This window comes from Molossus molossus, unplaced genomic scaffold, assembly GCF_014108415.1.
Source record: "Molossus molossus isolate mMolMol1 unplaced genomic scaffold, mMolMol1.p scaffold_m16_p_5, whole genome shotgun sequence".
Classification (NCBI taxonomy): Eukaryota; Metazoa; Chordata; class Mammalia; order Chiroptera; family Molossidae; genus Molossus; species Molossus molossus.
In genome coordinates this window covers 116705247-116815895 of record NW_023425388.1, presented here as the reverse complement: position 1 = coordinate 116815895, position 110649 = coordinate 116705247, and the positions used below count along the sequence as shown (strand labels likewise).

The window sequence follows — 110649 nt, the reverse complement described above, 5'->3', positions numbered from 1 at the left end:
CAGCGGTGAGGTCTGTTTTCTCAGTGGGCAGAGGGTTCAGGGGAACCAAACCCGGACACAGTTGTTTTTGCCAAATCTGGACATAAATAATTGGGACCAATCCCACCGTGGTTCGTTGGGGCCTTTGGAATTACAGGTTGGACCATCACAGACTCTGGTCAATTGTCCTGCCCCCCAAAAGACTTGAGAACGGCTCCTCCCGAGAGGTCCCACGTGTCTTAGGGTGGCGCTCACAGAAGCTGCGGTTTCCGTCCTCGGTCTAAGAAGGGTAAGTACTGAGCAACAATGTTTCAGCACCGTTTGACCACAACAAAAGCAAAGGAAAACCCCACATAAATAAGAACACAGTTTATAAAGTGCTTATGAAATTACAAACGTTTCAAATCAGAGTGAAGCACATACATGTCCCTGTCCCTACCCAAGGGAAATGCAGGACAGATGGGTCGTTTTCTGCCGAGAACTGACATGCCTTTCAAATCAGTAGTTTGGTCCGGCACAGTTCGGAAAACAACAACAACAACAACAACAAAAAAACTTCATGAATGAATATATAAATATTTTATATCCACCATAATTCATTCTTTCTACAAGATTCAAAAAAAAGCACCAGTTTCGAAAAGTCTGCGACCAAACTCCCCGGAGGAGGCCGGCATGCTCCGCATTTTTCACCCGTTTAAAGCTGAACGCTACACAACCCAGCCCCGCCACCTCTTCTGCCTTTTGTTGCCACACCTCAGTGGGGTGTAAGGTAAGAAAACTTCAACGAAACGAAAGAACAAAGGGACATTTCTAACGATGACTAATGCATTCGACTCGAGCGTCTGATTCCAGTGCAAAGGTGAAGTCCGGCCCGTCCTCCCCGATTCAGAAGTGTGAAGGGTGCCCGTAGGGAGGCACGGCTTGCTGAGGCTGGTTACCTGCGGGAAAGAGAGACTGAGATGAAATTGTGGATGCAGAGTCATGCCAGGCAGATGCTACCATGTCCCTGTCGTCAGCAGCCTCCTGGCGGGCTGGCGGGAGCAGCAGGCTGGCCTGGACACTCCGGGGTCACTCCACCGAGCCCCACCTCAGAACCCCCTGCCGCACAGGCTCGGAGGACGACTGGTCTCCTCTTTGAACTCAACACAGACGTACAAAGGACTATGTCACCGAACATGCAAAGTTCTCCACCTGTTCGTAAAAACACACCAGTACTGCCTTAACACCAACATCCTAAGTAGCTTGAAACTGGGTAGTTTTCTTCTCCTGGGCGTGCAGAAGGGTGTGAGCAGCTGCTGTGTGCCCACGCGCACATGCACGAGTGAGCACACACGGGAACAGGCAGCAGGCACACGAGGACACCGGTAGTGTCTGCGCAGCTCTGGCGGCCCTCGCACCGGAGGCCCATCTCGCGTGTGCGGAAGAGGCGGCCTCTGGCGAGCAGGGCTTAGCTGTCATTCCCACCAAGGGCCGGCTAGCTCGGTAGCGGGCGGCAGAATGTAGACCGGGACCTCGGAGGACCCGGAGACACTCTTTTTGCAAAGGAGAGCTGTCCCTTCCATTGTAACCGTGCAGGGCGCAGCGAGGCCCACAAGGGACACCGTATGCCCCAGCGGGGTGCGGGCGGGCCCAGAGGGGACACTGCGTGCCCCAGCGGGGTGCGGGCCTAGAGGGGACACTGCGTGCCCCAGCGGGGTGCGGGCCTAGAGGGGACACTGCGTGCCCCAGCGGGGTGCGGGCAGGCCCGGAGGGGACACTGCGTGCCCCAGCGGGGTGCGGGCGGGCCGGGAGGGGACACGTGTGCCCCAGCGGGGGGCGGGCTCTGCAACAGGCTGCCCACATTCAGGCCCAGCCTGTCCCTCCTGTCGGCGGAAGAACCTGGGGCGGAGTCTACGTCCCTGCTCCTCGGCTGTTTCCGCGCCCACGGCCCCCGAACAGGGACACGATCTAACCTCGTGGGGAGGCTCAGCACTGGTGAACTGGCCCACGTGGGTGTGGGACGTGCTGCACAGAGCTGACTGGGGCGGGGCTGGGGTGGAACAGGCCTACAGGGCTGGGTGATGACGGAAAATGAAACAGTTTGTTTAAAAGCTGCGCTTCATGAGCCCGGGAAGCCGGGACCAGAGGAGACGGCTCTCAGGAGGTGCTTCTATCTAAACACACTGCCCCGTATTTCCAAACGACAGAAAAACCGAAAACACACACACTGTCTTGCCCTTAAATGATGTTCTCCCTTCAGCCGGGTCAAGTCCGCCTCCAGACTTAAGGAGACGATGGCATGTTACCCCCAAGTCCGCTCCGCAGACGCACCTACTGAATAGCAGGGGAGGAGACTGATTTACGTGACTTACTGGAACGACCTGAGGCTACAGGGGAAACATATTTTTAAAGAAAAAAAGAGAGAGATCTTGGTTATGTCCAGGTAGAGACATATGGGGGTGTTTCCTCCGCCGGGAAATCCGCGGCAGCAACAGCAGCAAAGTCCGGAGCCCAGCTGGGGGCCCGGTCCTGACCCCGCCCTGGGGACTGGCTGCCCTTCACTCCGCACCCCAGAAGCACAGGGCCCGAGTCCAGGGACAACTGCTGCTCTCCTCACTTCAAGCACGAAAAAGGACGCGACCCAGATCATGGGGCCAGCGCCGGCCCCGGGACGTAGGTCTCCGACTGCCGGGCCCCGTTTCTGAAGGAGCCCTGCGCGGTGCCCAGCGCGGGGGGCCTGGAGCCGCACCCACCCTACAGGCGGTCAAGGGGGGTGGCTACACTCTAGAGGCGGCACCGGGCAAAACCACCCCACAGAGCCGGCCAGCCCCGGGAAGAGCCCCCAATGGTGCAGGTTTGCACGTCTCTGGGTGGCTGTCCGGAGGGGAGGGTGGCCAGCTGGTGAGAACAGCCAGCCCCAGGGACCAGGAGACGGTCTAATGCTGGCCTCCTTGTGGGTCCAGGGCCTTTGGGAGGCCACCTACCTCCGCCATCCATCCACTAGTGGGCCCTCTGAGTCCTTCTCTGAACCTCCCAGCTCTAGAAAGTGGGCACCTGCGGGACCGCAGGGCTCCCCCAAATGAAAAGAAACATTTCCCGGCTCAGATGCAAGCCACAGGGAAACGTCTTCACTGAACCCAAACAAATAAGAAGATGAAAGATGGGAGCTTTGCTAGAAAAAGGCGGCTTCAAACCAACACCCAACCGACACCCACGCAAACTGAACACGCGAGCAGGGCGCGGAGGAAGCGGAGGGGAGGTGCGCGGCGGCAGGTGCGCGGCGGCAGGTGCGCGGCGGCAGGTGCGCGGCGGCAGGTGCGCGGCGGCAGGTGCGCGGCGGCAGGTGCGCGGCGGCAGGTGCGCGGCGGCAGGTGCGCGGCGGCAGGTGCGCGGCGGCAGGTGCGCGGCGGCAGGTGCGCGGCGGCAGGTGCGCGCGCAGCCGGGACTTACTGGAGAGCTGCTCCTGGAGCTGCCGCACGAGGGCGGCCGTCTGCTGCTGCTGCTGCGTCTGCTGCAGGCCTTGCCGGGGAAACTGCAAGCGACAGGACAGAAGGAGTCAGCGCAGGCGCCCCCGGGCGAGGACGGACCCGGGTCACTGGTCGGCGGCGCACGCCAGGACAGAGGTGCCGGCCAGCGCGCGCGCGCATCCCCTTCCACCGCCCGGCGTCCATCGGGCGAACACCCGAGGTGCCCGATTCACTTAAAAGTCCTCTCCAGACGGCGACTTGGCCCTTATTTGGGGAGTCCTCACGCCACTGGTGGCCCAGGGGGTCAAACTGCCTTTCTCGTCTCTCCCTTCCCCAGCTGGCTCACCGGCATCACCGAATATAAACCGTTTCCATGGGGAAATGCAAGCGTCCCTCAGGGGACCTGTCCCAGCCCACAGGCCCTGCGCCCCTGCAGGAACGGAGAAAGGGGTGCTGGGCCGAGCCCAGCCCCAGGGTCCGCACTCCTTGGGGACTAGGCCCTCCTATGCCACGCAGGAAGGCGGGACACCACTGTCAGCTCGGGGGCCAGGGGGAGGCCCGAGGGCCACACGCCCAGGTGCTCGCCTCCAGGTTGGTGCCAGAAATACGGTGGGTTTTCTACAGAGGAAAACATCCTGTGTGGTAGAAGCTAAGTCACCGTTGACTTAAATCACTGGCGCTGGTTTACTTCCCCCTAAACCTTCAGGTTTCAGACTGGGGTGCTTTTCTTCCTTTTCCTGCCCCCCCTTCTCTGCTTCTCCCTTCTCTGCTTCTCCCTTCTCCCCCTCTCCCTCCCCTCCCCCTCCCCCTCCCCCCTGCTGTGGCTCCCACACCAGGCCGCTCCATCACCTTGCGTGGGGCAGCGCTGGCGTTTCTCACTTTGCCACAGACCGCTCCCGACACCCACCTGCTCTCCAGGCCTCCTGGATGGAGGTCCAGGCCGGCCTCTGCCTTCGGGACGGGAAGGGGCACCCCTGGGACCGCAGGATGGCAGCGGTGCGGTCGGGGGGAGCAGTCAGGTTTTGTGTTTTGCAGTTGCCTCCCTAATGGGTCTGTGCTGGTGGCACCCCCTCGCTCCTGCCAGCGGCCCCCGGGGTAGGAAGGGCCTCTCGCGAGGCCTCTCACCATGCTAGTTCCCCTAACCTGCCGTAGGGGAAGAACCAACTACCCAGTGTGAGTGAAACTGCATTTCCTCCTCAGAGCCCTGAGTGTGGCTGAAAATAGCCCGGGATTTTAGGTGAGGGCGCCTGGCTTCGCAAATGAAAATGTAGAACCCAGTTCCATGTCAATTTCCGATAAACAGCATTTTTCTTGTAGCTCTAAGTATGCACCAAAGATTGCACGGGGCAACCCCGCACTCAGCGTAAGCACATTATTTGGAGCATAGTTCCGGAGCCTTCATCGTTCACCTAAAACCCAAATTAATTTATCTGGCAACCTACAGGGCATGACTGGGTTGATTCTGTAAAAGCTGAATATTTGGCCCTGGCCTGTTTGGCTCAGTGGTTAGAGAGTCGGCCTGTGGAGCAAAGTGGCCAGGGTTGGATTCCGGCCCAAGGGCATGTGCCTGGGTTGCAGGTTTGATCCCCAGCCCCTTGTGGGGGGCAGCCGATCTGTGTGTCTCTCTCATGTCCGTGTTTCTCTCCCTCCCTTCCTCCCTCCCACTCTACCTAAAAATGGAAAACTATCCTCAGGTGAGTATTAACGACAACGAAAGACCCTGACTATTTGGCGCAACCCCCGGCCCAGCTGTTTCTCCCCCACCAGACGGCGTGTGGCGTGAGGACTGGGGCTTGTCTCCTAGCGTCCTCGAGCGTCATTCTTCCCACCCATCCTTTACCTTGAAATGCACACCTGCCTTCCATAAGCATGTCATCCCTGTTCCATGCCAGGAGGTTATTTTAGAATTACCACGTATTTTACACGTTTGTTTTAACTTCTAGTGGAGTAAACGAAGACGGGCACACCAAGCCCAGTGGGGCGCAGCCTTTGCATGTGGGGGGTTCTAGGCTGAGCGCAGCACCCGAGGAACCCAGGGGGCGCTGTGTCGTCTGGGTGCTCAGAGCTGCGTCTCACCCCCTTCTCTCCAGGGCACCCCAAACCGCCTCTAACCCGCTTTGCTTTGTGTTTGTACATGAGCACGCAAGAGACTGACGGGCAACTTTCTTGGGAAAAGAAGAGGCGACCCATGCCCTGGCCGGTGTGGCTCTGTGGTTAGAGCGCCAGCTCGCGGACCAGAGAGGCCCGGGTTCGGTTCCCGCTAAGGGCATGTACCTCGGTTGCAGTTTATCCCTGGCCCAGGTGGGGTGGTGTGGCTGGCAACCAGTCGATGTGTCTCTCACATCGATGTCCCTCTCTTTCTCTTCCTCCCTCTCTTCTCTTCACTCCATCTGAAGATAAGTACAAAAATGTCCTCGGGTGAGGATACAGAAAAAAAAAAAAAGAAAGAAAAGAAAAGGTGCCCCGACTCCCCACAGAAACCCCACTGCTCAGCATTTCAAATCGAGTCACTGAAGGTCTCCTGCAAAAATACAAAACCAAACCACCCCTGTGTGTGGCTGAGGAGGAATAAAACCAGCAGGGGGCGTTTAAAGGGTCCCCCTCCCAGCCTGCTCCGGACTCCCTGAGTTAGAATTTCGGGGGTGACCGTGCCCTCGGGTGCGGGTGCGCTGGATGCTTGGCTACATTCGAGTCCTCCTTGTAGTAAGAACTAGAACTTTTCATTCACCAGAGGAGGTCCGTGGACAGGTCAGTGGAGGTGAGTCTAAACCTGGACGCCGTGTGTGCCAGCCCTCCCTGCTGACATGTGACAGTGAAGAGGAGCGGCTCCTCTGGCTCCATCACAGGAGCTGATCTCGGACCCCCCCCCAGCCTCTGCAGGTGTCCCCCTTCCCCCCTCCAAGACTCTGCAGGTGTCCCCCCTCCCCCCCTCCCAGCCTCTGCAGGTGTCCACCCTCCGCGCCCCCCCCTCCGAGCCTCTGCAGGTGTCCACCCTACCCCCCTCCGAGCCTCTGCAGGTGCCCCCCCCCCCCCAGGCTGCCCTGCACCCTGCTGGCAAACAAAGGACCGGCCTTCAACAAGCTGCCACGCCTCCCCCGTGTCTGAAGGGTGGATCCCTGCTCCCTGCTCTGGGCGCCTTGGGGGCACCTTCTGACCTCGAGGCAACAGGACAGGTGCCCCCACCAGCGCGCACTGAGGAAGGGCAGGGGCTGTGCCCCGGCCACAGCCCCGGGAGGGAGCACGGAGCCGGCACAGCGGGCCCGGGGGGATGCGGGGGGGAGGGGGACGTTCCCCGCAAACACGCTCTGCGCGAACCACGGGAACACACTAAGCCGCATGTGGGCCCTGGGCCGTGGTCAGCGGGCTGGAGCGTCTGGTCCCCCAGAAGGCTACGGGTGGGCCCGCAGTCAGGGCGCACGGATGAGCCAATGAACGCACACGTAAGAGGAACAGCAAATCGCGTTTCTCGCTCTCCGAAATCGACAAATGAACCAATTTTTAAAACACCCCCAGAATGTTTTCTTGCATACAGAAACAGCCGATAAGGGCTACTTCAAGCTTTTTTCCTGCTTCATATACTGATATACCAAGCGGAAAGGCAATTAAATTGCCGAATTTAATCTAATTGAAGCCATCTACAACTCCAGAATACTGGGTGAAGTTGGAGGAAGTATTTGAAGTATTCTCAGGCCCGGGCAGTTTGGCTCAGCAGTTAGAGCGCAGGCCCGCGGACCAGAGTCTCGGGTTCGATTCTGGTCAAGGGCACGTACCTCGGTTGCGGTTTGTCCTCGGCCCTGGTCCGGGTCGAATAGGAGGCAGCCAGTCGATGTGTCTCTGTCACATCGATGTTTCCCTCTCTCTCCCTCCCTCCCTGCCATTCTATCTGATGATAAATAGAAAAATATCCTGGGGCGAGGAATAAAAATAAATAAATATTCTCAGTAGTTGCCCATTTTAAACAAATATTAGGCTTTATATTTATTTTCTTTATTATTATTTTTAATCTTCACCCGAGGATATTTTCTCAAAAACAGTACAAGGCTTAGGCTTCATATTTAAAACGCAACTTAGGGATGGACAGGCAGACAAACTTGAAGACGGAAAGCTCTTTCCTAAAATAGAATCTCAACTGTTCAATGCAGAAAAAACAGCAGGGCCCGCAGACCATCATTCCCCTGCCATGTGCAAAGGGACTCAGGCAAGAATAATTAATTTATGCTAACACTAGTGGGTAAAGTCGAATGAGCAAAGGAACAATTAGATTGTATCCAGCATCCGGTGAGTTATTTAATTACAAAAGAAAAATAACTGTCCAGTTAAGAAATCTATTGGATCACCTAAACAAAGAGATTAATGTAATACCACCAAAAATGTTGACCCTAACGTGATACACTGAGAAAGACACAATGTCACCTCTGTGATATTCCTGCCAAAAATGTGTAACCTGAATCCAATCACAAGGAAACGTCAGACAAATCAAACTGAGTCACATTCTACAAAATCCTAGACACCTCAAAGAAAACCTTCCATGTAACATGCGAAGACCAAGTAATAACAGGAATTATTATTCTAATAAACCGCACAGTTGCGAGATGAACAGCGAGTAACAGTAACAAAGATAAAAGATAAAGTGTGATCCTGGACCAGGAAAAACCCTGCCAATGTTTACATATTGCTGTACTTGAAAAGGATTTGGAAGGTAGATTATGTCACTGACACAATGAAAAAAAAAATCAGAGCTAAAAAGAAAAACTAGATTCATGATGAAGAAGAATTTTCTTACCGAGGGAGAACAGACTGAGCGAGGCAGAAGCTTGTCAAATGCCCGTGGCACGTCTATCCCAGAGGACCACGCTGCCCGGCCGTCCCCCGTGGGCATCACCAGACCTTCACCCCTAATCGACTCTGACTCCTCCTCATGGACACAGTCCTGGCCACACTGTGCCTTCCTTACTACAAGTTGTGAAACCGTCCACATTCGAATTCTGTCCTGAAGAGACACCGGGCTCCCGGAGCGCAAGGCGAGTCGGCCAGCTGCCCGAGGCGGAGCGTACACGGGCAGCTCATGCCGCCCAACTGCCTGCCGGGTGCGCACTTTTACAGGGGCTCCGGTGTGTGGCTCGCCCTGCGACCGCCGATGGCAGTGATGAAATGATCCTTTTCAGTTCCTTATTACTATTATTATTTTTAATCCTCACCTCAGGGTCATTTTTTTCATTTATCTTCAGATAGAGTGGGAGGGGGAGAGAGAGGGAGAGGGAAACATCGACTGGTTGCCTCCCGCATGACCCGACCAGGGCCCGGGACCGAACCTCAACCGAGGTCTGGAATTGAGCCCATGACTCCTTGGTCCGCAGGCCGAAGTTCCAACTGCTGAGCCAAACTGGCCAGGGCTAAAATGATGCTTGTAAAAATAAATGTAAATAACTAGAAAAAGAGGCAACATAAAGAATTTCGTAAGTCCACAGGAAAGCAAAGTCTGTTGTCAGTTACTGGGGTTTGCAAAGGGTTCTCCGGCGCCACACAGACACACTTCATCATTCGGTTCACGGAGCCAGAGGAGGGCACTGTAATCTCTGAATTACCTGGAAATTCTCGCAGCCAACACTAACTGGCTGACCTCAGTATTTCTTTGACATCAGCAAAGATAACATTTCAGAAAGCACTCCCATGCTTTTTACGATTATAGTGAAAATTCGAATTACGATAATCTTCTGAACATATATATAGCAAATTATCATTTTAAGATGATTTAGAAAAAAGAAACCTTTGTGTCTGAATATTTTAGTCCATGGAGATGTCTGGAAAAACTTGAAAACATGGTATAACCTACTTCACTCCAAATATTTCTCTATAGCTCTCTACCGTCTGTGGAAACGAAGGCACTGGCTACATCAATACAACCCCCCTCTGATCGAGTTCTGGGAAAACCGCGAGGGTGTGTTTAGGCTACTTTAATTTTTAACAGTATCACGAGACGAGGAAACGGCAAACAGACGCGAAGGAGAGTGTCCGCGGTGGACGCGAGGCGCCGCCTTACCAGAGGCTGCTGGGGCTGCACCGCCTGCAGACCGAGGGGCTGACTCGGGGGCTGGGAGGGCGGCGGGGGCTGCTGCATCTGAAAGGGAAGAACAAGCGTCTGTACTTAAACAGAGGGGCTGGTCTCCGTCTCCTCTTCCCACAGCCTTTCTCTCACTACACTGTTACAACTAAAGTGATACACATTGGCCGCCTTGCCAAACATCGCCGTCTTGCGAGGTCCAGACCCAAGTCCACGAAGCCGCCCTGGTCCACTCCTACCCCGCGGGCCTCGGCCCTCCGGTCGCAGCGCCCACTGGCTGCCCTGTCCGAGCGGCCCGGGCAGCTCTGCACTCACGCTCCTCCCCTGTCGCCTGCTGTCCACGTTTTACCCTATCGTACCCACCAGGCGGGACGGGACCACTCGGCAGCCCCCTTTCCACTCCCTGTGACATCTGGATGAGCGCCGGGACGTTAGCTTGTTTTCTTAAGCAAGATGGAGATGAGAAGGAAGACAGATGAGGGGGAGGAGAAGGAAGGGGGGAGGGGGAGAAGGAAGGGGGGAGGGGGAGAAGGAAGGGGGAGGGGGAGAGGGAAAAGGGGGAGGAGGAGAAGGGAGGGGGAGGGGAGAAGGAAGGGGGGAGGGGGGAGAAGGAAGGGGAGGGGGAGAAGGAAGGGGGAGGGGAAAAGGAAGGGGGAGGGGAGAAGGGAGTAGGAGGAGAAGGAAGGGGGAGGGGAAAAGGAAGGGGGAGGGGAAAAGGGAGTAGGAGGAGAAGGAAGGGGGAGGGGAGAGGGAAAAGGGGGAGGAGGGAGAAGGGAGGGGGGAGGAGGGGAAGGAAGGGGGAGGGGAAGGAGAGGGGGAGGAGGAGGATTTGTTCTTGAAGAACTCTTGAAGATTAGATTTGCTTTAAAAGGAAGTTGTAGATATGGGAAGTTCTGGCGTACATTATGAGAACAAAATCATACGTCGTGACTGTGACAAAGTGGAGTCCCTAACGCCTGGAATCACTTCCATGTCCCAGAGGGACACAGACACCGCAGAGGAAAGTATCAGCAGGTGGGCTGTCTCGGTGACCTCTGAAGTCTGCTCCGCCCCAACGCTTCACCTTGAGGACTAAGCACCAGACTTCTTTTCATCCTTCGGACGTCCAGCTGGGTGTGTATGGCTCCTCCAATGTTCCTGTCTTCTTTGGGGCCAGGTAACAAATCGCTGCTGCCAGGTGGCATTTCTCACTAATGAGGTGCTCATGGATGTGGCATCTGAGAGACCTGGGTGCGCCTCCCAACGTGAACAAGGTTAGCTGGGCTCCGAGCCCAGTGATTACAACGGGGGGCAGTTCCCATGTGGCTCTGCGAGAGCTTCCCAGAGAAATCATCCCGGAGAAATCGTCCCGGAGAAATCTTCCCGGAGAAATCATCCCGGAGAAATCGTCCCAGAGAAATCATCCCGGAGAAATCATCCCGGAGAAATCATCCCGGAGAAATCGTCCCGGAGAAATCCTCCCGGAGAAATCCTCCCGGAGAAATCTTCCCGGAGAAATCCTCCCGGAGAAATCTTCCCGGAGAAATCCTACCGAGAAGAAATCTTCCCGGAGAAAGAAATCTTCCGGAGAAATCAGACCGGAGAAACCTCCCGGAGGAAATCTTCCCGGAGAAATCCTCTCGGAGAAATCCTCCCGGAGAAATCTTCCCCGGAGAAATCCTCCCGGAGAAATCTTCCCCGGAGAAATCCTCCCGGAGAAATCTTCCCGGAGAAATCATCCCGGAGAAATCTTCCCGGAGAAATCATCCCGGAGAAATCCTCCCGGAGAAATCTTCCCCGGAGAAATCCTCTCGGAGAAATCCTCCCGGAGAAATCTTCCCCGGAGAAATCCTCCCGGAGAAATCTTCCCCGGAGAAATCATCCCAGAGAAATCCTCCCGGAGAAATCTTCCCGGAGAAATCCCGAAGAAATCTTCCCAGAGAAATCTTCCCAGAGAAATCTTCCCGGAGAAATCATCCCAGAGAAATCCTCCCGGAGAAATCTTCCCGGAGAAATCCTCCCGGAGAAATCCTCCCGGAGAAATCAGCGAGCGCAATCCTGCTGCAGAAGCATCGCTTCCCTTTATTTCTGGGGAAAGTTTGTCAACAAAAAAAAATCACCAGCAGGACATAGTCTGCTAATTGGGGTAAAAAAAATGCATAGCAATGAAAAAGGTTTTCGAAACTGGAAGTCTTAAAAAACACCAGCGTAAGACAGTAGTAAATACAGAAATGACACAGTGACTTTCCTCCGCGGGTTGAAAACGTGAACTTTTGAAGTGGAGGGGAAATACAAGTGTCCATCCGTGGCTGACACAGCACATCCCTGTCCTGTCCCTTCTGCACAGCAGATCCGTTCCTCACTGACCGCACCCCGGAGAACAGCCTGGGTCCCCAGCTCCACCAGGGTCCCTGTCTTTGGTGCTCCCCCTTTCTGAGTAAAGCATAAAACGACAGCGCAGCTCGGGCTGGGCCGCTGCTAAGACGAGAGTAGGCCGAGCACGTCCCCAGGCAACCTCTGATCAACCAGAGGACAGACAGGAACAGGCCAACACGCTAGCCTATTTCTTTCTTTCTTCCTTTTTTTTAAAATCCTCACCTGAGGATATTTTTTTGCATTTATCTTCAGATAGAGCGGGAGGGAGAGAGGGGGGAAGAGAGAGAGAGACACATCGAGTGGTTGCCAATCACATGACCCCAACCGGGGCCGGGGACAAACTGCGACCGAGGTACGTGCCCTTAGCGGGAACAGAACCCGGGACTCTGGTCCACGGGCTGACGCTCTAACCGCTGAGCCAACTGGCCAGGGCTAGCTTATGTTTCTTAAATGAGGACGTTAGCAGCAAGAACGTGTCAAGGGGGAGGAAGCCTTTATCAGGAGACTCAACATTTATTTCCAATTAATTAAAGAACAGCTCTCTGGATTCTCACAGAGTCCAGATGAAACATCCCTCTGAAAGAGTCTCCTTATTTAGTGCCAACTTCACAGCCTAATCCGACCGGAGGTACTACCGAAACATTTGTGGATTACAGACCCCTCTAGAAATCTGATAAAAAGCTCTAGACAGCTCTTTAAAAGAAGAAAACAACAAACAAACAAACAAAACACACATAGAAGACATTCTGCATTCAAACTGCTGGGCCTCCGGTGAAATCCACTTGGAAAGCTGAGATTCACACGAGCAGAGCAGAGGCGCCCGCTACCTGAACCTCAGCGAAAGGGGAGGGACTCCCCTGCCGTGACCTGGTAGGTGCACACACAAAGGAAGACCCGGCCACGTGGAAACGCAATCACACGCTCCTGGGACCCTGGCGATCCCAGCCCGCGAGCCCGTGAGTCCGCACGACCCGCCTTCAGCCCCGTACCTGCAGCAGCCCCTGCGGCTGGCGCACCTGTGGCTGTCTAGGCCCCGCCGGCAGGTCTGGGTGTGTGGCAGTGAGCACCGCGTCGATTCCGGCCCCCAGCAGCGGGCTCTGCTGAAGGGGCTGGTGACTCAGTCTGGGGAAGAAGAATGCAGCTGGCTTCAGGCCCCAGGACGCTGCCCGTTGTGACCGGCGCCCCAGCCCCACACCGCACGGCCACAGGGGAACGGCCGCCCCGAGAGTTACTCGTGCAGGCCCAAGGCGGCCCAGGCCAGCGCGCTGGTCGTCTGGAGTCGGGGGGAGACGGGACCCCTGGAAAAGCACAGGTATGCCTGCCGCTGGGGTAAAACTGCAACGTGTATGAATCGCTTTCTATAAAAGCGTAATAGTTCCCAACAGTCAGCGACGTTTACGGAGCAGTTACCCCGGAGAAGGCCCGTGTACGTCTGAGCGGTATCGGTCACTGACTCCACCGCGGCCCTTCGGGGCCGGTTGCTTTGTGAGCCCCACTTTACAACCGAGAAAACAGAGAGCTGGGGAAATAACTTCCCGTGGTAATTCAGACAGCAAACGGCACAGGGGGATTTAAATCCAGAACTCTGGGCTTCCCGGTCAGAGTCCCAGCCTTGAATGCTGCCACTTATTAAAATTGTTTTCGCCCTGGCCGGTTTGGCTCAGCGGTTAGAGCGTCGGCCTGCGGTCCGGAGAGACCCGGGTTCGGTTCCCGCTAAGGGCACGTACCTCGGTTGCAGTTAGTCCCCGGCCCTGGTTGGTCGTGCGGGTGGCAGCCACTCGATGTGTCCCTTCACATCGATGTTTCCCTCTCTCTCTCTGCCTCTCTCTCCCTCCCACTCTGTCTGTACAAAAAAAAAAAAAATTGTTTTCCAGTTCTACTTATTTTCCCAAATGTGCCACCATCAACTTTCCCAACAGTGATTACGTGGAGTTGACGTGCAGCCCTTGATAATCCGAGACACTAAGCAGCCATCCGCTATTTGCACAGAACCTGACCCTTCTGGATGGACGCCACCCCACAGGACCTTCTGTGGTGACTGAGATGTCCTGTGTCTGCCCTGGCCACCGACCACTGGCCACCGAAACCAGCTGCATCGTTTTGGGGTCTCAGTGCAAAATAAAACAGCAAGGCCTTCTGACCAAACATCGGAATTTCAAGAGCGTGACAGCAGAGTATCATCACACGGGCCCCGTAAACCCGGCACCCTGTGGGGCTGGACGGGCCACCCATCTTCGGTGCTGGCTACATAGGGCTACTCACCAGTTGAAATGGGACTATTATAACTGAGGAACTAAGCTTGGGGGTTTTTTTTAGAGGAAGTTTTTATTGATTTCAGAGACAGGAAGGGAAAGAGAAATAGCAATGAGAGAGAAACATCAGTCTGTTGCCTCCTGCACGCCCCCTACTGGGGATCAAGCCCGCAACCTGGGCAGGTGCCCAGACAGGGAGTCAAACCGGTGACCTCTTGGTGCACGGGACACGGGACGATGCTAGACCACTGAGCCACACTGGCAGGCCAGACTGGGACTAAGTTCTTAATTGAACATTAACTCATCTAAGTTTAAACAGCCACAGGGGGCTGATGGCCACTGTAACGGATAGCGAAGGTATTCACTACGTCTGAGGAATCTGACTGAAGCCAGACCAGAAAAAAGGCCTTTCATGGTCCTGCGTTGCCAGCCACCCCTGACATGGAAAAGGTAAACATTAAAATTTAAGAAAATTCTTGCAGGCGACCTGCCCAGTGGATAATGTAATCACAGATGGCATGGCTCTGTTCAACTATTCTAGTAAAGCTCACAATAATCAACTTCATTTTAAGAGATATTTTTAGCCAAAAAAACAAAACAAAAAAAACCTGACTATTTTTTAAAAGAGAGGAAAAGAGAGATGGCGAAAGCTGTGGCGTCCTCTGAAATATACCACGCCCACACTATGGAAGGGCTGACCGGAAATATGGGGGAGGGGGGCCTTGAATGAAATAAACAAGACGGGCCATTTCTTACTTTGAATCTCTACCTGGGTGCTCCTAAAAATAAGAGGACACACTGCAAATGATATGCAAACACGAGTTTATCGAAGCAAGATGAAGTGCCCTAGAGGAAGGGAGACAGAGAGCGTGTCCAGGTGAGCCATCACTGGTTCTAGACCGTCACCTCTGGGAGCCCGGCAGAGTCTGCAGGTAGGGCGCCGCCTGCTGCTGGGCGTAGCCACCGGGCGGCTGCATCTGGCGGAGTCGCTCCATCAGCGCCGGGCTGGCGTGGGCGGCCGGGTAGGCTCTGGAGTGGTAGCCCGGGGACAGCACCACGCTGCCCGCCGGCGGCTGCGGGGTCGGCTGCAAAGGCATCTGGGCTCCGTACATCGTGTAGCCTTGAGGCAGGGTCTGCAGGCGGGCACAAGGGACAGAGTCAGTGCGCTCATTCACCTCCAGGTCCTCCTGCTGGGCTACCCCGGGGTGAACAGACCCAGGGGGAGCCCCCTGAAATGCACTCTTCTCGAATGTTCTTGGGACTCAACCATGGAGGAGCACCATGGAGGCAGAGGGGCCCCCAGGATGCTCTAGAACAAACTGGTCCTACGAGTCACCAGAAAGCGCAATAAGAAAAATGAGTGCTCGTTTGGTGAAGAGGTTCGTTTTAAATTGCTGACCGCGCATGCGTTAACTCGGGTTTGCACTTGCATTAGCTATTTTAATTCTTGAAACTCAGGGTGATATAAGATTATTGTATCTGTGACTCTTCGCCCTGAGGGTCGAAGCTCGAGGAGCAGCACACCGTCCTGTAGTCTTTTTTTTTTTTTTTTTTTATCCTCACCCGAGGACATTTTTCCATTTTTTGTTCAGGTAGAGTGGGAGGGAGAGAGAGGAACAGAGAGAGAGAGAGAAACATCGATGTGAAAGGGACACATCGAGTGGCTGCCACCCGCACAACCGACCAGGGCCGGGGACAAATTGCAACCAAGGTAATTGCCCTTAGTGGGAATCGAACCCGGGTCTCTCCGGACCGCAGGCCGACGCTCTAACCGCTGAGCCAAACCGGCCAGGGCCCATCCTGTATTCTTGCAGCAGCGAGGGATGGATGTCTGCTGGTTTGTGGGTGTAGCTCAGGACCTCACACTTCTGGTGCTTCTGCAAGAGCTCCTTACACTGGCCCACCTGTTAGGCTTTTGGGGCAACTAAAAGACCACGTTTCAGAAAAAAATAGTCACTGGTATAAAAGAAAAATCCAACTAGAACGTGTAAAGTGTGTGTTCAAAAGGTGACTGCTACACAGTATGCCACACCAAAAACATTACTCAAATATAGAATGTGTAGAAATATAATATGTAGCAGATATGCACAAAGTTTCATTTCATTACGTAGAAATAAAGTATCCTGAAGTTTAGTTAGATTGTTTCACGTTCATAGGCAGATACGGAAAAATAGCCGGTGACGTGAGCTAACGTCTGCGTGAAGTGCCGGTCAGCGATGTGTTCAGAGCAGCGGCTCATCCTGAGGCAGGGAGAGCCTGTGTCCCGAGACACGCCCAGACCTTCCGTGCAGACACGGGGTGTCGTGCTCAGCGGACCCCGAGCATCGAGGACGTCACTCCGGACCCCACGGGGAGGCGACCCCCAAGCTCGTGTGGGTGAGAACAGTGGACTAGGCTTCCCTGAGTCTGCGGAATGTGCCTGTGGGACCTAACCAGCTCTCTGAAAGGAAATCCCTCCCTCGGCCAGTGCCCCTGGCTGGGCGTGGCCGTCCAGTGCTGCGCCAGGGACCCGGCTACTCCTGTTTCTATGCCTGACTGTTCCTCTGACTCTGACACCTGCTGTGAATGAAAACCCAGGCTCGCTGGAGCACGGTCTGTTCTCTACAGGTTGCCGATTCACGAAAGGGGGACCACTGCCCGAACCCTGAGCTCGCACTTCAGGTCGGGCCCAGCTCTGCCTGGGAAGATGGGATGAGGATGAGGACCCCCAGCGGGCAGCACCATGGAGCCAGGCTGGAGGGCTCCGTGCCCGGGACCTCCCAGCGGGCAGCACCATGGAGCCAGGCTGGAGGGCTCCGTGCCCGGGACCTCCCAGCGGGCAGCACCATGGAGCCAGGCTGGAGGGCTCCGTGCCCGGGACCGCCCAGCGGGCAGCACCATGGAGCCAGGCTGGAGGGCTCCGTGCCCGGGACCTCCCCACGGGCAGCACAATGGAGCCAGGCTGGAGGGCTCCGTGCCCGGGACCGCCCAGTGGGCAGCACCATGGAGCCAGGCTGGAGGGCTCCGTGCCCGGGACCTCCCAGCGGGCGGCACCATGGAGCCAGGCTGGAGGGCTCCGTGCCCGGGACCTCCCTGCGGGCAGCACCATGGAGCCAGGCTGGAGGGCTCCGTGCCCGGGACCGCCCAGCGGGCAGCACCATGGAGCCAGGCTGGAGGGCTCCGTTCCCAGGACGGCCAGCCTCCCTCTCCTGTGGGCGGTGGACACGGGGAAGGGCTCACCCCACCCAGCTGCCTGGCCAGCACCCCGGCTCCCGATGGTGGGAGAGAGGGAAGAGCACGTGCATGCAGGGACACAGAACCGCGAGGAAACAGCCGCTCCATTCACACCGCGTCAGGTGAGCCTCTGTGTGCGGAGCGGTGCCGTGTGGGGTCGGCACGTGCCCCCTACAGAGATGGGCACCAAGACTCCCCAGCAACCTGCGCTCTCAGCTGGTGCCAGCAAGTCCGCAAGGTCGGACTCCAAGGTCCATCACCTTCTCGTTGCACCTTCCCCTCGGAAGCGCTGAGTGCGAGCGAGCCAGCCACGAACGGCACCGACCCAGGTACGCTGGGACTGTGCAGCATTGGATCACCCGCAAGCATCATCAATAGGGGTTTGGATTTATTTCTCTTTTCCATTCAAGAACATCCCAGAATGCTGCGTGTTCTTTAAATCAATCAATCCTGAGGCTTGTTCAACCATCACGGGTAATGCTTTTTTGAAAAGTCGCCACTATTACCCGTGAGCAGCAGTAACTCAGTGCTGGGCCCCCTGAGGCAGGTGGCGCCCTATGTACTGGGTTCCCCCTGCCAGGAGAGAGACGAGACCCGCCCGCGGCGCCCAGGAAGCTAACGTGGGTGCCTGTGCCTGCTGCAGCCCTGGGCACTGGGGGAGCTGAGGGGCAGGCCGTGCAAAGAGAGGCTCCTGGCCCCCCGGCTGGCCCTGGCAAACAAGGCCGAGGCGAACTCTTGAGCACAGCAAGGGCTTGATGTGAGCCCCCAGCCAGTCACCCCAACAACCCCTGACCCCAAGTGCGTTATGTGAACCCAGAACGTGCACGTTTCCAAAGCGCATACAGTCTGGCTTCTCCTCCGTTTCTGGTGTCGAGACTGTTGGACTGACTGTCTGCCAAAGCAGACAGACGCCCCCACGGAGCACAGACGGAAATACAAGCCATCGTAACGAGTGAGCTGCTCGTGGGAGAGGCTCCAGATGCCCCTGGAGCAGAAGCCACCACGAGCCCTCCCGCGGGAAACCCGAAACCACGGCCGCTCCAGTCTGTGCTCACAAAGGCACGAGCAGGTGTGGCGGGAACAGTGCCATGCACGGATTCCGCGACCTTTCCCAGCTCCTCCGCAGTGACCTCGCACACACCGATGTAGCCGTGAATTCATCGGACGAATGTGGTCTCTCCTAGGACTCTAATAATCTACGACAGCGCCGTCGATAAAACAGGATGTCATCAGCAAATACAAGCCTGACCAACTACAATGTAAAGTGAAACCAATGAACATCTGTTCGACCGTCTTCAGGTAACAGAATCCAGGCTTAGGAAAGTAAATACATTCCTACACGCAGCGTACTTCCTGCTCGGCACCAGGACTTCGCGGAAGCTGCTGTACTGACCAGGGGAACAGGCCGGCTTCCCGCCGTCCCTAGGTTTCTCCAGGGCTTCCTAATGATAAAGAACGGGCTTATCCTCGTATGTTTTACTACTGTTCTATGAGATCGTTGTCTTCGCTTTTTAGAAGTGCTAAAGTATAGTTACAGAAAAGATTTGCATGTTCTTAGGAAATAGGACAGATATCCCTAAAGAAGAAAAAGAGATACACATTTCGTTATGATTTGTTAGACATCCGTGATAAGCCAGAGACTAGGCCCTTATCCCCGTTTTCCGACGGGACCTGCAGGGTGCGAGCTGGGCCTGTTTTCTTCAGTGAGGACAAGCCAGGCCCAGAGGGCTCCCGCCGCCCACGAGGTCACCCACCCGGACCCGGCCGGCCAGCACCTGCGCCCAGGCGGGCTCCAGCGTCCAGGGCGCTTCCATTAGGACGAGGTGCTATGTAATATCAGGGATGAAAATATTTCAAACTTCATTTTCTGCTTTTTATTCAGGAACTGATGGCCTATAAATAACCAAAAGAAGATCTACTGAGACTTATTAAAAATATAAAAATGAAATGAATATATTAGATAGTAAAGCCCGTTCTCTGATCCTCACACGAAATCACCTGGGCGTTCAAGAATTTCAGCCTCCGCCCTGGCCGGTTTGGCTCAGCGGTTAGAGCGTCGGCCCGCGGACCAGAGAGTCCCGGGTTCGGTTCCCGCTAAGGGCACGTACCTCGGTTTCAGTTCGTCCCCGGCCCCGGTTGGGGTCGTGTGGGTGGTAACCACTCGATGTGTCTCTCATATCGATGTTTCTCTCTCTCTCTCCCTCCCTCCCACTCTATCTGAAGATAAATGTAAAACTGTCCTCGGGTGAGGACAGAATTTCAGCCCCCGCTAAGGTGACTATCCACCTGCACGCAGACCAAACAGGAATTTCTGAAAGTATCTCCTATGGCTTCTGTATAGAACAGCGTCAGCAAGAACCTCACTCTCCGGAATAGGGCGCCGTGAAGATGCCCTCCGCTTTTGGCTGGTTAATAGAGTGCGGTTATATCTCTATGTGCCTGAGTCTAAGACAAGTTCCCCCAAATCCCTCTAGGACAGTGGTTCTCAACCTTCCTGATGCCGTGACCCTTTAGTACAGCTCCCCATGTTGTGGGGGCCCCCAACCATAACATTATTTTTGTTGCTACTTCATAACTGTAATTTTGCTACTGTTATGTCTTAGGCGACCCCTGTGAAAGGGTCGTTCGACCCCCAAAGGGGTCACGACCCCCAGGGTGAGAACCGCTGGTTTAGGAGAATCCACGCCAGGGCAGTGTGGCCATCGGGAGTCCACAACGATCGCCCCAAAGTATCCAGATGGCGTTTGATTCTCCAAACACCATGCCAAGGAGTCATTAATCAACCAGATGCGCCTCCTCCAAGCAGTGCTCCCTGACAGCGTCCTATGCGGTCCCTCTGCGGGGACAAAGACTCGGATATTATCCTTCTTACTGGAGTGAAGAAAAAGGAATGATGTACTGGCGAGTCGGAAACCTGAGCTCCGTGCGTAGTCCACAGTGCTCAGGCCGTGTCTGGGGGAAGGGTAGGGGATCACCGGTCAGCTGCACACGGATGCACACGACAGACCTAACTCTGCTGTTTCTCTGATTATGGAGAAGCCTCCGGAACAAATGGACTCACAGTGGCAGACACGAGAACACTAACAAGGTAAGTGTCCGGATTACCGGGTTACACTCATGGACAAGAAACGGCTGAAATCGTGGAGATAAGAAGTATGAATTCAATACGACTCTACGTTTAAAAACCACTAAATGGCCCTGGCTGGTGCGGCTCAGCAGTTAAGAGCGTCAGCCTGTGGACCTAAGGGTTGTGGGTTTGATTCCCGGTCAAGGGCACGCACCTGGGTTGCAAGTTCGATCCCTGGCCAAGGTCGGGGCATGTGCAGAAGGCAATTGATGTGTGTCTCTCACATCGATGTTTTTTTCTCTCACCCTCCTTTCCACTCTACCTAAAAATTAATAGAAAAATATCCTCGGATGAGGATTAACAAAAAAATAGATTAAAAAAATATCTAAATCAACATTCAAGAAAAAAGCAGAGAAGAAGCAAGGAGAAAAGAATACATCAGTTTTTACACTGAATTCAAGCATTCTCCGTCAACCATTTTTTAAAAAATGTTTTTACTGATTTTTTAGAGAGAGAGAGGAAGGAAGAGAGACATCTATTGGCCGCCTCCTGCACGCCCCCTACTGGGGATCTAGCCCACAACCCGGGCATGTCCATGGCTGGGAATCGAAACAGGACCTCTCAGTCCATGGGACGACTCAATCCATTGAGCCACACCGGCCGGGCTCTGTCACCCATTTCTGCCTCAAAGTTGCTACTTGTTTGTGAGGGTACAGTATCATGGTCCCTGCACCAGCCGCTTCAGTACGATAGGCAATAACCCTGATGCGCAACCCTCGCCGGGGGAGTCAGACACCCAGCGTGGCCAGCGCCCCCAAGTGCTCTGAGGATACCTTCAGTACCCTATGCTGCCCGGAATCATTTTGAAAAATACCCGTCGCTTCCGCAAATCCAAAACGGCCGCCCGCTGACGTTGGGTTTTCCCAGAACAATGCCAGGAACGCATTATTTCAATTCGTAGGAAGTTCAGTGTGCTGAGGAAAGTGTGAGTAAGTTCTCCAGTCACCTGAAGGATTTCACAAATGCTCCAGGAGAGTCGTGGGAGGACAAGCTAGGCGACTGCAGATGAAGGGTTAGTAAAAGGTGTTAATGCTGCCCTGGCCTGTTTGCCTGAGCGGTTAGAGCGTCGGCCTGCGGACCAGAGAGTCAGGTTCGGTTCCCGCTAAGGGCACGTACCTCGGTTGCAGTTTGTCCCCGGCACTGGTTGGGTCGTGTGGGTGGCAGTCACTCAATGTGTCCCTTTCACGTCGATGTTTCTCTCTCTTTCTCCTCCCTCTCTCCCTCCTGCTCTATCTGAAGATAAATGAAAAATGTCCTTGGGGTAGGATAAAAAAAAGAAGGTGTCGGTGCTGGTGGGCTGCTTCACTGTATTCAGTGAAGAAGAGACTTCACCAAACAGGACAGGCGGGGCCAAGGTGTGCAGGAGGCCAGGCCTGGCAAACGGGGACACGTGGTCACTGGAGACACATAATTCACTCATCTGTTACTGTCGGAAAACCGTCTCCATGTTATTTTATTTCTACTCAAGCACAAGTTGGTTTACCAAGTGCTTTCCAATGGCCCCGTGTGTTCGAGTACCCGCTTCCGTTTCGAAAACTCATGTTTTAACTTATTCCTTAGCATTCATTATTCTCATAGTTTCATCTTTCTACCTGAATTAATACGTGGAGATCAGCTCAATTTCCCTGTCTGGATTTATTCTATTTAACTGAAACAACCAGAGGAAACACTGACTTTATATTTTTTGTGGGCGCACAGGACAGTTCAGGGGCTGCTTCGGGACAACATAGGTGTCCAGCCAGGTGCGTATGACTCAGCACATCAGCGACAGAGAAACGTACACACGTGGGCCTGGCTCCCGGTCTCCGGCCAGCGCCGACGTCCTGTGCTGGGAACGAGCACAGCTAACTGGGGGGTCCGATGAGCACACAGACCCCTCTCTCCACTGCTCCGGGGTGCAAAGTCCTACAGGTGGTCCCTCCAGGTTGCGTTTATGTACTTCGCTTTGGGCTTGCCTCTATGTAAGGTATGTAAAACCTTGCCTGGCCCGTGTGGCTCAGTGGTTGAGCGTCGACCCTGCACCAAGAGGTCGCCGGTTCGATTCCCGGTCAGGGCACATGCCCAGGTTGTGGGCTGATCCCCAGTGGGGGGCGTGCAGGAGGCGGCCAGTCCATGTTCTCTCTCATCAGTTTCTCTCTCCCTCTCCCTTCCCCTCTCTCTCTAAAAAAAAAAAAAAAAATGTAAACCCATTATATTTTCTAAAAGTCCCACTTTCAAAAAACTTTTAAAAAGCCGTGCTAGGTAGATTCCAAAACGGCGGCAGAGTGAACGGAGCTACACAGACCATCTCCAAGGACCAAAATGGAATTACAACTATAACACAGACAAATCGAAAAAGCAGCTTGGAGGACCATATAACCAGGGACACTGACTCCATCCCGGGAGGCTTGCGCAGACGTGAGACGGGGGTTGGGAGCCCACGGTCGGCAGCTCGGCAGCGGCCTCAGCTGGGAGCAGCGCCCTCGGGTCACACTCCCAGGCGGCCCCACAGTGCAGCCGGGACAGAGGCTGAAACAGCCACAGCCACTCACCTTGGGCTCCAGCAGAGGGAGGGCGGACTGGACTGGAGCTGTGTCGGGACACTCGGGGTTTGGAGGGCGCTCAGAGCTTTGGCTGAGTTGCAGCCACGCAGGACGGTGGCCACACTGCTCCTTCCCAGGGCTCTGAGGAGAGGCAGCAGCCCCTCCCTTGGCGATCCAACCCCACCCTGTGGGCCATTGAAGTGCTAATTGAGGCTCACTAACAACCAGCATCTGCCCCACCCTCCTGAAATCCCCTTATGCTGAGCACCTCAGGGAGTTTTTCAATCAACTGACAACCCAAAACTCTTCAAGTAACCTAGACTGCTAGCCTCCAGGCAAAAAGCTAGAGGATAACAGTACCATTCCTGGGCTAGCAACTCTGACCAGGAAAGTAAGACTTGACAGTGGTGTTTAACGTGGGTCCTCCCTCGCTCATCTAAACCCAGGAGAGGGAGCCACAAACAGCAGAACACCAACACCCACAGGGAGAACTTGACAGGCTCCAAAGCCCACAGTGATAGCCCAAATGGTGAAACACAGAAACAGAAGCCAAATGAAAGAGCAAGAGACCTCCACCGAAGATGAGATCAATGTGGAGCGTTTAGGCATGTTAACAGAGCTAGAATTCAGAGCCATGATCTTGAGGAAGCTCAACAGCATGAGTAAGGACACAGAGACACTGAAAATAAGCCAACTGGATATTAAAAACCATCAAGAAGAGATAAAAAATGACATATCAGAAATGAAAAACACATTGGAAGGTTTAAAAAGCAGAGTAGAGGAAGCTGAGAACCGGATCAGTGAATTAGAAGACAGGGTAGAAAAAATCAACCAATCAGAAAACCAAAAGGAAAAAACGATTAAATAACAGGAAGATAGCTTAAGAGAACTGTGGGACAACTGGAAACGTAATAATATTCGCATCATAGGAGTCCCCGAAGAAGAAGAAAATGAGCAAGGGACAGAGAATATATTCAAAAAAATAGTGACAGAAAACTTCCCTAATTTGGTGAAGGAAGAAGGCATTCAAGTTCAAGAAGCACAGAGAGTCCCAAGTAAAAAGAACCGAAACAGGCCCACACCAAGACACATAGTAATTAAAATGCCACAAATTAAAGACAAAGAGAGAATCCTAAAAGCAGCAAGATTTAAGCAACAGGTTACCTACAAAGGAAACCCCATAAGGCTCTCAGCTGACTTCTCACAAGAAACACTACAGGCCAGAAGGGAATGGCATGAAGTAATCAAGGTCATAAAAAACAAGGATCTGAATCCAAGACTACTCTACCCAGCAAGGCTATCATTCAAAATAGAAGGTCAAATAAAGAGTTTCCCAGACAAAAAAAGGCTAAGGGAATACATTAGCACCAAACCAGCACTGCAAGAAATGTTAAAAGGACTGCTGTAATTAGCAGGAGAAATGGGAAGAAAAATAGAACCACACTAAACAAAAATGGCAATAAATAAGTACATATCAATAATCACCTTAAATGTAAATGGACTAAATGCTCCCATAAAAAGACATAGAGTAGCTGATTGGATAAGAAAGCATGACTCACATATATGTTGTTTACAAGAGACCCACTCACAACAAAAGACTCACATAGGTTGAAAGTGAAGGGATGGAAAAAAATTTTCCAAGCAAAGGGAAAGCAAAACAAAGCTGGGGTAGCAATTCTCATATCTGATAAAATAGATTGCAAAATGAAGGCCATAACTAGAGCCAAAGAAGGCCACTACATAATATTGAAAGGATCTATCCAACAGGAAGATATAACCTTGATAAACATATATGCACCCAATTTAGGAGCACCAAAATATATTAAAAATCTTCTGGAGGACTTCCAAGGAGAAATCAACAGCAATACAATCACAGCAGGGGACTTCAACACCCCGTTGACAGCACTGGATAGATCCTCTAGACAAAAAATTAGCAAGGAAACAGAGACTCTAAATGAAGCACTAGACCAAATGGATTTCATAGATATCTACAGAGAATTACACCCCAAAACTACAGAATACACATTCTTCTCAAGTGCACATGGGGCATTCTCAAAGATAGACCACATGATAGGACACAAACTAAATCTCTACAAGTTCAAGAAGGTTGAAATCATATCAAGCATCTTCTCAGATCACAATGGCATGAAACTAGAAATCAATTGCAACAAGAACATGCAAAGACATTTCAACACATGGAGGCTAAATAGCATGTTATTAAACAACAAATGGGTTACCAAGGAGCTCAAGGAAGAAATTAAAAACTTCCTGGAAACCAATGAAAATGAACACACAACAACACAAAATCTATGGGATGCAACGAAAGCAGTTCTGAGAGGGAAGTTCATAGCACTACAGGCCTACCTCAAGAAACTAGAAAAATTCTAATTGACTGTCTAACCTCACAATTTAAAGAATTAGAAACCAAACAAAAAGAAAACCCCAGAGCAAGTAGAAGGAAGGAAATAGTAAAGATCAAAGCAGAAATAAATGACATAGAGACCAAAAAAACAATTCAAAGGATCAATGAAACAAAGAGCTGGTTTTTCAAAGAGATAAACAAGATTGATGGACCCTTAGCTAGACTCACCAAGAAAAAAAGAGAAAACCCAAATACACAAAATCAGAAATGAAAGAGAATTAACAACTGACACCACAGAAATACAAAAGATCGTTAACAGCTACTATGAACAACAATATGGCAACAAATTCGACAATCTAAGTGAAATGGACACATTTCTAGAAACACACAGTCTCCCAAAACTGGACCGGGAAGCGATAGAAAACTTGAACAGACCAATAACAACAAAGGAAATTGAAGATGTAATCAAGACTCTCACAGCAAACAAAAGCCCAGGCCCAGATGGCTTCACAGGGGAGTTTTACCGAACATTCAAAAAAGAACTAACACCATTCTCCACAAACTATTTCAAAAAATTCAAGAAGAAGGAAGACTTCCAAACACGTTCTATGAGGCCAGCATAATTCTAATTCCAAAACCAGAAAAAGACACTACAAAGAAAGAAAACTACAGGCCAATATCCCTGATGAACATAGATGCCAAAATCCTGAACAAAATATTAGCAAATCGGATCCACCAATACATCAAAAAAATTATTCACCATGACCAAGTGGGATTCATTCCAGGGATGCAAGGCAGGTACAATATTCGCAAATCAGTAAGTGTGATACACCACATAAACAAAATGAAGAATAAAAACCACATGATCATATCAATAGATACTGAAAAAGCATTCCACAAAATCCAGCATCCATTTCTGATAAAAACGCTCAGCAATGTGGGAATAGAGGGATCATATCTCGACATAATAAAGACCATATATGAAAGACCTACAGCCAACATCATACGCAATGGGCAGAAACTAAAACCATTTCCCTTAAGAACAGGAACAAGACAGGGATGTCCACTTTCGCCACTCTTATTTAACATAGTACTGGAAGTCTTAGTCACAGCAATCAGACATGAGGAAAAAAATAAAAGGGATCCAAATTGGAAAAGAGGAAGTGAAACTGTCATTATTTGCAGACGACATGATATTATACATAGAAAACCCTAAAGACTCCATCAAAAATCTACTACACTTAATAAATGAATTTGGCAAAGTAGCAGGATACAAAATTAACGTCAGGAAATCGACGGCATTCTTGTACATCAATGATGAACTCACAGAAAGAGAAACTGAAAAAACAATCCCATTTACCATCGCAGCAAAAAAATTAAGATACCTAGGAATAAACTTAACCAAAGAAGTAAAGAACCTATTTGCAGCAAACTACAGGACACTGAAAAAAGAAATAGAGGAAGATATAAAAAAGTAGAAGCACATACCTTGTTCACGGATAGGAAGAATTAACGTCATTAAAATGTCCATACTACCCAAAGCAATCTATAGATTCAATGCAATCCCCATCAAAATGCCAACAACATATGTCACAGAACTAGAACAAATACTTCAAAAGTTCATATGGAACCAAAAATGTCCCCGAATAGCCACAGCAATTTTGAAAAAGAAGGACAAAGTAGGTGGGATCACAATACCAATATCAGGTTATACTACAAAGCGACTGTAATCAAAACAGTCTGGAACTGGCACAAGAACAGGCATATAGACCAGTGGAACAGAACTGAAAACCCAGAAATGGACCCAAGGCAATATGCTCAATTAATATTTGACAAAGGTGGCAAGAGCATACAATGCAGTAAAGACAGCCTCTTTAATAAATAGTGTTGGGAAAATTGGACAGCTACATGCAAAAAAATGAAACTAGGCCATCAACTTACACCATGCACAGAAATAAACTGAAAATGAATAAAAGACTTAAATGTGACCCATGAATCCATAAAAATTCTAAAAGAAAATGTAGGCAACAAAATTTCGGACATCATACGGAGCAGATTTTTCACTGATACATCACCTAAGGCAACAGAAACAAAGGAAAAAATGAACACATGGGACTACATCAAACTCAAAAGCTTCTGCCAGCAAAAGATACAATCATCAAAATGGAAAGGCAACCCACTGTATGGGAGAACATCATTGCCAATGATACCTCAGATAAGGGGTTAGTTCCCAACTATATATAGAGTGCTCATAAAGGAAGACAAAGAACCCAATCATAAAATGGGCAGAAAAGCTGAATAGACACCTCTCCAAACAGGACATACAAATGGCCAAGAGACATATGAAGAAATGCTCAACATCACTAATCATCAGAGAGATGCAAATTATTATTATTTTTTATTTTTTTATTTTTTATTTTTTTTTATCCTCACCCGAGGACATTTTTCCATTTTTTGTACAGACAGAGTGGGAGGGAGAGAGAGGAAGAGAGAGAGTGAGAAACATCGATGTGAAAGGGACACATCGAGTGGCTGCCACCCGCACGACCAACCAGGGCCGGGGACAAACTGCAACCAAGGTACATGCCCTTAGCGGGAACCGAACCCGGGTCTCTCCGGACCGCAGGTGGGCACTCTAACCGCTGAGCCAAACCGGCCAGGGCGAGAGATGCAAATTAAAACAACAATGAGGTATCACCTCACATCTGTCCGAATGGCCGACATCAACAAATCATCAAACAACAAGTGTTGGCGAGGGTGTGGAGAAAAGGGGAGTCTAGTACACTGCTGATGGGAATGCAGACTGGTGCAGCCGCTATGGAAAACAATATGGTGTAACCTCAAAAAATTAAAATTGAACTGCCATTTGACCCAGTGATCCCACTTCTAGGAATATACCCTAAGAAGCCTGAAACACCAATCAGGAAGAATATATGTACCCCCATGTTCATAGCAGCACTATTTACAATAGCTAAGATCTGGAAACAGCCCAAGTGTCCATCAGTAGACGAATGGATAAAAAGCTGTGGTACATGTACACAATGGAGTACTATGCAGCTGTAAGAAAGAAAGATCTCTTATCCTTTGAGATGACATGGAGGGACCTGGGAAGTATTATCCTAAGTGAAATAAGCCAAATAGAGAAAGACAAGTATCATATGATCTCACTTATATATGGAATATAATGAACATAACAGTGTGAGGAATAGGGTAGACCCAGAAACATGGAAGTAGGGTACAGACTGACTGCCCTCAGAAGAGGGGGTGGGGGGTGGGAAGAGATAAACCACAGAACTTATATGCATGTATGCATAACCAATAGACATGGACAGCAAAGCCAGGGACGGGGCGGGAGTGGGGTGGGGAGGGGAGGGGGGTGCCAATGGGGTAAAACAGAAGAAACATCTGTAACAAAAAAAATGAATAAAAAAATTAAAAATAAAGAAGAAGCCGTTGCTATTCCACTCTAACTCGTTTTCCTGGCCTTTATAAGAACAGATTTTTAATTAGACAGGAGCAGTATCTGAGCTCAAAGAGACGCTGACTCAAAGGCTTTTTGTATAATTTAAAGTTAATGCATCTAGTGAGCTAAACATGGATCAATCCTCCTCAAACATAATTTTCATTCTTCCGAGTCCGGGTCTCTCCATGAGCAACCAGTCCCCTGGTCGACTGGGCCCATGTGAAGACCCGCCACAGGGGACCTGGTCGTCCGTCCACCTGGCAGACCGGCGGCATTACAGCCACAGCCTGCGGAGTCCGCGCCTTTCACTCCACTCTACCCACTAGGAACAACTGCATTCAATAGTGTCTCAGGGTTGCCGGTAGGGAGACACTTTGTACCTAAAAAAAAAAAAAAAGACATCTTGTGACGGTCTGAAAATGCTGATTTAGGATTAACAGTAAGAGAAGGCACCCAGGGACAACCAGTGGGTAGTGTTTCATGAGTCCCCTAGCGATAAGGTTTCCGGTGTGATGCTATCTCGGCAGACACTGGTGCCCGAGGCGAAAACACGTGGTGTGAACCAGAAATTACGCTGCCCACGTCAGACAGGTGTATTCCGATTTCAGACAACACACAAAATCCTGTCGTTCCAAGAGGCTCTGTGGACCGGCTCTGCTTCATTCTCTCATGAAGCTTTCATATCAAATATAAACTGGTTGCGAATCAATTACCAGTAAGATGAGCTGCTGGAACCAAATGGATTCATTCTAAAATGAGCACACCTCCTACAATCATGAACTTTTACAGTGCATTCTATTAGCATGTCCATAAATAACGAATATAATGATTGGCTGAGTACATACATTCATTACATTTCTAATATCAGAGAACATTCAAGAAAAATAAAGAACGGTGAAAAAGGAAAGCAAAGATATATGTACATATTTCTATTAATTTGAATGAATATAAAAATTATAGAACCTTTTGACTTTAAATACGTGACAAAATATCTTGTCTATTCTGTTTTTTAAAGTAAAATCAATGATTAACACAAATTGTTTTCTATCTGAATTACATTACCATCTGAACAACAGATACAAGCTACCTCCACAATAGCTTTAAATTTGATCATCTTCAAGTCAAGTTTTGCAATAAATGAACACCTCACCTGCTCTCTCTACACGCACAAAGTATCAGAAAAGTTGCCAGAAACATTGATTTTCAGAAAAGTCTCCAAACTTTCCTTGCAGAAGCAGCTTAAGACAACTGCCTCCATCACAAGGATTTAGTGACATGAACACTTTTAGAGCTGGACTGAACAGCTGAGGACAGTCTCACCCACCTAAAGAAACTGTCACCCGCTACACCGGCAGGCAAACACTTACATTCACACCTGAGATGTGGGCTCGTTTTTATTCTAATGCTTTGTGGGTTTGTGTTGTAAGGTGGCTACCTGACACGGAAACCTACAAGTCACTCAATGCGGGACATGCATTCTTCGTTAGCCCAGGACGTCTCTGGACACACGTGCACAGGGACCTGCTTGCAAAGACATCTTCTTCACGCCGGAGAGGAAAGAGCAATGATGTGTTCCGTTGAGAATTCTGGAAGAGCCAGTGTGGGGGATGTGATGAGTAGGGCATGTTTCATAACCGCAGAACTCACTGTCTCGTACTACCTATGACTCAGCATGCCATGCGTTCCTGTACGGATGATGCGTCACCACAGGGAGAAGGGAGATCGGGACAGACGGCCCAGGATGGGGATGGAGATGAAGCCCCGAGCCCTGGCCATGAGCGCCCACTGGTTTCTTTACCATACACACGGGGCGATGGGAATCACGAGGCAACCCAAGGAGACCACGTTCAGGAATAAGTGCCATTCATCAGTGCATTCATGAATGTGTGTTACAGTGTCAAACGTCTACCGAGGTGGTCAATGCATTCGTGAATGTGTGTTACAGTGTCAAACCTCTACCGAGGTGGTCAATGCATTCGTGAATGTGTGTTACAGTGTCAAACATCTACTGAGGTGGTCAATGCATTCGTGAATGTGTGTTACAGCGTCAAACGTCTACCCAGGTGGTCAATGCATTCGTGAATGTGTGTTACAGCGTGAAACATCTACCGAGGTGGTCAATGCATTCGTGAATGTGTGTTACGGTGTCAAACCTCTACCGAGGTGGTCAGTGCATTCGTGAATGTGTGTTACGGTGTCAAACCTCTACCGAGGTGGTCAGTGCATTCGTGAATGTGTGTTACGGTGTCAAACCTCTACCGAGGTGGTCAGTGCATTCGTGAATGTGTGTTACGGTGTCAAACATCTACCGAGGTGGTCAGTGCATTCGTGAATGTGTGTTACGGTGTCAAACCTCTACCGAGGTGGTCAGTGCATTCGTGAATGTGTGTTACGGTGTCAAACATCTACCGAGGTGGTCAGTGCATTCGTGAATGTGTGTTACGGTGTCAAACCTCTACCGAGGTGGTCAGTGCATTCGTGAATGTGTGTTACGGTGTCAAACGTCTACCGAGGTGGTCAGTGCATTCGTGAATGTGTGTTACAGTGTCCAACGTCTACCGAGGTGGTCAGTGCATTCGTGAATGTGTGTTACAGTGTCAAACGTCTACCGAGGTGGTCAATGCATTCGTGAATGTGTGTTACAGTGTCAAACGTCTACCGAGGTGGTCAATGCATTCGTGAATGTGTGCTACAGTGTCAAACGTCTACCGAGGTGGTCAGTGCATTCGTGAATGTGTGTTACGGTGTCAAACCTCTACCGAGGTGGTCAGTGCATTCGTGAATGTGTGCTACAGTGTCAAACGTCTACCGAGGTGGTCAGTGCATTCGTGAATGTGTGTTACGGTGTCAAACATCTACCGAGGTGGTCAGTGCATTCGTGAATGTGTGTTACGGTGTCAAACCTCTACCGAGGTGGTCAGTGCATTCGTGAATGTGTGCTACGGTGTCAAACGTCTACCGAGGTGGTCAGTGCATTCGTGAATGTGTGTTACAGTGTCAAACATCTACCGACATGGTCAATGCATTCGTGAATGTGTTACAGTCTCAAACGTCAACCGAGGGAGTAACAGTGGAATGGAGTCTATCACTATCCCCCGCTGTAGGGGAACGACCCACTTCTCATTTTGATGTTCAAGGAGAAATGCTATAAAAGTTCACTTAAAAAAAAAAAAAAAGGAAGGAAGGGGGACAGCAGGCTGTCACGTCCTGCTGTCAAAGTCCTCCTGAAGGGAGACAGCGGAGCTACAGAGGTTCCTCCAGAGAAGGGACAGCAAGAAAACGGCAGACAACACGCATGAGGTTTCAGCCTGATGACCTGGGCAGTAGCCACAACACACACGGAATCGCTCACTTTGAAACAGTGTATCCGGCGTCGAGATTTTAAAATCCCAGGCACTGCAGAGGTTTTATTCCCTCATAGCCTCACAACACCACCGAAGCCTGGCACACAGAGTATCAACGTGGTGATACTCATGCAACAACCTGGGGTTCATGGGTGACAGAGAGAACACAGATCCGTCCTGTAGCAAAGGGGTGCTGGCTCCCCAGGGAGCGACAGAGCCAGCGACATCCCCCACTGAGAGCCCGTGGGAGAGCTTGGGACATTTGGGTCACGCTGAATGGACAGCACATTAAGCGAACACGCCAGCGTGGCCTATGTTACTGGACGATGTGATCGGACCCCAGTAAATAAAAATGGCAACACTGCAGGTTGACCACACAGACAACAAACAGTTATAGTGCCACCAATGTCTACTCACTGACAGGGAATCTGAGAAACAGAGAACTAAATGCTTGCGGGGAGTTCCTGCTTCTCAGGCAAATCATTCCCTTGTTAATCGTTTCTAGAAACACACTCTAAGTGACCTTTTGCCCGAGATACTAAAAACTTTCTGCTGAGTCTGAGAGAGAGAAATGAGGCCAAGGATTCTCAACCCTAATAGAAAAAATATTTTTCTAGACCAGGGACTAGAAATTATGGGAGGACTTTTCCAAGCAAATACTATCTATTCTGTCCGGCCGGTGTGGCTCAGGGGTTGAGTGTCGACCCTGCACCAAGAGGTCGCCAGTTCGATTCCCGGTCAGGGCACATGCCCAGGTTGTGGGCCCGATCCCCGGTGGGGGGCGTGCAGGAGGCAGCCAGTCCATGTTCTCTCTCATCGATGTTTCTCTCTCTCTCCCTCTCACTTCCTCTCTCTCTAAAATCAACAAAGAAAAACATTTAAAAAGACCACCACCACCCCAAATCTATTCTTACCATTTTAGGTGGAGGCACATGATTTACCACATCCGTAGGTTTCTCATTAAATCCAACAACACCTTTGTGTTAGTAATCTGCTTTCTCTCCCTCCACCCAATCTGCTCCCCTCTTATACAAGCCAAGCTGAACCCACAATCTTCTAGATCATTCTAGTTGCCTAACCACAATTTCAGCAAATAAATAAATACCAGATAATAGGTAATAAGCAAAGTGTCCATGTCCTTGGACATGGTTTCCATCAAAGGAACAAAGTCAGAGGCTTTGGGACATCTTAGTAGTTCAGTGGTGTTTGTGATCCTACGATCACATTTTGCCTCTGAGATATTCATAAAATACACCTTCTGAGCAAATGCACGAAAAATAACTGTCCAAACTCACGATGTGTTTCAACAAGACTATTTTGCCTACCTTTATCAAATAAAAATCAAATTATTTTGAAATGCGCTCAAATTAGACAATTAGGCAAATTACAGAAGGGAAAACTTGAGTTGCTAGTGAAGTGATTTAAAAATGCCTAAACTCACAGGTAATTAGGAAATTCAAATTTAAGTGTCATAATATGATACCATTTCTCGTGCTCTGAGTGAGAAAGTCAAGGGTTGGAGAAACTCTCATAACTGAATGAACTCACTATCACTGTGGAAATCAAATCAGCATTTCCACTTCCAAGTGCAGACCCCGAAACTCTCCAAACATAGAGCAGAAATGTACAACAATGTTTACTGTAGCACTGTTAACAGTTAGACACAATGGGTAATAACTTCAACGATCCCCGAAGGGAGAATGGATAATGTCAGTATTCTAATTGGAATAGCATCCAACCAGAACACACAGATGAAGAACACTATGTCATACATAGTTTTAACTTTGTTAAATGTAACTCAAAATTAGTCAAAATGCAAAAGTTACAGTACAAGACATATATATGTGAAGTTATTATACAGTTTCAAATATGAAGATAATACTATATAATGTTTACATATATGAATATAAACACATGTACTGAAAGAATAAGAACATTCATAAGAAGAAGAAAACGCTAAATTCATGATGAGGACCTCCTTATACAAAAGAACAGACATGAGAGGAGTCAAGGAACCTCATCCACATCTGTAACGAATTTTTTTTTTACCCTCACCCGAGGACATTTTTCCATTTTTTGTTCAGATAGAGTGAGAGGGAGAGAGAGAGAAACATCAACGTGAAAGGGACACATCGAGTGGCTGCCACCCACACGACCAACCAGGGCCGGGGACAAACTGCAACCGAGGTACATGCCCTCAGCGGGAACCGAACCCGGGTCTCTCCGGACCACAGGCCGACGCTCTAACCGCTGAGCCAAACCAGCCAGGGCTATAGTGATTTCTAAAAAATAATCCAGAACCAATATGGCAGATTATTTCTAATGAAACTAGGTGGGAAGCACTCCAGTGTTTCCTGTATTATTTTCCGATCTTGTCTGCATGTTTGAAATACACCACCAGAGAGTGAGCAGGAGGAGAGAACAGGAAGGACATAGACGCCCGAGATGATGCCCTATCTGTGGGCGGGAGGTCAGTGGCCGGACAAAACGCGGGGCGGTCATCTCCAGCAGGCTTGACCAACCCAACAGGCATGTTCTGAGGGGTTACAGATTCACGTTTGCCAAGGAGCCAACACGCCTGGGAGACTCTGACTCCGCCGTTCAGTGACCGAGTGTCTTCATCTGGATACACAGTAATGGGACCTGCCCCATGGGTGAGTTAGTGTCCTTACAAATAACCACCAGCTACAGCTGGGCACGCCACTGCCGTCTGTTGTCAGAACTCTTCCTTTCGTGTCCTGAAAATCCGTCCCATTGTCATCAATTGCTCCCTTCCAAATGTGTCTCCATCCATTGAAGCAAAATATATCTTTGTCTGTCTTTCTTTAGAGTCTTAAACTGTCTGGCTTTGAGTATGATGCAAAATGTCTTTGTGTATGTAAAGGGAGAACTCAGGATAAAGTGGTACCATAAATCAAGGCACAAAATTAAGTCCATTTCCCGTGTGAAAAAGCCCATTCCCCAGAAGACTGACGTGGTGGGGGAGGGGGAGGAAGTTTCTTCTATTAGAAGGAGAATATTAACTATAAAAAAGGTGAATGGAAAACAATTTAAGTAGCATTTTGCACTGTTATAACCAAGAATCTATTATTTGTGCTACTTCTCACAGGCTATGTAGGAAATAAGATGCAGTGATATTTTAATATTGAATCAGCCCTTCCAAAATCTATATCACAGAATTTGGATAGTTAAAGCACACTGGTCTAAGAAAAAAGTGGCTCAGTGGTTGAGGGTCGACCCTGCACCAAGAGGTCGCCGGTTCGATTCCCGGTCAGGGCACATGCCCAGGTTGTGGGCTGATCCCCAGTGGGGGGCGTGCAGGAGGCGGCCAGTCGATGTTCTCTCTCATCCATGTTTCTATCTCTCTCCCTCTCCCTTCCTCTCTCTCTCTGAAAATTAATAAAGAAAAAAACAAACAAATGAAAACACATTTCCTTGCCAAATCATCTTTATGAATGTTGATATACACTGAAGCTCTAAGAAAATACACCTGATTATATAACAATCATTATGTCAAATACTTTAATTAAAAATACCTAACAATGTCCATGCTACTTACTTAGCACCTGTTCCCTAGACACTGTACCAATGTCTTAACACATGCCCGAGGACACGCAGGACGGTCTGCGGCAGGCTTCCACGACCCACGGGAACGGCTGTGCAGTTTTGCAGCAGAATCAGTTATTTTGCAATGGTTCTCTGAATGTCATCATGCACCGTCTTAGATGATTTCGACATGCATCGACTTCTCTCCTCAGATGCGAACAGGCTAAGGGGACTCCGCAGTCTAGGTTTTCAAAACAAGCAGACAGGTACCTGCTGGGAGAAGTTTCTGGAAGCAGTCAGAGGGACAGCTTCGTGATGAGTCTGTGGATAATGACCAGATTGCTAAGGATTACGGCTACTGGGAAGCTCTAGGCTTTGGGGAACAGCTGCTGAAACCATGAATTTACTCAGCAAACATCTCAGAAATGTCTACCCTGTGCTCTGTAAATGAAAAGATGATATAATATATGGTAAGACCCAATGCTGAGCTTATAAGAGGGTGGGGACCAAGGGGGTCCCAGCCAACTGGCCCTGGGGGCAGTCACAGGCTCGGAGAAACTGGTCCATCTTTTTGTTGTCATCGTTGTGAATCCTCACTGGGGGATATTTTCTCCAGTGATTGTTAGAGGGAATGAATGGGGGGGGGGTAGACGGGAGTAGGAGAGCGAGAGGGAGAGAGAGAGAGACACATGGATCGGTTGCCTCCCACATGGGACATGACCAGGGCTGGGGGTTGAACCTGCAACCCAGGTATGTGCCCTTGACCAGGAATCGAACTCACACCCTTGGGTGCATGGGCCAACACTCTAACCACTGAGCACACTGGCCAGGGTGAAAGTAGTCCATCTTTAAAAGCCTGTGCTGCCAGGCTGGGGGGCTCAGTGGGCTGCAACGTTGTCCCATACACGAGAAAGGTTTTGGGTTCAATGCCCGGTCAGGGCACATACCTAGGTTATGGGTTCAATCCTGACAGGGACGCTTAAGAGAGGCAGCCCATTGATGTTTCTCTCTCTTTCTCTCCTCCCCTCCCCCTTCCTCTCTCTCTAAAGTCAATAAATATATCCTCAGATGGGCATTAAAAAAAAAAAGCATCTGCTAAAATTCCAAGGTCAGTCTTAAAAATTAAGATGAATGGAAGTTCTCCAACCCATTTGTTACATTTAAGAAAATGAATCTCTGTAATTAGAAAATTACAAGGATAAGAAGAAAAACAATACTGGTTTCATTTTCCCTATAAGCCGAAAACTAAGAGAAAAAATAAACATACAAGTTCTTAAGTAGCTAGAGTCCCGAGTGCAGGCATTGGCTGGAGAAAATGTCCCTACTGACATTCACAATGACACTTCTCTGTCATTTCCTATCGCGAAGGACACAGGTATTTACTAGAAAAACAACTAATTGCATCCAGGATCATGTAATAAGTAATTTATCAGTATCCGTTCTATTGCACATAATTCTGTTTCTATTCCAGATTATAAGGATTAGCACAGGAATTTTTTTCCTGCCACAACACTCCACTAGGGAGACTCGGGCACACGACTAGGGGACACTCCCCGGGCGGACACTGTGGCAGAGGCTGCCTGCCCATCCCCCCGACGCTCCGTAGGCCCTTCAGCCAGTGCGGACACGTGTGCCATTCTGCTCTGTATGCGAGCTCCGTGTTCCCCAGTCCCCAGCACTTTAAAATGGAGACTGAGGCCCGGCCGGTGTGTCTCAGTGGCTGAGCGTCGACCCTGCACCAGGAGGTCGCCGGTTCGATTCCCGGTCAGGGCACGTGCCCAGGTTGTGGGCTGATCCCCAGTGGGGGGCGTGCAGGAGGCGGCCAGTCAATGTTCTCTCTCATCGATGTTTCTATCTCTCTCTCCCTCTCCCTTCCTCTCTCTCTCAGAAAATATAAATAAGTCAATAAAGAAAAAAATTGTTTAAAAAATGGTGATTGAGAAAAAAACGTGTTTGCGTCTGAGAGCCCTTCAGAGATGCTGAAGAAAGTCTCTCCTCCCCCGAGGATATTTTCACACTGATTTTCAGGCAGAGTGGGAGGGAGTGAAGGAGAGAGAGAAACATCGATGTGAGAGAGACACACCGACTGGCTGCCTCCTGCACGACCCGACCAGGGCCGGGGACGAACTGCACCCGCGGTCTGCGCCCTTGGCCGGAATCGAACCCGAGACTCTTTGGTCCTCAGGCTGACACTGTAGCGGCAGAGGCAAACCGGCCAGGGCGGGATTCCTGATTTCACGAAGGAGAGAAAAGCCCGACGCTGTGACAAAGAATCGGCTGGAAGAGGAAGGAACCCCGAGTTCTCCCCACGCGTCCAGCGTAACTGGGCGCCGTGAAGGACACACGCGAGAGCTTCTGGAAGGTTAGAGGGAGGTGTGGGGGCAGCGGGTCCCCCGGCAACATCTGGGTCATAAGCCTGCCTTTTCCCAATGTGCAAGGACATCGTTGATCGTGTGCGCATTATTTATTAAATTCCTTTTTAAAAAAAGGTTTTTTCTTTATTGATTTTTTTTTTAGAGAGAGGAAGGGGGAGAGAGAGATAGAAACATGGATCGGCCGCCTCCTGCACGCCCCCCACTGGGGATCGGGCCACAGCCTGGGCATGTGCCCTGACCGGGAATCGAACCGGCGACCTCTTGGTGCAGGGTCGACGCTCAACCACTGAGCCACACCGGCCGGGCTAAATTCCTTTTTTAAAAATAATCGCTTTAGGGAAACTTGCTTGACACGCTTCTGCGAGGAAGTAACCTTTCCGATCAGGTGTGTTGACCTGACACTGCCCGGGACGCTTTTCCCCACACCAGGGACCACGCAGATCGATTCGAAACGGAACTTAGCAGTAACGGTTTGAAAGCAGGTTAGCAATGAGGCGAGGTGTCCTTGTGGTAAAAAGGTGGACACGAGAAACGCAGTACTTTTGTGGGGAGGCACATGTTACTGGAGCTGGAATGATTACAGGGGAGCTCAGTTCACCTTGTGGGATGGTCCCGTCCAGTACGATGTTACTTTATCTTGACGAGAAAATGAGACAATCATCCTCGAGAAAAGCTAAACCCCACTGAGGTTTTAAATGGCTCCAAACATGCTGCTTATGGAAGCAACACCAACGCTCGTTAAATCCGCTGACCCAACGGAAGCAACACCAACGCTCGTTAAATCCGCTGACCCAACGGAAGCAACACCAACGTCTTTCAATCCGCTGACCCAATCGCCACCATTTCCGTCAGCAGGCGTGGCCCCTCTTGTCCCTGCCCGGAGAGCCTGCAGCCCGAGGTCAGGGAGAGGCTGTTTCTCTCTTTCTCTTCCTTTTAAAGCAGGTGCAAATAAGGAAGCCTTTTCATGAATGCATCACTAACCCTAACCCCGAACACCCCAAACCTTTAAGTGGACGGAACACAGAAGCTGTACAGTGAAGGTATGTATGCTTAGGAAGAGATGCAAAGGGCAAAGACTATTTTTTTTTTTATCCTCACCCGGGGACATTTTTGCATAGAGTTGGAGAGAGAGAGAAACATCGACGTGAAAGGGACACATCGAGTGGCTGCCACCCACAAGACCCCAACTGGGGCCGGGGACAAACTGCAACCGAGGTACGTGCCCTTCGCGGGAACCGGACCCGGGTCTCTCTGGACCGCGGGCTGACACTCTAACTGCTGAGCCAAACCGGCCAGGGCCAAAGACTATTTTCTAAAGCATCAGCATTGGTGGCTAACCTGGAAGTTCTGTGGATCCTCTGCGGGCACAGCACACCTGGAGACCGGCTACTCCCACCTCCTGGGACTGTGGTGGGGGACTACGGCACATGTATCAGGGTTGGGAGGGGCTGGCACAGAGCAGGTGCCCCACCACGGCCGGCTGCTTTCGGTGGGTTGTTGCGACCGCCACCATCAAGACAGTACGTCCACTTTCAGTGGGTTGTTGCTACCACCACCGTCAAGACAGCACGTCCACTTTCAGTGGGTTGTTGCTACCACCACCACCAAGACAGTATGTCCACTTTTCAGTGGGTTGTTGCTACCACCACCGTCAGACAGCACATCCACTTTCAGTGGGTTGTTGCTACCACCACCACCAAGACAGTATGTCCACTTTTCAGTGGGTTGTTGCTACCACCACCATCAAGACAGTACGTCCACTTTCGGTGGGTTGTTGCTACCACCACCGTCAAGACAGCATGTCCACTTTCAGTGGGTTGTTGCTACCACCACCATCAAGACAGCACGTCCACTTTCAGTGGGTTGTTGCTACCACCACCATCAAGACAGCACGTCCACTTTCAGTGGGTTGTTGCTACCACCACCAAGACAGTACATCCACTTTCAGTGGGTTGTTGCTACCACCACCATCAAGACAGCACGTCCACTTTCAGTGGGTTGCTGCTACCACCACCATCAAGACAGTACGTCCACTGTCAGAACAACTGGACGACCCGAAAGGATACAGACACAGAAAAGTCACAGTCCCCTCTCCCTCGTCCTATTTCAATGTGAGCACAGACTCGGGGGTGCGTGAGTCTATACTGAGTTTTGTGTAACTTGTACCATTTTTGTTAAACAATCATGGTCACCTACAAAGTCAAAGGTGGTGGGCAGCAGGGCATCCACACGGACATGATATAAATCGAGAGTGAATCTGAAGACACGCACACTGACAACAGCTGTCTGTGATGTGTTCCTTGTCGGCTGTCCACTACGCATGCGATGGAGACACTCTGCCCAGGGCACGGCAGGAGACAGCCTGACACACGTCAGGGCCTCCGGGACACAGCCTCAAAGCAGTGAATCGAATAACACGCGTGAAGGGGGCGCTCAAGACACACAAGCACAGAACACAGTGCAGGCGCAGAGAAGCCCACGCCAGGACCACGTCCTGTTGCCCCGAGCGCACTGGAAAGCCAGTAGCCCCCCTTGGTTTTAGGGGATACTTTAAGGGAACCTAGGACAGCCAAGCTCTTGTTTGCCCAACGGGCCCAGCAAAATGCTCGGAGAAGAAGTATCTGCAGGCATGTGCACGGACAGAGACCTGCGTGCAGCCCAGGCCCAGGGCCGCGGACGCAGCGCCCAGGGCGGCGGACGCACCTGTGGGAACGGCCGGGCCTGCACCTGGCGGAGGAGCCGCTGCTGCTGCAGGAGCTTCACGGGGATCAGCTGCTGGGGCGCCGCCACGTGCAGGGGTGGCGGCTGCAGGAGGCCGCCCGAGCGCCGCTGCAGCATGTGGGACAGCGCTTGCTTGGTGTTGGTGGGGACAAAGGAGCCGGCGGGGTCCAGTCGGGAGCCACCTGCAAAAGCAAGAAGGAAGGGCTTTCTCCACGTGGTGCAGAGGGACGACCTCGTTGCATCGAGACGCCGGAACCGCACCCGCTGAGCCCCGCTTTGCGAAGCCAGGCGGGAACGCAGGGCCGCCCCGCGCCCCGCGAGAACTGCGTGATGGGCACGGGGAGGGTGCGCGCAGTGAGTGGCACCCGAGTGCCCCCTTGGGGGGCCCCTGACCCGTAAAGGGACATGCCCTCCACAGGCTGCACACCGTGGGGTGGCGTGGGTGTTAAATCACGGAGCCCTCGGGAAGGTCACTCGAGAGAAAAGCACGGCCTTCCTGGTGTGTGCGGCCAAGCGCCCTGAGCCAGGCCGCCAACACCTTTTGTCTTTTGAAACAAATTGGAAGCTTGTGGTGTTTCAGCTCCTTGACCACGAAAAAATGAAAATGCCTATCCCACAGCAGTAAGCAGAGGTGTGGAAGTTCTTTAAAAACTGTAATTGTGCCCGGCGGTGTGGCTCCGTGGTTTAGGGTCAACCTACGCACCATGAGGTCGCCGGTTCGATTCCCGGTCAGGGCACATGCCCAGGTTGTGGGCCCGATCCCCAGTGGAGGGTGTGCAGGAGGCGGCCAATCAATGTTCTCTCTCATCCATGTTTCTATCTCCCTTCCTCTCTCTCTAAAACCAATAAAGGAAAAAAAAGTAAAAAACAAAACCCAAAAAACCTTGAATTGCTTGGAAACTTCAAATGCCTTGATTCTAAAGCAAAAACATCTTTTCTGAAGGTGAGAAATAAAGCAAACAAGAAACAGCGGTTATAGTGAGGCTTGAGAGACCAAGCGAATCCCGTCACCTTTTGCACACGGGATTTGGCAAACGCCGGTCAGCGTTCAGGGGGGACATCCGACGACCGCTGACTTCAAAGTGGCGGCCGAGCCTGTGTTCGCAAGTCTGCATTCTTTCAAGTAAGTGGGTAAGAAAACCTCCATCAAAGCACCTCACGAAAGATGACTTATCTTTTCTTTAGAGCAAGTTTGAGGATGAAACATTTGAAAGCTGTTGACCGAAAAACCCGCGTTCTCCTCAACGCCCCGTACGGCCATCAGCAGTGTGAGCTACGGGGTCACTCAGCAGCATGCGCAGGTCACTGGGGAAAAGGACCGTCTACGGGAGTAACACATGGCAAGGCCACCTGCTGATGCCAGAGCCAGAACACACAGAAACTTACTGGGCTCGTTTTACAGACAGGGGGCATCCTTGTGAAACGTTAGGCTATGGTCCACTCTCTCTTGATTTTCCTAACTTTTCCATAATCATGTATGTCTGAATCAGCTAAGAAAGTGATATATAATAAATATGGTCAAAGCCTCAGTGTATATACCTGCTCACTTTCTTCCCTTCTCCCGTCAAATGCTGCTGTGAAGTTGATGTTTACTGTGCATACACCCTGCCTTGTAAATTTACCACATGCGTGTGCATACATGAGACTGGTAAAGGGTGTGTGTGTGTATGTGTGTGTGTGTGTGTGTGTGTAGAGACACTGTGTTGTGTTCAATATATAGCATAGAAAAGCCTCATAAATAGCTCTTTTCTTCACTTCTTTCTCTTCTATGTCATCACACCTAACACTACCTAACACCCAAGTTCACCTCTTCCTGCACCGGGGGCGAAGGGCAACAGCCCGATTCACACGCAGCCCTTGTCCTGGGCTGTTACCAACCACACTGGCAGTGCCACAAAGTCCACGAGGACCTTGGAACCAGAGCGAGTCGAGAGGACAATCGTGCATGATTTCCCACACCTATCGTGAGTCTGGTGGTTCCCGAGTCTGCAGGGGTTCCCTCGGCAAACGCCTCCCGGAGCCTCCGTCCACGCGCTGTGAGTCTGGGGACACTGCCCTAACATGACCGGACAGCGTGGTCAGAGCCAGCCCACCGAGAAAGGGGGTCTGACCACACCCAAAGGAGGGGTGCGCCCAGAGGGAGCCCCCTGAGACAGGGGCCAGCAGGTGCCAGAGCCCTGCGGGGAGAAGGTGCTCAGGTCATGACCCCACACGTCTGCTGAGTCAGGCTGACCCTAAACCACCCCGGGGAGGCGTATGCCCGCATGTCCGTTACACTGATGACCAAGCCGCGGAGAGGTCAGAAGGAAGAGCTGAGGCGTGGCCGAGAGGACACAGCAGGACAGTGGCACAGCCAGACTGTGACCGAGAACTGAGCCCCGACCAGCTCTCATTTGCAGGACAGAACGTGGGCCCTCCAGGGCTCAGCCAATAATCAGCATCTCTTCCCTGGGCCTCAAAATGTCAGGCTCGACTTACAATTAAAAAAAAAAAAATCACTGTATCACAGCAGAAAATCAATGAAAATGGTGTATGTTAGAATGATAGGCCCTGACAAGATGCAGACCGGAGATCTCAAAAGTAATCTATTTTGCGAACACGGGCAAAGTTTCTTTGAGAAAGATAATTAAGTCCTTTCCTAAGGAAGGGTTTTGGTCATTTGGAAAGTCTTCGTTCCGGGTGCCAAATCGACCTGAGCTGGAACCGGAAAACCCCAAACTCAGGGCCATTTACTCCAGGAGCGGTCGTTCCCTTACTGAAATGTCATCACCTTGCTGAGCCAGAGTTTTGAGGTCCGTGGTGCAACAATGCAAAGTTCAAAACATAATAAAATAATAAGAGACCCTGCACTACTGTCCAATCCTCAAAGATGCCAGTAAGAACAATACCGATAACAATGTGCCACATTTCACAACATCCGCTTTGTATCTCCTGGCGTAAGATTTTCACCAGCGGCTAGTCTCCTTCCAGCCCTGGACGAAAACCCCCAAACCCCACCGAGATTCATCACGGAAACCTTATTCCAGAAGAAGAACAAGCATGTTGGGCGGAGAGAAATCCAGGAAGGTCGGCTGAGCGCTCAGCTCCTGGAGCTTCCGAGCGTCCTGGGGTCGCGGGGGTTTCGGGTTCGAAAGGCGGGGAGGCTCCCAGGGCCGGTGCCAAGCGCCTGCCATCCCGGCGACCCGCCGCGCTCCCTGCACCTACCTGGAGCGAGAGTCTGGTTCTGAAGGAAGAAGCCGGGCTGCTGGGGCTGGCCCACGAGGTTGTAGCCCCACACGGCGGACGGCGGGTGGTGCACCATCTGGGCGGAGACGGGCGGGTAGTTGGGAGGCACTCGGTACAGGCTGCTCTGTGGATACTCCTTCAACGTAAAGTTAAAACGAAGTTACTGAACTCCGCACAGCACACAGAACGAATGCAAATTCTTCCCATCACGTTATCTGAGATAACTCCCGTCCCCTGTAGAGGGGGCTATTTTTACAGTGCAGGACACGGGGGGCAGAGTATCGGTATATTCTCCGCCACACACTCGTGCAAGTCAAAACGTCGCTGACTTAGAAGGTACCTGGCCAGTGGAGGGGGAGAGGGAGACACCCACCTCGTCCAAACTTCGTTTTGAAACACTAAAAGCGCATTCACCTGTTGATACTGACCACCAACCACAGCTGAGACCTTGCACTGTGACGTTCAAAGGTCTCTAGTTGCAAAGCCTCCCCACCGTGTCCTCTCGGAAGGCCTGGGTGCCGCCTGGGGTCGGGGTCAGATGGCGCCGAAGGCCCGCAGTACAGCAGAACCAGTCCCGGGCCTAGACGGGCTCACTTCCACTTTGATGGCAGCAGGAGCCCCCTCCTGCAGACACAACCGTCCCCACACCCCGCACCTCCTGCTCAGGGCTTCCTCTTCCTACAGCAGCTAAGGCTCCAAGGAGCACAACTGAAGGCTTCAATGCCCTCGCCATCCCTAAAGGATGAAAGGAAAATAAAATCGCAGAAAAGCAAACCCCGCACTACGTCCTGTCAGGAAGACGGGCCTCCTGGAGCAGTGTGGGGGGAGACGTGACCGAGACGCACTTGGGGAATGAGGTGAGTTTCAGGTCTTTTGCATCTGAAAAGAGCAGAAATCGTGGCTGTGGCTGGACAGGCCAGGAGACCCAGATTTCAGGGAGTGGCAGTCGGACCTTATTAAAATTTCCGGACTCAAAACAAAGAGCCGGGGGGAGAAGACCACATGAAAAGGGGGCCCAGGCATCCAAGCGGCGGTGGTCGGGTCTGGAGCGACATTGCTCGCCAACCATCAGACAGAAAGGACGTGTTGGCTTCAACGCAGGTGAACAAGAATGTTGAATAATCATGATGTCTGAACACAACACTGTGAATGTGTTTCCCAGGGCACAGCAAGGACACCCTTGGGTGTCATAGGAAAATGTCTCAAATTGCCTCGCAGATATTTTCCAGGTTAGGTTAAATGGGAAGGTATTTTATACATTGATTCTATCATTTTAAAAATGTTTTGTATTGATTTTTTAGAGAGAGGGGAAGGAAGAGAGAGAATCATCGATGTGAGAGAGAAACATGGATCGGCCGCTCCTGCACGCCCCCTACTGGGGATGGAGCCCACGACCCAGGCATGTGCCCTGACCAGGAATCAAACCAGGACCTCTCAGTCCACGGGATAGCGCTCAGTCCACACTCGCCGGGCTATAAAATTATTTTAAATAATCATCTCGTAGATCCATTGCTTTCACGAAAGTACTGCTCTTAGTCTGAAAATGTGACGGAGGACAACACCCAGGAGAGGAGGGTGCAGTGGTGTAATACGGAATCTCAGAAACACCCCGACCAGTATGTCCGATGGGGATTATCCAGGGAAAGGCAAACAGGGTACGGGCTGTTTTCATTTAATATACTATGGGTACCAACTGCCCAGAACACAGTAACTACTTAGACACAGCTTGAGACAAAAGCATGCGAGAGGTTGCGATTGCGGAGGTTGGAAAGACTCAGTTTCAACGTCGAGCAGTGACGAGGCCCGGAAATAGTGAACAGTGTTCCCAAGGGAAGGCTAGAGTTAAGCAGTTACGAAAAGTAGAGGAAGAAAAATCAAAAGCTATCGCCCTGGCTCCGTTCATAAGGACAGTGCCTCGGCGGGATAATTCTCCCAAAACGGCTTCTCAAGCTGTTCGCAATGCTACTGGGCACGCCACTGGGGATGCTGGGCACACCACTGGGCTGCGGACACACCACCGGGGCTGTGGGTACACCACGGGGCTGCGGACACGCCACCGGGGCTGTGGGTACACCACGGGGCTGCGGGCACACCACGGGGCTGCGGACACGCCACCGGGGCTGTGGGTACACCACGGGGCTGCGGACACGCCACCGGGGCTGTGGGTACACCACGGGGCTGCGGGCACACCACCGGGACTGTGAGCACACCATGGGGCTGCGGACATGCCACCGGGGCTGTGGGTACACCACGGGGCTGCGGACACGCCACCGGGGCTGTGGGTACACCACGGGGCTGCGGGCACACCACGGGGCTGCGGACACACCACCGGGGCTGTGGGTACACCACGGGGCTGCGGGCACACCACCGGGACTGTGAGCACACCATGGGGCTGCGGACATGCCACTGGGCTGTGGGCACGCCACTGGGCTGTGGGTATACCCCGGGGCTGCGGACACACCACCGGGGCTGCGGACACACCACGGGGCTGCGGACACGCCACCAGGGCTGCGGGCACACCACTGGGGCTGTGAACACACCACAGGGCTATGGGCACACCACTGGGCTGTGGGTACACCACGGGGTTGCGGACACACCACCGGGGCTGCGGACACACCACCGGGCGCCAGGACACCAGCAGATGCTCCTGAGCCCAGGGGCCTCTACTTCGTACACTTACGTCGAGCCTGGAGCTTGACTTTGTCTTACGCTTCCTTCCCTTTGTTTTCTTCTCTTCGTCAGCTGTGGTTTTCCCCTGATCCGACAGCTCAGCTGACTTCCTCTCTGGCTCCTGAGAAATGGGGGACGCGGGCTCCTCCTCCTCCTCAGGGAGCAGGGGCAGCGGCTCGAGGTAGTAGCTCCGGGGCTTGGGCACGGGGTGCGTGTGATACAGGAGGAGGCTGTTCTGCTCCTCGTACTTGATGGCCTTCCGGTCCATCCGCACCGTCCCGAACCAGGCCCAGGACAGGGGAGCGGGGTTCTTCTGGCCCTCAAACAGATCCCACGGGGACACCTTCTGCTTCGTGGAGACCTGGAGACCCTGCGGGGCGAGAACACTCTGTGACCACACGCTCAGATCTTATCCCGGTAGGACAGGGACTCAGGGAACATTCTGGCCGGTGCGGGCCTTGCAGGGAACGGAGCATGGAGCAGACAGGCTAACTCCCGAGTCCAGGGTCACCCAGATCAGCGCGGGGCGGTGGCTGGAACCCACGGCTCAAACTCAGTTCTGCGGCTCTGTGTGCCTCTGTTCGGGCCGGAACACCAGACAGTCCAACGTATTTTACTGCCAAATGGCATTTTTCTTTTCATTTCGTTTTCCCTTGTCAGCAAAAGATAATTTCTAGGAAACGCTGCACAGCTGATCTTACTGTCAGCCTCATGGGCTGAGGTGAACTTCAACCCAATGGTGTACGGACTTGATTCACTACAGGTGCCTTTCGCGTGCTTAGTAAGCCGGTCTCTGAACAGCGAGGTCATATTGTCACAGAATGAACCTGTACCAACAGGGAGAAATACAGTCCTTCGAGGCCGGCTTATCGCCACGAAATTCAGAGGAGGAAATGCTATTCTGTTTCTGAAAACAAGAAGTTTGTGTTCAACATTCATTGCTGATGTCACTCGGTACTTTCCCTAGTGAAGCAATTTGAAAATCCTTTTGATCACCGTGACCCCGCAAATAGCGACCCGGGCACCCCAGAAGACGGGAGTGCCCCTGTGCTGCGCCCACACCCTTCTGTGAGGGTTGCCCCCGGACCCAGTGAGTGCCACCTGCCCTGGCTGCTTCCTCATGTGTCCTGAGGTCTGACTTCCCTCCTTGGGGCCAGACAGCTCCGAATGGTTTGTCAACGTCTCCGCACTAGAGGGCCCACCAGCCCTGCAAACCCACCGGCCCGAGATCCTAGCTTTCCTCTCCACCAACGCACCAGGATGCTTCGCGCTGAAGGCACCGGCATTTCTGCAGCCTGTCTCCTCTGAGCCAGTTTTTCCTGTCTGCACGAATTCTCCCCTTTGCCCGTCTCCTACCTCCCAGCTAACGCTTCACACTTGCAGAATGATTCAAGTGTCCATTTTCCTGGGGCTACCGCTCCAACGAGCCAGTTCTCAGCCGAGGGTGATGCTCCTCAGGGTCCCCTCACACTCGGCACCGTGACACACAAACCCCACCGCAGTGTTCGTGTCTCTGTTTCCAGGGGGCAGGAGCTCTGTCTTTCATCTGGGATTTTGGAAACCTGGCTGTTCGTGTTCATTGAAACAACCATGGACCCCTCTTCTTGGGCCAAGAAAACTTGGCTTAATATCTTATGTGAAACCAAGTGTTCATTAAATACTATTTAACTGATAGAAAAATAAAGCACCTTCACTTTAAACATTTCTCATTCGAAATAGTTTACGACGGAGAAACTTGTATCAATGAAAAATGTTCCCATCCAAACATTGTTTCCGATTTAGAAGTCAAATCAGAACTGACCTTTGCAATTTTTTTTTCCCACCCGAAGCTTTTCAGTTTTCTATTGTACAATTGAGGAAATTCACTTAAATGCAAGTACAGTTCTATAATTTTTTTTTTTTTGAGAGAGAGGAAGGGAGAGGGAGAGAGAAAGAAACATCGATGAGCGAGAACATGCCCCCCGCTGGGGATCGGGGCCCACAACCTGGGCATGTGTCCGTGTTTTATAGGCTTTGCAGGAAGAGAAGATCTATTTTGTTTTCCTAAGTGTACAGAGTGATATTAGGGGTGTGGGTGTGTGTGTGTGTGTGTGCACACAAACATTTACTCTTGCCTGTTTTTTATCTATGGAGTCGAATCCTGCAATCTTGTTGCCCTTGGTGTCGATCAAGGAGCCCATAGGCTCACAGGTGATGACGTCGCAGGTCTGCTTTGGCAAAGGCAGCAGCTGCCGCACCTTGTCGATGCTCTCGGACCGCTTGTCTCCGAGCTCTTTCTGCAGAAACAAACACCGGAGGCAGAGCGAGAAAGGGAAGTTACAATGAAGGCCAAAGTCAGCAGCAGGAAGTCCCTTCTGAGACGTTTCCCTTGCTAAGGCTGGAATGTTCCTGCCGCGGGAACATGGTCTACGGGGCAGCTCTGCAGCACAGGGGCGCGTGTGTTTCGTTTCTTCATTTCGGGGAGAAAATAGAAGCTGTGCAAAAGCACCCTGGTTGCGCAACGCACAGCAGAGTGCTGAAATGACAGAAATCCCGGGCAGGACCGCGCTGGGCAGCGGCGGGCGCGGCAGCCGGGACCACGTCCTCACCGCCCCACAAGGTAACCCGCGTTTCTTTCTTATTGTCGGGTCATCAGACAGGTTGACTTTTTTTTTCCCCCTCTGATGCTGTTTAGTTTCCAGTTTATGTCAAAGGCTGTGGTTCATGGTTAGGGAATGAATTGGATTGAGAAATATCAGGGCCAGGGACTGTTTTTCAGCACATGGGCCAGTCCAAGCTGGCATCTTGGTGAGACGGTTAATGCATCTCTGACGTGCCCTAAGAAGTTAGACCTGTGCTAGGAATATAATTTTCTTTTACAAGACACTTCTTCAAACGACATGCTTTTGACTTTGGAGGTACTACTGAGCTAAGGAAAAGCAAAAAGCCAAATAAGCACCGTCAACTAATTTGAGTGCAACAACTGTCATTTCATTTGACGAGTGGTAAATTAGACAACGAAACAACAAATCCACAAGCAGCCGGGGCTCCGACCGCAAGCAGGCACAGACTCACCTTCAGCTTCTTGACTAAATTCATGTAAGCACGCTTGTTCTCCTCAGAGCCCCCCGGGGATGCGTTCGACAGGTCCGAGGCTAATGTCCCATTGATTAGAACACCCAGCATGTCAAGAACTGTTGTGAATAATTCACTGAGAGGGAACAGAAAATAAGTCGTTTCACCTTAAAGCAAAACCAAGATACTGTCCGCTGAGTGGGGATTTTGACGTAAGCACAGGCTCTCTAAGGGTGCCTCAGGAAATGGGAGGTGGCAGAATTTGTCGCCTGGGTGCAACCGTCCTGCCATGGACAGGACAGGTGGACAGCACAGGTGGACAGGACAAGTGGACAGGACGGGACAGGTGGACAGCACAGATGGACAGCACAGGTAGACAGGACAAGTGGACAGCACAGGTAGACAGCACAGGTGGACAGCACAGATGGACAGGACAAGTGGACAGGACAGGTGGACAGCACAGATGGACAGCACAGGTGGACAGGACAAGTGGACAGCACAGGTAGACAGCACAGGTGGACAGCACAGATGGACAGGACAAGTGGACAGGACAGGTGGACAGGACGGGTGGACAGGACGGGTGGACAGGACAGGACAGGTGGACAGCACAGATGGACAGCACAGGTGGACAGGACAAGTGGACAGCACAGGAGGACAGCACAGATGGACAGGACAAGTGGACAGGACAGGTGGACAGGACAGGTGGACAGGACGGGTGGACAGGACAGGACAGGTGGACAGCACAGATGGACAGCACAGGTGGACAGGACAAGTGGACAGCACAGGTAGACAGCACAGGTGGACAGCACAGATGGACAGGACAAGTGGACAGGACAGGTGGACAGGACAGGTGGACAGGATGGGTGGACAGCACAGATGGACAGCACAGGTGGACAGGACAAGTGGAAAGCACAGGTAGGCAGCACAGGTGGACAGCACAGATGGACAGGACAAGTGGACAGGACAGGTGGACAGGACAGGACAGGTGGACAGCACAGGTGGACAGGACAAGTGGACAGGACAGGACAGCACAGGTGGACAGGACAAGTGGACAGCACAGGTGGACAGGACAAGTGGACAGGACAGGTGGACAGGACAGGACAGGTGGACAGCACAGGTGGACAGGACAAGTGGACAGGACAGGTGGACAGGACAGGACAGGTGGACAGCACAGGTGGACAGGACAAGTGGACAGGACAGGTGGACAGGACAGGACAGGTGGACAGCACAGGTGGACAGGACAAGTGGATAGGACAGGTGGACAGCACAGGTGGACAGCACAGGTGGACAGCACAGCACAGGTGGACAGCACAGCACAGGTGGACAGCACAGCACAGGTGCAGCAGTGAGCACGCACCTGTCGGTGTGGACGTCCACGGGCCCAGAGGTGATGGTCTGCAGCAGCAGCAGGGCCCAGTCCGCGGCCCACGGGACGCTTCTCTGCACCGTGTCGAACATCCCTCCCACCTGGCACACAGAACGCACACAGAACAGCTGCGTTGTGTTAAAGAGAAAAATACAACCCGTCGCTTTATAGAGCCCAATTCTGATGAATTTTTTAAAATCCCGAAAAAAAAAAAAAAAAAGGAAGGGAGGAGTATCTGAGGGTGAGCACATCGTCCCTATGAGTTACAGCTGACCCCTGACCTCCCACGCAGTGACCACCGATACTGTGCATCAGGACGGTTCACTTTCCTTTATTCCTTCCCTTTCAGGATTCTGTTTTACGGTGTAGTTTTCACCGAATTAAGTTTAAATAGGCCCAAACCACACAATCGGGTTATCTACACCTTTGTGTTGTCAGTTACTATCGACTGTGAGCCTGTGACCAGCGGCCTGTTGCGATAGCGCCCGGGCCTCTCCGGGGACAGAGAAGCAGGGGGAGCAGGTGGCCTGGCCCCAGAGCCCCTCCCCGGGCAGGAACTCAGTCGAAGTCAACCACCCTCCGAGAGGCCGGCGTCTGGCTGGTCCAGGGGGAAAAGGGACAATTCAAAGGAATGCTCATGGTGTGAGAATCTTACTTTCTGTATCCCTTCCGTGTGGGGATGGGCTTTCATGATCAATGCGATGGCAAGTGTGATAGAACGCTGAGGTAAATGTCACTTTAACGTGGTGTTTCAACAAGGAGAGTAAGAGCTAAAGTCCATCTCCAGCGAGGAGGCTCTCGGATGCCTCCGCGCACACCCCCCGAGGGCAGAGTCCCTGGGGCGAGGGCTGCTCAGGGCGTCCCGGAGCCAGACCAGCCAGGAAGACGAAGGTCAGAGACACGGGCGGCTGCAGGACGGCAGCGCGGGTGGGCGACCACAGGCAAGGGGAAGCTGCTCAGACACGCTCGAGGCAGGGACTAGGAAGGCCTCACCAAGTTCAGGCGGAGCTGCAGCGCCTCGTGCACCATCTGCCGCGCTTTCGCGTCGTCCTGGTGCCGGTCCTCTCGCCAGTTACTCAGGATCTGAGCCGGACAAGACAGGGAGAGCAACAGCCCGGACTCATGACCCTGCTCCAGTTACACCGAGCTCCTCACCGATGCTCCAAATGTAACTGCGTCGTTTCACAAAGTAACACATCGAACATCCCTCCTCCCCACCCTGCAGACAGAGACCTGGCTAGCTCCCTGTCATTTCCCGAATTACTCACCCGGGGACCAGTCTTAGAAAGTGTTTTGGAAAACCACGAAGTTACACAGGAACAGAAGTAAAGACTGTTGTGAAATACTGTTGACCCTTGAGCAACCTGCTTTGAACTGTGCAGGTCCGTGTTTGCGAGGATTTCTCAGCGCACTGAGGCTTGGCCCTGGGTTTCACATGTGAGAAACAGTCGTGTTGACCTGGGCTGGGCATGGGAGGACTGGGGAGGGCCGACTGTACCGTACTCTCTTCACCACAGGGCCTTGAGCAGCCTCAGATTTTGATTTCTGATGGGGGATGACTGAAGTTTGGGACAGGCGAAAATGATGCAAGTTCTTGACTGTCTGGGGGTCAGTGCCCCTAAAACCATGGTACCTAAGGGTCAACGCACACCATGGCATTGGTCTTATAAAGATAAGCACTGGACAGATCAAATTACATTTTGAATCAGATCCGGCTTATATTTCTAGGGACATGCTCGGAACCCTAGCAAATGTATTATTTTTGCATCCCGTTGAAGCGGAATCTTGCTATTTTATAGGTGAAGGGGGGTGGGGGAGAATCTCCTTGGCAAGTTCAAGGACCAGCAACGTGGCCACCGTGGAAAGGGTGGCGTGCTCAGGGCCATGACGGGCAGGGAACGAGGAAGAGACAGCCCCCTAAATGATGCCAGGCCTCGTAAGCCCAGGCATAGGCAGAATTACTGCGGCATTTGAGGCCCCAAAGAGATGGGATCCACATTTAAAAAGGATCCTTCCGGCTGCTGGGTGGAGAATAGATGTCTCCCACACCAAAGGTAGGAGACAGTGGAAGAGTCAAGTGAATGTCCTTGTTCCTGTTCACCAGGTAGATTCAGGGGGAGACAGGGACTCACAGAACCGCAGCGCCACCGGAGGGCACCACTGGGCTCGGCTGCAGGAACCCCCTCCCCTACTGGTCTACCCACTGGGCTCCCTTCCACAGGCTCCATCCCTCACGTGGCCGCGAGTCTCCTTGTGGCAAAGCCCATCTTTATCCATGAGCCAAAACGCCTTGTGATGTATCAGCGGGCGCCCTGCGCACCAGGCTGGCTCTCGCGGTAAAGAGACAGCTCTGCACCTACGGGGCTCCAGCCGAGACCCTGCCTGACATGTCGCAGCCGCCAGGGCCAGGGCGCCTCCGGCCTGTTACGGCCAGGCCGACCCCGCCAGGGACCGCTCAGGACCTGTCCCTTGAGGCAGCGTCAGGAGAGGGGCAGACAGGTCCACCCACTGCAGAACGAGCCTGCAGGCGCGGACGTCGAGTGTCTGGAACGCGAGGCGGGAGCCCAGGCACGCGGGAGCCCAGGCACGCGGGGGCCCAGGCACGCGGGGGCCCAGGCACGCGGGGGCCCAGGCACGCGGGGGCCCAGCACACGGGAGCCCAGGCACGCGGGAGCCCAGCACGCGGGGGCCCAGGCACGCGGGAGCCCAGGCACGCGGGGGCCCAGGCACGCGGGGGCCCAGCACGCGGGAGCCCAGGCACGCGGGAGCCCAGCACGCGGGGGCCCAGGCATGCGGGAGCCCAGGCACGCGGGGGCCCAGGCACGCGGGGGCCCAGCACGCGGGAGCCCAGGCACGTGGGAGCCCAGGCACACGGGAGCCCAGCACGCGGGAGTCCAGGCACACGGGAGCCCAGGCACGCGGGAGCACAGCACGCGGGAGCCCAGGCACGCGGGAGCCCAGGCACGTGGGAGCCCAGGCACGCGGGAGCCCAGGCACACGGGAACCCAGGCACGCGGGAGCACAGGCACACGGGAGCCCAGGCACGCGGGAGCCCAGGCACGTGGGAGCCCAGGCACGCGGGAGCCCAGGCACGCGGGAGCACAGGCACACGGGAGCCCAGGCACGTGGGAGCCCAGGCACGCGGGAGCCCAGGCACACGGGAACCCAGGCACGTGGGAGCCCAGGCACGCGGGAGCCCAGGCACGCGGGAACCCAGGCACGCGGGAGCACAGGCACACGGGAGCCCAGGCACGCGGGAGCACAGGCACACGGGAGCCCAGGCACGTGGGAGCCCAGGCACGCGGGAGCCCAGGCACACGGGAGCCCAGGCACGCGGGAGCACAGGCACGCGGGAGCCCAGGCACACGGGAGCACAGCACGCGGGAGCCCAGGCACGCGGGAGCCCAGGCATGCGGGAGCCCAGGCACAGCACGCGGGAGCCCAGGCACGCGGGAGCCCAGGCACACGGGAACCCAGGCACGCGGGAGCACAGGCACACGGGAGCCCAGGCACACGGGAGCACAGCACGCGGGAGCCCAGGCACGCGGGAGCCCAGGCATGCGGGAGCACAGCACGCGGGAGCCCAGGCACACGGGAACCCAGGCACGCGGGAGCACAGGCACACGGGAACCCAGGCACGCGGGAGCCCAGGCACGCGGGAGCCCAGGCACACGGGAACCCAGGCACGCGGGAGCCCAGGCACACGGGAGCCCAGGCACACGGGAGCCCAGGCACACGGGAGCACAGCACGCGGGAGCCCAGGCACGCGGGAGCCCAGGCATGCGGGAGCCCAGGCACAGCACGCGGGAGCCCAGGCACGCGGGGGCCCAGGCACACGGGAGCACAGCACGCGGGAGCCCAGGCACGCGGGAGCCCAGGCACACGGGAGCACAGCACGCGGGAGCCCAGGCACGCGGGAGCCCAGGCATGCGGGAGCCCAGGCATGCGGGAGCCCAGGCACAGCACGCGGGAGCCCAGGCACGCGGGAGCCCAGGCACGCGGGGGCCCAGGCACACGGGAGCACAGCACGCGGGAGCCCAGGCACGCGGGAGCCCAGGCACACGGGAGCACAGCACGCGGGAGCCCAGGCACGCGGGAGCCCAGGCATGCGGGAGCCCAGGCATGCGGGAGCCCAGGCACAGCACGCGGGAGCCCAGGCACGCGGGAGCCCAGGCACGCGCAGGCTCCCCGCGGCCCGGGCCGGGCACCCTACTGGTTCTGTGTGCGCGTGGGGCAGGGGAACAAGCGGATGCCTTAGGGAAACCCCTGCCCGGCTCAGTCCGCGGCGGCGCTTTACCTGGTTCACTTGGTTCTGGAGAGAAGTCAGGAGGCCTTCTCGCTGTTCGTCTTGTCCCTTCAGGCAGGTAAGGACCAGGGAGAGGAATGGTTGTTGGCTCAAGAGAGACATACTGCAAGGGAAGTCGTGACAGCAGGTGTAGTCAGGCGGCAGATTACTCCCTGCGACCTCGGTCCCTGCCCCGGGGTGAGGGACCCGTTTATTTTACTCTTAGAAAATGGAGTTAAGTCCTATCTCTACTGATCATGTTAAAAGGGACTGTCACGCTTCTAAGTAACTTAAAAGCATTCCCAATGCCAGGATAAAGTCACACTGCAAACAGTGTGGAAGTGGGGGGAGGGGGTTGTGTACAGCACCAGTGACCTGTTGTTTTTTGTTTTTATCCTCACCCAGGGACATTTTTGCATTTATCTTCAGATAGAGCAGGAGGGAGAGAGGGAGGAAGAGAGAGAGAGAAACATCGACATGAGAGAGACACATCGAGTGGCTGCCACCCACACGACCCCAACGGGGGCCGGGGACAAACTGCAACCGAGGTACATGCCCTTAGCGGGAACCGAACCCGGGACTCTCTGGTCCGTGGGTGGACGCTCCAACCGCTGAGCCCAACTGGCCAGGGCTGACCTGCCTTTTAAAATATGCATCAGAGGGACTATTACTTTATACACAGAAAGAATTAAAAATTTAAAACTTCCTCACCCACCAAGATCTTATTTCAGGGTCCGGGCCCATCCAGATGCTGTGCTTGTATTTTTCAGCCCCCTTCTCGAGACCAGGGGGTGCTGAGCGGTAGCGCTGAGATCCGACCTGGCCTGAGGGCCCCGGACAGAGGGGCTCGCTCGTGGCCTTCAGAGCATAGTCCCCCTCCCCGGGGCCTCCACGTGCCAAGGGCTTTTAAGACATTTGGTACAAATTCGATTAAGGGTTCTTCAGTTACTGAAAAACAACTAACAGGTCACACTGATAAACTACTGCTACGCTGGAAAGAAACATGTCTTAAAATGAGATTGAGCCCTGGCCGGTTTGGCTCAGCGGTTAGAGCATCGGCCTGTGGTCCAGAGAGACCTAGGGTTCGGTTCCTGCTAAGGGCACGTACCTCGGTTGCAGTTTGTCCCCGGCCCTGGCTGGGTCGTGCGGGTGGTAACCAGTCAATGTGTCCCTTTCACATCAATGTTTCTCTCCCTCCTACTCTATCCGAACAAAATATTGAAAAATGTCCTTGGGTGAGGATAAAAAAAAAAAGGGGGGGGGGGATCAAGGCCCAGACATTTCCGTCTGCTGCTTCTTCCACCAGCTGGGCTGCGGGACTTGGGGGGGCCGCCCCGCACCTCTGCCACCTGCCCTGTCTGCGGGCGGGAGCCAGCCGGCAGCCCACCCCCGGTGGCTCCTGACCCAGGACCGAGTTGAGCGGGCGGCTGGTTAACAGCTGGACAGCAGGACAGGCAGTCGGGTAACGGCCGAGGCACCAGCGGAGTGCGGTCTCCGCCCGTGGGCCGCGGTGAGGCGCGGAGGCCCAGGGCCAGACCAGGGACTCCGCCCAGCTCTTCACCCCTGGGCTGTGTCCCCGGAAAGGGGCTCAACCTTCCGGTGCACCGGGTTCCCGTCTGTGACAGGGTGAGAGAGAGAGCACCTGCCACAGGGCTGCCATGAGATCTGAGGAGCTGGGGACGCACGGACACGTTGACGTAGCTGTTGGCGTGTTGTACGCGCGCAAAGAACAGCAGCTACCAGAGCAGTGTTAATTAGAGGGGAGGAAGCCTGTACGTGCAAACTTTTTATTTTATTTCTTTTCCGTCGCCACTTATCACCTTGTACCCTCGTCTCCCCCTCCCCAAAACAGGAAGAAATGATCATTCCCTTTATCCTACGGTGCTAAATTCACTGTTTCCACAGTTGAGTTTGGTTTTAGACTTCCTCAGTAACCGTCAGTTTTCAAGTACAATTATTTAAAATCTTTTCTAGGGCATAACATAAATTAAAAACAAACAAACAAACAAACAACAACCCTGGCCAGTTTGGCTCAGCAGTTAGAGCATCAGCCCACGGACCAGAAAGGCCGGGGTCCGGTTCCCGCTAAGGGCACGCACCTCGGTTGCAGTTTGTCCCCGGCCCAGCCGGGGTCATGTGGGTGTCAGCCACTCGGTGTGTCTCTCTCACATCGATGTTTCTCTCTCTCTTCCTCCCTCTCACCATCCCGCTCTATCTGAAGATGAATGCAAAAATGTCCTCGGATGAGGATAAGAAAAACAATAGCCCTGGCCAGTGTGGCTCAGCGGTTAGAGCTCGGCCTGAGGACCAGAGAGTTGCCGGTTTGATTCTGGTCAAGGGCACGGACCTCGGTTGCGGTTTGTCCCGGCCCTGGTCAGGGTCATGCGGGAGGCAGCCACTCGATGTGTCTCTCTCACATCAATGTTTCTCTCTGTCTGTCTCTCTCTCTCTCTCCTCCACTCAATCAGACGATAAATAAAAAAATATCCTCGCGTGAGGATTAAAAAAACAAAAAACAAAAAAAGAATAATAAGCTTCATGGTTTATAAGTATTAATATCTAATGTAGAACAAGAGTCTTAAATGCTAAAACGATCAGCAACTATTTCAGGGTCTAACAAGACAGAACTAGAAAGAGTTCGAAGAGACCTGAGTGATTATTTTTTAACAAAGTGAAAAGTAATTAAGAGTAGAAAACGGACCAAGCGACAATCCAGATCTGATTCAGTATGAAGAGGGGCTAAGAAGGCAGGATTTAAAAAAATTTTTTCTTTCTTTATTGATTTTAGAGAGAGAGGAAGGGAGAGGGAGAGAGAGATGGAAACATCGACAAGAGAGAACATCGACTGGCCGCCTCCTGCACGCCCCCCACTGGTCAGCCCACAACCTGGGCATGTGCCCTGACCGGGAATCGAACTAGTGACCTCTTGGTGCAGGGTCGACGCTCAACCACTGAGCCACACTGGCCGGGCAAGAAGGCAGGATTTTAATAGCTCAGCAGTGACTTGGGTGTGTAGGCAGAATGGAAAACTCGTGCAGTGACCAGTATAACCTGAAACATTTTAGGAACAGAGCCTTGCTTAACAAAATATTTTCAATTCGGTGGACTCGGGGTCCAGGATCACGCGTGTTTGCGGACGGTGGGCTCCCCCAGCAGCGCACAGAGACACACCCCCCAGCCATACCTTTTCTGCTTCTGCCTGTCTCTCTCCTTTTTGGAAGAAGAGCCCAGGTGCTGCCCCTTCTCCAGCTCCTCGCCTGCGGCCTTCAGCACCCGCCCTTGCACGGAGGTCGGCAGCCTGGCGATGAGGGGGGCCACCAGCCACACCCCCCTGCGCTCCGAGGAGCTGAAACCAGAAGCAGGCGTCACGCCCTTTCCTCCGCTCTCACCGTCACGGCAGAGCGTCCCCTGTCCGACGCGGGTGCGCAGACACCCCGATGATTCTGAAACCCCTTGTTTTCTATCCTGCTGCTGCCGTGCCGACTAGCAGCTGCGGACACACGTACGCTCCCGGACGGCTTTCAGAGACGGGCTGCGGGAGGGGGCTCTAACCCAACCTTTGAAGGGTCTAGCTACGTGTTTCCCGTGGTTCCGGCTCTCTGATTAGGAACAGTCCTCCCGTCCAGCGCGTCCCTGTCACGGCTAAGATCTGAGATGTTCCGACTGCGTTGAAGCCTACTGACAGCCAGTTTTCAAAGTGTCCGAATTCACCTGACACCCAAATGGTGCAATAAAACCCGCTCTGCCTTTCATGATGGTCATCTCTGCAAATCTGCCCGGTGACAAAGAAGGCAGAGAAGGGGGTTCCCTATCTATTGACGACCACGCCTGGGGCTCCCAGGGGTCTGGGCCCGACTGCGCAATATTCAGGACCTGAGACGCCCTCCACCTGCAGCCTGGCCCTTGGGCACATTATTAACTAACGACAATTGGCACAAGGAATTCCTTCCTTCACATTCCTGCAGCTCAATGAAAAGTACCGGATTGTGCACATCAAACACACTGTTACGTGTGACAAATTAGCAGGAGGCTGACGAAGCCGGGGGACGCGTACCTGAGCAAGGTCTTGATCCCGTTCGGCCGGGGGCCGCCCGCCTCGGCGCCCGCGATGCCCCCGGGGTGGAAGAGGCCCGGGGCCGGGGTGGACGCGCCGCCCCCGTCGGCCGACTGCTGGAACACCTCGATGGTGGCCTTCGCAATGTTGTCCAGCAGGCTGTTCATTTCGGCCACCGAGCCAGAGCCCTAGGGTCGGCACAGGGAACGCGTGTCTCAGCCCATCCTCCGCGTGTGCTGGCTGTGCACACGGGGCGCACGCTCGCCGGATATACTCACGGGGTCCTTCAGGCACTGTTTGATCATCAGCTGCAGCTCCAGCCAGGACTGTCTCAGCGTCCACTGCTCGAGGTTCTGGGGGATGGAAATGATGGAGACATCGGGGCTATGAAGCATCTTACAGTATGGTCATTCCTAGCAGCATTTCCTGCCTCCGGAAAGCACAGAATCATCATACCCACGGCAGGGTCCGCGGTGACAGAGGCAGAGGGTGCCCCGAGCTGGGAGGGCCCCAGCTACTCCCCGGGACGCACGGTCAGCCCCCCGCACCCCGCTCGCGGCTCTGCTGTCCCTGCGAGCATCTGGCTTCATCTCGGTTTACTCCGCTCGTTCACGAGCCTGCTGTGTCCCAAGGTATCAGAAACGCCTACGAGAACTCGTAAGAGCGCTACACGGACTGTGACGCGGCCCGGCGACGCTTCTTGGTGGCCGCGCATGAGAGCATTGAATCTGGGGCCTGGGGATGCTCAGGAATTTCCCCTCCCAGGCGTGGGAGCTGCTTCTTCCCTTGATACCATGTTGGCTCCCAAAAGGTTCCGCAGGGCCCCGCCTTGTCCTGACAGTGGGCACACGGACCAAAGGCTCCCAAGTCACTGACACATGTTCATTGTAAACACAAAGAAATAAATAGCAACGAAAAAAATGTGCCTCCCGCCGGCCGGTGTGGCTCCGTGGTTGAGCGTCGACCCTGCACCAAGTGGTCGCCGGTTCGATTCCCAGTCAGGGCACAGGCCCAGGTTGTGGGCCTGATCCCCAGTGGGGGGCGTGCAGGAGGCGGCCAATCAGTGTTCTCTCTCATCCATGTTTCTATCTCTCTCTCCCTCTCCCTTCCTCTCTCTCTAAAAGTCAACACAGAAAAATAAATAAATACATAAATAAATAATAAATGACCATGTGCCTCCCTCCGCTGGGCACTGGGAATAACGAGGGCCAACATGTCTCCTGCCCGAGTCTACTTATCTAACCAACTTGACTCCAAAATGATGTCAATCTTTTTTGCATACGCTATTAGCACGGTCCCTCCACAAAGCCTCTGCGTCACGGCCACGCAGTGCTGACTGAGGACATGCGCACTCAGGCGGAGCCTGTGCCCAGGCTGCGGTGCCCATCGTACGCCAGCCAGCAGCCAGGGAAAACGGGGGGGGGGGTGCCCATCATACGCCAGCCAGCAGCCAGGGAAAACAGGGGGGTTAAGGATCTGAACTGCCTGAAGCCGCCGAGAAGCAGCAGCCGGCAGTGCGGAACGGAGACGCTCGCGACCACGCAGCAGGCGCCGGGGCCGGAGCACGGCCGGCGGGACAGGGCGGGCGCTCACCTGGAGGATGCGCTTGATGTGCTGCCGCTGCAGGTTGTCCCCGTCCGCGCACTCCTTGATGCCGTGCGGGTAGCAGATGAGCTGCAGCAGCTTCTGCGCTTGCACGTTCGACAGCACGGGGTCCAGGATGAGCTCCTTGTCCGTGCACAGCCTTTCGGGCTCCTTCAAGCAGTGTTCTCCCACCCACTCCTGAGGATGACACAGCGGTCAGCGGGCGGCGCCGGCCGAACATTTCACTTCTCAGAAATACCGGGGGAGCCTCGGTTAGAGAGAGGGCGAAAACACGGATATGCAGGAACAAAGGAGAGGCTAGGCCAGAGGGCGAAGGGGAAGGCTGGCAGGTGTTCTCAGCTGGAAAATGGGCTCTGGCTTGAGGGACGGTTCAGTGACCAGGCTTTTGTTAATTGCAGCACAGGGGCAACAGGTCTACCTCCCGACGTGTCACTTTGATGGAAGGCATTTTACTGTCTTCTACTGAACAGAACATGGTGCAGCATTCAGAAAACTGTCTTTTTCTGATATTACTATCAATGTTACTATTATAAACAAACACTCGTGCACCTCTGCTCTCTGTACAACTTTGTTTTTAGGATGATTTCAGAGAAGTGCAGTTGTGGGGTCAAGGTGCACAGCCAAAATTCAAGGCTATTGGTGCATATGGATGATTGACCAGTGTGAACTCCTATTTACCTTTTCTCCCCAAGGAAAACTCTTCTTCTAAATGAGGTCATAAGACATGGCCCAGGGTCCCTGAGCCCTGTGTGAACCCAGGTCTGGTTCAAATAAAACCTGTCTGTTAACCACTCCACCAGGGGCTCAACGCTTCCTGCCCAATACAATCACCCGAGGAGCTTGTTACAATTCCAAAGCCTGAGCCCCACCGCAGATCAGCCAAGCTTAGGCGGCGGGACCAGGTGTCAGTCATTTTCTTGTGAAGGCATCAAACATGTTTTTAACTCCCAGGTAACCCCAGGGTCCCTCACAGGGGGAGCCAATCATGATCCAGTACAGGGATCTTCACCCTGTACCACGATTCAGCTGACCTTCGCCACGCTCGCAATAGGCCTCACGGAGACATGAGCCTGTCAACAGCAGGCAAGTGGAAAAGAGCATCTGGCCCAGCGGTTCTCACCCTTCCTGACGCTGCGATCCTTCAACACAGCTCCTCCTGCTGTGGGGACCCCCAACCACAAAATTATTTTCGTGGCTACTTCATAACTGTAATTTTGCTACTGTTATGTCTTAGACGACCCCTGTGAAAGGGTCGTTCGACCCCCAAAGGGGTCGTGACCCCCAGGTTGAGAACTGCTGATATGGGCTTTGCCATGATTCTTTTGCTAAGAAAAGAGACATTAAAGAAAAACAAACATGAAATGTTACACCAGAAAATAATGAAATTGATCACCCAGGGTAGGCAAGACACAGGGTAGAGGGGGAAGGGAGATCTGAGTGTGCCTTTCTGCATGGCTGGCCTGTGTAAGCTGTTCTGAAGACAGAGCTGGGGATCTGGCCGGTGTGGCTCAGTGGTTGAGGGTCGACCCTGCACCAAGAGGTCGCCAGTTCGATTCCCGGTCAGGGCACATGCCCAGGTGCATTTCAGATCCCCAGTGGGGGGCGTGCAGGAGGCAGCCAGTCGATGTTCTCTCTCATCGATGTTTCCATCTCTCTCTCCCTTCTTCTCTCTCCAAAATCAATAAAGGAAAAAAACAAAAGTTGGGGGGAGGAGAGGAGAAGTCTACACTGAATGTAAACAGAAAGAAATAAAATCAATCCCATTTCACGTGAGAAAGTTCAAATGACTTAACACAACACAGGAAACCCTTAGGGGAGAAGTACAAAGACGTTTTCAAATGTTTTTAGGAGGCTTGTTTTTCCTAGTGGTGTCGGTGTAGCCAAACTATTACAGGTGCAGTGGAGAACAAAGCTCACGAGTCACAGGGTTCCCACACCGGGGGAGTAGGGGTTCTCGGTGTGGAAGGCGGCAGTATCGACGTGGAACGGGGAACACAAAGACCTTTGTGGGGCTGGACTGGAACTAAAGGTAGCAGTATGAACTCATGATTGACACACACATTTACGTATGTAGATGTTTTCCTCTTAGCTCCGTCTGCTGAAATGGCCGGAAACAATGAGCACACACAGTGCCCTGATCTTGGTGTCTAACTACCCTCCTTCTGCTGAACAGAACTGGGTTCCTTAGAGGAATGAGTAATTCCAGATCGGGGGCAGGGAAAGTACAAAAGAAGCCAAAGAGTTAAAAAAAAAAAAAAAAGATAAAGACAGACCAAAATAACATAAGAGCCAGCGTGAAAATATAGGCAAATATTCCCACTGGAAAAATCTGGGACACGTCAAACATGAACAGAACTAAGGACAGTAACTTAGAATCCCTATGAAAAACAAGCAAATGCAGATACGGGGAAACTAAGTCAGGGCAGGCCCTTCCTTCGGGAAAAAGGCCAACTGCTGGCCGGGGGACAGGAGCTGGCAGAAAATCACCACTTCGCAACATCACGGTAAAGACGGGTCTGGACGAGGACCAACCTGGATGCTTGCGGGAGGGGAGAGAGCTTGACAGGACTATTTGCACTGAAAGTGTCTCCCCAAAGACCGCGGATTAATCGCAAGGGAGAGGATAATCCTCCAGTTATGAAATCCTGACATCACACTGCGGAGACATCTTGATCAACCTAACATCACCAGTGAGGTGCCAACGGACGGCGTGGACCTTCAGACTGACTACCTGAGAAGCACACATCACTTCTGCAGTGTCTCGGCCAGGAATGCACAATCTGGAGCTAATCTACAGGCCACGTCAGACAAACCCAACAGAGCGGGGACAAGTGACAGAATTGAAATGTGGCCTGCAGGCGGGAGAAAATGACCGTGCCGATGCTCAGTTTCCTGGATTTTGTTAACTGCAGTTTGCTTATGTTAACCAACACCGAAGTATGACACAGTAAGAGAGGAAAGTGTATGCCAACTACTCTCAAAAGGTTCAAAAAAAAAAAAATTAAGTATACACATCGACAATGCCACACACAAACAGAATCACAAAGCGAATGTGGGGGACTGCAAAAGGTTCATGAATCTGCAGACAAGGAGACAGCGGAGGTCTTGATCACTCTTGCGACTTTTCAGCAAATTTGGAATTATTTCCAAACGACAGGAGCAGGAAGAAAAGGGCCACCCATGGACACGTGCTGGACCTCAGTGGGACCCTCGCTCCGGAAGGACAGCCACGTCGTCTAAGTGAGAGGCCGGTGGGGTCTGAGGCGTACCTGTTGACAGATGGTCCGCAGTACGTATCTCGCATACTCCCTCAAATTGGCCGTCTCTATGGAAATGCCCTTCCCGCAGGGTTTCGCGCTCTGCGAGGCCGTCCAGAGATCGTCGCCATTCCCGTCGCGGCGTAGGCCCCTCACGGCGAAGTCCTCGCTCTTTAAAGAGCTGACGCTGTTGTTGCCGATTTTGGCGTCTCCTGAATAACAGAAGCACAAAACCCACAGCGCACACGTTCAGAGCATCTGCAAACAGCTGGGAGGGCGGGGGGCAAGTGTGCGGGGACCTGCGGTTGCTCAGCATGGACAGAACGGATCGAGGGGATGATGCGAGAACCCAGGAAGCTTCACCAGACACGGGAACGAAGCGAGTTCGAGACTCAACCCTCCTTGTGTTGACAGAATTAAGTATTCCCGCACCACACTCGGAGACGCCGGTAGGAATCACGCGTAACCATCGCAGGACACGGATTTCACCGATGTTCCAGGCATGGAGGTATTCAAATTCACGTGACTCATAGACGAGGAAAAAGTGGGTTCCTCACCCTACTAGGTGTCCCCTGGACCCCTTCCTCTCTTACATGACCTATTCTCTATCCACAGGTCAAGAGGAAAGTTTTGCCTTAGCCCACCTCACTATCAGCGTCTTGACAAGAGGGAGTTATTTCCCTGAGAACAGAAACGGGCGTACTACGGGCGTACTACGGGCGCCCCGGGACACAGGGCGTCCAGGGAATGACCCGCCTTTTACCTCCTGTCTGTCAGCACCAACACGGACATCGTCACCTCGGCCATCTCTAATGCACTCAACTGAAATGAGGCTAAGGAAACTGTTTTCCTTATTTTAAAAAAAGGTCTGGGGGTGGGGGTGGGGGTGGGGGTGGGGGTGAGGTGGGGGAAACTGAGCAGAATGGTTGAATATCTAGAAGAAAGAAATGTTCCCTAGCTGTGAAAGACACGCATTTTGAAGGTGAAGGAATAAAACAATGCGGTAATGAAGACAGACCAAATGACAACAGACCCTCCAAGCTCTCTGTGTACCCACAGGATCGTAAGCATCGAGAAAAAAATTTCCCGGAACCACAAATGAATTTACAGGAGGCTCTCAGAGCAAAGTCAAGCCCAGATCAGGGCGAAAGGTCTTTTACAACCCGCAGGTCCACTGAGAAAAAGTTTTGACTCTGATGAAAAAAACATGAAAAGTCAGAATTGCTTGCTGAATATTCCCTTATAAAATCATTAAAAGGAGAGGGGGAATACAAATACATTTCAAGTCATCAAAATCTTACTATATATTATAAACATTTCTCATTAAAATGTACAGACGAAAACCACCAATTTCACTTCACCCAGGAGTTTATTTCATTCCACAGAGTTTCTTTAGGAGCTGAAAGAAAGACCACATTCTATGTGCATCGAAATATAGCATGCTTTCTCCAAACTTCGGCAAAATAAACAACTACGTCTACACCTTAAGTTAAACTACTATAGAAATTGGAAACCAAATCTATAAAGCAGTCCCAACTCCCTAACTCAAAATAGGTCCTAATGGGCAGGACTTGAGAGAATATTGGTTCAGACCTATGATATAGATAAATTAAAACTTCTGAAAAACAGACATCCCAGCTAGTCCCAGACTAGGAGATCCTCAAATCACTTTAGATGTTTGGATGACTTGGAGGCTCACCAGCAACTTCTACAATCATAAAGATGATAGAAAAAAATACAGTGTTCAGTGACGGCCTCGCCCAAGGTTCTGCTCACATCCAACCAGCCTAATCCTGACTTTCAGACCTGCATACCCTCCCAGTGCTCAAAAAACTGTAGACCGGAGACTAACTAAAAAAAAAAAAATGAGCCCTGGCCGATTTTGCTCAGTAGTTAGAACGTCGGCCTGCGGACCAGAGAGTCCCAGGTTCGGTTCCCGCTAAGGGCATGTACCTCGGTTGCGGTTTGTCCGCAGCCCCGAATGGGGTCGTGTGGGTGGCAGCCAGTCAGTGTGTCTCTCTCACGTCGATGTTTCTCTCTCTCTCTTGCTCTATCTGAAGATAAATGCAAAAAAAAAGTCCTTGGGTGAGGATAAAAAAAAAAAAAGAGTCGGTGACTAAGCATGGATAGTAACTATGGTGATTTGGATATTTAAAGAGGTTGGGCAATTTGACTTGGGATCAAAACAGTCCTTCAGATCAAAGGGACAAGGCCTAGACTGCACTGGTCTTGGTTGATGCCATTGAGATGTCTACCCCTTACACAATTATTAGTTCATGGGAATCTCCTACTTAGTTTCTCTGATGACCATTAGCTACCATGGTAAGAAACTGAGTCCCTGAGTTCATGACTCTACCTCTGTTTATTGAACAGAATGTACCAGCCATCTTTCCTTTCAAATATCATCAGAATACAGAAATGTTACTTATTGCGATGACCCCTATGTTGGAGGAATAATACAAACAACTCCTGAGCCCTGGCCGGTTTGGCTCAGCGGATGGAACATCGGCCTGTGGTTCTGAGAGGCCCGGGTTCGGTTCCCGCTAAGGGCATGTACCTCGGTTGCAGTTTGTCCCCGGCCCCGGTCAGTCGTGCGGGTGGCAGCCACTCGATGTGTCCCTTTCACGTCGATGTTTCTCTCTCTCTCTCTGTTCCTCTCTCTCCCTCCCACTCTACCTGAACAACAACAACAAAAAACAGCTCCTGAGCTCAGAGCAAAACTGTCGCCCTTCATGTGACTCTACTTTCTCCTTTTGACTACAAAAGTAATGGTGTTAATGGGAACATTAACATGTGCCTGTGTATAGGCACACATACATGTATATATGGATACGAGTGTGTATATGGAGATATTTTTAGATACATTTTTAATAACTTGTTTTATGGAAACTGTTTTCCTTCCCTATCATTGCTAAATAACGCCTCCCAAGTAGGAGAACAAAGGGGTAGGGTTTATCCCCAAATATATCCGTTAAGACTCAGCAAAGAGCCCTGGCTGGTTTGGCTCAGCGGTCAGAGCATCAACCTGCGGTCCGGAGAGACCCGGGTTCGGTTCCCGCTAAGGGCATGTACCTCGGTTGCAGTTTGTCCCCGGCCCTGGTTGGTCGTGCGGGTGGCAGCCACTCAATGTGTCCCTTTCACATCGATGTTTCTCTATCCCTCTCTCTTCCTCTCTCTCCCTCCCACTCTATCTGTGCAAAAATGGGAAAAAATGTCCTCGGGTGAGGATAAAAAAAAAAAAAAAAAAAAAAAAGACTCAGCAAAGACAATTCCTAGGCAGTCATTTCTGTTCTGATCCAAGGGGGCTCCTTCAGGCTATAAGAAACCCCTTTTGTTGGGTGAACGCCCAAACAGGGTACCCAGAGTTGGAACTGGACGGTGTGAATTCGAGACTTCCTAATCCTCCTCCTAACTGATTTATTTATAGGACAGAAATGTCTAAAGGTGAACAGAAAAGCAGTGTTCCTGCTCCAGGGGGTTACATATCCCAATAAGAACATAAAAGGCATTTAGGACATCATGAATTATGTGGGAAAAAAAGATGAGATTTCTAACACTGACTTATCGGTGATATCCATCTCAATGCAATCACTACCTGATGGATGGAAAAACTATGGTACAAGGACATGAACTTGTTCAGGGTCACAACGAAAGCAGAAACATTAAGATGAAAACCCAGGTTTTGTGCCGCTCCACGCCGGGGATAGAACGTAACATTTCAGCCTTTGGTTAGGTCACCACGTCTTCTGTGTCCATCACACAGTGTGACTTATGCCAACGAGTCAGAGCGACACAGCCCAGGGGGTCTGAGGATCCGAGACAGACGCGGTTAGAACACCACCGAAAAGAAAAAAAGGTATTGCATTTAAATCCCACCAGCGTGGAAGGTCAGGTACAGGCTTCTTGGAGTCCGGCTGAACTTGGACTTGGGAGAAGTCAACTAATTTTTTCCCGGAGAACAAAACGACAGAAACATTTCTGCTGATGTGAAAGAGAGGTGAACTCCTGGTGGCGAACAGACTCAGCGCCAGCAAGGGCTTACCGAGCATCATGATGGCTTTCAGCACGGCAAACACCGCTCCCACCTCGATGCTGTTGTGCGCGGCCGCGAGGAGGTGCCTGTCGCAGGATGAGCGGATTCCCGGGAAGGGTTTGCCTGCGGGAACAGCAGCAGACCGCCAATCATCCCATCACCATCATCAACAGTGCTTCCTAACCACTCAGAGTCCGCAGGCTTTTCACTGTTAGACTGCGGGGGCTTAATGCCATTCGCTGGTTTAACTGATGCCCAGGGGTGCAGGAAACATGCCGGGACTCCCACGGAACCTTTTCCTTCCTGCTGTTAACGTAACGTCTTTGCTCCTCAGAGATGTGTCAACACCACCAGTAGGGTTTTCATCCACTTATGCTGATGGTCACACACTCTCGCGCGCGCACACACTCGCGCACACACACACACACTTGCGTGCCCACGCATGCACACGCACACGCGCCAACATGACATGATCTTTAGGAACAGACTTCACCTACATCCCTCGATGTCTTACCTGATTCCTCTGACCCTAGGAAAAGAATAAACGAACTACACGCGCACACAGCGCGTCAGAGCACCACGCTGCCCCCCAGCGTGGCCGGCCTGAGCGCAAAAGTATTTTTATCGTTTATTAACTGCGGGTGTGAGTTTCTCAACACGTCCTGACGGGACACGGGGAGGAGGCTGCCAGCACTCTCTATGGCATCACAGGGCCCCCCCATACGCCCTTCCCCCCGAAGTCAGGGAGGAAATGACAGACGCAGCCAGGGGTTTGTCAGCGGCCAGCTCACCGGTTGCTTGAGGCGACAGGCAGGCCTGGGGGGCGCGAAAGAGGTGGAGCAGGAGGCGGCAGGTCATCCTGGCCCCGGGCTCAGCATCCGCGTCTCCGCAAGCTGGGGAGAAGGAATCAAAGCACGTTGCCTCGTATACCAAGACCATGTCTCCCCAGCTTTGCTGCTCGGCTAAACTTTCTCCAACAATGCGGATGGCTGCTCCTTCTGGTAAGAAATCAGGCACTGGCTACGCCTTCCTGAGAACCCCGGAGGCACAGGCTGCTTCAGACATGGGGACCGGCACCCCCGGACGCACAGGGCGTCCTGTAGAAGGGTGACGATGCCGCCGTGTCTCCCTGCAGGCCACACCGCTGCCCCACGTGCTGCCCCGCGGCCTGGCCCCGACTGCGCCCCCCCGCCGCCCCCGCCCCGGCAGCCCGCCGCCCTGCACCCGCCTCACCTGCTGCGAGGAGGGAGGGCAGAGCCACGTGCTGCACCACGTCCTCCAGGGAGAAACACTGTCGTGCTATCAGAATAGCAATGAAAGTAGCTAGTGAATCATGGAATGAAAGGTCACTCACCTTCAAGAAAAACATTGACACGTTTTAATACCGGACGCCCTCTTCTGTGGGAGCTACGACTAATCTCTAAGAGAATGTAGGCAACATCAACACGTTCTCGGGCCCCCCAGTGAGCGCAAGGGTAACTTATCAGGAGTATTAGCCTCCAGGCCCACTTCATAGGACAAAGGAGGAGGTTTACCCCCACCCCAACGCTGTAAGAAGACACTGCGCTTTAGCTGGAGTACAGATAATTGAAAAAGAAGACAAGAAAGAAAAATAAAAAAATTCCTAAAAGACGTAGCAGAAGTAAAACTTTTCTGCAAAATTTGATGCAACCTGTCATTGAAGGGTGACCACCAGTAAGCCAAGAATAACCCGGAGGTCGCCCTAGTTGAGAAAACAAGCCTACGTCATGTTTTGGGGTTCTCTTCAGGGATAACAAAGTAATGAGTCTAATAAAATTGAATTTGTTTTTAAAAAACCCTGAAAATTTACAGCTGACTTATAAATTTTAAAAGAGAGAAAAGAGGAAGAACAGTTAATTCATTCATAGTAAAACTTCTCTCTACAAATCTCATGAAACTTTAGCAGAAAATAATAATAATAATTAATAATAAACCATCTAAAAGAGCAGTCTTCACATTAAATTGTAGTATATGCCAGAGATCATGGTTAGCAACCTACAAACATCACCTCATTTAACAGCACTACGCCATGAGGTTCACTACTGTTAATTCCAATCTTACATGTCAAATGTAACAAAAAACACTAAGAGGTCAGGCAACAATGTTAAAGATAAAATGCTTTTCTGTCTAGAATGCAGTAGGACCATCCAGCCCAGTCTGGAAATGTCAGAACTGGGAAGTTCAACTTTACCTGGGGCTAGTTTTGAAATGTATAAAAGTGCTCTGGCCCTGGTTGGTTTGGCTCTGCAGTTAGAGTATCAGCCTGAGGACCAGAGAGGCCCGGGTTTGGTTCCCACTAAGGGCGTGTATGTCAGTTGCGGTTTGTCCCCGGCCCCGGTTGGGGTCGTGTGGGTGGCAACCACTCGATGTGGCTCTCTCACGTCGATGTTTCTCTCTCTCTCTTTCTCCCTCTCTCCCTCCCATGCTCTCTGAAGATAAATGCAAAAATGTCCTAGGGTGAGGATAAAAAAAAAAAAATATATATATATATATATGCATACATACACACACACACACACAGTCGTCCCCGCCACTTCATGCTTTGACCTTCGAGGCTTCACTCTATCGCGGTTTTTTCAAATATATTCATTAAAAAGTTGATCGAGACTGAAAATGATACAGCGCGCACTCGGTTGTCTGAGTCCATTATACACCCTGTGTTACAATCACAACTAAAATGGCTGTTGTATGGACTGGAGGCCTACGCGTTCGAGCGCCCCAGGAACCCTTCAACACCAGGTGCAACCGCCAAGTCTGGACCCGATTAACCGCGACAAACGAGGGACGCCTGTATGTAACATTGTTCTGGACGGAATTGTTCTGGACGGAAGCTCCGCTAACATACAACAGATCACGCCCAAAGTGGCAGGCACAACTAGATAAAGCAGCAAGGTGGATTTTTAAGGAATTCGTCCATCTGCAGGCAGGCTATTCTAGGACATCTGCGATAAGCAAAGGGTGTATTTCCATCCCTTGCAGACACAGTCCCCGAGAACGATGAGGTGCCCCAGGGAATCTGAGCCTGATACTCTCAGGCAACACACAGAAGCAACCACACTCAGGTGCTCTGCGTTCGGTGCGAGGAGGAGCGAATGTTCTACATTTCAGTTCAGGGTTGAACCCATGAAAGACCTTACTCACTAGCGAACTATCTCAGTGCAGGGGGTGTCAGTGAGCGAGAACACTTACATCCACGGTGCAAAGCACATCATTGAACCCCCACACGTGGTTGGAAGAACAACACAGGGCCTTCAGAACGCCCAGCCACTCCGAGCTGAGGGCGGTGCAGCAAGCGGTCAGCTCGGAGGAGAAGCTGGCTATGTCGTTGATCCTGGGAAGAAGGAAAGGAACACACACGGTGGATGTCACAGGAAGTCTGTCTGCCCGGGACAGACGTAGGGAACGCATACTGCACTATCATTAAACAAGTCGCTCCTGTCTGACACGCAAGGAGATAACACCCGCTGGACAAATGACCTGGTAGAACCCTGGAGCACAAGCTAACAGTAAATGGCTTCAGACGTTTTCTATTGTGGTGGGCCGGTGGGCAGCAGTGACCACTGCCAGTGTCAAGGGTCATACTTTGGGTTCTGTGACCAAATCTGACCTTATACAATGACCTTTGAAGAGCATCCAAAAAAAATTTTTTTTGAACTATGTAATTGTCCAGCTGGTGTGGCTCAGTGGTTGTCGACCCTGCACCAAGAGGTCGCCGGTTCGATTCCCGGTCAGGGCACATGCCCAGGTTGTGGGCTGATCCCCAGCAGGGGGCGTGCAGGAGGCGGCCAGTCGATGTTCTCTCTCATCGATGTTTCTCTCTCTCTCCCTCTCCCTTCCTCTCTCTTCTAAAATCAATAAAGGGGGAAAAAAAACACAACTATATAATTTAGGTGGGCCTAAATACAGTGTTTTAAAAAGACAGGTAATTTTTACTTGCTCTTTTAGTGTATGTGTTTTAGTCTCTCGGGCTGAGGAAACCACAGGGCGGAGCAGAGCAAATCAACGTAAGAAAAGTGCACGGCATCCAAATGTCAGCCCGGGTGATTCCTCGGGGAGCCCACGTCCCCATCGCGTCAAAGCCGGCCTGGCTGGGCGGCCACACGCTGCAGGGCGGCGCGGCTCACCTGCCGGCGTCCTGATGGCCCATGCACACGTTCATGAGCGTGTTGCACACGAAGCTGTAGCGGTTGGCCGCGTTGTCGCTGAGGACCTTGCCCAGCATGGAGTAGTTGACGCTCCGTGCGGAAGGGTTCTCGATGAAATCCATCATGAAGTCCGGGTCCCATCGCAGGTTGGAGTTGGCAGGCATGACGTTGTTATAGATGGTCTGCTTCACTTTTAAACAGGCACTACTGAGGTTACAAGAAAACAAGTTACAAACAAGAAGCAAGGAGAGTAACCGGAAAGACAGTGCATGTGAGGACAGAGTGAACGGCAGCAACTGTCATGAAGTTCCAGAAAAGAGGCACATTAGGAGGTCCTGATTCCAAATTCTTAATACTGACCACTGTCTGGGCGCACCAGTGGGTCAATAGTTACCGAGTAGGCTGAAGAACAAAACAAGAATAAGACATTTGGCCACGAGTCCTAATTATTTTCTAAAGTTTTTCGACATGTTACATGCTCTAAAGATACAAGGACGAAGGCTCCCACAGGGGCTCTGAACAGCAGTTGCAAAGCATTGTCGCTTAAGAATGAAAATGGCTTAGACGACACATCAGGAACAACTGGGTGTTCAGCCCTAATTACACATCCTGCAGAACTGTTCCTCTAGGTGCAGGGTCTGCGGCTGCGAACAGAGGCTCACTCCCTGCCCCCCAGGCGCTCAGACTCCGGGAGGGGGTGCGGCGGACACACACAGTCAGCGAGAGTGAAGGAACCATGTCATTCCTGAAACCTCGTCCTGTTCTGTTCTGTAGCAGCGTTAGGAGCGCTTTAAGAGGCCGGTCTATCCTATGAAAACAGTATGCCCCAGTGACTTACACCTGAACACAACACGGAATGTTCTAGTAAGAGGGAATTAGAAAGTATCTCATCCCGTCGGCCCTGTGGATGAGGCTGAGGGGCAACCTGATTCCCCAGCTCCGATCCCATGTACTAGTTGCTGGACAGTAAGTTCATCCAGCTGCACCCACCTCTATTCAAGAGCTCTTCTGTGCAGGAGGAAGTCTCTTTCTCTTAGATTAAGTTTTTGGCAGCAAATTTATGTTATAAAGGTGACACAGCTTTTCCCCCGAGGCTTTGCACCTACAGAAACAGTAGCCGGGAATCGCCCTGGCCGGTGTGCTCAGTGGTTAGAGCGTCGGCCCAGGGGCCAATGAGTCGCAGGTTCACTTTCGGTCAAGGGCAAGTACCTCAGTTGTGGTTCATCCCCAGTCCTAGTTGGGGTCGTGCAAGAGGCAGCCAGTGGCTGTGTCCCTCTCATATTGATGTTTCCCTCCCTCCTTCCCTCCCTCTCTTTCCGAAAATAAATGGAAAAATATCCTCGATTGAGGATAAAAAAAAAAATAGTAGCCAGGAATGATTTCCTTAAAAATGCAAAGGCAGCCCAGCTGGAGTGGCTCAGTGGTTGAGTGTTGACCCATGTACCAAGAGGTCGCTGGTTCGATTCCCAGTCAGAGCACATGCCCAGGTTGTGGGCTGATCCCCAGTGGGGGGCGTGCAGGAGGCGGCCAGTCGATGTTCTCTCCCATCGATGTTTCTCTCTTCCTCTCCCTCTCCCTCCCTCTCTCTCTAAAATCAATGAAGGACAAATATTTTTTTAAATAAAAAAATAGATAAAAATGCAAAGGCATACAAATGCCGCTCTTTACCCTAAACTCCTGCTGTTGCCAGTTGCTTTAAGAAGACAGAGATCGTTCTGTTCGTTGTTCACCCAAACGTGGCCTCCTCCCTCCTCCCTCGGAACCTCCTCCGCGTTGTCTGTTAAAAACAAAACTCCTGGGCCTCACCGTCGGTCTACGGAGTCTGCGTTTGAAAAGCTGTCCCAGGACATCACTGCCAACAGTGCCTGGGGAGCACTGTTTGGAGAGGGGACCGAATCCGGCACTGGACGGCTGTGCTAGCAGCCTCCTCCCCCCTTTCCAGATAGTGCATGTAGACACACCCGTGGTCATGGGAGGGCGCACACTTGCAGTCTGCAGTCACCGGCTGTTCAGAATGATGGACGCTTGACAGTCCTCCGGGCTTCGCAATCTCCGTTCTCTCTTACCGACTCCTGCCGAGTCCCAGCCTAACTGTTCTTTCTCACTTAGCAACCGTCCCCAACTTGTTTCACTTTCCCACTCAAAGTGCAACAAAACCAACTTCGCTCCCCTCCCCATCGCCACGCCCCTGACTCCGCCACCTCCCCGTCCGTCCATCTGTCCGTCCGTCCGCTGAGTGTCGGGAGAAGCAGGTCTCTGCGGACGGGGAGCGTCCCCGATTTCAGTCGGCTGCCGCCTCCTTCTGCAACCAGTCATTCCCGCCTGTGGAAACCCAGAGGACTCTGCTTTTCCTCTTAACTTTCCGAAGATGCAGCCCTTCCTTTTCCACCAGGATAGAGACGTCTCTCGAGCTGACGCCCTCCGACCTCCGGCCAGGACTGGACGCTTTTTCTGAACTGCGTGGCTCAGGGTGAAGTCTCTTCACCTCTGTCCCTAGGTTTCCTGTTTCGTTCCGAGACTCGGTCCAGATGACCGTCTGTTTTCACAGCCAGCGCGCTGCTACCCAGGCTGCTCTCGGCGCCAGGCGTGTACGGAGCTGAGGAGGTGATCCGGGTGTTTTCCTTCTGCAGCGGCGTGTAGCAACCCTGGCCGGTAGGAAGGGGGCACACGCTCGGAGGCAAAGGACCTGTGTTCACATCCAGCTTCCACCGTCCGTGCACGTACAATGTACGCAGTCATGTGCTCATGGGAGAAGCCATTTCCACTTCCTGGGTGGGGGAGGACAGAGATCTGCATGGCGACCACGCCACCCCATGTTGGCACAGCGGCACGGTGCACGGGGTGCTATACGCCCCCAGGCATTCCCTTACTCGACGCTATCGATGGGCTGCAGATCCCACTACAGAAACTCTTATTAGCACACTGACAGAAATCTCTGCACAGCCTCCTCTGGTTCGACCGTGTCCCTTAACCCCGGACTGGAAGTAACGCCTGCCTTCCAGGTGTCTGTCTGTCCCGGTCTTTAACCAGGGGAAGGTCAGCCAGGTCACACCCTGTGATCTGCCCGGGGGGGGGGGGGGGCCCTGGGCAGCCCTCAGGTCACGGTGGGTCTCTCCCCGCCCCCATAGGGCTCCATGAACTCATGTAACCACTTGTGCCGCCCTGGGGAGCATTCGGGGTCAAACAGGCTCTTGGGACTTTCTTGGGAAGTTCACTGTGAGAAACACGCTGACGTAAGCGGGGCGCGCGTGGGAACGCTCTGGGGGCCGCTCCCGGAACGGCAGACACCACAGGACGCGCGTCAATGCCCACGCTCCCTCCTTTCTGCAGGAAGGTGTTTCCTAAGATCCACTCCAATGGTCTACAGGGGTTACTTTGTAACCAGTTCATCTCATGAGGACATACTTTCACATTTTCCGCACTGATACCACTCAGAGGCTCATGACAGTTTTGTACGCAGCTTTTGTATGTCCCCAGGGACTTATCTGAGCTTCCTATGGGGCAGACACTCTTCCAGGTTCTGGTGCAGAAAACAGAAAAGGTGTCTGCTTTCGCGAAGCTTTCATTCTAGGGAGGAGAGAGGTTATGCATCAGTACGCGCTGGAGCGGGTCAGTGCCAGAGCTCAAGGAATGGCAGGCAGTACGGGGAGGGGTGCTGTTTGAAACGGGGTGCCAGGACGGAGAGCCGTGAGTGAGCTGTGGACGTCAGACGAAGGAACCGGGGGACACACGAGGTACCAGGACGTGCAGAGGCCCGAGCTGGGGGTGCAGAGGGCCTGAGGACCAGGGAGGAGGTGCCTGTACTGAGCAGAGCAGAGAGCCCGAGGCAGGAGAGACAATCGGATCTAGCAGAGCCGAGGCTGGTACGGACCTCAGAGATCTCTGTTCTGGGCGATGAGAAGCTGCCAGAAAACTCGTCCTTGTTTTACAAGGCTGACTGTAGTGGATGCGCTGGTCACACGCTCAAGAGCGTCCGAGAGGCAAGGAGGACGCAGTGCAAAGAGCTCCCCATGGGTCTGACCGAGCGAGGACCACGGTGGCCGTGGCAGAGCAATGGAGGGTCAGACTCCAGGTACCATCCCTGGAAGGGGCGCACGGGACCTGCACACGCCGGACGCGGGGCAGGAGGGAAAACCGGTCATGCTGCCCTTACCTCCCGCTAGAGTCTACATTTCCTTTGCCGGCTACTCCTGCCCCCTAGAGCCACAACCGAAGTGTCCTCGGGGGAACGTGAAATACGCCCGTCCGTCCAGGATCTGTGCGCCCGCGGGGGCGGCGGGAGCCGACACGAAGGGGTTGGAGGGTCTGGGGTGATGGGAGAAGCAGGACGGTCAAGGACGCGGACCAGCGAGCACAGTGAGAAAGGAAGTGTGTAAAGGGGGGAGACAACGTCACGAAGGAGTTGACAGCAAGTGCGAAATACAGAACGTCGCCTCTGCAGGTGACCTCATATCGCAAGCGTAGTTACACACGCACTTGTGCTAAGAGGGTGCGGCCACAGGAACGGTGGCCCTTGGAGCTGGGCAGGCATAAGGGCATTAGCGCTCGGGGTTGAACACTGACCAAGAGGCGTGGGCCTCCCCTTCTGATGTCCTTCTACCCACCTGAAGAGGTCTCCGAATTTGCTTCTGAGGTGGCTGCACGACACGTAGAGGTCATAGAGGTAGGCGAGGATGCATCTCTCAGGAGAGGAGCACTCTGAGGGGTTGACGACATGTTTGACCACACCACACAGCCTGCGGAGGGAGAGGGGCGGAATGAGATGCCCACCTGAGGTGCACGCTCCTGTCCGACTCGTCTGGCGCGAGAGTCTGCCCGTTTACTACTTGTGTGAAAAAGAAGGTGTCAGACTGGACACTAATCACTATCGCCATGGGAGATAACTGAGAAAAGTATCAGTTGATGCTACTGAAATACTAGATTTTTTTTTTTTTAGGAAACTTCCAAAATAACATTAGCAACAAGAAACAATAAAAATCTCTCCCTCCAGAAGGTATATATGGATGAACCCATCGATTAAGTTGCGGTGACTAGGACATGAAAGGAAATTGAAGTAGAGAATCTCTCTTCCGTGAAATGATTCACAAAGTCAGGGAACTTTCGAAGATCTCGATGCGACCTCTTTGTTAAGGAGCAGTTCCTACCAGGAAGTCCGGGAAATCCATTTGTAACCGGGAGCTGGTTCTCTCGTGAACCCGCTGGAGCCACAGTTTGAGGGTACACTGCCCTTGTTACCCAAACTAGAAACAAACGTTTTTTTTTATCCTCACCCGAGGACATTTTTCCATTTTTTGCACAGATAGAGTGGGAGGGAGAGAGAGGGAGAGAGAGAGAGAAACATCGACGTGAAAGGGACACATCGAGTGACTGCCACCCGCACAACCAACCAAGGCCGGGGACAAACTGCAACCGAGGTACATGCCCTTAGCGGGAACCGAACCCGGGTCTCTCCGGACCGCAGGCGGATGCTCTAACCGCTGAGCCAAACCGGCCAGGGCGAAACAAACGTATTTTTGCAGTCTTATAGAAGAATTAACACCCCCCACCCCTGTGACATGCTCTGTAAGTCTTTCTGTTCTAAAACGTCAGGACCACTGCAACCTGCGCCGTCCCCCAGTCCTAACGATGGCCTCTGGCCACAGTCCCTACCACACAGAGGTGAACAAGAGGGGTCTGCCCACCCCCCTGTGGGTCTGATGGCACGACCCTGCCGTATTCTGTGACACTGTGACAGTTACAGGTTTCGGCCTCTGATGGTGTTAGAGACGACTCAGATTCTTAAAGCTGAAATGGACTCTAGGAATGACCCGAGTCACCGTCGTCCTCATTTTACAAAGAAGCTCAGAAAGGTGAAGGAAGCTGCTCGCAGGCCCAGAGCTAGTACCCAGCAGGCCCCAGGGGAGTGCTTAGGTCTCCAGGCCCCAGGGTCACACCCTGTTCAGGGGACGGGGCGGAGCCAGGGGGAGCCTCGGAGGTCAAGGCCAAGAAGGAACCACACAAATAGCAGAGGGGGCTCAGGAAAGGACACAGGAAAAGGCTCACAGCACCCCAGACCCTATGAGACCGCAGCAGAGGGGCCACCAGGCTGCTGGTCAAAACTGTCAATTACGGCAAACGAGTCCCACATTATGAAAAATAGATTCAATCAGTCGTTTACCATATAAACAAAAACGTCCAAACATAACCTAAAAAGCAAAGAATTTCTGTGTAAATAAGCATGCACTGAGGGTATTACAGTCAATGTTTCCTCAACGTGTTTCACTTGCTACAGGGAAGAAAAATCATTTTACACTGAGATTCAGTATATTCATTTGTGTAAGGACAGAAACACAAAAATAATAGTTCTGGGTAAAATGCCCATACTATTAGTAAAAACAGAATCAAGTTCACATCGAATATGATTTTTATGAACATTGACTAGAACATACATGTAAGATGTCAAAATAACTCATACTGAAATAAATTTTAAAATAAACAAAACATATTCTTGTCAAAACCTATTCATTTAATGACCAACTAATGGATTTCATGTAGTTTAAGAAGTCTGGGAGCCAGGTGGAGGGGGACAATGGGGAAAATGGAAGGAAAGGAAAAACAGGTTGTCTGTTTTAACAGAAAGCCTGGGAAAGGGTCTTCAGTGCACAAAGAGGAGCCCAGTGGGGGGGCGTTCTGAGAGCTCAGCATGCTTCCTTCGTCCCGTGACCTCGGTCTCTAACGGGGGTGCACTTAGGGAATCATTTAACCCACCAGGAGTAGAGAAAACCTATGCCTACAATTCCCACAAAGCAAAAAAGACAAAGAATCAAGATAGTCACGGTTGTGGGTTGTCTTATCGAAGACTGGTTCAGCCCTGGCCGGTTTGGCTCAGTGGTTGGAGCGTCGGCCCGCGGACCGGAGAGTCCGGGTTTGGGCATGTACCTCCCGCTAAGGGCACGTACCTCCATTATGCTTTGTCGGTGGCCTGGTTGGGGTCGTGTGGGTGGCAGCCAGTCGATGTGTCTCTCTCCCATCGATGTTTCTCTATTTCTTCCTCCCTCCCTCCCTCCCGCTCTGTCTGAAGATAAATGCAAAAATGTCCTCGGGAGAGGATAAAAAAAGATAGGTTTAACCTATTTTAAAAATGAAGTTAAAGAAGTAAATCTCTGTGCACGAAAGCGGATTCAGTGTCGGATTCTCCGAGCAGAGGCTGAAGCTGCGTGAACAATACCAGGGTCACACAGGCAGCCTTCCTGAGCACCCACGGGGCTGGGCCGCCCTGGGGACAGGTGCTACAGGTGACTGTCCTGACAGAGACCGGGGAGGGAAGAAGGCAGGCCGGAAAAGAGAACGGGAGGGCGGAACCACACTTTAAAAAAGGACACACTTTGGTCATGCTTATAACACCTTCCTCGGTCCACGTTTCCCGGCAGAAGGTTCTCTACGCCCTATCCTTTTACCGAAATAAACATCAGTAACGACTTTTCTCTTAAAACGACCATAATAGTGTCATCGCCCGTTATACATGACAGGACGCGAACCACGGTAGGGATGTTTTCTGCACCGACCCTTCAAACACCTGCGCCGTCTGATCAGGGTTCAGGATCAGACAGCTGTGGTAACGCCGGAGGACGGCCACAATGCAGACACAGAGGCCCGTGGTGTAGCTCCCGGCCAGGCTGGAGGACTTCAGCAGCAGCTCGGCCTCCACGACACTCAGTTCGTTTAGTAGCTACAACGAGAGGGAAGAGGAATGAAAATGTAGCTGCCACAGCAAACAGAAAGACATTGTTTCACCCCGTGCCTACGAGTCCTAGCAATACCTGATCTCACCCTTACCCTGCCCGAGGACCACCTGTGCACACAGCTGGTCTCAGAAGACATACCCTAGTGAATCTCAATGGCTTTAATTTTTTTTTTTATCCTCACCCGAGAATATTTTTCCATTTTTTGTACAGATAGAGTGGGAGGGAGAGAGAGGAAGGGAGAGAGAGTGAGAAACATCGACGTGAAAGGGACACATCGAGTGGCTGCCACCCACACAATCCAACCAGGGCTGGGGACTAACTGCAACCGAGGTACGTGCCCTTAGCAGGAACCGAACCCGGGTCTCTCTGGACCACAGGCCGACGCTCTAACCGCTGAGCCAAACTGGCCAGGGCTCAATGGCTTTAATTTTTAATCCTTTACCAGATGATGGTGTTTTTCTTTTATCTAGACATCACGGTGCATGCAATAAAAAAGGACCCAATACTAAAATAGTTACCAAACTTTATGGCAGCCCGACATTCTGGACTGAATAATATCAGAGAACACTCCACCTATTTTTTTCTCCTCTTTTCCCTTCTTTTTAATTAAAAAAAAAATACATATATATATATACACCATGATTTTCTTTTTGTTAGTGAAGCTAAAACCAACAAACTAAGCAACAGAAACCAACTTCCAGTTCTGTTGACTAACAACGTAAGATAATAAATACACTCCAGTATATGGATAAGACATACAGCAGGGCAAAGAAAATGATAAGCTTTTACTTTTCACTCTTCACGTAAAATATACTCTATTATAAATAGCAAATAAACTTTCACCTTGCCCAAACCACGTAATAAAAGACCAAAATAAGTAAATAAATAAATACCTTCAAAACAACTCACAATTTAAGGGACTACTAGATAGTTTAGCACAGTATTCTAACTAACTAGAAACTGGAAACATAGTTGCAATTCAAGTGCTTGCTGGATACTGTTGACTTGGAAGGTCCCAATCACTGAACAAACGCTCTGGGGTCTCCTTCAAAAGGGTGCAATGCCTGGCGGGCTCGCCCCCCGAAACGCGGGCGAAGCGGGGTCTCTCGGGCACCTGTGTCGCGAAGTCGATCAGCCCGTTGATGTTCAGCGCGGGCTCCATGAGGTCGAAGATGAGCTGCACGTGGTGGGCCAGCGGGAGGTGGTACGAGGTCCCGGACGCGAAGCTGGTGATCTGCTCCAGCACATTGCTAGAGATCTGGGCGGACAAAGTGGACACTACAGGGCTGCCATCCAAGGAATTCGTACTCATTAAATTATTTTAACTTTGTACTAAGAAACCTGAATGTAGGTGGGAGTCTCCTGGGAAGACAGTAACAACCTATTTCTACGGAAACCAACACCACGTACAAATTGACTTCCTTACTACGACCAGAATGGGGAGAAATGAGGCAGGTTGTCCTCTAGAGCTCACCCTAACTGACCTTCAGGCAGAACCCCTAGAGGCATTAATTCATTTCCAGATAACAGCTATTTGAATATCAATGAATTTGTAAAATAAAACAGATCAGGTTTCTTCTCAATCGTATAGTATTTTATTAGTCATCAACAGATTTCTCCCTTCTTGATAGAAACCGCAATGCAATAACATACGTATTGCACTGGGGATATTTTCTGTAATGTCGATTGCTATCTCAAGGTAAGAATATTTTCAGAATAAAAATTAATTCTTCTGAGGAAGACAACCTAACACTTGCATCTGAACTACTCAATAGTTGGAGTTGCCTCCAAGTATGTTTTAAACACATATTTATAAAACCAAGGAAGGCCGGAAACCTATCATTCTAAGAGATTTTTAAGGCAATATGAGTATCTCAAATGCATAATGAAGAGCTGTAAAGGGCTACCTGAGATGTTACTTGATGTTGATCAAAGTAGGAAAGGAGCTGAAGTTTGGTGAACACGGTCTCCAGGGTTGGAAACGCTTCCTGTCTGTTCTTCCTGGCTTTGTGTCCTTCATCTCCTACGAAGAAACAGACAGCAACACATTGTTTTCCATTCAACAGCAGCTCTTGACTTGTCAATGAAACTACTGTATTGAAATATAATGTACACTCAAAACAGTGCACACAATCTGTGAGTTTCTACAAAATAAAGACACTCCTGTAATGAAACGCAAATCATAAAATCACATATCAGAACCCCAGAAACTTCATCAGCCCCCCCCCCCAGCTGCTTCTCCCTCCCCAGAGGACAAGGTCCCTCCTTCTAACAGCTTAGACTGACTTTGCCCACCTCGGAACTCTACGTAAATAGAACCACACAATGTACACATCTAATGCCTGGCATCTTTCACCCAACACTGTGTGTCTGAGATTCATCCATATTGTTGTTGCAATTGTCATTTGTCCTAAAAACGAATACGTCCCGCTTGTGTACAGTACTCCAACGTTGACTGCACCACCATGTATTGATCCGGGACAGGGAGTTGTTTAGAGGTTTGCTGCTATGAGAAGCACGTCCATGAGCATTTCTAACTAAGTGACCTCAGAAACAGAATGACCTCAGTGACAAAGGGGGAAAGACCCAGGCTCCCTTCGATTCAGTAGGAAGTTTACTGGCATCTTAGGAAACTTACTGTGACATTTTCCCCAAACAGCTTACTATGTAAAAAAGAAAATTTACACGACTCCTAACTTGTTTTGGGGTGAAAAAGAATAAAATTCCTCCACATCAAGGGGGGGGGGGCAAGGGCAACACCTACTTCAGCGTTCAGAAGTGTGAAAAACATTATAACAAAATGTTTTATAAATACTGCTATCCCAGAGACACTCATATTCGCCTTAAGAGTTTAAAAGATAAGATCCAAAATTAATTAGATCCAGTTTTTAAGTAGTTCCTAATGTATTTACAAAGACAAATCTAAAACCAAAAAGGAACGTGTCGATTACTGGACGTCTGAGGTCATTCCCGACACAGGACTCTGACAGCCGAGGGCTATGGAGATGGCGCTGCCCCACCCCCACCCTGGCAGTCACCACACTGTTGTGTCTAAAATGTTGTTTCCCCCCCTTTTGGTCCCCTCCCTCACATCTTCTCTGGTCCGAGGGCCAATGCGCTAAACACTGACCCAAACCGGCCACGGCTAATCCCTCACGTCTTATTTGGAAAAGTTTAAATCGGAGAACAAGGGTCACTGCACACCTCCATTAAGGACACAACAAAGATTTCACTGAACCCCGAAGGATTTTGTCAAGGACAAATATCTTAAGTAGCATTAGAAGAAAGGATACTTCTCGTCCAATCACAAGCAAATCTAGTTTAAGCCCTTCCCAACCCTCCCCAGGAAAACCCAGCTTTGGGCCTCACTTCCCAGAACAAAGAGAGAAACAAACCAACCAACCCTGACACCAGAGAGAAGGGCAATTACAAGGTGCTGAGTAATGTAAGGAATAACACTGTGCCACTCTGACCAAGTAACACCAAGAATGAGAACTAATAATTCACTAAACCTGCTTGTTTTATGACTATATGTTCTCACCATTACAAATTACGTGTGGAATGTCACCTTCAACAGAGATGCTCACATGTCAGGAGCGTGTTTAAGATATCCAAGTTTTGAGTTTTTCATTTACTAACATTGCTGACCCAAGGCTGATTGTGGACATCAACAGTCTTGGGTACGATGCGCTTTTAAAAAAAAAATAAAAATTTTTTTTACTGAATTTTAGAGAGAGAGAAACATCAATCGGCCGCCTCCTGCATGCCCCCACTGGGGATCGAGCCTGAAACCTGGGCATGTGCCCTGACCGGGAATCGAACTGGTGACCTTTTAGCGCATAGGACAATGCTCAGTCCACTGAGCCACACCAGCCAGGGGCCAACATGCTTTAAATAGGAAGTTAACATACTTATTTAGTCTTTCCTGGGACAAAAGCAAAGACATAAACAAAAATAACAGAGGTGAGAAAGGAGACCCATCATATAAAAGATGCATCTTTTTAATTTATTGGTGCTAAAGCTAACTTCTTAAGTCTCATATAAAAAAGATGCAACTGATTCTATTTTTTTTTTTTTTTTATCCTCACCCGAGGACATTTTTCCATTTTTTGTACAGACAGAGTGGGAGGGAGAGAGAGGAAGAGAGAGAAAGGGAAACATCGATGTGAAAGGGACACATCGAGTGGCTGCCACCCGCACGACCAACCAGGGCCGGGGACAAACTGCAACCGAGGTACATGCCCTTAGCGGGAACCAAACCCGGGTCTCTCCGGACCGCAGGCGGACGCTCTAACCGCTGAGCCAAACTGGCCAGGGCTGCAACTGATTCTTGACGTTACATTTACTTTTATATATATATATTAGGGGTGGTTCTCAGTGGAATACTTGACTTTAATGATATTCACATGAATAACAGTCATAATTCGCAGACTTTTCTCATCTGTCTTATGTTAATTTGCTTTCATAACAGACACTATTGTTCTTTCATTCCTTAACTTTGGCTGTCCTTTTCCAAAATCCTTCCACCCTACACATTCTGGCCGTCTCGCCTGGTAAACTTCACTAATATTTTCAAAAGGAGCAGCACTAAAACCAGAGAGGACTAGTCAATGTAAACGTACAAGGAGGTCTGACCACCGTCACCTGGAAATGTCATACACGTTTTAGGTTAGAGAGACCCGAGGTAAGGCCAGGTCGATGTGAGAACTCCCCCGAGGAGTCCCTAAAAATCGTATTCTTCGTGTAGCCGGAAGTCAAATACACGCCGCCAGGAGCTGGGTGTTCCCGCCTTACCGACCCTCACCGTTGCTGACTGAAGGGGCCACCTCCTCTCACTCTGAAGGATGTCAGCTCATTTCTGGTGGGCACGCTAGGGTTTAAGCAGTGACTTAAAGGTAGACTATCAGGAGATAGGTCACTACAGCCCCCAGTTAAAATATTTCTGGTGGAGCCCTGGCCGGTTTGGCTGGGTTCGGTTCCCGCTAAGGGCACGTACCTCGGTTGCAGTTTTTTTGTTGTTGTTGTTGTTTTTTATCCTCACAGGACATTTTTCCATTTTTTTGTTCAGATAGAGTGGGAGGGAGAGAGAGGAAGAGAGAGAGAGAGAGAAACATCGACGTGAAAGGGACACATTGAGTGGCTGCCACCCGCACAACCCAACCAGGGCCGGGGACAAACTGCAACCGAGGTACGTGCCCTTAGCGGGAACCGAACCCGGGTCTCTCCGGACCGCAGGACGACGCTCTAACCGCTGAGCCAAACCGGCCAGGGCTCAGTTGCAGTTTGTCCCTGGCCCCGGTTGGGGTCGTGTGGCGACCAGTCAGTGTGTCTCTCTCACATCAATGTCCCCCCCCCCCCGCCTTCCCGCTCTATCTGAAGATAAATGCAAAAATGTCCTGGGGGGGATTAAAAACAATAAATAAGTAAAATATTTCTGGTGGAGGAATCTTATCTACAGGGAGGGAAAGACAAAAATGCCCTTTGAAGATCCCCTTCACAGAGCTGTGCATGACCGAAACCTGGACAGCAGCACGGAGGACAAGGCTGGTGTCTGGGAGCTGGGAGCATGATGCCCGTTTCGGAGACCGACACAAAGATAGCACAGACTCGAGTCTGCATCAGAAAAGCCCTCAGGAGGAAGGAAGCAGACTCAACAGAAAGTCACCACATCGCTTCCTTCCCCTTCCCACCTCTCAGTCTTCCAGAAACCAAAACTTCCATCGGATCTGGAAAGACTCTCTAAAATGAATTTAGACTTTTTCTTTTAAAAAAAAAAGTGTGACTGAACCTTGTACATGGGATAGTCTGCCCGTGCTCAAGTACACAAAAGCAGTTGCAGCAGTCTCTCTCTGCTCACGACGTGCAGGGTTTCTAAACTCAGCCTGCCAAACACAACCATTTCCTCCTTCCTCCCCGAGAGAGAGCAGAGCAAAGGGCAGATCCAGCTCAGGGCCGTTCTGTTCTGTTCGAGCTCAGTAAGGACAGGCCCCCAGCAAAGGGGTTCGTCTCCCTTCCACACCCGCAGTTGACCCCTCGGGGAGCCGGTGCAGTGTGAGGCCTTCCCTGGACACGGGAGGGAGTCAGGGGCGGTGATGTCCATCACAGGAATGTGCCTGCCCTTGTGTATTCTAGGGACTGACGTGCCACTCACACGAACCCCACGTTCAGAGTGAAGCGAGGGCCTGTGTCCCCCTGTGGACGGAGAGGAGAGAGCTATTAGCAGGGGTTATCAGTGCCCTTCTGTGGGATAGCTCCACAGAGCGTGGCCGGCTCTATAAATCCTCTGCTTCAAGTCCTAAGGGTCCTCCGTGGAGAGGTTCATGCAGGTTACTTATCTGGTACTGAGCATCAGAGGAGTGTTTCTAGAGGCGGTTAATACACGTGCCGGAAGCACGCTGTTTGCATGCGAAGATGGAAACGTTTTCCCCGTTGGATTATCTAAGTAACAGAGACATGACCGCTGGCGGCAGAGCAGTGTGCATAATGATCTCATATTTTAAATCACGTGACTGCCTAATAAACCAAGCATACCTTGAAAAGAGTAACTAGGCCAACGTGCCGTGGATAATTACAGGATTTCCACTTTGCAATGTGGTGACATAATACTGAGGCACCCCCCCCCATGAAAACGAGGTGGAAGGTGGGGGAGAGGACACCACGTGGCGGGGGCATCATGGAGCCAAGACCTGCCTTCCCTTTGCACTTGAATCGCTTGGTGATACGGGTGTCACCATCACCTACTGCGATTACTCTTCTGGACCACGGAAGGGAAAAAAAAAAAAGATCAGCAACTGCACTGTCATGAGTTCCGATCATCTCGTCAACAGCACATTGAAATGGTAAGGCCTGGCTCCATTTATAGTAAGCCTTGCATTAAAGTAGGGTGTGCTCTAGACAGAAGTAGGTCGTTCTTATTTGCCACCCTTTTGTATGCTTCCTGAATTTTCTGCAGTCGTCAGAAGTGAAATATTCAAGAGTGACTTGCTCTGATCCAGCTCAGAGCCGTTCTGTTCTGTCCGAGCTCAGTAAGGACAGAGCAACTCCTCTGATGCTCAGTACCAGATAAGTAGCCGGGGCAAACGACAGGCTCGAAAAAGGATGGTAGGGAATAAGGGACCCTCTTCCGGAATAAGGGGTTTCCAACTCACTCTTGAATATTTCACTTCTGACGACTGCAGAAAATTCAGGAAGCATACAAAAGGGTGGCAAATAAAACGACCTACTTCTGTCTAGAGCACACCCTACTTTAATGCAAGGCTTACTATCAATGGAGCCAGGCCTTACCATTTCAATGTGCTTATTCACGGTTCAATGTGACAGTCATTCAGGAGAGGAAACACCGGAGACAGTGCCCTGTGGGAACTCGATAAAGGGGCGATGGGGGAGGACATAAGACAGCACCCTGGGGCCCCGGCTCTTTACCCCCGGTCTCTGAGGTGCTCTTCTTATTCAGGATTTTCAGAATGTCTTTGGTAATCTTCTTCAGCTGGTGTCTCGCTTGGTCACGCTCCTTGCCCACTCCGTAGAGAAGGACGGTGCGCTGGTTACATTCATGACTGGAAGACTCATCCTGAAAGAGAAAACGCACGTTCAGAGCCCTGTCGGCGGGGGCGGGGCCGCAGGCGTGTCCGGGCCGGACGCTGACCACAGCACCTCCACGCTGGCTCGGGGCCCCCTGCCCACCGGCCCACGCGCCCAGCCTCCGCTGGCAAGACCCTGCTTTCTCCGGTTTGGCAGTTGCCAACATTTTTCAAAAGTGTCAACTGACCTGGAGTCTTAATGGGAGCACTTGAGGTGGGCAAACCCTTCGGAGTAAGTGTTGACGACTGACAAACTTTTCGTTGTGGGAAAGGTAGCGTGGTGGGAACTGCACGTCCTACTGACATTCCGGCGGGTCCTACTGTTCCCTTAAGGAAAATGTGCTTTCTTAGCAAGTCTGGGTTCCTCCCTAGAGGGTCAGGAGCTATTTCATGTTTAAAAGAAAAAAAAAAAAATCTTCCTAGGATCCTCAAGGACTTTTATAAAAATGTTCCATTTGCTTCCAACATGTCTGTGGAAGATATATGCATATTTATTTCCAAAGGGGGGAAAAACAGAGCACGCAGGTCTCATTCATGAGAGGTAAAGACCTGGACCAGCAAACGTTTCTTCCCGACTAACTTCCTCTTCTGCGCAGCTCGGGGCCAACACAGCCTCCGGGGCCTGGAGCACCTTCTCCCACGGGGGAGGGGGATTATGTGGCCACAGCAACACAGAGCCGGGGACATGCCGCTAAGCACACTCCTCAGCCAAAGCTAAGCGGTCCAGGGTGCGCTCCGCTTGCACCTGGATTTGGGGGTTTCTATCAGGATGTCGCCTGGGGTCTCACTCGCTTCCGTCTTCTCGGGGTGACCCCCACGCCCCCCACCCCGGTGTCTCAGCATCTCTGCATGCTGCCCCTGCCAGGTGCTGCTCCCTCCCCCAGCCCCACCCCACGGGGCTCGCAGGGGAAAAGAATCTGTCCCTTTCCTCTCGGTCTCTTTGTCGGTCTGTCTGTCTGTCACCCCTTGAACTCTGCTCACGCGTGTTCCTGTCCATCAGGATCGCGTTGTACGCCCTGCACCCCTCCCCCCGGGTTCTTCTGTTCACACTAACCTCCTTTAGTACGGGGCTTCTCTCCCAGAAGCTGTTGTTATTTAGTCTGTCCTGAGGATCCAAACCTCCCCCAAGTGTTCCAAAGACAGAGCTGACAGGAGGTGGTCTACGGGGTGCTTGTTCCCACACCGGGCTGCACACCTGGGTGACCCATGACCTCCCGTGCATGTCAGCGCCCTGCTCACGGGTTGGTCTGCGCTCGGGGGGGGGGTGCACAGGTGGAATGGGAACAGGGGGGCACCGAGAGAACCCCAAACCCAGGCAGTGCCAGTCCATGCCCTCGAAGGGTCTTCAGGGAAGGCACCTGGTGGCCAACGGCTCTACTGTGAACGTCTGTGGGAGGCCGGTGGAAGGGGTCAGCAAAGATGCTCGCAACTGCTTGCGGGGGCTCTGCGTGCGGGATCCGCGTGGGGGTGGGCTTTGCGTGTGGGGACTCTGCATGGGGATGTTCTGCGTGGGTGGGGGGCTGTGTGTGTGTGGGAATTTGCGTTTGGGGGCTCTACGTGGGGGGTGCTCTGCGTTTGGGGGACTCTGTGTAGGGGGGAGTTTGCGTGCGGGGGGGAGGGAGCTCTGTGTGGGGGTAATTTGCGTGCGGGGGCTCCATGTGCGGGGCTCCGTGTGCGGGGGCTCCGCGAGCCGGGCTCTGTGTGCAGCACACGGCGCTAGACGCCCTGAGGAAGACACCAGGATGCCAGGCCCCCGCCCTCCAAGACAGCAGAGTCAAGGGCATCGAAGTAGCATCTGCAGAGGCGCCTGGGAGCCTGGGAGCCTGCGCGAGGCTGGGGGCGGGGGGCGGGGGGCGCTGGCCTGGGAAGACCCAGGGCCCCTCACAAGCACAGAGCCCAGGGCGCTCCCCGGGGCAGAGTCCAGCTCCAGGGTCGGGTACGGAGCCTGCCTGCGCCTCTGGTTCTTCCCCTGGAAAGGGCGACACCACCTGCCCCGTAGGGTTGTGAGGGCTGAGACGGAGAAGGTGGGGTCCTGAGTAGACAGGACAGCCCCCTGCGTCCGCCGGTCCCCCCACGGCCAGGGCCTCCTCACACCGCTGTCCCTCAACCTGCCCAAGTCCTGCCCTGGCTGCTGCCCCCCCGACCCCCACGCACAGCCTCCGCGTCGCTGTGGAGAAGCTGGGAGCAGTCCCCGCAGGCCCCTGGCACGGCTGAGGGCAGGAGCAGAGAGGGGGACCCCTTCGGCGTGCAGCCCCGCATCACTCCGGACCTTCCAGGCTTGGGGGTGCCTGTCCTCCCCGCTTGGTGAGGGGGCTCCAGCCTGTGGCTCTCACATTTCTAGTCTTTTCTTTGTTTTAATCCTCACTCAGTGTTTGTTGATTTTTAGAGAAACAGGAAGGAGGGGACAGAGAAACATTGATGGGCTGCCTCCCATATGCCCCCCGAGGGTACGTGTGCGCCCCAACCAGGAATCGCACCCCACAGCCTCTTGGTGTGCGGGCCAGCACTCCAACCAGCCGAGCCAGCCCGGGGCAGTTATGTCCGTAGGCCCTGATTAGACTTAGCATTAGCTGAGTGCACACTGCAACGGACCAACAAGCCGGCTACTGAAGGAACACGACTAGAAGGTTGGGGTAGAATGAAGATAAAAAACTAGTTTTGTAAGAAACGTAACCTGGGGAGTGCTGACAAAACCCAAGAGGAGAAACGACCGGCCAAGAAAACGAACGAAACGGTCCGCAGGGCGTACACCAGGTCTTGGTGCTGGGAATGGAGACAAAGGGGCGAAATCCAGGGCTGTCCGGTGAGGTCAGGGAAGGGCCGCGCAGCCGAGCGGCCACCGATCCGGGACCTCGGGACCAGCTCCCCAGACAAGCAGTTGGGAGAAAGCAGAGCAGGAGATGCGGGCGGGAGCTCATGGATTTGCCTTCAGGTGGGAGGAAGCTGAGGTGCAGGGAGAAATGCTTTATCACTGTTCAGTGGGTGTTTGACCTGGACCCCGATACCAAGGTGATGGCTGAGGGGTAACGGCGATGTCTCACCGGGAGGGGTTCACAGCCCCCACATTCTCTGGGGGCGCACAGAGGGCTGAGACAGTGAGGAGGACAAGGGGCCCATCAGATGACGCAAACACCTCTCTAATGAATCAGCGGCGGAAAGCCAGGGTCGGCCCGGGAGGGACACTTAGCAGGGGAGTCGTCAGCGCTGTTGACGGCCCTGAAGAAGTCCCAGTGGATCTGGCCCCTCTGACTTGCTCATGGAAACACGTGTGGACCTCAGAGACGTTTCTCCCTGGTGACGGGCAGAGCGGGAGCAGGGGCTGAAGGGAGAGTCGGTGGGAACTGAGCAGCTGGGAAGGAAACACCCCGTTTCCTAGCACTGGGCAAGAGGGCAGCAGCCAGAGAGGAGGAGGTGCTGTGCTGGGGTGTGATCAACGGCGACCTCTTATTTCAAAGCCTTGTTCCAAACAGTCTTCACAAGGGAAACAAAGCTTGGCGGGCAGACCAGGGATAAAAGACATAGAAAACGCCCTGGCAGGTTTGGCTCAGCAGCTACAGCGTCGGCCCGCGGACCAATGAGTCTCAGGTTCAATCTCGACCAAGGGGCACGTACCTCCGGTTGTGGTTCATCCCCGGCCCTGGTCGGGTCGTGCGGGAGGCAGTCAGTTGATGTGTCTGTCTCATGTCAATGTTGCTCTCTCTCTTCCTCCCTCTCTCCCTCCCACTCTATCTGAAGATAAATAGAAAAATATCCTCAGGTGAAGATTAAAAAAGAGAGAGAGAGACAAATAACAGCAGTCTCTTGTCTGGTTTAACTTAAAGAAAGACAGGCTCGCCGTTCTACCTCACTACGGGGCAAAAAGAAAAGATGAACACCCAGGGCGGGTGAGGACAGGAGGAGGGGAGAAGCGTGGACCAGCTCACGCCCCCATGCGCTGGGGATCTGGGCGGAAGCACAGGCCCCAGCTGGGGGGGGGGGTGGAATTAAAAACGAGAGCCGTGACCACTTGCCTGGGAAAGAGCCTCCGGCCGGTCACCTCTGCACAGTGTGAAGACGGCATTCACTTCTGCAAGTCCATACTGTTAGGAAAGTCATAATAGCTGTTCCTAACCCTAACCCTAACCCACGGACGTCTAAAAGCGACTCTTTTCAACAGCCCGCGACAGCGATTTTCAACCAGGGCACCGAGAAAATGTCGACTGTGAGACCGGTTTGCGTCGATTTTCTGTGCGTGTAGGAAAACGTGCAATTCTGCACACAGCAATTTATACTACGCGCGAATCAAGCAACCCAGGAGAATAGACCGAACATGCCCGAAGGGATGCGTTCTACTCTTTCAACTGGGAATCAACATGCGTCCAAGCTGCATCGTTGTATGAAAACTAAGGAGTGGGGGTCAGTGCCAAAGACCTGCTCCGTATTCATTCCCCGAAGGACTGCTCGCAGCAGGAAAATGCTCGGGACGAGCGCAGAAGTCTGGCCGGCGCCTCAGCACCGTCTGCCCTGGAGAACGCGTCCCCGGCAAACGGAGTTGAGAATCGCCAGGCTGCACCTTTCTCTCTCCAGATAATACATCAGGAAGACTGAGCTGGCAGGGAGCTAGGGGGATGTCGGTTATGTTACGGAAATGAAACATCACCACAGTGGAATGCAATGAACAATCAAAAATTGGCCCTGGCTGGGAGGCAAGGTGGTTGGAGCATCATCCCTACACCAGAAGGTCTTAGGTTCAGCTTCCGGGCGGGGCACATGGCTGAGCTGTGGGTTTGCTCCCAGTTTGGGACACAGAAGGGAACGGGTGCTTCTTTCCACATAGATCTCTCTCTCTTCCCCTCTCTCTCTAAAATCAATAAAAATATACCCTCGGGCGAGGATATTTTCTTAAAAAGTCTCTCGACCCAAATACCCTTAGGAAGGAGAACTGAAGCGAACTGAACTGGAGTCCGCTCCGAGTCGTCTGCATTTCTCTAAGATCCGGCGGCGAGATCGGCTGTGTACGCGCCTTGGTCCTACTTTCTGATGATTTCTACACGTGACCCGATAATGGTAGAATTTTAAAACTAACAGGTTAATGCTCTTTTTAAAGGGAAATAAGAATCCCGCTCTTGAGTGCTTTCTTTTCCTGCATACACATCGATGAGTCCTGATACGATACAGCGGAGCCTTTCAAACTCCCCCGCACCCTTGAGTTTGTACGTTTACATAGTCAAACGTGGACCAGTGCACAGCAGCTCCAAACGAGTAGTAAGAGCCACTTTTAAAAAAACAAATTTACATAAACTTTTTGTTTTAGTTCATTTATTAAAATAAGTAACTCTTTAAAAATTTTTTTCTTTTAGAGATTTTAGAGAGAGAGGAAGGGAGAGGGAGATATAGAAACATCGATGAGAGAGAACATCGACTGGCCGCCTCCTGCACGCCCCCCACTGGGGATCAGCCCACAACCTGGGCACGTGTCCTGAATGGGAATCAAACCGGCGACCTTTTGGTGCAGGGTCGATGCTCAACCATGGAGCCACACCGGCCGGGCAAAATAAATAACTCTTAAAAGAGGCTTTCAAACACTATTCCTGTGGTTGGATTCTTCAATATACCACATTATTCTGTTTAGAATAAAATAACTTCAAATAAATGCTGCCTCAGTGGAGCCTTGGGCGGGGTGGGAGGGTGGGCGTTTCCAACAGGGTAGGTGTGTCTGACAGGTGGTGGGGAGTGGGCGTGTCCGACAGGAAGGGAGTGTGTCCGACGGGGGGAGGGGTTTACAAGAAACTAGCTGCTGCCTCTCATCACTAACCCCCTGAACGGAGCACGCTTTTCTCTGAACCAGGAAGCTAGGCCACCCCTTTAACGTGATTTCAATAGGAAGCCCTTGTCCGACCACAGCTGCTCGTCCACAACGTGGCTGAGAGGAGGCCTCTCCACCAGGCCCAGCGCAGCCTGGGAGCATCCGTGAGGTCCAGGAGTTCGACCGGACGCACTCGCCTCTGCCTTCCAGCCTGGCGCTCCAGACCGGGCTGCCAAACCAGTCAGCAGAGTTAGCCTTCTCGCTTTCAAAACCCCAGCGCCCAAGACTGTAGCACTCTGTCTCGTATTTAACCTACATTTCTAGACTCTGACCGGAAAAACCAAGATAGATGACATACGTAAGCAGTTCCTTAACTGCACGTGTTTGATCCAAACGTCCACCACTGTCCAAAGGAGCCCACCTGCCAACCATGTGAGACAGCCTGGACCAGCCGGAGAGCCAGTCAGGTGGTCTGATTACTCTGGGTCCCCCACCCTGGTGGCGGAGGGAGCACAGACCCCCACCGCGGGGGTGGTCCTCCTGTAATCTCCTTTGAGTCCATATGTGCAGATAAGCAGACAACCTTCAGCGGACGCGGCTAAAGTAACAACCCAATTCAGTCACTTGCTTGCAGAGATTCCGGGGGACACGTTTATTCTTCTAAGTCATGTCAGTCGCTGACTATAACCAAATCGATCCGAGCTAGTCTGTTCCCAACAGCGAACCGCATGTAAGGCGGCTGTTGATTCACGAGAGGTTCAAGGGCACTGCTCAACTTCCATCCGTAGGATAATACACTTCTGCAGTCTGAGACCGCTCTCCCAAAGGGTTGGTCACGTCCTCGGCCCACCCTCCGGTGAGGACACATCATCAGAGAAGGCGCACAGACAGGTGTGGCTGTGAGTTACAACCAGAGGAAAGGAAAAGTTAATTTAGATCAAGAGCGAGGTCTTTCCGTTACGCTTCGTATCCCTACCCACAGTCCTCCAGGAGTTTGGAAACATAGACTCTGGGTAAAGTATATGCTTCAAGTATCCTCAATCAGTATTCCTGTAACACGACACGTTACTTTGTTGAAAACAGTGGTGATTTTTTTCCCCACAAGTCCTGTTTCATGTCCAGACCGTACGAGCAATTCATAAACACCCTCTGGCGTTGACGGTGGCGGCAAAGGCAAGTAGGGGCCCTGTTTCCCCCAAAGCAGCACAGCCACCCCGTGGGTGACATCAGCTCTCGCTCCTGGACGCAGTGTGGGCAGAGGAGGGGCCGGGGAGACAGGAGACGCAGTGCCAACCGCGTGCCAGTCACCAACACCGGCCCGGGGACCGAGCAGCATCAGTTCCCTGCTCTGCCTCCCTCGTCCAGAAACGGAAGCACCATCAAAGCTACTTCAAGAGCGGCGAGAGCAGCCAATGGCTCGTTCACGACACGAGGAACCCGGCACTGGCTGCTACCATCCTGGCGTGCACACCAGGGCCTGTCCAGGGTCATGCTGTGTCCCCGAATCAACCAAGAAGGCTTGTGTATTGTCACCGTCGAATTTTAAAATGAAAGTAACGTAATATCTACTTTTCCAAGAGTTGACTATCAAAGTGACACCTCCGGCTGAGGGACAGATCGGGATCATTAAGTAACTAAAATTTCTGAAGGAAATGACTCAACTCCATGGCTTGATTTCGGATTCTTAAAGCCGGCAAGACTCTCCCGTCGGTGTGAATTGGTGGTCCTCAAACCTCCGTGAGCGTGAGTGCGACACGGAAGGCCCGTGGACATCCAGAGGAGGGGGCGCCCAGAGTGTCTGACTCCCTGAGGCTGGTGCCCAAGAACATGCCTTTCTAATGACCTCCCAGGGGAAGCCTGGCTGCCGTCCTGCACTTGGAGAACCGCTGTTGAAGAAGATGAACAAGTGCAGACCCAGACTCACACCAAACTCAGAAGAGAGAAACAACCAAAACGTCTTCATAGCAAAGGCATCTCCCAAATGGTCCCCTGGGAACAGAGGAGATTCCGGTTCGAAACACGTGTGTGTGTGTGTGTACATGCACGCCCACGACAATAATTACATCGAGGTTATGATGCGAGGGTCCCTGAATTTAACGATATGTTTCCTCCAAACCAAAAGCTGGGTTAAAAAAAAAAAAATTGGCTCTATGTAAATTCTGTTCAAGAAAAGCACAAAAAACACTTTATATAATAAGCCTGGCAATGGATACAACTGTTTTTCTTTCTAATGTAATTTTGGAATCTTATCATTTATAATGGGAGGAAACTGTTTCGCCTACAAAAAGTTGATTCAACACAGATTTAAAATAATGACATTATTAACCAAGAAAAAAAGACAAAGAGCAAGAGATGTAACATCCCTAACAAGCACAGATATCGAGTTAATGTAATTACTCGTTACAACGTAATGTATCACCTGATGCTGAGCACAGTACGTTTCCAGGTAAACAACCATCTAAGAAAGCAAGCTTGCAACCTTCTGCACAGCAAAGAAGTCATATAGCATCAACCATCGGGCAGGTGTCAGTAAAAAGCCACAAGATTGTAAACTGCTTTCTAAGAGATGACTTTCCACCCACCCTGCCCCACATCTCCCAAGGAAACAAAAGCAGAAGTCGCAGAGGGGCCGGACGGAAAGCCAGTGTCGGCTTGGCTTGGAGTCCACAGCACTGGAAGGTGACTTCTGTGAGGTCCCCTCTTCCGCTGTCTCGCTCTGCTTCTCTCTAGAACCCTCGAGACTTTCCTGGTGAAAACTCTGCAAATTCTCCATCACAGAGAGTTTGAACAACGACGCTCAGACACTATAAAGGAAAATACCAGATACTACTCTGCAGGTCGAATTAATGACCACTTAACGGGACACATTCAAAGCCTCCAGACTCCACAGAGTAACCAGGTAACTTTGCGTCTAGAAGTACTTGATAAACGTGTGTATTTACACTCTGATGTGTGTGGAATTTTTTTCCAGTTTTCTTAAACTTGCAAGCCTTTAATAACAATATCAAGGCAAGCACTTATTTGGTAAAAATTGAAATATAACCCGCAATAATGGTGTTAGAAAGGGGTATTAACGTCACTTAAAAACTTTATAGAGCATGAAATAAAATACAAGTGGTCTTACTTATTTTACCGTGAGTGTGAAATGGGGCCTAAATATAGAGCCGGAATCCTCGATATCAAAAATATTTGTTACATAATTTATGGTCTGTGCAAAATGAGTATTCTCAAAGTAGAATTTCCGAAACTGGCAAAGACTATAGGACTTAAAGCACACAGCAGTTGTAAGGAAGGTTAATATCAATGACCTTGGATCAGCTAAATACTGTTTTGGGTTTGATGGTTTTAGGTTAAACAGGTAAGAGGTAAGGAGGTGTTGAAAACTGAAGCCATAACTGTGACAAAATGAATCTAAATTGTGTTACTTTCAGAAATTAAAGAACAGAGAAAAAATAATAATTCCATTGCTATCTGGGGTATTTGGTTCTCTCTTTATTTGTCATATTTAAATGTTTTACACGGAAGGTTGTTTTTAAAAAAATTTAGATATTTATACTTTAACCTTATCATATCATATATTTAGGAATAATATTCTATGAGGAATCAATTCCATTGTCTTTGATGAAACAAAAATATAAGGCATTTCACTGTCAGTTTCAGTTTAGATGCCAGATAATGTAGTCAAGTGAAGTGTTAGTTTTCTGTACGGCTGCCCGTTGGGGTAGAATAACCTGTGAACCAGACAGGAGCATGGTTTTGATATTTTATTGTCACCGTTATATTTGCAGCTACAGAATGAGTCCCTGTGAGGCTGATGTTTGATTGGGGGACAGCAATAGAGAGGCAGAAATATCCTTTGAGTATACAGGACATTTTCCCTCCCGATGAAGCATTTTACTTGTTTAATTCTAACAGGCCCGTATCAGTCACGTCTCCTTGGAACCTTCGACGGTACAGCCGGAGACACTGAAGTCCAAGAACCAGGACAGTGTGGGAAAGAGGACTAAGCAGACACAAAGGGTTTTAGAGGGATGGAAATGAAGCTGGAGCACACAGCAGAACCCTAGTTCTGTCTTCTAGTTTTTATATACAAACATGCGTGTGTTTCTGTCTAAGATCAAAAATGTTCTATGGGAGGGAAATAGTCAGCAAGTAAGGGATACAAAGTATCCGCACCTTCATGTAATTCAGACCGTCTTCCTTGGCTAGAGAGAGACTATTTGCCGAAAGAAAGTATTAAGAGATTCAGTGTGTTACGTTCTTACAAAGAGGATTAGAAACCGCAGTTTGTGATGCGAGCAACATCCACCACCTGGCACCAAAAATAACCCTCCCGTCCCTCCCCTCTAGGTAAGCAGGGAGGAACGCAGCCATGGACAACCTCACCTCCGCGGCTGGGAACGGCAGCCTGTGCGCCAGAGACTACAACATCACCCAGGTCCTCTTCCCCCTCCTCTACACGCTCCTGTTTTTCACGGGACTCATCGTCAACGGCCTGGCGATGAGGATTTTCTTCCAGATCCGCAGTAAATCCAACTTCATCATCTTCCTCAAGAACACGGTCATTTCCGACCTTCTCATGATTCTGACTTTCCCGTTCAAGATCCTCAGCGATGCCAGACTGGGAACGGGACCCCTGAGGACTTTCGTGTGCCAGGTGACCTCTGTCGTGTTTTATTTCACAATGTACATCAGCATTTCCTTCCTGGGGCTGATAACCATCGACCGCTACCAGAAGACCACCAGGCCGTTTAAGACATCCAGCCCCAACAATCTCCTGGGGGCTAAGATTCTCTCCATCGCCATCTGGGCCTTCATGTTCTTCCTCTCCTTGCCGAACATGATTCTTACCAACAAGAGGCCCGCGGACAAGAACGTGAAGAAATGCTCCTTCCTCAAGTCCGAGTTTGGCTTGGTCTGGCACGAGATAGTCAATTACATCTGCCAAGTCATTTTCTGGATTAATTTCTTAATTGTCATCGTATGCTACACACTCATCACGAAAGAACTATACCGGTCGTACGTGAGGGCCAGGGGTGTGGGCAAAGTCCCCAAGAAAAAGGTGAACGTCAAGGTGTTCATCATCATCGCTGTCTTCTTCATCTGTTTCGTGCCCTTCCACTTCGCCCGCATCCCCTACACCCTCAGCCAGACTCGGGACGTCTTCCACTGCTCTGCGGAGAACACGCTGTTCTACGTGAAGGAGGCCACGCTCTGGCTGACCTCCTTGAACGCCTGCTTGGACCCGTTTATCTACTTCTTCCTTTGCAAGTCCTTCAGAAACTCCCTGCTGGGCATGCTGAAGGGCCTCGGCGCAGCGACACCCGCGCCCCCAAACCGCAGGAGGCAAGGGCAGGGTGGTGAGGACCCAAGTGAAGAGACGCCCATGTGAACTGACCCCGGGGATGCTTCGACCTCCTGGTGAGGGGACTCCTCCCAGGAACACAGTATGCAGACGTATTCATGCTAAGAAGCAGATGAGTCCGCGGCAGGGACTCTGGAAACAACGGAAGACGACAAAAGTAACTTTCATTTACTTTTCCAGTGTCAGAAGCTATCTTAAAATGTGGAAAAGTAAGTCCACTTGTCGCTGTGGAGCCAAACAGGCTGTATCCAAGCCCCATGCGACATGCATGAACGGTCCAGTTTGGGCAGAATGGGTAACGATATATTAATACCTACTGTAATTCTTTAAGTACAGTATTGGTCACAATGCTATAATCAACTTACTGTATAATCAACTGAAGAATGATAAATGTGATAAGATTTTCTGACCCCAAATTGTACTTACTAAGATGTGTATATAATCCTAGTCCCCTAATCAAATGCTGACCTATTGTGATAATCATTATAAACATTTAAGGAAGTGGGACATGCAAAGAATAGTAACTACTAACTTGTCATTATTAGCAAAGAGTTAAGGGATTTATACTAATCAAAATGGTAAGAGATTGGACTGAATTTTTTTAAATGTTCATTAAGTTAGAGGACTAAAAACTACCTTTCCAATAAAAAGTAAAGAAATAGCAAATGAAGCTATTAAAATAAGGAGTTTTTATGCACACACAAACAAAAACCATAATACTTAACACTAGAGAAACCAGTTTTACTAATATTTTGACAACTTTAGTAAATACAATGCCATCATTAACCTATCTTTATTAACCAGCTATTAGCAACTGCATGCAACTTGGGTTAATAAACATTTCTCACAGTGAGAAGAACAAATTAAATATAATCAGGCATTTGCAGAGGATAACCATCAACAGGAAAGTGATTAAAATGTTTGCATTTACCTGTTTGTTATTGGTGTGTATAACAAAAATTTTACATTAAACGCTCAATCACACTGCGTGGGAAATTCCTTGTTCAGAGATGTTTGATACCATGACTCACCTATTCACCCCCTCCGAGGAACATGAAACCCACTTGAGAAAGGGCACCTTTACGACACAACATTGGGCAAATTTCCTGATGGTGACATCTCACGTCAATTAGTCCCCATGTAAATGAAAACCCATCAGACTTAGAATGTAGCCTGATTCCACACAAGCCATATTCATTAGTTTTATCTCTTCCTTTTTTTTTTTTAATCCTCCCGAGGACATTTTTGCAATTATCTTCAGATAGAGCAGGAAGAAGGGAGGGAGGAAGAGAGAGAGAAACATTGATGTAAGAGAGACACTTGGACATGAGAGAGACACATCGACTGGTTGCCACCCACACGACCCCAACAGGGGCTGGGGACAGACCACAACCGAGGTATGTGCCCTCAGTGGGAACCAAACCTGGGATTCTTTGGTCCTCGGACCTACACTCTAACCACTGAGCCAAACTGACCAGGACTTGTTAGTTTTAATATAAACAAAACATACAACACACTTGGCATTTGACATGATTTATCCTAATTCCTTAGGGTCCTCAGAGGTGATTCTCAAACGGAAGGCATACATCCCAATATCTCAATATAGTACGAGAAGACATCGAAACGGGGCGTTGTGGTCGAAGGGCCTTCACTGAAACTCAGTGACAGATTTTATCCAAACCTTCCACAAGCCAAGTTAAATCTCAGCACAAAATGAACTCATTTAAGGCTAACGGGCATCCTTCTCCGGCAGCCACACCGCCGGCCCGGGCAGCGCTGCCGGCCAGCACCGGGGGGCAGTGGAGAGGCACCCAGAGCCCTGTCCCAGCAGATGCCCCGGGGACAGTGTACACTATGCAGCTCCCTCCCATGCCATACACACGAGTGTGCACGTTCTGTAAGAATTCAGGGGCACTGGAGCCGGAGGAGAAACGAGGGCTCGCTCTCTGACCTGCACCCCTCACCCCACCCACCTTAGGGTGGAGAATGGATTAAGGCTGACCACGTGAGACTGCAGGGTGAGCGTAAGACTTCCCTGAATAATCTTTCATTTTGCCTTAAACTTACTCACTGAGATGACAACTTCTACAAGAAAAAGAAAAGAAAACCAGGAACACTAAAGGTAGGATGGTACCTTTGCAAAAAAAACAAAAAACCAAAAACCGTCAAGGGTTTGGAACTACCTACGTTTTTATATATAATATGAAAAGTTTCATTAAACTGTCAGTCACACTTTCTTTATTCAAAGACATTAGACAGTATATGTTCCCGCGTCAAACACCAAACTGAACCATGCAGAGCAGACTGAGAGGTCGGTATTTATGGGGTGCTCATTATATATGTCACTCTCTCCGACTGAGAAATTTTAATATACATAACGCATCCCACATTTCATAATAACTTTTTTAAACAGTGAAGCTCAACTTTGTGGACTGAGATCCAGAAGCTGAAAGTTCAGAAAGGAGATGAACAAGCAGGTCCCAAGGATGCTGCTGATGGGCAACCTCCCTCGCTGGTTCCGTACAGAAAGGGTCTAGAACAGGTGAGGCAAACCGCACCTGGAGGCCAAATCCCGCCCGGCTGCTACTTCTGTATGGCCCGTGACACGTCAGGTGTTTGTGGGGATAAACGTCAGAGAGCACACGCTCCTGCTGCATTGAAGTCCTGTGGACGTCTGTGTCCGCAATCAGGATGCATGAGCTACAGCCGCACCCACTCGGTTCTGCACTACGGCCCTTCCCGGCACCGCATGGAAAAGCCGTTGGTGGGAGATTACATGGTCACACGGCCTGAGCGCTTACTGACCGACCGGCTCTTGAGAAAAGCACACTGACAACTCCTGTCCTCATGCATCGGGGTGTTTCGGTGGCTTTGCTGCAAACGACTGCAGATTCCAGCGGCTGCTCTGGGGGGCCTGCGGGCTGGGAACACCCCACGCCCACTTACAGTAAGGCCAGTGGGAGCCACGCCCCGGAGATACGCTTACAAGTTACTCAGGAAAGAGAAACAGCCTGGCCTTTAAAATGGGAAAAGGGCTTGGAAGATCCATTCCCAGCAGAAATACAAATGGACAATAAAAATATAAAAAGAGCCCGGCCAGTGTGGCTCAGGGGTTGAGCGTCGACCCTGCACCAAGAGGTTGCGGGTTCGATTCCCGGTCAGGGCACAAGCCCAGGTTGTGGGCCCATCCCCAGTGGGGGGCATGCAGGAGGTGGCCAGTCCATGTTCTCTCTGCCATCCATGTTTCTGTCTCTCTCTCCCTCTCCTTCCTCTCTCTCTCTGAAGTCAATAAAGAAAAAAAAATTTTTTTAATATAAAAAGATGTATCACTAATAAACGAATAAATGTATACATAAATGACATGGCTTATTTGCAACTATAAGTTAAGAACTGATTGAAAAAAATTTTTTTTTATCCTCACCCGAGGACATTTTTCCATTTTTTTGTTCAGATAGAGTGGGAGGGAGGGAGGGAGGGAGAAACATCGACGTGAAAGGGACACATCGAGTGGCTGCCACCCGCACGACCAACCATGGCCGGGGACAAACTGCAACCGAGGTACGTGCCCTTAGCGGGAACCGAACCCAGGTCTCTCTGGACTGCAGGTCAATGCTCTAACCACTGAGCAAAACGACTAGGGCCTGATTTAAAAGATTTTTAAGCACAGTGTTGTAGACTTCCCCTCAGTGAGACAGAAAATCAGTACAATCTTTCCAGAGAGCTCCCGGAAAACACCACCCTACCGTGTCCAGCCAGCATTCCGCTTTGAGGACACTTCCTGGAAATATGTAGGAACAAACCCACAAAAATGTGTGGTCATGCATGTCCTCTACAGTCCTGGTTTTTAATATGAAAAAAAAATAGAAAAAAATGAATGTCCATCAGTAACAATGTAACTCAACTATGATCATTTCAGATAGCACAACATTTTTTAAAAATCAGGGAAGTATTATGTACTGACATGAAATGAAACAAAGATCCAATCTGTCCATCAGTGTAAATATATATATATTTCCAAACCATTGGCATGTGTATGTAAGAGGGATTAACTTTCAATCCCTACTATATGCATGTCTATATTTAAATTATTTAAACTTTCATAAAAATATGAAACACTATTTGGTCCAGCTGGTGTGGCTCAGTGGTTGAGCATCAACCCTGCACCAAGAGGTCGCTGGTTCGATTCCCGGTCAGGGCACATGCCCAGGTTGTGGGCCCGATCCCCAGTGGGGGGCGTGCAGGAGGCGGCCAGTCGATGTTCTCTCTCATCCATGTTTCTATCTCTCTCCCTATCCCTTCCTCTTTCTCCAAAATCAATAAAGAAAAAAAAGTTTTTAAAATATTTGTATAATGTTTTAGATAATCCATTGCCTATTTCCAGTTATATGTATAGACTTTATACCACTGAATTTAGCAATAGACACAGGTGACTATAGTTAATGTTAAATTGCATAATTTATTTTAGCTTATTACTACCGCTCTCGGTTCATCTCTCGTGGAATTTCTTTAACCATTTCATACCGTCTGAGAAAGCATCGTGGGTACTTCCATGGGGACTCGAAGGTCTTCTGAGGACAGGAATTCCCATGTCGACTTTCATTCCAAGTGAAAGCAAATACTTCCTCATCTTCCCAGTTCTTGTTTCCATGGTGCCGGTTACCATGTCAACGGGAGCTCAGACTGTTAGCCCTGATCGGGCGTTCACTCGCCTTTCACAGGCTTCTGACTGTCATTTTATTGCACCTTCTTGGACTCTCTTCTGAGCGCATTGCTTTGAACCAGCTTATGTTTTAAACTGACAGCTCAGGGGACGGCCAGACGGTCCCTGGGTCATTCACACCAACTCCGGAGCTGGCTGAACAACTCCTCGTTCACCTCATCTGTGGCTTCTCGCACCCGGGACAGGGACGCAGGTCCTGGGGATGGGCTGTGGGAGCTGACCGCGGGGTCCGCAGTGGGCCTGGGCTGCGTGACCGGGGCCACGCGCTGACGTCCCCGCGCCCCCCCCCCCAACGTCTCCTCAGTCCTCCGCCCGGGGGCCTGTCTCTGAGCGCTGTCAGGCAGCTCAGAGCACACAGAACGGCACAGCCTGTGGGATCTCACACGGGTCGACTACATTCCCTTTAAGGCCAACGGGATTTTTTCTTAATTTTTAATTTTTACTGATTTGAGGGAGAGGGAGAGAGAAACATGGATGAGAGAGAACATTGACTGGCCGCCTCCTGCACGCCCCCCACTGGGGATCAGGCCCACAACCTGGGCATGTGTCCTCACCGGGAATCGAACCGGTGACCACTTGGTGCACGGTTGATGCTCAACCACTGAGCCACACCAGCCGGATCCAATAGGATTTTAAATGTTCAGTTTATTTCCACTTGGCAGGCACCTAATTTCTGAGACCCTTACTTACATCTTCTCTGATTCTTCCCTCCTGCCTTTCGAGCGATTCCCTCTGTTCCCGAAGATACTCCACTTGCCTTTCATCTCGTCCGACGGGAACCACACTGGCCCTCCGTCCCCGGCATCGCCCTCCCCCCTCGGAGCCGGCCCACCCACTGTACCCCCTCACCGCACACGGAAGCAGACACCGCCCCTGACGCTCACGCCAAGAGGAGACAGTGGCTTCATAGACAGCATAGCTGGCGTGCCCACGGTCGCGGGGAAAGTGGCAATTAGAATACGGAACTGAAAACCCGGGCGCTCTGGCTCCCAAGGCCCTGCTCGCTGCTCCGCACGGCGGCCTCTCAGAGACCCCGCCAGGGGCCAGGACGCCCCGGGAGCCACAGCCCCCGATGACACACACTGAGCACGTGACCGTACAGAAGGGAGTGACCTGCCGAATACGCACTGCGCGCCAACGTTCTGAAACCTACCCCAGATTTACAAGAATGTGCTGCTGGGGTTCTGGAAATGGATTCTGAGTTCCTCTTCTGAGAGGTTCCCACACTCCGGCGTTTTGAAATTTGACCGAAATGTGATTTCCAGTTTTCACGTTATGAAATGACCTTGCACAGTGCTTCTCTCGTCTAAACTGAAACCGTTTCACCCTTCATCCAGACCATGGGCTTGGCACTGCGGGAAATGTACACTGTGTGACACAGGTCAGACCCGTCCACTTAAAAAACAAAACTAAGTCTGTCTTTGTCCTCTACGGAGGCAGGCACACGGCCATATGTTTACATGATGGTCCACCACACCCACAATCTGTAATGTCCAGGAATCAACTGGAGTCAAACACGTATTTTTCAAACTGTGTTCCCCTTGGGAAGGTCCCAGCAAAAGGATCAGGTATCCCGCGGCCTCACATTTAAACACGTCCAGTGGGTGATGGAATTTTATTCTCCGAATCCCAGGCCAAGCCATCGAAAAGCCTCCACCAGCCCAACCGCGCAGTCTGCTCCAGTTCTGCGGGAAAAGCTGAAGCCGAAAATGCGAAGTGAAACCCCCCGTGGAGAAGCCACATTCCCTCCTAAGCTGCCTAAACTTCCTCTTTCCCATTACCTATCTGGCGAGAAAACATTTCCGCCCCCGACCGTGCCCCTACAAAAGTAGCAATTACTCTCTTTCAAACCTGAAGAGAATTTAAAGAAGAGAAAAAAAAAGAAAAAGAAAAAAAAATCACAGACCTTGGCCCCAGACTGCTGGGGGAAGCGGCTGAAGTCTTTCGCACTGGGCACCGCACAGCAAACACAGACGAGGGGTCCGAAACGGTTGTCTGGCAACAGAGCATGTGCCTCCGCTCAGATCTGCAGTTCACGCGCCGCACAGTGAGGGGCTCGCACTCGTGATGCCCACTGGCGTGGACCCATTTCGCAGATGAGGACGGAGCTGCCCAGAGCCGGCAAATTATCCGTCTGGGAGCCGGTGCCTGGTAATTGCTGGAGGTGAGGTTCTGACTCCAAACATCTGGGTCTCTCCGCCCTTGACGCTCAGCAAGGATGTCATTGTCTCTCAGACAGGGAAAGACCAAAGACTCAGAGAAGTCAGTAGTTAGAGAAACACACAGGCCGTCGCAGGGAACACACATGTCCGGGGAAAACTGTCCACAAGGGACACAGGCGATGAGCCTATCTGATCTCGGGGTGACTGTCTCTCTCTCTCTGCCTCGCTGCTGTTGCAGGCGGCACCGAAGCATTTCCCCGAACAAGGAGAAGGTGAAGTTGCAGGACAGGGACTCGGGGGGAAATATGAAGATGACTGCGACTCGTGTACGCAATCACGGGAGACACGCAGGACGCAGGCTGAGGACCAGAGGGCTTTCCCACGACACCCCGAAGCCCGCGGCGCACTCTGGCGCATCACGCAGGGCGTGGAATGAGGAAGGAAGCGGGTTTAAGACAGCAGCCGGGCTGGCTCCGCTCGCTGTTCGTGGGCTGAGCGGACGCTCTCTCTGTGGGCAGACACGAGCGAGCCTCCTCCCGGACCAGGGGACTCCAGGCTTCACTGTCAGTGAGCTCCGTGGGGAAGACAGGCTCCCTTGGGGGGCCACGCTTCAGGTGAGCCCCTGCCAGCCACCCGGAGCAGCTCAGGAAGTGCAGGGCGGACGCGCCCGGCAGGAACCGTCCCCTCTCAGCGGACTTTCCTTTGCTCCCACTGTGGGAGCGGTGCCTGTGATTGCGGGGGGCCTGTTTTTCGGGGTTCACAGTGGTGCGGAAGCGATGGTGCCGTCACAGGCAGCGAAGGTGCACCACGCGCTCTAAAGGTCCCAGCCGGGAACCAGGTGCCTTCTCTGTTGACCGTGACGCTGCTCGCTCAGAAGCTGGGACTGGGCAGCACCTAAGGTCTGCGTTTTCTGAAAGGAGCATTTTGAAACGGTAAAAAGCTTTGTGTTCCCTGTGTGTGTCTCTGTGCAGCTGGGAGTCATGAATGCCACGGGCATGAAGGGCCTCAACGGGTCGGAGCGGTGCCCCCGGGACACGCGGGTGGCGCAGCTGGTGTTCCCCGTCATCTACACCGTCGTCTTCCTCACCAGCCTGGCGCTCAACAGCCTGGCGCTGTGGGTGTTCGCGCGCATCCCCAGCTCCTCCACCTTCATCGTCTACCTCAAAAGCACGCTGGTGGCCGACCTGGTCATGACCCTCACGCTCCCGTTCAAAATCCTGTCCGACGCGCGGCTGGGGCCCTGGCAGCTCCGGGCCTTCGTGTGCCGCTACTCCGCCGTCATCTTCTACGAGACCATGTACGTGGGCATCACGCTGCTGGGCCTCATCGCCTTCGACAGGTTCCTCAAGATCGTCAGGCCGTTCGGCAAATTCGCCGTCCAGAGGCCGGCTTTCGCGAAGGGGGCCTCGGCCCTCGTCTGGGTCTTGTTGTTCCTTGTCTCCCTGCCCAACATGGTCTTCAGCAACCAGAAGGCCACGCCGCGGTCGGTGAGGAAGTGTGCCTCGCTGAAGAGCCCCCTGGGGCTGAAGTGGCACCAAGGGGTGAACTACTTTTCCCAGTTCGTTTTCTGGACCGTGTTCACCCTCATGCTCCTGTTCTACGCGGTGATTGCCAAACGGGTCTTCGATTCCTACAGAAGGTCGCGGAGCAAGGACAGCAGGAACAACAAGAGGCTGGAAGGTAAAGTGTTCGTGGTCATAGCCGTCTTCTTCGTCTGCTTCGCCCCCTTCCACTTCGCCCGGGTCCCCTACACGCACAGTCAGACCAACACCAAGACCGACTGTCAGCTGCAGCACCGGCTGTTCATGGCTAAGGAGACCACGCTCTTCCTTGCGGCCACCAACATTTGCATGGACCCCCTGATATACATTTTCCTATGTAAGAAATTCACGAGAAGGCTGTTTCGTAGCAGAGGAAGGGAGACCTCATCCACCCAAGACAACCACACTAGCCAGACAGACAATATAACCCTAAGCTGATCATTTTACAGAGCTCACTTCTCTCTGTGGGCTAGCCTCCCAACGACAAATGTACGTGAACGTGACGTGGGGGCAATAAAAAAGGGTGACAACAAATGCTCCCTCACATTGGCGTCATCTCGAGGGACGAGGGACGGAGAGGGCTGCATACATTTCAACCCCACGCAGACCTATTCACAAGCAGACGGCAGAGCCAGGCAGGGAAATGCACAGAGAGCAAACGGCCGCTAGGGGTCATCTTCCCCAGAAAATTCACTTAGGCTCGGGAGGAGGTGTATTGCAGATACATGTGTACCCCTGAAATCCTCCCCTCCGAAAAACACCTTCCCGCCTTCTTGCACACACATTACTCAAACAACACAACCGATCTGTATCCCACAAGTGTTGATATTTGCTGATTTGAAAACAACAACAACAAAAACCCACCGTGACAGCCCCTGGGGGCAAGCTGAAATCTGGGGGTTGAGAGGGATGTTACGTAAGAAGCATCTCGAAGGCTGATGGTGGTCAAAGGTCCTCTGAAAACCCGGACGATGGAGACCCTCCTTACCATTATAAAGAGTCTCCTGTCATGCCCTGACCGGTTTGGCTCAGCGGTTAGAGCGTCTGCCTGCGGTCCGGAGAGACCCGGGTTCGGTTCCCGCTAAGGGCACGTACCTCGGTTGCAGTTTGTCCCCGGCCCTGGTTGGTCGTGCGGGTGGCGGCCACTCGATGTGTCCCTTTCCCATCGATGTTTCCCTCTCTCTCTGTTCCTCTCTCTCCCTCCCACTCTGTCTGTACAAAAAATGGAAAAATATCCTCGGATGAGGATTAAAAAAAAAAAGTCTCCTGTCACGACTCCAATACACCGTGGGAGGCACAAGTACTGTGACGAGGCCACATAAACCTGCCCCATTCCACTGTGCCCACAGGCAGGTGTGTACAGCCGAGGGCAAGCATGCTGTATTGGTCTTCTTTCGACTTCTCCCTCTGCCCGGCAAGTACTCTGATGGTGGGTGAATGTGCCACCCCCTCAGCAAAGCCTCTCTGAGCAATTATCGCTCTCCCCCTGCCCCCACGCTGCTTAGGAATCACCCCTTCTCCAGCTGCTTGGGTTTGTGCTCGGGCCTCTTGCAGATGTCCCTGTACCAGGTGACGGTATTCTTGACAGAACCCCCCAAAGACAGGCAGGCGTCTCTAAGAGAAACGGCACGATCTGAAGACAGAAACCAGGTTCTGTTTGTTGGTCAGCCCCACAGTCTTCCCCACAGACCTCGAATCACAGATGTTTCAAATAGACTCTGTCCCTGTTACGCTACTCTTGGTACGTGTACAGATGAACTCCTGACCCGCAGCCGGTAACACCCACACGGGGGTGTTCTCGGAGGCCGGGGCTCTCTGTGTACTTATGTGTTCAGTTCTCCTGAATACCTGAGGTTCAAAACAACTGCAAAAACGGTTACCTGGTACTGGGATGCCGACCTGCAACTTGTAGGGACAATGAACAAGGGAAGAGTCATGTGCTGTAAGTGTGCCCCCGGCTCCGGTGTGGTCACGGTGAGCGGGATCGTGGGCCTCTGGCTACGCCCTCCAGGGCGTCGAAGGACCTGGAACTGTCTCCCTTCCCGGCCGGCCTCATCGCCTGGCTGCTCCTGCGTCCCTGGAGCTTGGCAGTCTTCTCCAGACTTGTACCGGGAGGAACATGCCAGGCTCCCTTCTGCCCGGGCCCCTGCCCATGGACGCCGGCCTCTGCCTCACCGAGAAAACTCCTAGGCATCCGCAAAACCCTGCAGTGCCATCGCCCCGTCCAAGAAACCTCCCCCGGCCAGCCCAAGCCCAATCCCTCCCTCGCCCGTCATGCCTCGGAGTTGGCAGTCACCACGCTGCTGTGTCATGGCCTGTCCCCACACGCAACTCCTTTTCAAACAGCCCGTGTGCGCTTCTCAGGGCCGAGACCGCGTCTCGTTGTGCAATCAATAAACATTTAATAAATGCACCAAACTGGTTTTATTTTTACACACTGGGCAAGCAGCAGGCACGGCGGTTCTCGCGGATGCTTCTATCATCAAGCGATGACGAACATTCCTTGCGAGCTGAGGCTCTGGCCAGCTGCGCCCCCGTCGCTCGTCCCCGGGGCCTGGGGAGCGGGGGTTCCTGGGTTCTCCAGTGAGGGCTCCGGAGGGGGCGGGGCTGCTGCACACGGGGAGCTGGGGGCTGAGGTCTGTCCGCGTTTCAGTGTCAAAGCTGTTGACAAGACGCTTCAGCTCTGCTGTGGGTTTGGGTGGGTGGAATGTGAGACAGCAGCATGTCACCATGCCCCAAGCTCTCCTCTCCACCAGCCCTCTGGGTGGCTGACTTCCCTTCTCCCGAAATAAAGAACCACATCGCAGCAGCTGTTAGCACTGTTCCTGAGGACATTACATGAGCATGAGGAGACTCAGTACTGTAGGATACAAAACTGCACCCAGGTAATGTATACTTGTTTCTCCAAGATGTCCCAAAATAATTTTCTTTTTTTTTTTAACCTCACCCGAGGACATTTCCCATTTTTTGTTCAGGTAGAGTGGGAGGGAGAGAGAGGAAGAGACAGAAAGAGAGAAACATCGACGGAAAAGGGACACATCGAGTGGCTGCCACCTGCACGACCCAACCAGGGCCGGGACAAACTGCAACCAAGGTATGTGCCCTTAGCGGGAACCGAACCCGGGTCTCTCTGGACCGCAGGCCGATGCTCTAACCGCTGAGCCAAACTGGCCAGGGCTCAAAATAAATTTTCAATAGCAAACCTGTCCTCTATCAACACAAATAGTTAATTCTGATAAAAACATGATCATCAAAAGCAGAGTAAGTGGTGTGCAGACCAATCCAACAAGA

The 110649-nt window shown here is 51.8% G+C and overlaps 3 protein-coding genes across 5 annotated transcripts; 2 read left to right on the top strand and 1 right to left on the bottom strand.

The window, feature by feature from the left end:
- Positions 1-45865: 45865 nt before the first annotated feature.
- LOC118617053 (mediator of RNA polymerase II transcription subunit 12-like protein) lies at positions 45866-104651 on the bottom strand. The gene is made up of 24 exons (XM_036242539.1): positions 104505-104651; positions 87628-87775; positions 82113-82228; positions 81320-81463; positions 80026-80189; positions 77086-77217; positions 72461-72688; positions 71526-71667; positions 69549-69669; positions 69107-69208; positions 68325-68438; positions 64295-64494; positions 61014-61202; positions 59699-59773; positions 59421-59608; positions 59078-59138; positions 58551-58774; positions 55379-55490; positions 52075-52164; positions 51073-51182; positions 49716-49851; positions 48776-48937; positions 46701-47031; positions 45866-46344 (listed from the first exon to the last, which is right to left on the bottom strand). Exons 4-24 carry the CDS (start codon positions 81365-81367, stop codon positions 45866-45868), a joined length of 3408 nt encoding a protein of 1135 aa, XP_036098432.1. The 5' UTR covers positions 81368-81463; positions 82113-82228; positions 87628-87775; positions 104505-104651.
- On the top strand, positions 87770-99923 carry P2RY12 (purinergic receptor P2Y12). Of its 3 annotated transcripts, none has more exons than XM_036243951.1 (2): positions 87770-87999; positions 97921-99918. In XM_036243951.1, the coding sequence occupies exon 2, from the start codon at positions 97943-97945 to the stop codon at positions 98960-98962; it is 1020 nt and encodes a 339-aa protein (XP_036099844.1). In that variant the 5' UTR covers positions 87770-87999; positions 97921-97942; the 3' UTR covers positions 98963-99918. The 3 variants fall into 3 exon arrangements, with proteins under 3 accessions (XP_036099844.1, XP_036099843.1, XP_036099845.1); XM_036243950.1 differs by having other exon boundaries at positions 87770-88017; positions 97921-99917; XM_036243952.1 differs by lacking the exon at positions 87770-87999 and adding an exon at positions 96412-96469 and having other exon boundaries at positions 97921-99923.
- A 1589-nt stretch (positions 104652-106240) lies between the features above and the next one.
- P2RY13 (purinergic receptor P2Y13) lies at positions 106241-108318 on the top strand. Its single transcript, XM_036243953.1, has 2 exons — positions 106241-106431; positions 106789-108318. Exon 2 carries the CDS (start codon positions 106798-106800, stop codon positions 107794-107796), a length of 999 nt encoding a protein of 332 aa, XP_036099846.1. The 5' UTR covers positions 106241-106431; positions 106789-106797; the 3' UTR covers positions 107797-108318.
- The last annotated feature ends 2331 nt before the right edge of the window (positions 108319-110649 follow it).

What these genes read in the sequence shown, in the direction of transcription:
- LOC118617053 (XM_036242539.1), bottom strand. Translation starts at nt 81,367, where the DNA reads ATGGAGCCCGCGCTGAACATCAACGGGCTGATCGACTTCGCGACACAG. An exon ending in GAAAGCCATCATGATGCTCG is followed by an intron (nt 64,495 to 68,324) that starts GTAAGCCCTTGC and finishes TCTGTTATTCAG; the next exon opens with GAGACGCCAAAATCGGCAAC. An exon ending in TTGCACCATTTGGGTGTCAG is followed by an intron (nt 58,775 to 59,077) that starts GTGAATTCGGAC and finishes CGCGTCGGACAG; the next exon opens with GGGACGCTCTGCCGTGACGG.
- P2RY12 (XM_036243952.1), top strand. Translation starts at nt 97,943, where the DNA reads ATGGACAACCTCACCTCCGCGGCTGGGAACGGCAGCCTGTGCGCCAGA.
- P2RY13 (XM_036243953.1), top strand. Translation starts at nt 106,798, where the DNA reads ATGAATGCCACGGGCATGAAGGGCCTCAACGGGTCGGAGCGGTGCCCC.